Source organism: Xenopus laevis, chromosome 1S (genome assembly GCF_017654675.1).
Source record: "Xenopus laevis strain J_2021 chromosome 1S, Xenopus_laevis_v10.1, whole genome shotgun sequence".
Taxonomy (NCBI): Eukaryota; Metazoa; Chordata; class Amphibia; order Anura; family Pipidae; genus Xenopus; species Xenopus laevis.
In genome coordinates, this window is record NC_054372.1 from 141531444 (window position 1) to 141675622 (window position 144179).

Consider the following 144179-nt stretch of genomic DNA (forward strand, 5'->3'; position numbering starts at 1 on the left):
TTTGGGAGATTATGTTGCATAGTGGGCATTGTAGGTGAATCTTGCACTTGCTTCAAAAAAGAGCCCTTAAATGTAAATGTATTCTTTGTAACTGGATTATTATCATTATATCATTACAAATTAAAGTGCCAGTATACAGGTTAATATGTAATTACTAAATTGTCCTGTTTTTTCCAACATTTCTGAAGGTATCTAGTATTGTTTATTCTGTTTTATGAACCTGCAGATCTAGAAAATACTCACCATTCATCAGCTGCTCCTTTGAGTGGTTTGCTGGATTAATCTGTAGGTCCATTTGATTTAGATTTACCTATGAACGTGTTACTGTTTCAGAGTGAAGTTGCAGGTTATATAACTGTAGTTTGCTACCAGTTTCATCATCATCAGTAGATATGTGGAGTTAGTCTTGTGTAAGGGTGAAGACACACGGAGCTACTTGTCACAGCTCTATTGCCATGGGCAATGCTGAGAATTGTCCAACTCCCTCCGTGTGCCTCCGCACTTAAAGGGGTGGTTCAACTTCAAGTAAACTTTTATTTTGTTATAGAAAGGCCAGTTCTAAGCAACTTTTAAATTGGTCTTCATTCTTATTTTTCATAGCTTCTGAATTATTTGCCTTTTTCAGCTTTTAAATGGGGGTCATGGACCCCATTTAAACAACAAATGCTCTTTAAGGCTACACATATATTGTTACTGCTACTTTTTATTACTCGTCTTTCTATTCAGGCCTCTCTTATTCATATTCCAGTCTCTCATTTAGATCAGTGCATGGTTGCTAGGGTAATTTGGACGCTAGCAACCAGATTGCTGAAACTGCAAACTGGAGAGCTGCTGAATAAAAAGCTAAATAACTCAAAAGCTATAAATCATAAAAAATTAAAACAGATTGCAAAATGTCTCAGAATATCACTCTCTACATCAAACTAAAAGTTAATTTAAAGGTGAACAACCCCTTTAAAGGGGTTGTTCACCTTCCAAACACTTTTTTCAGTTGAGTTGTTTTCACTTTGTTCACCAGCAATAAACACTTTTTTCAGTTGCTTTCCATCTTTTATTTCTGGCCATATTCCCCAAATTGAAGTTTAGAGTTACATATTATTGTGTCTCAAACTGGCAGCTCAATAATCCAGATGCAGATTCTGGACTATTACAATTTGCTACATTAGTTGATACATTTCTCAGCAGTATCTTTGGAGTATTAGCAACTATTGTATCAATTCTAACAGCTGCACAAAGATAAGAAATATATCAAGTAATGTATCAATTTAGAACATGATCTCCCCTCCCAGAGCTACTTCAGAAAGGCATAAGAATGTGAAAAATGTAACTTCAATATTAAAAAAAAGTGTCACAAATAGAAAGTTATTGGAAAAAAAGTCTTTATTTCTGGTTAACAATCCGAAAACAACTGAACTGAATTAAGCAAACACTAGTTTTAGCAGCAACATTCATTTTTTAATGCTAATGTGAACCATTATTCCCAGCAAACTCTCTTATGTTTTTAAAACTAAAGTCCTGCCTGTCTGAATGAAAACATTTAACTTATCATTTTAGGTTGTAAGCTCTAATGAGCAGAGAACAGTTTATCACCTGCATTGGACAGTATTTGTATGCAATTTGTACCCCCTTCTGTGCACTATATAAATATGTGTAAATAATTACAACTTTGTAATGGATTGTTATGTAATAATTCCTTTCTTTTATTATGTAAATTGACAAACGTTATGGTGAGCTATTGCTTTGTTGTTTTTGCTTTTACTGTCTATGCAAAATAGCAATAAATATAATTGGAAAAGAATAATTACAACTTACTAAGCCTCAGCCACTTCCCTTGAAGAGCTTGCCAGATCTGACCCAGAAAGACATGAAGACTTTTATTAAGAGCCATGAAATATGAAAAAGGAAGATGAAAGCTCTAAGTGTATAATATATGGAGAAATAAATGTATATAATAAAAATGTGCTTACAGTTGTGTCCCTCTTATTTAAGAAAAAATGAAAAAGACACGTTGACATTTTAATTTGTAGAATATTATGGTACATCATTATAACTGAAGAGCCATTTAACTGAAGACTCTTACTGAAATAAATGCACCAATAAATCATTGATGTGGCTCTAATGAAAGATTTCTGACAAAAATATTTTTTCCCAAACCTTTTAAGTGTCAAGAAATGGAACAGTATCATATGCCCATATATGGGTTGCGTTGTTGATGGATGCGGGTGTGTAAAATAATGAGATTTGATTTTTTTTAAAAGGAATTATCTTAATATGCACACAAAGAATTTGAAAGGTTCCCAAAGCAGCTTGTGAACACAGGGAAATGTGCCAGAACATCTGCTTTGCACATTAATGAGCTGCTAGCTTTGATGTGAATTTGTAAAAAGGATATGATTGTGTTGTTCAGAGTGATAGTGAGATCACCCTTACATTATATATTTTTAAGGGTTAAAAAAGTTAAAAAAAGTCTCTCAATGTAAATCATTTATGAGCCATCAAATATATATATATATATATATATATATATATATATATATATATATATATATATATATATATGGTATGTATTCATATAGTATATATACATATATACTACATATACTCATAGCCTAAGGGCAAGGCCAGACGTGGCGTTTTTGTGGTGTTTTTGTGGCGTTTTTACGTTGCATTTTTAAAAAAGTAAATATGCATAAACTGCACTACCACTGAAACTAATGGAAAACACACTATGGCAATTCACACAGGGCGCTTGCAAGCTGAAATCCGCCACAGGACGCCAGTATTTGCGTTTTTTTAGCAGAAACGCCAATACGTCAAGAAACTACCGAATCAATAGACTCTGCAAGTTTGAAACCACACTTTATGTAAATACGCAGCATATTTTATATATGGCGTCCAAATTCAATGAGAACAATGAGAAGTGCATGTTGGGAAAAGAATCCTACGTGATGAAAAACGCATGTTGACGGTCGCATGTGGTTTCAGTAGCATATTTACGCCTGGCTGTTCTTTTTTAAAAACGCAACGTAAAAATGCTGCAAAAACGCCACGTCTGGCTGTGCCCTTAAGCAATGGGTACACAGGCTGTTTATTTTATATATGGCGTCCAAATTCAATGAGAACAATGAGAAGTGCATGTTGGGAAAAGAATCCTACGTGATGAAAAACGCATGTTGACGGTTGCATGTGGTTTCAGTAGCATATTTACGCCTGGCTGTTCTTTTTTAAAAACGCAACGTAAAAATGCTGCAAAAACGCCACGTCTGGCTGTGCCCTTAAGCAATGGGTACACAGGCTGTTGTCAGAGGCTGATTAGCAGAGTAATTATGAAGGCTGAGAGAAGCAGATCAGTGCCCCTGCTCCATTGAATTGAATCTGATCAGGCTGTGTGCAGTCACACACAGGCTGAAAAGAGCCGCTGACAACAGCCTGTGTGTCTATAGCCTGAAGGAAACAGCTCTTCTGGAATGTGAGAAGGAGAGCCACAGGACTGACTGGTCCCTGTGTGTGAGAGAATCTGAGGGGAAACCAAGTAGGGTATGCACCTGTCTGGTTTTGAACAGGACAGCCAGGTTTTCGGAAGGGCTGTCTGAATCAAAACTGCCTGCTTGTTTTTTTTTGGACAGAACTCTCCTAGATTGACATGACTATCAGCCAATTGCCACATCATAGCCCTACCCGCTGACTGCCATGCCCTTGATGTAAGCCACATAAACTTTTTGTAGTCAGCACTTACCCACTTATCCACCTCTTAATAATTTAGGCGGTGCACATGTCCAGTGGCCCACAGTCCAGCCGGTTTAACAAGTATTCCCATATATGACACAGCTCCATTCAAGATGATAACTTAAAAAGCCTTTATTAGCACATGTCTTGCAGATCTAAAAGCCATGTACTAATAAAGGCTTTTTAAGTTATCATCTTGAATGGAGCTGTGTCATATATGGGAATACTTGATGTAACCCACCCCATGACATCACAGCCCCATGAAGTCACCACCTGCCTCCCTGCCTGGAGTTTATAAAGGTAAAAGGTGGCAACCCTAAAGCCAAGGAACCTATGAGAAAGCCAAGTGGTCTAACAGGTGCATTTCAAAGCAAAACCTGAGAGACTGTGGGTTATATAGATATAAAAAGGAAGATGAAAAGCCTTGTGGGTTTTTTTGTAGGGGCTTGGGCAATAGGCCCTCAACCCATGACACATGGAACCCATCTGTGTATTAGCCAAACAGGCCTAGGATTTTATTTTCTGTATTTCGTTTTGATTTTCTTTTGATTTGGAGAAATTTAATAAACTGGCCAAGATATCATATATATCAGAAAGAAGTTGGAAAATAATAGATGTAAGGTTTCCATCTGACTAGCATATTACCAGCCTGACCAGTACAATGGTGATTGATGTCAACGTTATTAAAAATGTAAAAAACATTTAAAAAAAAATACAGGAAAGACAGTATTTTGATTCAGAAAAGGTGGAAACCCTATGATGTGGTGTCATGGAGAAACTGCAACCAGTTTAAAGTGAACAGAAATTAGTGACACAAAGGAAAATATAAAATTGATATAGTTCAGAGTGCGTTATAGAATGCAGTAGTATCTAAGGAATAATAAAGGTCATTTTACCTGAAGACCAGTCAAATAAAGGCTTCTATTAGCAATGATGAAAATGATAGAGAAAAGTCCTAACAGCAAGGAAGAAAGAAGGAGATTGCTGTTTCCCTTTAAAGCAGGGGTCCTCAACCTTTTTCACCAAGAGCCACATTCAAATGTAAAAAGAGTTGTGGAGCAACACAAGCATGATAAAGTCCCCTGGGGTGCCAAATAATGGCTATAATTGGTTATTTGGTAGTCCCTATGTGAACTGGCAGCCTACAGGAGGCTCTACTTGGCACTATACTTAGTTTGTATGCAATTAAAACTTGCTTCCAAGCCTGGAATTTAAAAATAAGCACATGCTTGAGGACACTGACAGCAAACTCCAAGGGGATGGTGTGCAATATGTTGCTCACGAGCTACTTGTTGGGGAACACTGCCGTAAAGGAACAGTAACACCTAAAAATGAAAGTGTTTTGATGTAATTAAAATATTATTTACTGTTTCCCTGCACTGGTAAAACTGATGTATTTGCTTCAGAAACAGTATTTTAGTTTATATAAAAAAGCTGCTGTGTAGCTATGGCGGCAGCCATTCAAAGCTCAGGTTACATAGCAGATAACAAGTGCACTCTGCAGAATACCATTGTATTTCTTTACAGAGCTTATCTGTTATCTGTGCATTTTCTCCTTTTTCAGCACAAATGGCTACCCATGGCTACACAGCAGCTTACTTATATACACTACGGAAGTCTTTCTACAGCAAAGACATAACTTTTACAATGCAGGTCGACAGTACCTATAACTATAAAATGTTTTTATTTTTTCGTGATACTGTTCCTTTAATATTAGTAATCTACTTTATTCTTAAAGCACTCTATAGTTCAAAGCACTTTACAGAGATTATACAGTACGTCATTCATATTAGTCCCTGCCCCAATGTAGTTTACAGTCTACGGTCCCTATCACAATCATATACTATGTTCGGTAGTACCAAGATACAATTAAACGTCTGTATGTTTCTGAAGTGTGGAGGGAAACCCAGGTACAGGTATGGGGGGTCCGTTGTCAGGAAACCTCCAAATTACAGGAAAGGCCATCTCCCATAGACTACATTTTAATCAAATAATTCAGTGTTTTAAAAATGATTCATTTAGAGGCGAAACAATCCTATTTTGGCAATGGCAATAGATTACAGAAAGACCCCTGATCTAGAAAACCTCAAGTCCTGAACATTCTTGATAATAGGTCCCATACCTGTACTCCTGTATCAAATGCTAGTAGACCCAACATCTAGTGGGAAACCATCTTAATTTATAGTTTTGGCACACTTGGTGGATTCATATTACATTTTAAAAGGCCTACACTAAAGTTTGGTTGTTGTCTTTCATTTACAGCCTAAAGTTCTTTGGTTTTTTTGATTTGCAACAGGAATCCAGTATTGCTTTTTAATGGGTTTAAACTAAGAACATGTCAGTTTCTTCCTCTGTGACAGTTAATGATGTGGTGCCAGTGTCAGGTAGTGTCACAATGTATTTACTGCTGCTGAATTACTTTCCAAGGGCCTTAGTTCCTATTTTTATTCTGTAACCCTTGTTAAATCATTGTTAGAACCCCAATTGTTATAAATTATTATAAAGTGCTGAGTAACTTGCTCGCACTTTATAAATAAATTATGTTGATATATGTTGTGCATGTGTATACTTCAATTATAATTTAGCGATTTTTGCATTTTATCTTATTGTATGCATGTTACAGTTTCCCTTTTTTATTTTGCTTTATGCTTTTCAGGCTTATACTTGGCCCATAGAATATGCAGGATACCATCTGACTACAAACACTTGCCAAAAAAGAAATAAAAAAATACAAAATACCTGTGGCCTTCCAGCCTTAGAGACTTCACCACAACATTATTTATATATAGTGGTGTGCTGTAGGGTGAATCATTCATGTACATACGGAATGCATCTGTGACCAGGAAAGGAAATATTTGTGGCTTCAGTTCTTTGCCTGCAGTCTCATTGCACTAGTCACAGAGAGAGACCTCCAGACAGTCAGACTAACCCAGTTTTTGACTTATTGCTTCAGCATGAAAGGATGATGTTGGGAATACCATGTGGCTTCCATACGACTTCCATGAGCCCTGACCTTACTAAACATAGACAATAGGCTGGAAGATGTAAGAGTTAGAACCCTAATTATGGGATTACTAATTAATTAATTTACTGATTTCCTGCCCTTTGCTTAAGGGTAAGGGCACACCTGGAGATTCGGGCAGATTTAGTTGCCCAGCGACTAATCGCCTCTTCTTTGGGGCGACTAATCTCCCCAAATTGCTTTCCCATGTCTTCTGCCTGCTTCAATGAAAAAACGCCTGCGCCAATGCACTCGCTGCGCTACGATTTCCAAAGTTGCCCAAAGTTTACTTGTGAGGAAACTGCCAGCGACTTCAGAAATCGAAGTGTCTAATTTTCAGCAGGAATCCAGTACTTTAAAAGCATGTGATTTTAGGTCACGTGATTATGCGGTCGAAATTTTTTATTTCCCTCACCATACCCTGATTTATATATTCAAATTAGGGTTCAGATTCAGTTCAGGATGCACCAAATCATTTTTGAAAGCATCCTGAATGCCCCTGAATGCATGTGTCCTCCATGTAGCATTAAATCTTCTCCTGCATCAAGGGAAATGTACATCTGCCAGTCATACAATTAGTATCAGCCACTCTGTGATCTTGGCACCAGGCTGGTATTTACAAGTCCAGCTGGTAAAAATAGAACTAGCTATCAATAATGATAACACACAGGACAGAGGTCAATCATGGTTTCATTATTTTTGCAAACCTATGCAACAATAAGTATTTATGCTACCTTCACCCTTTAATTAAGTTTCAGTGTGATTGTGGACAATATTGTGAGACAATTTGCAATTGGACTTCGTTTTAGGTTTTTTTTTTTTTTTTTTATTTAGCCTGTTGTTCAGCAGCTCTCCGGTTTGGTATTTTGGTTTGGACAAGAGATGAGAATATGAATAGCAGCAGGCCTACACAGAAAGATAAGCAATAAAAAGTAAGAACAGCAATAACATAGTAGCCTCACAAAGCAATAGTTTTTGGCTGCTGGGGTCAGTGACCCTCAATTGAAAGTTGGACAGAAGGAGTGCAAACAATAAAGAATGTATAAAAATAAATAATGAAAACCAGTTGCAAAGTTGCTGGGAATAAGGCATCCCATAGAACATTAAGGGGCAGATTTACATATGGTCGAATATAGAGGGTTAATTAACCCTTGATATTTGACTGCCGAAGGTAAATCCTTCGACTATCGAAGGATTTACCACAATTAGTTTGATCGTTCGATTCAAAGGATTTTAATCCATCGATCGAACGATTTTTCTTCGACCAAAAAAAGCTTGCAAAGCCTATGGCGACCTTCCACATAGGCATTGGACATTGAGGATCGGTAGGTTTTGGATGGCAAAGTTGGGGGTCGAAGTTTTTTTTAAAGAGACAGTACTTCGACTATCGAATGGTCGAATAGTCGAACGATTTTTAGTTCAAATCATTCGATTCGAAGTCGAAGGTCGAAGTAGCCAAAAAACATTCGATATTCGAAGTTTTTTTTATTCTATTCCTTCACTCGAACTGAGTAAATGTGCCCCTAGCAGTTAACTTAAAGGTGAACTACCCCTTTATCAAGTATGAGGGATAACAGGGTTAACATTTAAATGACAAGAAATTATAGATAGCTAGTAACTCTGCCTTTAGATTGTAAACTCCGCTGGGGCAGACACTGATGTGAATGATGTATATAATTCCAGTACAATGATGTATACATGTGTCAGGGCTATATAAATAACAGATAATGAATAATGAATGATACTGTATATATGCCCTACTACTGAGCATGTTCCAATCCATACCGATGGACGAACACCAGCATGAAGTCACCCTACCAGCACTGAGCATGCGCACCACCTACTCAGCAACTTTAATATCCCCTCAGACTACCAGCACTGAGCATGCGCACCACCTATTCAGCAACTCCAGTCAGACTCCCAGCTTTGAGCATGCGCGGTTCGGCCCAATCAATGACTCGCAGAGTGTAAACAGTATCTACAGTTGGTATATAGGTAGTTCCCGTGATTAGCATCTCTGCCATTAAAATAATTTAACGTGCAAAATTAGGGACACGTCATTAAATACATATTGTTTTAAAAAACTACAGCGTGGAATTGGTTAATTTGGAAAAATCAAATCAGCCATTAATCAGGCTTGACGCGAACTACATCGGCCACCGTCCCCCGACGGAATTCTGGTAGTTGTAGTTTACCAACATCTGGAGGGCCGGACAGCAGCAGCAGCACAGATGCCCATTGGTCATGCCTGACATTAGCTGTGGCAACAGTGGTACCGAGTACCCTAAGCTCCTCACACGCTTTATGACACGGGGGGAGGAGCCGCGGCGCATCCACCCCCAGCAGCACTCACACACGGACTCGGAATGACACACAATAGAGAGGCAGCCCAGCTGATAGTATCTGAGGTTCGGCCACAGGGCCCCTGAATACAGAGGGAAGCGCTTCTGTTCCGGCACAAGACTCGAATCCAATTTTACGGAGACTCGCTGTAATCGCAGTATCGGACATGAGAATAGGGGATCCTGCTCCAGGCACAATGACCCCACTCTGCACTGAAGAGTATTAGGAAGATACCGAGTAGGACCTGTTGTGGGACAGAGATCGCCCCAGAGCCGAGTGTTACATGGGAAGAGCGTAAGCTAAAGGGACACACTGGCTCCTCTCCCGCTAAGCAGAAGTCGCAGTTGACTGACTAGACACAGACGGTTTTATAGCTCAGTGGGACCATGCTCGACTCCCCATGCTGAACTGGCCCCTCTTTGGTCCTGGGGCCAACAAACAGAATGCTGGCCGGCTTCGCGGAGGCGTGGCGGGCTCAGTTCCCGGACGCGGAGCCGCCTCGCATGGAGTTGCGCACAGTGCGGGACATGGAACAGGAGTTGGAGAGGTGCCGAGCCTCTGTCCGCCGGCTGGAGAGAGAACTTAATAGGGAGCGATTCCGTATGATCTACCTGCAGACTCTACTGGCTAAGGAGAGGCGGGGCTACGACCGGCAACGGTGGGGTTTTGAGGATCGCCATCGCCAGGTACGAGATCCCATTGGAGAGGAAAGGCTCAAGAGCACAGGAAGAGAGGAGAGGAGCCCAGAGAACAACCTCAAGGGGCCTGGCCGAAGGGAACCACCAGTTGGTGCTCCTGACTTGTCCCCCCGGGATGTCAACCGAGGGCCCCGTCGCCTTCTCAGCCTGACAGAGCGAGAGGACCACGAGCAACGATCTGACAGGCTGAGGAGAGCATCATCCCACCCTGAAGGTAGTCCAGGACTTAGGGGACCACAGGTTGCTGATCTTCATGGAGTGCGGGGCCGCTCCTCTGACAGCAGCTGTGGGTGGGATGGAGAATACGAAGAACCTGAACTAAATGCACACTTTCTGCAGGATAATGCCTTACACAACTCTGGGGGAAACTGGAGTGAGGCCTGGCCCCGTCGCTCCTTTTCTCCAAGGAGTTTCGAGGACATAGGGGGTGGGTACACGCCAGACTGCAGCTCCAATGAGAATCTGACTTCCAGTGAAGAGGAGCTGTCATCGGGCCCCTCTGGCAGGGTGTCACCCAAAGGCATCTGGAGCCGCTCCCCTCCTTCACCTGGTAGTGCCAGCCCACCCACTCCTCAGGCTCCTGCTCGGCAGTGCCAGCTTAGGATTGCAGAGGCCGCAATAGTTGGAGTTCGCAGGAGTGGCCAGATATGGCCCAGTTGCACTGAGCCTTTGGGAAGGGATCAAGGTTGCCATGGAGATGGAGGTGAGGCTATGCAGGAGAGGAACTTTACACAACCAACAGCTAACTCCCAGTGTTCTAACAACTTAGAGTTTTTACAACACAGGGAGTTGATAACTTGGCACCTAGTGCATTAAACTAATTACTTTAATACTCTAAAAATTCATTTATAGCCATGATACTTTAGTGACCCATGATTCATATCATGAGACTTTTTTTCTTTTGTAACTTATAAATCTACTCCAGTACTGGTCATACTCAACTCACAAGGGCATTTATAACCTAGCAAATTAACCTATCACTCCTTCAATAGAAACTGATCGAACCATGCACATGTAAAGAAACCTTTGGGCAATGATTTTATGTCAGGGGACTGCTCCGTATTCAACAAAATTTCAGCTTCAGTAGCTCCCCCGATTAGCACTGAAAATATTTTGCTATGTTGTAGTCATGTGCATGCCTACAATAGCTTCTAGAATCTGAATTACAAACTAGGCCTGCATGGTATCATTGATTGCCATAAGAAGAAGAAAAAATACAGATTAAGCTATGCTGATTAAATAGGTTTGAAATCTGTATGTTTTCTGTATACACATATTTATTGTACTGCCAATAAGTTGTTGATTAGGAACCAGAACCTTTGCTTTCTTGGGCTGAGGTACATGACATAGTGTACACAATTACTGCCAATTTAGTTTTGGAACTCATAAGGTCTGTTTTGCCTAAATTTGGGCAATCTAGATCTGTTTATGTGGTTTATTGTATTTGGTGCCCTCTTAGCCAACGAGGCATGCAGTAATGGTTGGCTTTATTAATGTCCATAGGAGAACCTATCCCAAGTACAGTCCAAAGCAATGTCAATCCCCCACCTTATTCTGTAATGTTTGTTGCAATGCAATGATTGCAAAGCGTGGGTCTTGTGATGTTTCATGACATTTCAAGCAACACAAAAAAAACAAAGCGTCCTAAAGTAATGAAAAAAAATGAAAAATGATAATTTATATAAACAACCTGCTGTATAACCATGGGAGCAGCCATTGAAAGCTGAAAAGGGAAAACAGGCACAGGATACAGAGCAGATACCAGATAAACTCTGTAGTATACAAAGGGAGTTTTCAGAACTTATCTGTTAACTGCTGTGTATCCTGTGCTTCAGCTGTGCTGGAGTGGCTGCCCCATGGCTAAACAGCAGTTTGGTTATATAAACTATAGTTGTTTTTCTGAAGTAAACACACCCGTTTTGCCAATGCAGGGCAGCAGTTCTTTATATTGGCTTTCCTTTAAAACATTCATTTTTTTTTGTTACTGTTCCTTTAAACTGAACTTATAGATTGCTAAAGATTTTGTGGCTGATCTAAAGTTGGCCATAGATGCACTGTCAGTTTTCATACCATGGTGATCAGTTATATAGTTGATAAGATAGGTTAGAAATCTTTTGTTGAATGACAATAATATCTGACAATATCCATGAATGACGCGAGTCACCCGAAGTCAGTGGCTTCGCACGAGCTGCCGGGGGGCTCCGAGGGGGTGCGGGCCCTGGCCCAATCCGCTCACCACTGATTTTTGTCTCAGAACATCCGCTGATTTTATTTTTTCTTACTTTAAATCCTACAGAGTAAAACTGAATGTTTGTTTTAGATCATGGCATTAAAACATACAATCCAAATGCTGGCTATACGATGGTGAAAATCTGAATGTTTATGGTCAGCTTTACTCCTAGAGCCCTCTGAAGCTAAGGTCTGCTTGTCTTCTTATGAGGGTCATTGCACCCTTCAGTTGTACTGGTTGCAAATAACATACCCAGGGTGTATAGTTATTTTCCCTGTTATAGAAATGTTATGCTGTGCTGTACACAGGATGTTCAATATGGGTTACTTCTAGTAACCATAATACAGGTAATGGACCTGTTATCCAGAATGCTTGACCTGGGGCTTTCCAGATAACGGAACTTTCCTTAATTTGAATCTTCATACGTTAAGTCTATTAGAAAAGCGTCTGTGGGAGACAGCCTTTCTGTAATTTGGAGCTTTCTGGATAATGGGTTTCCAGATAACGTATCCCATACCTGTAGTTAAATTGTGGAGACTGAGATGGCTTGAGGCACTAAAAACTGGAATAGAAAAGGAACCATATTCTTAATTTCTGAGTTTAAAGCTTTCTGATTTTGATATCACGGCTTTAGTTATTACTAGTGAATTTCCTTTTTATCAATTATGGAGTATTTTCCTCTCATCACTGACACTTGAGCTGAGGTTTCTGTGACTTCTCTCTAGAGAATGTTAATCCATATATATTCTCATGTTTCCCAACGCATAAACTGCTGACCTAGTTGTTTCAAGCACCCTCATTGAAGTGTTCATATTGCTGTATTAGCTGAAGCCTTCCCTTCGTGCTCTGTTTTTAACTGCTCCCTTTAACCCCTTTTGTTGCTCAGTAGAAGTCATGAGCTGCTAATTTGCCATCAGTGCAAATGCAGCAAGTCCATTTAGTCATAATTGATGGCGATTTTTTGTCCTCTGTACTTAGTAAAGTTGCTATAAAATCATCAGTAATTCTTGTCATTGCAAGGCTGATTAAAGTAGAACTAAAAAAGAAGTAGGCTAGGAATGTTATTCATTGTGTTTTAGGGTCGGACTACACGGACGTTTTCATCGCGATGAAAAACACATGCGATGAAAATAAGGTAAAAGATAGAAATGTCTGATAAAATCGCAGCATTCATCCGACATGACACGACTGTCGGATGCAGACACTGCTTACCTTACTCTTACATTATTTCCGTCCCATGCGATTTGTCGCAGCACGTCAGATCGTACCGAAATGTCTGTGTAGTCCTTCCCTTAGGCTTCTGTACCAGTCCAAGGCAACCACAACATTTTAGCAGTAAAATCTGTGACTCCAAAGATGCCCCAGTAACTCTCCATCTTCTTTTCTGCTGATTCATTGCACATGCTCTGTGCTGCTGTCAGTTACTGAACTTAGGGACTGACTCAAACTATACAGTACACATAGCATAGAATGTGTAATATAAGGCTGTTTAGTAATTAATACAGATAATTACTACATTGCAGCACAGAAACCAGTGCAACTGGCATCTGAATTTCATAATCAGCCTTGTAGCATCAGCTTATATTTACAGGCCAGCCTTGTTTTCTGCTTGATACTTTTTGATAACCCCTGAACTTAGCTTCTCAACAGCTGCTCAGAGCCCACTGAGCATGTGAGTGTCGCAGACACTTTCCAAGACGGTGACCCCCTGTGACAAGTTTGAAGTCCTGGATCATTGCTGCTATTGAGAAGTTGAAACTTTAGGCTTGTGCAATAAGGTCATGATATAAAATATGACATTTTTAGCCATATTAATTTTTAGGGTTTAGTTCTCCTTTAAAGGCTGATTCAGGCCTTGTGAGTTACAAAGCGTTAGCCTGCCCTTATACTCTTCCACGAGGCAGCAACAGGACATATCCAGAAAATGTTGTTGGGGGAAAGGAGGAGGGCAGCTGTTATCTAGTCTATCTTGCACAGACCATCTGTCCCTGCTTCGTATTTAGTGGCCGGTTCTGCTAGTTATGAACAATAGTCATGGCACTGGCACCTGCTAATCCCAATATAACTGAAAGGGTCTGTCAAAGACCTTACTGTTCTTTTAACTGCCTCTTTATTGGAGGCATTTTTTTCTCATTCTAGTCACTAATACATTCTTAAGCTGGCCATAGATGTAAAGATTTTTAAAAGATCTTTTCGTTATCGTAAGACCAAGCTTATCTTGAAATGATCATTTAAATTTACAAACTATCCATCAACTAAAAAGACCATTTCAAGCGATATTGTCTAGTTGAAGCCAGGAAAATTGAGGGGAGCTGCCTGCTTGGCCCTGCAAACATAGATTTTACTGTGACCAATGAACATATTTTAACCTGGCCGACCAATTTTCTGACAGATGTCGGACGAAAAATCGTTAGATGCATGATTGTTCGATTCCCTCTAACCTCACGATAATTTGATGGATTGGTTGGATTGCACTAAAATCAGTTGTTCACCAAAGAAAAATCTTTGCGTCTATGGGGACCTTTAGAGTATCAACACTGCAACACCACCTTTTTAAATACAGTTGTTGGCTAAAGCAAATCTATGCGCTTGATGGTTGTGTGACTTGGGAAGAGGAAGATGCTATGTGTCGTATACATCAAAGTTGACGAAGGGCCACACCTCCGAAACGTTACATCTGACGTAATAAACGTGCAGGGGTCACCCCCGCTACACTTGCTATCGTGTGTCTGGCATCTTTCACGGATCTTCAAGTAGGAGAGGCGCCAACCTCTCTAACCAGCACCGGGCTTAAGCTAAGAGAGAGGTGGGGAAAAGAGGACGAGTGGGAAACTTATACATCAGTCACAGATAATGGGGCCAGAGAGTGAAAAGGAGGTCATGTGACTTTGTCTTCTCCCCTGCAAGATATTTACAACCTAATCCCTTTGTGTCGACTCAACCTTATCAGGCTTTGAACAACTCAAGCTCTGCTAATGGCCAAGCCCTTTTTTGCACTGATATGCATTTTATTAGCACTTTGCTACAGTTTGCCTAGAGTTAATATAGCACTATTAATCACCTGTTCACCATTACTTAAATCAGATATAAAATACATAGGAATAATTAAAGATTAAATTTGTGCACTTTCCCTTGCTGTAATTCAGCTTCTCTCACTGGACACTGGTACTAAGGAGTCTTTGGTTTAGAAAACATAAAGGGAGCATCTTTATGTGAAAATGCTGTTACAAGAGAATCAGAATTGAGCGATCAAAAGTAAAAAGGTGTTACCTTTGTAAAGCAGGCCATACATGGCTAAAATTTTACGGCCCCCATGCGCAGGCCGATAAAAGATGCTGACAGACCGAGTCGGCAGCTTATTGGCCTGTGTGTTTGTCTATTCGATGGGTGTCCCCGTTTGATATCTGGACAAAAGTTGGCTAGATGTCCATCAGCAGGGTAAAAAGTCCAGTCTGATAGCGGCCGCATGTGTTCGTTGATGCTGTCCCGCGATCCTACTGCCCATATTGCCTCCATTCAGGCCCGGACTGGCAATCTGTGGGTTCTGGCAAATGCCAGAAGGGCTGCTGTACGGTTCCATAGAAAGTTACCATAGAGTGGGCTGGTTGGGGGCTGTTTGGGCTGGTTGGGGGCTGTTTGGGCCTCTGCGTACTTGGAATGGCAGGGCCTATTTTGACTCCCAGTTCAGGCCTGCCTCCATTCTAACATTGGGCCCTAGGGCCCATGATCGGATCAGCCCAATATCTCCCACCTTAATGTGGGCATATGAGGGAGAGATCCGCTCATTTGGCAACATCGCCAAACAAACGTATCTCCCTGTGTATGGCCACCTTAAGATGCTTATTTGTGCACATGTATGGGGGCCTCCTTAACAGATATCTGCCTGAAAATCAGACACATTTTTGGGATGTGAACCACATTGGCTCATTGATGCAGTCCTCTCCTACAACCTGCATTTACCTTTATTATGATCCGATCTTTTGGCCTTTTTAACAACATCACCCAGCACAAGGTAGTCATTTCAGTAGAGATTCACTCTGATCTTCAAGTGTATGACCACCTTAAAGCTGGCCACAGACACAAAGATCCGATCGTACAAATCAATGTACTATCGGACTTCCCCATCTCCCGACCTGCCACTAACCATTCCGATCAAATAAAATAGTAAAAGAACAGATCAGCTGATGTTCTGCCCCAGACAGCAATCGTACGAAAGTTATGTCTGACCAAAGCTAGTGAAAATCGGACGATTGGCAATACATGCAGAGATATTATCGGCAGCAGACAGAAACCTTTTAACCTGCCCGATCGACCAAACACCTGATCTCCGCCGGGTGAAAAATGTCGGGACTCTCCACACACGGTCCGAAAATCGTGCGAATCCTCGATTCGTACGATCAGATCTTTGCGTCTATGGCCAGCTTAAAAATTAATATTGGGCAATTACAGCAGACCACTATCCAAGTCTTATGCCAATATCGGTCGTCTTGTGTCCTGCCGTACATGCAATGAATATTGTACAAAATGAAAGTTTCATGTGATATTATCTGTGCGTCTATGGCCACCTTTAGATCAGTGTTGGTTCTACCTTTCCTTATTTACGAAGTACATACCACAAATAAGCATTATTTTGTTTATATAGACAGGAGGTATGACTAGCATGTGCAAGACATCAGAGATGAGACAATAGAGCTGGTCTGTAAGTGCATTTACACACAATAGAGCATTGAGCGTTGTGTACAAACACAACAGGGAGATCAGCTGCATGACAGTAACAATGAAAACAGATAATATAAATGTGAATGGAGCTTGTTAGACACAGTAGTGATAACATATTTTGTTAAAGCTTGTAAAGAAAAACATAGGGTTAACCCTAGCACACTGGCGGGTTTTTTGTGCATTGATGCACATTTGGGTTGCAGATTTGAATTTTCCTAAATGAATCTGCATGCTATGTGTAAGGCAAATGTGCATAATGTGAATCGGCCGATCCACAGGCATCCACTTAGTTGTGTGTCTGCTCCTGGAGCCACTGCAATTGCCCTACTGCAGACACATGGAGTGGATTTTGGCATTGAAATGCATACTTGCATTTTTCGACACCCAAATGCTGTCCATGTGCCCACATCCGGGCCAATGCAGTAGCTTCATGTGCAGACACAGAAGGTTGCAAACAAAAGCTTAAGGGCTGTTTTTCGCCTGTGCTTATTTGCAGGCCAGGGAACAGCCCCATGTCCCAGCAGCCTAACAGTCCTTATCTGTGCCCATGGGACAGAGCCCAGTGTGTGACACAGATATATCATCTCTGCCAGTCCAGCTCATACACTCAGCTCACTATTCTGTGTATGGACACACACTGGGCTCTGTCCCATGGGCACAGATAAGTTCCTACATTATTACACTCAACATAATCAAAAATTTATGGCTAAGGACTGTTAGGCTGTTGTGCTGATGTGGCAGGTTGTTGCAGATGCCTGTATGAATAGAGGTTGCCCAAGCTGGCTGACACGAGACAGGCACTCACAGAATGTTCCACAGCACACTGTGTTGCACCTGTTTAAGATCTTTAATTGGTTACTCAGGGTTTAATCCCAAGTGTGCCAACAGCATGTTTGCAAACTGATACAGCAACAGATCCCAGCTGCTCTGGAACTGAAGCAATATCCATCATGTCTGCTACTCTCTAGCATAAACCTTGCACCTTTTGATCAATAACCCTTGAGGAAAAACTAAACAGCTATCTGTTTTTTTTTTATTCTGCATGTCTCTCTTTTTTGCTTGACTGTTTCTAAAAGGAGATTTGTGGCATAACAGAATTAGCTTTAGTCATGTATTATTTGGTATGATTAATTGCTTGACAACGCTGGCAAGAAGTATTTATATAAGAGGCAAAGAAATGATGTGTTTTGGCTCAATTACTGCAACTGTTGGCATTGCTTGAAGGCAGGTTTTAACAAACTTTTATAACTCTTTGAAATGTTTCATGCCGGCCCATTTGCCTGCCAGCTAAAACTCAGAGCTACCATTTTGGTTATTGCATGTTGATAAGTAAATATGGTAAGTGGCAGTACCCTGTGTTGCTCTTGTTAGAACTGTTAGTGACCACAGTGTTGACAAGTCCTCTTCTCTCTAATAGCCTGTTCAAATATGGGATACGTTATCTGGAAACCCGTGATCCAGAAAGCTCCGAACACATTACGGGTACATTACTCCGAACACATTACGGGTACATTACACTCAGTTTGTTGGTGCACTATTTTGGTTAATATTGCATTATGTTTGTTAGGGATAATGACCAGCGATAGCATATTGTCTCATTTTGCAGTGTGGTGGGACTTAAATTTGTGTTTGGTAATATTAGTTGTACTGGACAGTTTTGTTTGGCATTGGAAGTCCATGTTGATTAGGGATTGTTCTTGGCACAATATGGCATTTAGTTATTGTAGTCTGTGATGGTGCATTGTGCAGGTATGAGATCCGTTATCTGGAAACCCATTATACAGAAAGCTCCAAATTACGGAAAGGCTGTCTCCCATAGACTCCATTATAATAAAATAATCCAAATTTTTACAAATGATTTCCTTTTTCTCTGTAACAATAAAACAGTTTCTTGTACTTGATCCAAACTAAGATATAGTTAATCCTTATTGGAAGCAAAACCAGCCTATTGGGTTTATTTAATGTTTACATGATTTTCTAGTAGACTTAAGGTATGAAGATCCAAATAATGAAAGATCCGTTATCCAGAAATCCCAAGGTCCCTAACATTCTGGATAATAGGTCCCATACCTGTACTGGTAAGTGACTATATTCAGCTGCTTAATGACACACTCATGAGGGTACTCTGTGTTGGCACAGGGATCCATTTTTCCATGAGATGTGTAAATTCCTGGTATACTCCCAATGCTTCCTGTCTGGAGATTGTGGAACATTTTTGTAAATGCTGATGAGTCCTAGCAGGAAGCTAATATGATTATTTACTGTCATCTCCCCTTCACCAATCTGGCAGCATTCCTGAATCTTGCTCTCCCAACCCCAAATATAGAAACACGTCTCTAAAACATTCATTTATCAGCTTCTATCTCTAGCAGTTCCTGTGTAACTACTATTATCTACGTGTTCCAATCCCCTCCTTATTTTGAGCCTCATTGCATTACCTACCAGACTGGAAAAACGGCTCTATGCAGCAGAGGCTGGAAAATCCAAATGATGGGTAAATAAAGTGTGATCAATAGAAACCATCAGGGCTTCGTTTCCAGAGACTGAATGTCAATAAATTGACTATGTGACAGTTGTAGGTTTGGTTTCTATCTGCAATGTTTGACTGTGCCAATGACCTCGTTGCCCCTCTCAGTCAATTTAATGTTTTTAGGATCTGTGCAGCATAATGCAAAAAAGAGCAGTATGCTGAAAATATATACACAACCTGACTACAGTTCAAGGAGAACTGTAATGTGTTGATGTGGGGAACCATGTGAACGTTTAACTCATTCTTTTTTCCATTCCCATGAGTGCTTCCAGTTTGTGCTATTGTTAGATTCCGTCTGTAAGTGCCGGTATCTACAGTGAAAACAAAAAAACAAACAAAAAAAAACAAAAAAAACAAAAAAAAAAAAAAAAAAAAAAAATATATATATATATATATATATATATATATATATATATATATATATATATATATATATATATAATTCCATAAAGAACCGCACTCCAACTTGTTCTGATGAATAAAGTCACATTTTATTGTATTTAATTTGCATGTCCAACTTTTCGGCCCTCCTTAGGGCCTTTGTCAAGGAGGGCCGAAACGTTGGACATGCAAATTAAATACAATAAAATGTGACTTTATTCATCAGAACAAGTTGGAGTGCGGTTCTTTGTGGAATTCTATGATAACAAATTTTGATCCAGCACCCACCATCAAACTAACAGATCCGGATCAGAGTGCGGCTGCTTATGCTGAATTATATATAATAATAATTAATAATTTATTTATTTGCTTACAAGAAAATAAAAGAAACAAACATTGAACAGCTTCAGTTTTCCTGGTTGCCCTCTTTATCTGAAGATATAACAAAAACAATTTTTTTGTGGTTTAAATAATAGCCAAAAAATTGTTTTCAGCAATATTTATTGAACTCGTTGAACAAGGGGATAAACTGCCTTTGTAGTGATTATCTATATTAATTACTAATCAGCCTTATACTGTATTGTGACATTTATATTCCAAGTGTAGTGTATATTTTGAGTCGGTGCTCAAGCTCAGTATGTAGGGATGCACCAAATCCACTATTTTGGATTCGGCCAAACCCCCGAATCCTTTGTGAAAGATTCAGCCAAATACCGAACCGAATCCGAACCCTAATTTGCATATGCAAATTAGGGGTGGCAAGGGGAATTTTCTTTTTTACTTCCTTGTTTTGTGACAAAAAGTCACGCCATTTCCCTCCCCGCCCCTAATTTGCATATGCAAATTAGGGGCTGAATCCGAATCCTGCTGAAAAAGGCCGACCGGAATCCTGGATTCGGTGCATCCCTATCAGTAAGTGACAGCACGTAGCATGTGCAGTGAATCCTCAGAAAAGAAGATGGGGAGACACTGGAGCATCTTTGGAGGCACAGATCTTCCCTGCTAAAAGGCTGTGGTTGCCTTGGGCTGGTACATAAGCCCAAAACATAATGTACAATATTACTAGCCTACTTCTTTATTTAAGTTTTAGTTCTCCTTTAAATTAGATTTAAAGTATGTCAAATTCTTTAACGCTTAAATCCATTTAGTAAATGCAGCGGTTTTGTACAGTTTGGGTTTGAACTGTTGTTCCAGCATGCCACTTTTAGTTCATTTGGAGTACCTGATTTCAGCAGACAACTCTGGAGTACAACTCAAGCCAAGCTGAAGTTTTTTGGCGTTATATCTAGGAGTTTCCTCTGTACCATAAAATTTATTTCCTAATGTGCCAACTCCCATTTGTTTCAAAATTAGAACCTTCCTGTGCCCTGTTCCAACACTATCCCGCGTGGTCCCCCCAGGCAGAAATGAAAGTAGACCAGCAACATTGTTAATCTCTCAGTAGCAGTTTTTTTCTCCTTGCATAATCTTTTCACCGTCTGTCATATTATTCATGTTTTTTTCCTTGAGGACCAAATTACAAGTTCTTCTTGGCCACAAAAAGCACCAATTGAATTTCTTTAGCTTTATGGGATTCTTCACACCTTTACTTTTTTTAATTGCTAAACCTGCTTTTGAAAGGCAGGTTTAAGCTCATCTCAGAACATGAGTTGTGCCTAAAAGTGCTTAAAACTGTATAAACTTTATGGGGGGGGGTATATGTCTCACTAGCAGTTTCACGTCTGACTCCTCTCCTTTAGATTCATCTCACTGCAGGGGATCACCTGGGGGTACCGATGAGCAGCGTTCTCTGCATGAATTGATGCCATTTATTGATGAATCCCCTTCCTCTTCACCTCAGCTGAGTGCCAAGAGCCGTGGAAGTAGAGATACCCACTCCTCTGGGTCTCTGGAGTCCAGTAAATCGGTGAGTACGAAGGTAGAATCAATCATTGGTGTATGTGTATGTGCACATGGGGGAGTGGAGGACAGGGAGAGGTTGGGGAAAGGGTACAAAACTAAAGTTACTAAACAGGTAATCATCCAATCAATTCAATCTTTGATCATATATTCTCTTTTATTCACGTTACTATCCCTTCCTGAGAAATGCTCCCATCCTGAGGCACCTGGTTGTTTTTGTTGCAGGCAGTGTCGGACTGGGATACCAGGGGCCCACCAGAAAACCTTAGGTTGAGGATCCACTTTCCAAACTTTTATACCTCCTCTCCTCACTCAACCTCTTTATTCTCCTAGTCTCTTTTCTCTACATACTATACACTATTCTTCCATTATTAAGCCTCTTTATTCCCATAAAGAAATAGAGAATGACCATGAAATAGGCGAAAAGGTTAGAAGCAGGAGGGCCCACTGACACCTTGGCCCACCGTGAGTTTTCCTGGTATCCCGGTGGGCCAGTCCGACACTGGTGCCAGGGATGTTGCACCTTATACCCTCCCAGCTTTTAGGGGTATGTGTGGGTTTTAATTCAGCCAAAGCAGGCAGACTACCAGAGTAGCATTGTGTGCATCTGTAGAGATTAGTTGTAACACAAAATACAGGACCATCTTGTATCAGATATTTATTTTGCCTGTGTTAATGCACAATATACAACTTTTATGCATTTATAATCGTTGGATGTGTCTACATAAGCATTCTCAAAACTTAGAATTCATATAAATAAATGGAATCCTGCATATGAGTTTCCAGTTTTCCTATCCTCCCTATTTTAAGTGTGACGAGTTTGCATTTTACATGTCCATATCTGCATTTGGAGCAGTGTTTAGTTGTTTGCATAGCACCATTCATAAGTGACTCAATTGCATTTAGGTAACATTGACCTGCAGGTCAATAGATTTATCAGACTGTGACTCACAGCATTCTACTAACAGCTGAAGGTCATGAAGCCAATATCATCAGCCAGTCAGCTTGTTCGGTTTTTGCTGAGATCAAAGCTAGCAACTCTAGGTTCTGCTCAGTGCTGCTCAAAGATCTTTTAGGCCAAAGGTTTCCTATATAGATTAATATATTTTCACCCATGCCCAATACATGCTGAGATTAATTCTGAACAAAAGAGCCTTGTGCACGGCTTTTTTCAACTGCTGTTTCTGGAGGGCAGTGACCATCAAACCCCCCAGAGGCTACAGTCAGACATGGCTCTTTTTCAGCTTGCATATAAACGCTGACCGAAAAACAGCATATGCTTTCACCTCTGCTCTGATTTTACTTCACCTGCAGGCATAGTGTAGTGTTTGTGCAGAAATGCATTCTCTCACATTCTGTGCCAAAATCCACTCTGCGTATCTGCACCCAGGCTTATACTGTGCCTGTAGATGCAGTAACATCACAGAGCAAAGGAGAGTGGATCTGTTGTAAACCTAGGCTGAGAACAGTAATTTCTGGCCTTAGTGGTATAGATTTTATATGTTCATTGTTCAGTGCAATGTTTTCTGCCTCAACCTGAACTCTTACTTTTTACACTCTCTTAAATTAGACTCTCTAAATTAGACCTCCCAAGACAGAGGTACTACATATAAATTAGCCTTTCAGAGATAGAGGATACTAGATCCTTAATTGTATATTGTTAAACAAGTGCTTTGTGAATCAGGGATCCCGGCCATAAAGCAAAACAGGATATTGATTCCCAGAAATGTAAAAAGAATTGCCAAATTATCTTCACAAAACTATTTATCACTACAACTGCCAAACATAGTATTACAAAGTATTTTAAGGTTAGTTTTTCTTTTGATAAAATCTGTAAAAGAGGCAGGCAAAGACATCCCAAGACAGCAGTACTATATAAATTAGCCTTTCAGATAGAGGGTACTAGATCCTTTATTGTATATTGGGATACAAGTGCTCTGTGAATCAGGGATTCCTGCCATAAAGCAAGACTGGATATTTATTCCCAGAAAGGTAATACAAATGGCCAAATTTTCTACAAAAAACTACTTATTACTACAACTGCAAAATATTACACAAGTTCAGTTAGTTATATTTTCTGTTGATAATATCTGTTGAACAACATGCTGATCTGCTAACACCTCGAATGCGAATGATGATTTAGTTGTTTTTTAAAGCAAGACGCTAATGGAATGGGTTTTTTTTCTCTTTTCTTGTAGACTGAGCTGGACCTGGAGAAAGGCCTGGAAATGAGGAAGTGGGTGCTCTCTGCAATTCTGGCTGGAGAAGAGACTTATTTGAGCCACTTGGAGGCTCTTTTACTAGTAAGTGTGTGTATGTTTATTAGGGCAGTGTCCTAGAGGGTTAATATTTATTTACTTACTTCGTTACATACTCTGGCTGTGCTCTTTTTGGGGATGAAGCCCTTGGAAAAGAGGGAGAACTAAAAGATTCAGTCTATTTTAGCAGGATTCAGATTTGGCGGAATCTGAGGGCCTGACAAAATCAAAAATATCTCATGACTTTGCATCAGACAAGCAAGGAAATCAAATTTTTTTAACTTTTGTTTCTCTCCCCCCCCCCTTGTTTCCCTAATCTATATATGCTTATTAGGGTTCGGATTCGGTTTGGTATTTTGCCAAATATTTCACAAAGGATTCAGGATTTGGATGAATCCTAAAATAGTGGATTTGTTGCATCCCTTATCAAAATACCTGAAAGTTGTCCCAATGTGATAAGGGTAGGAGGGTATACAGTGCTTGGCCATAATTATTACAATGAATAATTTATACTTTGAGAGAGGCCCTCCTCCATTTTAATTGGTTTAATGGTTCCAATACTATTTCCAAATAATATGCCACACACCAAAAGCAAATGAAGACAAAACTCTGCAGCTTAAACATAACAGGAAAGGATAGGCTCATAATGCCTGTTGGATCTTTCCTTCTATCCTGCAAACAATTGTTCAGTTTTAAGTTAAGTTATTAACAGGGAGTTAATTAAGGGGGTGATCTCCTTTAAAGTATAATTTAGACAGCCACATCATGCAGTTGGTTTGTATTGTTTTGTATTGTTTATGGTGTTTTCTCTATTGGTTCTGCAGCTCTCTAAGTTGCCAGTAGTTTGAATGGCAGCCTACAGTATGAATACGAGAGATCCTAAATAGAACAATATACAATAAGGTACTTAACACAAAAAAGTACATGCAAGCAAATCTGCTTTTCGTTTTGGGATGTCACTGACCCCAACAACCAGAGCACCTTGTAGGTAAATACAATTGCAGATTCAGTTGTGGATTAACCTAAGGCAGTGCTGTCCAACTTCTGTGGTACAGAGGGCCCTAATTTTTCTGACCTACGTGGCGGATAGCTGATAATGGTAGCCAGTGTCGATCACACCTCATTTAAACCACACCCATTATTTTATTATTATCAAGTATTTAGAGCGCCAACATATTGCGCGGTGCTGATGTTATCACAAGAGCTTTTAAGATCCATATGGTAACACACCAAAATAAAAAACAAATGGTTGGTGTTCACTACAGAGATATCACTCATATGGGAAAAAATTAAGTCATACCCTGCTTCCTGCCTTTCAGCTTTCTAACTCTTGAGTTAGTCAGCGTATGACACACAGGGAGCATAGGGCAGGCAGAGTATAGCACACACAGTGAGCATAGGGCAAGCAGAGATGACACACACAGGGAGCATAGGGCAGGCAGTGTATGGCGCACACAGGAAGCATACGGCAGGCAGAGTATGGCACACCCAGGGAGCATAGAACAAGCAAAGTATGGCACACACAGGAAGCATATGGCAGGCAGAGTATGGCAGACACAGAGAGCATAGGGCAAGCAGAGTATGGCACACATACAGGGAGCATAGGGCAGGCAGAGTATGGCACACACAGGGAACATAGGACAAGCAGAGTATGGCATACTTAGGGAGCATATGGCAGGCAGAGTATGGCACACACAGAGAGCATAGGGCAAGCAGAGTATGGCACACACAGGGAGCATATGGCAGGCAGAGTATGGCACACAAAGGGAGCATAGGGAAGGTAGAGTATGGCACACACAGGGAGCATAGGGAAGGCAGAGTATGGCACACACAGGGAGCATAGGGAAGGCAGATTATGGCACATGCACAGGGAGCATAGGGCAGGAAAAGCATGGCACACATACAGGGAGCATAGGGAAGGCAGAGTATGGCACATGCACAGGGAGCATAGGGCAGGAAGAGTATGGCACACATACAGTGGTCATAGGACAGGCTGAGTATGGCACATATACAGGAAGCATAGGGAAGGCAGAATATAGCAGGAGACCGTAAAACTATTCAGGACCACTTTGAACAGTTCATACTGTGCTACATACAGTAACACAGCTCCGGTGCCCCTCCAACAGTTTGTCTGGGGTGTGAACAGGTGAACAATGTGCACAGTTTCAGTCTGGGTCTGAGGAGTGAACAGTACAGGGCTTTAGGGGTGTGAAAAAATAGAGGTGTTACAGGTGTGATCAATGCAGGGAGGATTACAGATGTTAACAATGTGTATTTTCCTAGATCAATTGGGCACAAAACATCCCTTCCTCGGGGTTATAGAAATTTCCTAGATCAATCGGGCACAAAATACATGTATTTAGTGCCCCGATTGATCTAGGAAATTTCTATAACCCCGGGGAAGGGATGTGTTGACTATGGAAGAAGCATGTCCCTGAGCAGAATTCCATACCAGTGGGCTTTCACAACATGAAATATTGGGCCTTTGACCTGAACCTTGGATACAGCATGGCATGAAATAAATCATTTTATTTGAAGAAAACTGGAGTGCTGGTCCCTTCTAACACAAATATAAGTTACATTGGCCGTGCACACAGTGTGTGCGTGCGTGCGTACGTACGTACGTACGTACGTATGTGTATATATATATATATATATATATATATATATATATAATTGTCAAATTATTTTGGTGCTGAAATGTGTAGTATAATAAAATTATAGTATATAATAATATTTATAGAAGAGACACAAATTATCTGCTGTGCGATAGAAGTGCTAGCTGGGTGTTACATGCTGGCACAACATATTTAACCTTAGACCCACTTAACTTGGTAGAAGTACACTGACAAATGATGTGGGTGCCTGGAATAGTGCCTGAGGTCAATACCTTCCTTGAGTTTTCTTTACACTTTGCATTCCAAGCAATATGATAACATCATAGAAATGTCAAACAACCATTTTATTGCTGCCATATATTAGGTAAGTTCCATGGGAACTGATTAAGCTCGTATTGATGTGGTTTACTCGAGCGCAATGCCAAATGCCTAATTAGTTAGAGATAACAGTACCAAAAGCACAATAATATGTATGTTTAGTGGAAGCAACTATATTATTTTCCTATGCACCCATGGGAAGTATAGTTTCAGAGATACTTTTACAAAAAATTCTTTGAATGTGTCAAATCATGTTTGGCTGGATTGGCTCCAAAATAAATATTTCAGATCTGCACAAATACCTGTACAAGTATACTGGCCATTACATTGTGTTTTCTGTACTCGTTACCAGTGGAACACACAGAAGTACATGCCTGGGATATAGAGCGTTAAATAATTAAAACAATACAAGGCTGCAACATTTCAAGTGTTCTGTCCACCTATATAAACTAAACTGCCCTTTCTTATTTTTTTTTTTGGAACCAATTCCCTTTAACTCCTTTTATGGCAATTTCTGTTATTAGCTAAAGAGTGGTAGCTTTTTTATTTCATTACCTCATATTGCTTTCCAATGAAAAAAAACTGCTGTTTATAAAATAATTCATACCTACCAGAACTGAGTCAAATGGAAGGGTGTCTGCACAAGATGCTGTCCATCATCCATTGTACCTAGATATCAGTAGGGATCATTGCTTCACCATGCACATGCTGTAAATCATGCAACCATTTGATTTATTTTAGTGTATGTTATTATTAGCCGCACACTAGCTTCTGAGCATATACATTGTTTTAATTAGGAAGCAGTTATAGTCAGTTAATGGGGTCTGGATAGCCATTGTTGTCCTGGGATCATCATGACAGTCAATGCACTATATATGCCATACGCCCAAGAGTACGGTATTGTCACCAGTGCTTTCCAGTATGTGATCCATGAATTGTGCTAGATAATTTTTGTGAAGTGGATCTACACTCAAAACTGAATTGTCTGTAGAACCAAAAACAGCATAGTTGCAAACAGTGTCAGTTTAGCTGCTGTTCCAGTAATATTTTTAGCCTCATTAGGAGCTGTTGTTTTCTGTGACATTTTTCTTTGGGGAATTTACAGAAAAGATGTGAAAACATCTCTAGGAATAATGATGTGCTCCTCCCTTATCAACATTTGCCTCAGAAAAGTGACACAATGTTTTATTCTGCAACAGAAGTAAACCTATATTAATTACGATACTATGTTGCAAAATACTCATTTAAAAGAGCAATTATTTGTTAATTCCCAGGCTTATTATTATTAAGTTATTATTGTTTCAATTGCTAGGTTATGTTAGGGATATGGCACTCAGGGCATTTTATCTGGTGGAAAATAGCAGTGGACAGACTCCCTGTCCACCTGTCTGCTTCTGAATGCAAAGCAGCATATTGGACAGAGCAGTAACCCTTAACATGAGCATTTTGGTGCTAATGTCCACCTGTCCTTGCTCTGTAAGAGTTAAAAGGAGACATGTGAGAACAAGAATGTGTCAGTGCAGTATATTCTTCTAACTATAGAAGGAATGTGCTTTTAAAAAGTTGTGTGTTCAGGCTGATTAAAAATCCCCCCCCCCACCACCAACCCTACTAGTCCCACCCTGTCATGTCTACTTTCCCAGGCTGTGCAGGCACACTGCTCTGTAGAATAGGATCCAAACAACAGTTAGGCTGACCTGTTTGGGAACTGAAGCATGTCTTTGCTTGTGTGACTGCAGGGCTGCAATTGGTTATCCCACTCCGACTATACTTCTGACAGGGACTATTAGAAAACTCCAAAACATGGGCAGGGATAGTAGAAGAACTATGGGGAGCCCTAATAAATAGCTATTTTTAAAAAATAATGCACATTTTTAGCTCTGAGTGAAAGCTGACACATACTATTCATTATTACTTACACGATTAAGGGAGTTTTCACTTATGCTATATGTCTCCTTTAATACAATGCTTTACAGTTCGTGATAACAGAATCATTGCCAGCTTTAAGTTGTGACCAGATGTGATATGTCTAGAAATGCTGTATTTTATTCTAATTCTTTCTATATTGGGGGTATAATAATAGGTAAAAAAGAAACATTTACATGTGATTATAGTATAGTATGCGAGTCATTATGCACTGAATCCAATTAACAGCAAAGGTCATACAGCAGGCAAGTTCTAAGTCACGCCCGGGGGCCAAATGCGGCCCGTTTTCAAATTTACAATGGCCGTCAGCCTCCATCATGAAATTAATAATAATGCGGCCCACCAGCACAGTGCAATCAGGAATCGCCTAGCCGTAGCAGTAATTTTTGGGCACATTAGTGAAATGATCTGCCACTTGGTCTATACTGCTGCCTGTGTGATGAAGGTGTTGGCAATAGACGCGTACTGGCACTCTCGCATACTTCTTTAGGGCGAGAGAAATTTCTTGGGCCCCCTGGGCTGCACCCACCAGAAGCCCCACCTACAGGTCTGCCCTCCCCACCCACACTAAAAAAAAAAAAACATTGGTGGCTATGGTTCCCACATGTTAATAAAAAAATATTGCTGGTCAGGTCCCCCCCATTGACCACAAAGGGTTACCTTTAGGGGGCCCTGCCATGTTACACTTACTTCATGAGTGTGGCCCACCTGCTGTCAGTGAGCTGCCAACTACAGAAGGGAGGAGGGGAGCACAGGTGGCTGCATCTTCTTTCCATGACAGCATTTTCTTCCCTTATTGGTCACAGAATTTCAAGTCCTGGTAAAGCTGCATGGTGATTGGATGAGCTGGAGGAGAAGTTCAAACCTCAGCTATGCAATCCCTGAGCAGCTCAACCGGGACTTAAACTCAGTGACCAATAAGGGGAAGTAATGGACAGAAGATACCTTCCCTTGTGCTCCCGCCCTGCCTTCCCGAAGTCAGCAGCTCTCAGAAAGCAGGGGGCCCGGATAATCGAGAAAGTGCAGCGTGGCTGGGCCCCCCTTAACCTCAGGGCCCCCTACAACTCTCCCCCCTGTCCCCCCCTGATGGCTGCCCTGCGTGTACTACTCTCTGCGGAAATTTTTGTTTTCAGTGGATGGTTGCCAAATACAGATTTACTTGATATTTGTGCAAATAAAAAATTGGTTGTTTGAAAGAAAAGTCATTCTCATTTTGCTTATATTTTCTATTAATGTTTACATTGCCTGTGAGTCTTTTCACCAGTCTTGGATAGAGAGAAATAACTATTTAGTGACTACAGTATTGTGGGCCCATATTTACAAACAGCAAGAACCCGTGACTGTGTTAAATGTGTGCCACCATAATTGTGGCAGGTTTCATGTATTGGGAAGAACCTACAGTTATGGGAGATAAATATAACCACCCTTGCTCTGCAGTTTATATTTATTATAAATGGTGTTTACCCATGTTGATGTGTACAACTTATTTAGTGTCAACCCTATTTGATTTTTGCCTGCTTCAGCCCATGAAACCTCTTAAAGCAGCAGCAACTACATCACAACCAATGCTAACTGTTCAGCAAATTGAAACAATCTTCTTCAAGGTTCCTGAGCTGTATGAGATTCACAAGGAATTCTATGACTCTCTCTTCCCACGGGTGCAGAAATGGAGCCACCAGCAGCGTGTAGGAGACCTGTTTCAGAAACTAGTAAGTGGGACCTCTTCTGCTTCGTAGGGTCTTGACACATCTTCTGTCTTTACAACATTTCTGCCCTACTCCTGTAAAAAAAAAAAAAAAACAGACGGCACTCCGCTGACGTCAGTGGTAGGAAAGCTTTTCGAAGGGTTAATAAAGGATAAGATACTGGACTTCATAGCAAATCATAATACTATGAGTTTGTGCCAGCATGGTTTTATGCGTAATAGATCTTGCCAGACTAACTTAATTTCTTTTTATGAGAATGTAAGTAGAGACCTCGATTCTGGGATGGCAGTGGATGTGATTTACTTAGACTTTGCTAAAGCATTTGATACAGTGCCACACAAAAGGTTACTGGTTAAATTAAGGAATGTTGGCCTGGAACATAGTATTTGTACCTGGATAGAGAACTGGCTAAAAGATAGACTACAAAGAGTGGTGGTAAATGGAACATTTTCTAATTGGACCAGTGTTGTTAGTGGAGTACCACAGGGCTCTGTACTAGGTCCTTTGCTTTTCAACTTGTTTATTAATGACCTGGAGGTGGGCATTGAAAGTACTGTTTCTATTTTTGCAGATGATACTAAATTGTGCAGAACTATAGGTTCCATGCAGGATGCTGCCACTTTGCAAAGTGATTTGTCTAAACTGGAAAACTGGGCAGCAAACTGGAAAATGAGGTTCAATGTTGATAAATGGCAAAAATAATATAAATGCAAGTTATACACTAAATGGCAGTGTGTTGGGAGTTTCCTTAAATGAAAAGGATCTAGGGGGCTTTGTAGATAACACGTTGTCTAATTCTGGGCAGTGTCATTCTGTGGCTACTAAAGCAAATAAAGTTCTGTCTTGCATAAAAAAGGGCATTAACTCAAGGGTTGAAAACATAATTATGCCTCTTTATAGGTCCCTGGTAAGGCCTCATCTGGAGTATGCAGTTCAGTTTTGGACTCCAGTCCTTAAGAGGGATATAAATGAGCTGGAGAGAGTGCAGAGACGTGCAACTAAATTGGTTAGAGGGACGGAAGACTTAAATTATGAGGGTAGACTGTCAAGGTTGGGGTTGTTTTCTCTGGAAAAAAGGCGCTTGCGAGGGGACATAATTACACTTTACAAGTACATTAGAGGACATTATAGACAAATGGCAGGGGACCTTTTTACCCATAAGGAGGATCACCATACCAGAGGCCACCCCTTTAGACTAGAAGAAAATAACTTTCATTTGAAGCAACGTAGAGGGTTCTTCACTGTCAGGACAGTGAGGTTGTGAAATGCACTGCCGGGTGATGTTGTGATGGCTGATTCAGTTAATGCCTTTAAGAATGGCTTGGATGATTTTTTGGACAGACATAATATCAAAGGCTATTGTGATACTAAACTCTATAGTTAGTATAGGTATGGGTATATAGAATTTTAATTAAATGTAGGGAGGGGTGTGTGTATGGATGCTGGGTTTTCATTTGGAGGGGTTGAACTTGATGGACTTTGTCTTTTTTCAACCCAATTTAACTATAACTATGTAACTCCGGATAAAAAAAAAAAAAAGTTTGTTTATTGCAACAGGTCATAGACCAACTTCACCTGGCGCGTTTCAGGAGGAACAATAATCATTCCTCCCGAAACGCATCAGGTGATGTTGGTCTGTGACCTGTTGCAATAAACCTTTTTTTATGCGGAGTGCCGTCTGCTTTATGGTTCTAAGTATGGTATAAACCAATATGTTAAATTTTTTCTGTTCCTTCTCTACTTCAGTAACTTACCTTACGATTATTCTCTGCTTTGGCACTTGCATTTCCAACCTAATCATCCTCTATTCTAGGCCAGTCAGCTCGGGGTGTATCGCGCCTTTGTTGACAACTATGAGGTTGCCATGGAAACAGCGGAAAAATGTTGCCAAGCCAATGCACAGTTTGCTGAAATTTCAGAGGTGAAAATGACTTTCATCTCACTTCTGGGTGAATGGTAAAAATGCTTAAAAAATCAACTGCAAGTCAAAGATAGAATGTGACCTACAGAAGCCAGCTGAAAGAAATCCAGTGATATTTTCATTACGTTATGGTTTAATAATAAGAGTTTAGTTTTTGTTCATGAAAAATTACAAGTGGTAATTTTTTCCTGTTGTGCTGTGGTGAGTTCTAATTTCACATTTTGATAAATCTGCAAATTGTTTAATTTAAACAATGCAATGTAATTGTATTTAGTTATTGTTATCCCTGTCCTAATGAAATACAGTAAATAGTGCTGCCCATGCAACTACTACTGGGACATTTTGGCTGAGACAATTGCTGTCCTTTTGACATGTCAACCCCTAAAGCACTGACTTTAATCTATGGTAGAAGAATGACTTGTGTGCCAGAGCAATTGCTTTTTATCAGACACTATTCAGCATTTTGTCTGAGAAAAGTCTATGTTCAATACATATAGATTTCAGTAAAAAACAAACAAAAAAACAAACACACGCAATTTTAAATATGGCATCTGTCAGCTGAGCCCTAAAAAGCTCAATGGTAGCACTTTTAACTTCATAAATGTGTTGCTGACCTTTCAGCACCCCATAAACATTGCCCACTCCTGATAAACTACTGATAGACCAACTAATGACAGTTAACAATGCAAAGGACAAATTTTGTTGAAAGTAAAATGAATGAATATCCTATTTCATGCCAAAAAAAAGTCCATAGATAGGCCATTTGTCCTTACAGTAACAGGGCAAATCTAGAACTCCTAGGTCAGATCATTATGTTGCGTTTTAGCAATTGCAAAAAACTTGATTATCCTGAGGGGAAAAAAACTACTGCATATCCAATCAAATGTCAACAATAGGATGAAACATTTATCATACTGAAGTCTTGCATCACATTGAAGAATCCAGCCATAAATGCGTATGTTTGGTGGCTATTACAGGTGGCAGAAGAAGTTGGCTTATTTATGAACACCTTAAAGCACATACCCTCTTCTTGTCCGTGAGCCTTACAAATGAAAAGGGTTCGGGGGCTGGGGGGAAGTATGATTGTGTGTGATGTATGTAACCTCCATAGCAGAGCATGTGGTGAGAATGTTACTGTTGTATTTGAATGCAGAGTTGTATAAAGAAGGCATTATCTTCAGATGTTTTGAACTTCAAAAAAGGGAAACCTTATTCTAACACTTATTATCTTACATTTATTTTAGAACCTAAAGGCTAGAAATACACGAGAACCCAAAGATAATTCATCAAAAACCACGCTGGAGGGTAAGTGGGGCTCATGTAGATAACTGTTTTTTTTTTTATTATTCTAAGAACTTGCATTTGAGCACTGTAGCAATAAAACAAAGCGGTTTCCCTTTTTTTTTTTTTGCCCTTAGCACTACTTTACAAGCCTGTGGATCGAGTAACTCGCAGTACTCTGGTTCTACATGTGAGTGATTTTCCCATTAGAATCTATTTCAGTGCGATTAGCAGGTCAGTGTCACCAGTTCAATGTCCCATGTCATGCTTTCTGATTTTCTAGGACCTGTTAAAACATACTCCTGTTGGGCACCCAGACTATCCTCTTCTGCAGGATGCTCTCCGGATATCCCAGAACTTTTTATCGAGCATCAATGAGGAGATAACGCCTCGCAGGCAGTCAATGACTGTACAGAAAGGAGAAGTGAGTCACAGCAGTAGGAAGCATGGTATTATTAGAATTATTTTTTCCATGTAGGTTAGTACAACTAAACTAAGGAAATCTACCGTGTGTGTTGCGCCAATGTTACCTTTAAATTATTGGTCACATACACAAAAATTTAGCTTCTTTGCTAACTTTTAAGCTTTCCGTTCACACCACAGTTTGTTTTATGTGTTGGGCGCAAACCCTGAGTGTGCATGCATGTGCCCACAGTTTAGAGACACATTGGATTGCACTACAAGCGCCAGCTGTTGCTATTTTTCTCCAGTGAGAGATATTTTTCCAGATTTTTTAATTTTTTTAGCATTTGGTTTAGGGTTGTTTATTCTGTGTCTGTTTAAGTCACCTGACTTGTTTCAGCTTTGTGTGCCCATTATTTGTCCATGATCAAAACAAGATATCAAAAAGCCAAATGTGCTGCCAAAGCTGACAATGGGAATAGTGTGAACACAAATTCTTACCTTAATTTAACATGTTGCGAATCCCATATTTATCATGGGTGATTTGGAGGCAATTTGGAGAATTTTGCATATGGGAAAATGTGGCACAATGACGGTAATGCCTATATGTGTGAATTATTCCTAGCAGGATTATGTTTATAAAAGGCACAGGGGAGAATTTACTATATGCCCTGGCAGAAGTGCAAGGACACACTCCTTAGTGCTCATTCACGGAGCACTTCTGCCTCAAAAGTGAGGAGTAGAATGCGGCATTGGCAGGTGCAGGCCAGCCAGGTCCCTCCTCCACATACTAACTTGCATGTCTGAACGTTAGGGGTTGGGTAGGTGACCCTATAAAAATCAGTAAGCAGGTAGCCTTTATGTGTTTTAAAATTAACATTTAATTGGTTGCTATGGGTTATTAGATCTATTTTAACATTTATTAACATCTGTGACCATAACTTATATATTGTAGCTCAATGCTGTTGTGACAGTATCTTCCCCTTTATTTTTGTTCCAGCACAGGCAGCTCTTGAAGGACAGTTTTATGGTAGAACTAGTAGAAGGTGCCCGAAAACTGCGTCACGTCTTCCTGTTTACCGATTTGCTTCTCTGTGCCAAACTGAAAAAACAGATTGGAGGGTAAGGGATATTGTGTCCGTTTGGGGAGCACAGGGTTTTTTTTGTATGAAGTATGATAACATCTGAGGGATCTTTTGTTGGTGTTTCTAGGAAAAGCCAACAATATGACTGCAAGTGGTACATTCCTCTTGCTGACCTTAACTTCCAGACAGTAGATGAATCAGAAACCACTTCCAACATTCCTACGATTCCAGATGATGAGATTGAAGCCATCAAAGTAAAGATATCACAACTAAAGAGCGATATCCAGAGGGAGAAGGTATACACTGTTTATTTTTAAAACTCACATTATTCAATGTATGCACAGTAATGCACTTCCTTCTGCAATCTGTTATACTGTAACACAGATCATTCTCCTGCAGTTCTTCCCAGCGCACTCCTTCATGACCTAGTTGCATTTTATTACTCACTTTTATTTTCTAAACGCTGTTTTCTATTTATGCTTGTGTTGGGCACAGTGTATAAATGTGTTTTACCTGCTTGGTATGATATATTTGCTGTGTTATCTGAGCTGAATACTTTTGCATAATTTAATTTATTAAAGTTATGTTCATCTGTATTTGTACATCCATGATCATAGCTGGTTGTAGAATTTACTAGATCCTGTTAAAAAATTCCCCCTTTTACAGAAAGCTCATAAAGGAGGTAAGGGACTTGAACGCCTTCGCAAGAAGTTGTCAGAACAGGAGTCTGTGTTACTCTTGGTTTCACCAAGTATGGCTTTCCGCATGCAGAACCGCAATGGCAAGGTAACTTTTTCAAGCAAACAACCTTCTCAGTCTATCAGTTCTTCCAACCTTTCCAGTCATCTCATGGTTTTTTTTTAGGGTGCTTGGCCAAATATATAAACTACCTTTTAAATACAGAGGCAATACACCCATTTGAATTAATCTATTCTAAGGGCCTTCCCAGCCAACCAGCAGGGCCACAGCAACTCTACAGAATATGTGCTTCTGCTCTGGTAATTCTGTGAATATTATACTATCTAGCAGGGTGAATAAGCCTTAAGAAACTTAGCATTTTTGCTTATTTGAATAATTACCAGAGACCATATTACCAGAGATTAGACAAGTATATTTTGTGGAAAAACTGCATATTGCAGTCTGTCCTTCCATCCTATTTTCAGCTCATCGCTTGCATGATCTTCTTTCTGAACAAGTTGCATTGCACTACCAAATCTGCATTACCTAGATAAGTGAAACGCACTACTTAAAATATTTTCCCAACTGATTTTTTTCTGCAGAGTTACACATTACTCACTTGGTCCGATTATGAACGAGCGGAGTGGGGAGAGCATATCCGGGAGCAGCAGAAGAAGTGTGAGTGAATTAGTGTGTGCTATTAAAGGAGATGTCAACCCAAAATAATACTTTTTTGCCTAATAAAAAAACAACATAATTCTAAGCAAATTTGTTATATACATTCATTACAAATTGTTTATGTTTTTTAAGTTATTATGTATATGTATTGCTGTTGAAAGCAGTGTTTGTCCATTTCTCTTCTCTGCCCTGGTGGCTCTGGCTTTTGAAACAATGGAACAATAGCCAAGGAATTGACAGACCTGTCTTGCTGGAGGAGACTGGCTATTGCAACATTGTTTAAAAAGTAACAACCAGCAGTTGAGTAAATGCTGCTTTCAATAGCATTTACATTTACAAATAACTTTTAAAGCACTAATAATTTTTTAAAGATTCATATTGGAAAGATGATTATAATTGTGTTTTCTTTTTTAGGAAAATATATTTTTGGGGTTTATAAGTCCTTTAAGGGATTCCATAGCTTTTACAGCACTACATAAATAATCTTCAATATTTTTAAACTGCAAGTTACTATCACATTTTGTTTTTTTGTTTTTTTACAGGTTTTAAAAGTTTCTCTTTGTCCTCACTGGAAATTCAGATGCTGACAAACTCTTGTGTTAAACTTCAGACTGTACATAGGATTCCACTGACACTCAGCAAGGAGGGTGAGTGATGAATGGGGACATGTGATGGTGTAAGTGTGCGTGTACACATACAGGTATGGGATCTGATATCCAGAAATCCTTTATCCAGAAAAGTTCAAATTATGGAAGGGCTGTATCAAATAATTAAACATTAATTACATTTTCTCTCAAATAATAAAACAGCATCTTGTACTTGATCCCAACTGAGAAATAATCAATCCTTATTAGAGACTTAACAATACTATTGGTCTTATAATGTTGAAATTAATTTTCAGGAGACTTAATGTATGGTGATCCAAATTATGGAAAGACCTCTTTATTTTTTTCTTCTACAGATGATGAGTCTTCTGGACTTTATGGCTTCCTAAATGTTATTGTTCACTCAGCAACTGGATTCCAGCAGAGCTCAAGTAAGTGCTTAATATACATTGTGCATTCTCTGTTCTGGGAAATGTAGGCTGAGAACACTAAATGCTTAGGGCAAAGAATGCTTCACATTCATATCTTCTTCTCTTTAGATCCCTTCTGCACACTTGAAGTGGATTCTTTTGGTTATTTTGTTAACAAGGCAAAAACACGTGTTTATCGCAACACTACAGAGCCCAACTGGAATGAGGTCAGGAGGATTAGCTGATCTATATTCTCTCTCATCCCTTTCCTATAAGATCATCGTTCTGCTAATCAATACAAAACCTGAAAAACACACATTAAAATTCCTTCTTCATTTTCCATAATTTTGCAGCCTGGTATATTACATTGCATGCTAGCAGACAGAACTAGGTCTAGAATTTAAATTCCTAATGTTTTTACATTATACAACGTTGTGTTGAGCAATAAATGCAGAAGATATTTCTTCTTTATTGCCTCTTTTGGGTACACTGAAAAACAGGCAAATAATCGGTGGATAAAATAAATTAGTTGAATGGGTAGCTTTTCTGGCTAAAGATAACAAAGCTATTTGTTATTTATATTTAAATACATAGCACAATTGGCATTGTCGTCAGCACCAGGTAGTGGCTGCAAAGGCTGATAAAAAAAAAAGTAATTATCAGAACAATGCAAGGGGCATGGGGCCATTTATTGCAAGTTGAAGAGATATAATCTAGCATATGCAGGAAGGGAAGAGGCTAAGGGTTTATAGATAGGTTTTAGCTCCCCCCCCCCGTGTTACCTAACCACCGCTATGACATCCCCACCATCCCCTGGGACCTATAAACCACCATGCCACCAATGCCCCGTCCACATAACGACACCAGCTACACAGTTACAGAAGAGGTATGTGACAAGAGTCCTAGTACCTCCCTACAATTGCACCCTAGGCAAGTGCCTCTTCTATGTACTCCTACTTTGATCTCCATCTTGACATTTTCACAGGTTTCTATCTGATTCCTCTCAATCAGATGATGTTCACTATTATTTTCCATGTTCCACATATAGGAGTTTGAGATTGAGCTGGAGGGATCACAGACCCTTCGAATCCTGTGCTATGAGAAGAGCTGCAACCGGAACAGGCCTATGAAGGAGGATGGGGGAGACACCAGTGAGCGCATGGTAGCTAAGGGGCAAGTGCAGGTATGTCAGACAGGAGGGGCACACAGGCTGTGAAAAGTGTACAGGACAAAGACCAAATAGTATAGAATGTGTCAAAGTTATTGTGAGAGATGAATGGGCAAGAAGTAGAAAAGCATAGTAATGTGCACAAATAAAAACTGTCTGCCACACATTCTTATTTTTTTTCTGCACTTCTGATTCTAGCTTGAATCTCAGCTGGCCCTTGGGAAGGATTGGCATCGTTCTGTTGTATCTATGAATGGGGTAAGTATCCAGGCATATTTCTAAAAAATTCCTTATAATATTCTTTGCCCCCAATTTTTATACCGCATGGAGCATCCTCTGTCTTCTTAGGCCTTACCTAGCATTTTAGTCCCTTTTTTTCTAAAGGAATTTTTTACCTGCAGATTGAAGTAAAATTGTCAATGAAGTTTACAAGCCGTGAGTTCAGTCTAAAGCGACTCCCTTCGCGCAAACAGACTGGTGTCTTTGGTGTTAAAATTGCTATAGTTACCAAGTAAGTGCAAATATTTGCCCTCTAATCCTTATTAATGCCATGCACAGTATATTTCATGCCCTCTGAAATTCCATTTCTGACATGTTCTGTCTCCTTTCTGTAGAAGAGAACGCTCAAAGGTGCCATACATTGTACGTCAGTGTGTGGAAGAAATTGAAAGACGTGGATTGGAAGAAGTTGGCATTTACAGGGTATCTGGAGTAGCTACAGACATCCAAGCACTGAAGAATGTCTTTGATGCAAGTAAGTGCAAGAGAAAGCTGAAAGCAGCAGAGTGTGGGAACTGACTAGAAGAGAACAGTACATAGTTCACCTCTTGTCACTTATCAGATCATTATCTTCATATCTCTCTCTAAGATAACAAGGATGTCTCTGTCATGATGAGTGACATGGATGTCAATGCCATTGCTGGGACACTGAAACTGTATTTTAGGGAGCTTCCAGCTCCACTTTTCACTGATGAGTTGTACCCCAACTTTGCAGAGGGTATTGGTAAGTAGTTATATTTAACATTGTTCACACACAAATTAAAGGAACATTTATTTATTTTAAATTATGTAATTCCTCTTATTTCTCAGCCCTGTCAGATCCTGTGGCCAAAGAGAGCTGCATGCTGAACCTGCTACTTTCTCTGCCGGAACCCAACCTGCTCACATTTCTCTTCTTGCTCGATCACCTCAAGAGGTACTATGGGAAAACCTTACATTATACAGTTGGGCTGTGATCTAATTACTATAATAATGAGAAATGTGACAAACAGTAGTTACTGAGTGGGGTGATTTCTGAGCTCAGCATCATTATAATATGATCCTTGAAAATAAACTTACTTAAAGAGTGTGGTTTAATGGTGGAAATAAACAGGCATAATTTTGATGTTTAATAGAGCCATATAGTTTACAAACCAAATACACCTAGCAGCACACTTAGCAGACCTAATGCTACAAAATGAAATAACAGAGGTTTGTGTTTGTTTTGGTGTACCTATGTTAACGTGCAACTCTCATAGCCAGTTCTCTTCCCATGTTCTGGGACTTGCATATTTTCCATGCCCACACCCAGCACCAAGCAAATATTGCTTTCCTGTTTCCATCCCTTACCCACGTTACTAATTCAAGCTCTGTTAGTCACTGTACACAGACATGATGATCTTTTAAAGCGATGACTGACGGCTGTTTTACAGTATCTTTACTGTCAGGAAACTATATGCTGGGCAAGTTTCAGACAGTTTCCTGTGTTTTTAACCTGTATTGTGCTATATTAGTCTATGTAAATGTGAATGTTTCCGTAGGCTGGCAGGTTTGCATTAAATGCATTATTTTTCTAATCAAATTCTGAGCCCTAATTTGCATACCCTGGTTTATGAAAAGATTGAACTTGTGTAATCTGCAAACAAAGGTTTGTTATGTTTGTTAAGTCACATGACATTAAGGTTTTATATTCTATTCAGCTGTATATTTGGTTCCGGATTCTGTTCAGCTGTATACTGAGGGGCAGATTTATCAAGGGTCGAATTGAAAATTAGAAATTAGAATTTTTGGCTTTTCTTAAGGTCAAAACTCGACTAGGGAGTTATTCAAGTTCGATAACGAGTTTTTTTAAAAAAAAAATCGAATTCGATTTTCGAGGTTTATCATACACTGGCCCTTTAAAACTCAAACTCGAATATTTGACATACTGTAGTAATACATTTGAATTGACATACTGTAGTAATGCATTTGGACTTTCAGGATCCTGTAATAATGTATTTTGCACTGCATATTATTCATTATTATTAAGTACATTCAGAGATAAGTCAGTTAGGAGCTCATTGGCTAAGGTCTATTTATTCACACAGTGTAAAATAAAACACACTTTCATAAATGATCATTTAATTTTACACTGCATATTAAAAAGGCCCCCAAATATTTATCCTTTCCCACATTCTTTCTCCTATTAGGGTTGCAGAGAAGGAAAGTCAGAACAAGATGTCCCTACACAACCTTGCCACTGTTTTTGGACCTACTTTGCTACGGCCATCAGAAAAAGACAGTAAAATCCCAGTAAATCCTACACAGCCAATAAGCATGGCTGATAGCTGGAGTCTAGAAGTAATGTCACAGGTAAGATGAATATTCTGATTTCACCCATTTTTCTGGACATTTGGGATGCTGTTTCTCTGTGTATATAAGCACAAACTCTCTGCGTCTATTGTATTCATTTTTCAGGTAACTAAAATGAGTAGTTTTATATTTATTGTTATAATATTGTGAATATAAAATGCTTGTTTGCTTTGAATTGAAGTAGACCAAGAGATTAGAATGGGGCTGCTTTATGGCAGCTTTATCTGCCATGGGTGAAAAAAGGAGCAGGGCCAAGCAGTGCTTTATGAGCTCTTGAATATAGAGAAGATACCTCTTAGCTGAGACACTTTAAGGTTATAAGGAGCATTTTGTACAATAGCAAGTTATTATTGTGGAAATTTGTTCCCAGTATGTGTTACTGGCCATAGACCAATGCTCTAGGCAGATGACAAGATGTAAATGTTTAGATGTAACCATATCATATTGAACTTAACAGAGATGATAGTTGTTGTCTTCTTAAAGGAACAGTAACACCAAAAAAGTGTAACAATTTAACTCAAATATAATGTAGTGTTGTCCTGTGCTGGTAAAAACACTACTATAGTTTATGTAAAACTGCCTGGCTTATCTTTCAAATATTGCTTTTTTAAATATGTTTGACTGACCACTGTTAGGGTCACAGTGGTTAAACATGGTGCAGCTTTCTCTGGCTATGAGCAAGTTGTGCTGTTCAATATATGGGAGAACAGTAACACCAAAACAGGAGTAATGGAATAGTAACTGCTGTGTATCCATGGGGGCAGCCATTCAAACTCAAATCAAACTGTTAAATAGGTGACATAGTAAATAACAGGTAAACTCTGTAAAACACCATTGTATTGTACAGAGTGTATCTGTTATCTGCTATGTAACCTGTGCCTTTTCTTCTTTTTTCCAGCATGAAAAGCTACTCCTATGGCTACACAGCAGTGTAACGATTTTGATAAATCTGCCCCTAAATGTTTATCGCTTTAAAACACTTTATGTTTGGTGTTACTATTCCATTACTCCTGTTTTGGTGTTACTGTTCTCCCATATATTGAACAGCACAACTTGCTCATAGCCAGAGAAAGCTGCACCATGTTTAACCACTGTGACCCTAACAGTGGTCAGTCAAACATATTTAAAAAAGCAATATTTGAAAGATAAGCCAGGCAGTAGGTGTGAGTCTGTATAGGCTTATCCCTTTATAGTAAGTGTCCTCAACATTTTTTATCCATGAGCCAAAAAAAAGAGTTGGGTAACAATAGGGGTGGTAAGCAACACGTTGCTCGTGAGCCACTGGTTGGGGATCACTGATTTATAGGTATAACTTGATGCATATTAGCCTGTGGTGTACTGTGCTGCTTTGCAATCATTACTCCTTATGTGATTCTGTTTTACAGGTGCAAGTTCTTCTGTACTTTCTGCAGTTAGACACTATCCCTACTCCAGACAGCAAGCGCCAGAGTATACTCTTTTCTACTGAAGTATGATTTCTGCTCTCCAACTGCTGCTGAAGTCATCTCAATGTAACCTGTGAAATCTTCAGAAAGGAGGAGAACTGGCATACTGTCACCATCCTGCCTGTCCCTTTGCAACATGCACACACTGTGATAGAAGGGACCCGTAATCTGTTCCCTCCCACACTCTGCACACACTGAGTATGTGCCACAGGGAATTGTAAGCTTTTTTTAATTTATTTATTTATTAGGATTTAGTCTAGTCAGAGATCGGCAATCTTTAACTCTCTAGCTGTTGCAGAACTGCTAATTCCAGAATGTTAAGTTTCCAGCTGGGAGCCATGGCCCAGACTGAACTTGCTGGGACAAGTAGTTTAACAGTAGGGAGTTCTTAGATGGCTGTCTATGGCAGTTTAGATAATATGTAAAACAGCTGATGGGTCTTCCCTTTGCTCCTGTATCTAGACCAGTATCCCACAAGGTCGTAGCAATAGTTATTTGTATCCTGTCTTGGACCAAAACACTATATTTTATACAGACTGGGCTATGGCTGGGTGCCACAATTCATCATATTCCTGAAGCTTCTTCATAGTAGCCATTCTAGAAAAAAAAAATACTTAGGAGATTATTTTTAAAAATCAAATTTTTTCAGATTTTTTTTTAAATAAAACTAGAATCCACAATTTTGCTCTTATTTATCAATAAAAAAAAACTGACTTTTTTGGATTGTAGTGCGAAAAACCCAAATTTTTCGCATTTGACCCGGAAAAACCAACGTCAAACCTTTTCATGAGGGTTAAAACATCTTCAAATGGTTATGGGGTCATCTGCCATTGACTTTTACATGAATTCGAGAGGTTTTAGATGGAGTATTTTTGGATTCTGAGTTTTTCCAATGCTGTTTTAATGTGATTCGCCTCCTGCTTTGTCATTATCAGCCACCAGGTGTCAGTGTAATACAATTATACTTGTCATATTTGTGACTGGAATGGTTCGGGAGCTCTGTGAAGGGGCATATTTATAAAGCTGTGAAAAATATAACAAGCCAAAAAAAGTGTAGAAAACAAACAAACAAGGTGTGTTTAGAATCTATGTTGTCCTTATGCATAAATTAACAACATGCACCTATAAAATCATCCATTGTAAAGGACTTATCACCCTGGTATATGTGTATATCAAGGTTTTCACTCATCTGGGACATGATATATGCATTTATAATGAAATCCAAAGCAACTGGACTTGCTGATCAATGTGAAAACACTCATCTGAGCAGCATCTCAAGATTTATGAGTCCAGTTGATTTGGGTTTAGCACTTCATGAGAGGGATGCACCGAATTGGTTTGAGATTCAGCCTTTTTCAGCACGATTTGGATACGGCCGAATCCTTCTCCCTGGCCGAACCGGATCCAAATCCTAATTTGCATATGCAGGGAGGGAAATCGCGTGAGTTTTTGTCACAAAACAAGGAAGTAAAAATTCCCCTTTCCACTCCTAATTTGCATATGCAAATTAGGATTCCGTTTGGTATTTGGCCGAATCTTTCGCAAAGGATCCGGGGGTTCCGGTGAATCCAAAATATTTTACTCCACATAAAAGATATAGCGCCCTGAAGTCAATAGGACAAATTGTGAAGGCAGAAAATTCTGGTGTAAAAAGCGGCGGCGTCCAATTATACTTTTTTAAAAACAAATGGAACTTTTAACTGAAAAATTTTACATGGCTTTATAAATATGTTCAATATTACATTGTATCCTGAGATATTAATGTGGCAGTTTGGTGTATTTCAAAAGCATTTTAAAATGAATAGATGTGCCCCCTAATATTTCATTCCCAATGGGAGACACTGTGCCTGTGGCTGATTTTCCCTAAGTATTTTAGGTGTTTGTGTAATAGTCTTTAGGGCAGTTTTTTAGATTGTGATGTTTTTTGGCATGCTTTAAAGATTTCCTTCTACAGCTGGATTTAAATATTGATGTTTTATTAGCCAAAAACTAGCATGAAAACAATTTTTCAAATAATATGGTGCCTGTATGCCCATCCCAAGCCCTTTCTGTGTAATATGCAAAATACTCGCTGCTTGGAGCAGTCAGGATTCAGGGCTAATCTTGAATTCTCCAGAGTAGAGGGTGAGCGACTGCTGCAAATAACCCGGATCATGATCATATCATGGGGACCTGAAGCCATAAAGTTATTGATTAAATAATAAGTTGTTTGAGCTGCTCAAGCATTACCTTTCCTTGAAAATGAGGAAACGGTATCAAGGGACCTATCTGCTTTCTGTATGCAGAGCTGGTCTCTGTGTTCAATCGTGTCATAAGTCAGACCACAGAAATGCACTGCCAAAGTCACCGACATGTTCTATTGACATTCCTCCTGTTACAGACATGCTTTGTGTGTGATCTGTGCTCTGGGTCAGGCATTAAGTGCTATGATGCAGTTGTTCCCGGATTTCTGGGGGTATTGGTTCACTGCTGAGCACAATTTTTTAAGTCTGTAATACAGCTTCATTTGCTTTCTGGGTTATCTTTGTAGGGAATTTGAGAATCACTTTTTTGTGTGTTTGAGTGCCTACTTATTTAGTATATACACCCAGGAATACAGATATGCATCACTCCTATTTAGGTTTAGTACAGCCAAACTGGTATAGCGTCAGGGTATGTTGGTACAGGTATGAGACCTGTTATCCAGAATGCTTGGGACCTGGGGTTTTCCGGATAACGGATCTTTCCATGATTTGGATCTTGATACCTAAAGTCTAGTAGAAAATCATTTAAACATTAAATAAATCCAATAGGCTTGTTTTGCTTCCAAAAGGATTAATTATATCTTAGGTTTGATCAAGAACAAAGTACTGTTTTATTATTACTGAGAAAAAGGATATCATTTGGATTATTTGTATAAAATGGAGTCTATGGGCTTTCTGGATAACAGGTTTCCGGATAACGAATCTCATATCTGTATTGGTATCAATTGCCTGTAACTCTGGGTATATGGTGTGTGAGTATGTATGTATGTATATATATTCTGTTGGCACCAGGGCATTATCCTCTTTTGAAGTGTGTGCAACAGTCTTAAAATTTGTATATATATATATATATATATATATATATATATATATATATATATATATATATATATATATATATACACACACATACATACATACATCAGTGAGGACACAGGAGTTGAAGTCAGAACTCACTGAAATTACATGCTTTGATGCCATGCCATTTCCTTGTGACTGGATCCATGCAGTTTATACCAGAGCTTTATTTATTATAGGAGAGGATTCAGGGACTCTAGAGTTACAGTAATGTAAGCATGGAAGGTACTGTCCTACACCTCTGTCCTGGAGGCAGGAAGTATGTCTCAGAAACAGAGGGTTTTTTTTCTAATAATATTTAAAAAAGGGAATATATTGTATTTGTTAAAATATTCAAAACTGTTTGTAACCTCTGTTTGTACACACAAGCTATTCAATAAAATATCTGAAGACAACAAATGTGAATTGGTGATTAATATGCCAGGAGGCAGATCAGATTTTCTTTTTCAGGGCTTATCAACTAGACCCAAGACATCATGGTAGGTTAGTGGAAAATTGTGCCCTTGTTGACACAATGCAGGTGCAGGTATGATACTGATCCATATGTGCACTGCCTTCACTCTCCTTCTTTCTGTCCATTCAGTATCCGGGAAGGTGAACACAGAAAGGCAGCAAAGAAACTTCCTCTGGTTGGTTAAACTGGTACCACACGTGGCCATACAGGTGCTTCTGTAACAGCCTTGACCAGCAAACGGAAATACACTGGGCACAACAGGATTATCAGATTCACAGCACAATGTTATGGCTTGTACGTATTGGAAGACACTGTATCAAGGGTCCAGACAGGTGCGAACCTGGGTTATGTTTATTATTCAAATGCAGGAATGGTCATATTGTGTTGCTTACAATAAGGAAACATATAAACAAGTAATTTCAGACTGCAGCAGCACACAGCTCAGCCACTCAACTCAGACAGAGGGTGTTAAGTACAGAGTTGAAATTATGCACGATAGAGGGATTATAGCAATTTCTAGGAAAACTCCGGATCATGCTCACTATCCACTTGCTCAATTTACAGACCCTCCTCATTGTAACAGTGTGTATGTTCAGGTGGTGTCGGCAGGTTACTAGTATAGTAGATAGGCCAGGAGTCTCTCAAAGCTGCATCTGTATAAAAAAAATAAAAATACAACACCATAGCTGGCCAGTGAGAACTCCCAAGTCTATTTTATTTACTTTTATGGGGTTTTTAGAGGTATATTATGTAAAAACAATGGGAACTTTATTTTTACCATTTGATAAATATGCCCTAAAATTTTGTTGGAAAAGAAAGAAAAAACATGTCACACAACACTTGGCTCATGTCTGTGTAAGCCAAATTCTACAGTACCAGCTGCAAGTTCTCAGTAGCCAATAAATATACAAGCACAGGTCTTATAGTACTATAGGGAAAAAGTATAAATTGATGAAACTGCTTCTCTTGGCAGGACAGGCTGGAGCCCTCTGTAGTATCTATCTCCTAACATTTTGTCTCTCATATAATGCGGCAACAGATAATTTAAATAACAACCAGGGCTTGTATATTCATCCAGTGCACCACGTTGGACAGCTGCCATCCCTTGCTCCCCAATGGTCCAGAAAACATAAAACATATGGGGGTTATTTATTGAGGGTGTCACCAGGTTTGTAAACACAGCGACCAGTTTTGTTTTTTTTTGAGAGAATGCTACCTGCTGATTAGTTCACTAGATTTTGCAGGTTTTTTTTTTTACATCCCCAATATGTATTACCGTACTCTGACACTTCTCTGCAACTTCTTGATTTGACATTACTTTTTATATGGCTGTAAGGCTTAAAATGAATATATTTGTTATGTTTTTTTGCAATTCCAGAAAATAAACTTTCTTTGGGGAAAATCTCTAAGAATTTGCATATATATATCACATACCTCAGTAAATACTAAAAAAAATTCTGATTTACTTATCTGCAGTATTCAAGAAAACAATAGGGAAGGATAAGGTTCTGTCATGATTTTTATGGTATCGTTTTTTATTCTAAATTACACCAAGTACATTGCAAGTAATTCATTCTACCATTTAAAATGTTATTATTGAACCAATAATTTAGTTGTAATATTGGTATGTTGCCGGCCATCACAGGTGATTGTGCCTGATCCTGTGCTTTCAGAAAGAGACAGCTCTTCACAATGAAACTGCTTTCAGATAAGCTACTGTTTCTACTTAGTGTAACTGGAGAAGCTGAAACTTGTTTTAGCGAGACTTGGTTTCACTATTGAGTGTTCTCATATCTGCCACTAGGTGGGGCATGGGTGCATTTTTAGCAATGCAGGTGTCATGGAACTGTTACCTTCTCATTCTTCTGTCGATGGGCTTCAAAAGGGAAAGGGAGTGATATCACTCCAACTTGCAGTGAAAGAGTAAATTAAGTTTATCAGAGCACAAGTCGCATGCCTAACGGCACCTGGGAAAATAACATGTCTATCCCCATGTCAGATTTCAAAATTAAATATAAAAAAAAAATCTGCTTATTCTTTTGAGAAATGGATTTCAATTCAGGATTCTGTTGGAGGATCTTTATTAACTGATGCATTTTGTACAAAACATGTTTTCCAGGGACAGAATCCCTTTAGCTGTAAAAGCTTTCATGAGTGTGCTTGCCCTGTGCATATATTAAAATATACTTAAATGTTGAACTCTACTTCAACTTAAAAATAAGGTATATGACACGACCAGCTGAAACATGTCCAGAACTGACCCCTACAGCCTTCCCATTGATATGAATGTTCATATTCCAGTCTTTCATTCAAACCCATTGAGTGGATACAAGGGAAACTAGACCCTCACAAAAGATTAAAGCAGTTTTTGAAGTAAGCAGCCTCTATAACTGCAGCATAATTTGTACATTGTCTCCCTATATAGATGTACTCTGTAATAGTATCACAAAAGGGAGACAGTGTAACTGACAGGTTAGGAAACCCTGTATTCATTTAATAAATCATCAGTTTAAGTCTGTGGTTTAAGTAATTTGCAGGGAATTAGCCTGAAGACAAGTCAACCAGAGACAGGGAGTGATCACAGGTGGTGGGCAACTCTAAGGGAATTAGTGACAGATAATGAGAAGCTTAGTAAGCTTCAATGAACATGTAGATTTAGGAGAATGTTACTAGACCTAAAGGCTTGAGGATAAAATGACTAAGTGAAGTAAAGAATGCCAGAGTGGAAGAAAGAATGAAATGCAGAGGCAGGACAAGAGATTGGTGTCTCCTGATGCCAGAATTGGACTCAGAATACAGACACATGCTGCGAGAAGTGGCAAATGGTTACAACATATAGAATATTTGTTCAGCATGTGATCTGGAAACATTGATGTTTCACAACTGTAATGTAATAATGAGAGAAACGATCTCAGCATTGTAATGACGGTCTCCTGACAGCCTACAATCCCCGAGCGTGTTTGCTCCAGGAATGCATTTTACTGGCGTTCCACAGTGTAAACAAAAGAGGCCACGCCTACACATTGCACAGCTGGTCCCCTGAGATGCCTTTACTCGCAACTCACACTGGGCGGAAGCAAGTAATGTACACACAGGCAGAATGGATTGCGTATCTAGAGGGTTTGTGTAGCGCATGCGCAGAGAACAGCGTAGTCTGGGGTCTTGTTGTCAGGCTCAGTGAGATGCCGGAACCGGAAGTGAGTTGAGAAGGCTCAGAACCTAGCGAAACGAAGCGGCTACACGGTGAGTGGAACGGATTATGATAATTTACCGTGTATAAATAGATTCAACTTCTTATACTTTGAGCTGTATTCCCTGCCCGCAGCACCCCCATAACACGACTATTGACGTTGTGTTGCAGATTTCTTGTTTGAGATGATATATGACTGATGCTTCGTGATATGTGACTGATGTTGGCACTTGAATAGTCTACTCGTTGCTCTGTGTGTGTTTGTGTGTATGTGTGTATCGTGTAACATTTGCACAGATGTGTACCATCCCTGCATAAAACATACATGCACCGAGATGCTCTGTACAATACGTGCACTGATGTGTCCTGCATCTTTATTACAAGGCTGCTTGCTGTTCTATCACAGCTTCATAATCCCGTTGTAGCCCCTGCACATAAAGAGAGATGTCAAAGGACAAATGGGAATCCGATATATGCGAGATTATATATACATATATATATATATACACACATTTTATATGCCCCCTTTCCTTAGTTTAAATCCTGGATTGTATTCAACTGGATTCGTTTAAAGTAAACAGGCTGTGCTATTTTTCTTTCTTAGATTTCTTGGAATTTCTTATTAGTATTAATGTTCATGCATCATGCCACTTTTATTTCAAATATAGTGAACAAAGTAGCCCCAGTTGTAAAATATTAGGATATTTTAAGACACAGATGAGTTCCATGACCATATAAAGGCACAAGACAAGTGCTGTTATACAGGTGATGTAACTCTGAGTTTACTTTTAGGGGGTTATTTATTCAAGTCTGAATGCCAAAATTGAATTTTTAAAGGTAAAAAACTAAAATTGTTCGAGATTTATTATACCCCGAGGCTGCAAAAATTAAAAAATTTCAAAAATCTGGCATCTCAGACCTGTCAAGGTTGTATATAAGAGATCAATGGTTGAGATCCCTATCTTATTTGGAAGTTTCTGTGGTCTGCACTGGAATTAGCCTGAAAATTAGACCATTTCAGACTTTTCTGGCATAAAACATGAAAAATTCAGGCTTTCCTGGGGAAAAAACTCTGATCCAATTAAAGCATACTTTTTTTAACAACAATAAATAAGGTCCAATCGTGGATTGGACTTTTTTGATTAAAATACTCAAATAAATTCAGACATTGCTAAATAAGGCTCCTAATATGCTCATATTTAAAACAGGGGGTACTTTCTTTTTTATTATAATAAACAAGTTTACGGGATTCATTTGATAAAACTTACATCACTAAGCATTCTTTATAAGGATTTCATTTTAAGAATATTCATTGTTCTCGTGTATTAGAAATAAAAAATATTACGGCAATATAATTGCTACTCTGCTATAGCTGCATTTAAAGGTTTAAACCTCATTTGCTTTATTTGCAGAAGTGTTTCACGTAGCACTCAGGGCTGTTTCTACTTACTTTTGGCAAAAACAGCATCCCTTCTCGCTTTATGGCAAGGAGTCTATATATATATATTCTTAGGGATACATTTGTTTCACAAGACAAGAGCAGGATCAATTTCAGTTTTTTAAAGGCTCATGTTGGCTAGTGGCTTGTGTAACATTTCATTGTCGGTGCCCGTCATGAGTGGTGGAAAGGGGTTTCCATTTATGGAAAAGACAGGAGGCATGGAGAGGTTTGCTGCCTTCTTCACAGGCAGAAATATGACAATGGAGAAAACCTCTGTGCAATTAGCTTTTGGTGATCTTGTCTATTACGATGGTGATTGTGGAAGAGATGAATACTCTGGTGAGATACAGAATGAAACAGGAAAGAATTTGTGAACTTGGGGATGTCAAATGTTAGGCACCCCAAGTGATTGTGTATACTTACCTTTAACCCCGGGCCTTCTTTAATACATGTCATATCAAGTCACATTTTGTTTTTCTAAACCTGTTTAAGTTCAAGGAAAGCTGAAAAAAGACCAAGCAGACCAGTTTGTCTGTTATCTTTATATTAAGAGTCTTAATTTCTGTAACTCTTAATTTTTTCACAAGTTGGATAGGTATCCCTTAAAAGTATCTAATATACCTTCCAGTACAAACATGTAAGTCTACAATGAGCTGTTTAGTATAGAAGTATAGAAAAGAAAATGATTGTTGCAGCAAGGAGTGAAATGATAGACTGTAATGGCCTCCTTTGTTATTTGTATTAGCATTTGTTAAAGAACCATTATACTTTTTATTTTGATTTTATTACACTTGTTTGTTAAATTATTGTAAGTTGTGGTGATATATAAATAACTGATTGATACGCCTTTTAAAGAAGACTTCTGCAGATTGGATAGTTCCTTGCTAATGGACTATTTTGCCACAGCATTGTCTTAGATAATGGCTTCCCATAAGGGCTAAACAACCAAATTGGGATCAGTAAACCTTTTTGCTAAATTATTTATTATTGATTGTAGGATGTATTTGCTTGTGAGAATGCTCCCAACAGTACTTGCTGAGATTAAGGAATAATAAAGGCAGGCTAAGGCCTATTAGTTTATACTGTAAGAGGCATTTCAATGAAAAGCCTTTCCTTTTTGTTTTCTTTAATTGCATTTGTTGTTCCAGAAAAGGTCAGTCCACAAGCAAACTTTGGTCACTCTTCTGTGAACAGGGAAAACAGCAGAAAAGTGTTGTATTCACTGACTACATTGGCTTCACACATGGCCTTTTTGTTTATCTCATTCTTATGTATTCTTCCTTTTATTTACACACTATTGTTACTTTCCTTCTAATTTAAGCATTTTTTGGTGAAGCTTATCTTGTTATGCTTCCTGTTAGGGTCTCTCACAGTAGTGATGTGTGGTTCTAAAAATTTAGAGATAGCATCAGAAGGGAAGTGGACTCCAGAAATATTAGCCCACCAATGAAGAGTCTATCTGTTTGGCGCCAGCCACAGCACACAAATAAAAAGTTTAGTGTACTGCAGCTGACCTATTTTTTGCCACATACCTGCCCAACTCACTGGTTGCTCAGGTTTCAGGCCTGCCCGCATCCCACTATATTAGAGGGCATGTGGAGCATTGGTTCTATTGGGAGAGCTCAAAACCAAAGACAATTCTAAGATATAAGAATCGGCTGGGAATCCGCTTAGAATTATGAATTTGAATATCAAACAATTTACATAAATTGCCAGAGAAATTAATTGCTTGTATATGTTTCACTTTCTCAGGGATTTACTGTTGGTTGTTCAAAAGTGTTTAAAATATGTTATATATAAAGGACCCATATGTTATTGAAAATACATTCGAGATTCGAAAATGGACAGCACCGTTTTTATAAGTAAAAAAGCCTTTATTGTAACTTGGCTACGATCAAAAGATACAGTTACGTTTCAAGCACGAATAATTCCACCGGCACACAGGTCTTTAGTTGCAAGCAGGGATAACCCTTGCTAAATTTTTATTTGCGTGGTTGCATCACGCAAATAAAAATTTAGCAAGGGTTATCCCTGCTTGCAACTAAAGACCTGTTTCCCGGTGGAATTATTCGTGCTGGAAGTTTGTGGGTTTCCGAAGGCCTTTCGGCTGGGCACCGGGCAATACACGTTTTGGAGAGCCAGGGTGTGCAAGCTGGTAACTATATTTGTGTCTATAACAGTTACGTTTCAAGCCATATCCTGGCTCTTTATCAAAGAGCCACGATTGCTGTCGTTTTATGGTACAGGTATAGGATCCGTTATTCGGAAACCCGCTATCCAGAAACCTTAAATTACGGAAAGGCCGTCTCACATAGACTCCATTTTATCCAAATAATCAAAATGTAAAAAAAAAAATGACTTCCTTTTTCTCATAAAACAGTACCCTGTATATGGTCCAAACGAAGTTATAATTAATCCTTATTGGAAGCAGAACCAGCCTATTTTGTTTATTTAATGTTTACACGATTTTCTAGTAGTCTTAAGGTAAATTACAGAAAGATCGGTTATCCGGAAAAACACCCCAGGTCCCAAGCATTCTGGATAACCAGTCCCATACCTGTACTTCTAGTACACTTCTACTGTACATACAAACCTCACCGGATAAGGCAGACCAAACATGGATAATTAGCAGACGTGTTTTCTTAGTTATTGTGGGTATAGTATAGACATGTCTGGTTTGCAGTGCTAATAAATGTAGCCTGGGTAAGGCGTAAAGGTGAGGAAAAACATGAAGCGTTTGCATTACACCCAGGGAAAATATCTGAAGTAAACGTGAATCATACAAAGAAATCAAGTTAACATAAGACTTTGCATGGGAACTCCTGCAAATAGTTTTGTGATTTCTTTTCATTGCATAATTTGCAAGAACTGGTCCTTGAATAGAAAAAAAAGAAACGTGAGAATAAAAGAGAATATGTTTGGGGGGGGGTGAGCTCTTGGCTAGAAACTGTTAAAAATACTTAGCTTTTATTTTGCAAATGTAAGTTTGATAGAAAGCAGTCTTTGCCGCAATGCTTTCATGTTACACGTAGTCAAGACCTGCCCTGAAGAGATACTGATGTCAGGAGCAATAATGTTTACAAATAATAAAGTAACAGTAATATCCCTGTGCTTTGCAGGGAATCTGTGAGAGCCTTAAGGGGTTTGGGAAATGGCCCCTAAGAGAATCTGGGAGGTAATTTAGATGTTTCTGCTTGTATTTTTATATATGCCCAACTGAGGGAGCTCGTCAAAAAGGGCATCTTTTTTTATGTGCAGGCGAATGCACGGGTCCATAAGTGAACAAATACATTGAACACTTGAGTCTAGATAAAGTTAATTTCTTCATTCACATACATTCAAATCATCATGGCTGCAAGCTGTGCTTAATTTCCAGGGACAGTCTGTTTTTTTGTTTTTTTTTAACAGCTGTTTCACCACACCCTGAGGCTTTCGCCTTTGTATCTGCTTCTCCTGCTGCAGCACTTATCCAGTAAGACAGTCAATGTAACAACCACTTGAACCTAATCCTGGTTGGAAGGGTTCAAAAAAGCCAAAAGATTATTGTGATAGATCCACTAAATGTCAGCATTTGATGGAGAAGACAGTAGGCCCACCTAACTGTTATTAACTAAGGAAACTTTCTTGAAAAATATCAGTTTTGCTGCATTGACAATTTTAATGATATTCATAATAATCTTTATATAATCCTTTTAGAAAGAAACACGCATCTATCATTTTGCTTCTTTGGTGTTGTCAATAGGTTTCACGGTGTCTTATGCTTTTATGAGGCACACTTTTAAGTTTTTGCTAAGCAAATAGAGCCACTCTGATGAGACAGTGTACTTCCACCTTTGAGTAGTGATGACAAATGCACAGGATGCCATTCTCCCTGTATACACATTCACGCAACCTCAGTGGCTTGTGATGAAGTGCAGTTCCTCAAGGATATGTACACAGCTGGGGCAGAGCTACTTCCAGGGAATTTAGAAGGGAAGAAGGTTGGTTTTTATTACCATAGAACTAGAAAAGGCAATATTTTGGTCACTTGAAAATTCCGGGACACATCTAAATGCATGTTACAGGGCTGCCTCAATTGCTGTTAAATGAAATTGCAATCTTCCAATCACTTCTAACTGGATTTTTAAGTGATCTGTTAAAACTATTCTAAAGCTATTCCATCTTCTATTACCTTGCGTTTGAACCCCATATTATGGAGAACCATCTAAATCTTTTTTATTCTTTTTTAAATGGGTGTAAACCAGACCAATAAATTGCAAAAGTGTTTCCTTAAAGTGACTCAACATAACATAAAATACAGCCCAAATGAATGGTTTTGGGATACTTAAAAATGCGGTGATCAAATCACAGTATTTGTACAGAGATTTACTGAACCTATTTTTTTGGAACCTGAAGCAGATCACAATTTGGATTAACAGAATGGAATCCTGTAAAGTGAATAGGAAAGGAGAAGCAGCTGAATATTGTCCATCGATGGTACAGTCATCTTTAATATTTTCTTCATACTGAGAGGCATAAGGTAGAGTTATGGCTATTTTTGCAATTAATCCTATATGCCAACTTATTTTAAAATATCCTCATGTTTCTGGGTAATAAGCCAGCAACAAACTTAGGCAGGTTTACTAACATTGGAGATAAATATCTCCAGAGATCTCCGGAGATGTTGCCCACAGCAGCCCAATCAGTAATTCGATTCACATACAAGTAGGGATGCACTGAATCCACTGTTTTGGATTCGGCCGAACCCCCGAATCCTTTGCGAAAGATTTGGCCGAGTACTGAACCTAACCTGAACCCTAATTTGCATATGCAAATTAGGGTTGGGGAAGGGAAAAAAATGTTACTTCCATGTTTTGTGACAAAAAGTCAAGCGATTTCCCTCCCCACCCCTAATTTGCAAATGCAAATTAGCATTTGGTTCGGCCGGGCAGAAGGATTCGGCCGAATCCTGGATTCGGTGCATCCCTACCTACAAGTTAAAATGGCCATAGACGCAAAGATCCTATTGTACGAATCGAAGACCGTGTGTGGAGTCTCCCGGCATTTTTCGTCCGGTGGACATCGGTCCCGCCGGAGCCCATTGCGCTCTCATCGTAATCCGATTGTTCGGCCATAGGTCCGAACGTTCAGATTACCCCCGATATAGCCATGCTTGTTAGTGGCATATCGGGGCATATGGCGATGTCGCCAAATGAGCGGATCTTTGCGTCTATGGCCATCTTTAGAAAGCAAAAGCAACGATCTGATTGGTTGCTATGGGCAACATCTCCTGAGATCTCCAGAGATATTTATCTCCAATGTTAAACATGTCCCTAAATTAGGCTTATGACAAGTGTTGCAGAAACTGCAAGCATGTGCATTATTTAGCAGGTAAATTACATGAATTCCTGTCAAGAATAAAACTTGGCTGCAGGTTGGGTCTTCTCTTTGCTGCACAGGCTGTGAAGGAGTTAATCTATTTTGCAAAGATTTAATTCATCCTTTCATCAACTCTTTATGGTTTCATTTCCTTATGGGCTTGCTTAATGAAAGTATTGAAAGCTGAGTATATATTTTCCTATTTAATGTCAACCCCTCACCCCCCCCGTACCTCAATAAAAGAAAACATAATTCTAAGCAACTTTGCAGTACAGATTCAGTACAATTTTTCTTTGCTGTGGATTTCAGCAATGATTCCTTTTCCTCTTAAGACTGACAGGTTAATTTGTATGTGAAGAATGGCACACATTTACATAATATTTGCTATTGTATCATTTGGCAATGGTGAGAAGTCGAAGGGGAGATTTGTTTTATCCGTCCTACACTTGAACATTTCTCTTTGCACCTCACATTTCACTCCTCCAGATGTGCAGGGAATATGGCTGACAGACCCAGGGGGAGGGGCTAAAGAACCTTTCCTAGCCTGTTGTTTTAAAGGAATGCAAAGTATTAAAAACCGTTTAATGTCTGTCAGGATACTTGTAGAGCAAGGATACATTCCAAATAAGGAATTCAGGTCCCCCTCCTTGGCTGACACAGGCTTGTAACATCATCCTTTTAACTCTTTCACAGCTATGTTACTTTTGCTACAGTTACTCATGAGGTGATGTGTGATACACAAAGTGACCATTTATTTTAGGATTTTTCTAGTGTGAGAAGCCAGGGAACAGTTTGCTTTCAATGTCTTTTTGTCCATGTAAGACAAGCTGAGACCAGAACTATATTTTGATGTTTTCTGCCACCAGTGACCCAGTTCACAGCAGGTACCAGACCCTTGTCTTTACATTCTGTCTGTCGAGATGTATGTAATTGTCGATTTCCTTGGAACATATCACTTATATTTTTAAGTTGTGAGGAAGCTTATACGCATGCATGTGGGAAAAATGTAAGACGCTGGTCGTTGGGATTAGCAAGAGGAATCATGAACAAACTTGTGATGACAGCTATTTGATTGAAAGTTGAGCCTTCCTGTTGCCAGTACAGCTGAATGTTAGAGACTTTTTCTTCATGGGTTGTTTTGTTAAAAATCTTTAAAAAGGTCCAGAACATTGTGGAAGTCATTCTGTAGACTAATTTTGCAGCCTGAAATTGTATACTCTGTAATAGTAGAGATGTTATTATTTGTGGTAGCAGAGAGCTCTGGAGCTTTAACAGCACCGCCGTTAAGTAGATTCACTTAATGTAATGCAGAATTCTTGTTTGTACTCCGCAGATTCAGCTGTAAATGCATCACAAACAGACTACCCAGGATGAGGAAAGCAAGCAGGAGTGTAGGCGCTGCCCCAAAAGTACCTGTTAATAATAAATCACAGGGTACAGAGCGGTCAAAGTCAGAGAGCAGCGCACCCATCGCTTCCAAGGTTTCCCGACCTGGATCTTCCTTATCAAAGGTGAGAAGGGTTAACATTTTTGCACGGCATTCCAAACCATCTAACACATCTTAGTATGAGATAGTAGGCTTAGGCTAACTGTTTCTAGAATATATATTTGCCTGTAAATTTGATTTCTGTGAATTATTCCAGTTTATTAATTTTGCTGCCAAAATGGTTTAAAAAATATAAGATGGCAAATTAGCTTTCTTTGAGGACTACTGAGCTGGTAGTCTAGACTTAATTAAATGTGCTGGTAGTTCTTCATTGAGAAGCCACAATGCGTATACATTGATTTGATACTCCCGCCCACAGAATTCTGGCAATGGGCTCATGGTGCTCATGTATGCTGGGCAGCAGGAAATTGGTTTTGTCCCTGCATCCTGCAGCTATCCTGGAAGATTCCTCCTGCATGTTCAATTAACCCCAATAGTGGTACTCAAAAATAACTTCTGTGCCAGCCCCAGGGATTAGCTGCAAAAAGCCATATACCTAAATAGTGGAAAAAGATCAATTTCTCAAGTGCCCTGAAGAGCACTTGCACAAATGTAATTGTTTTGTTTATATTTCTTGTTAATGGTGGAGGAAAGAAGCATTAGATACATCAGCATCATGTATTAAATAAAAATGAAGTAAAGCATTTGGCAACAGAGCTGTCAAAATACATTGGGGCAGATTTACTAAGGGTGAAGCGGCCGTCGCTAGCGAAAATTTGCCAAAAATCCAATCCGCAGGGACATTGACAATTTACTAACAGGCGTAGAGGACAATTTGCTCGCGGAAGAGAGAGCCGCTAGCGCAATTTTGCAGCCTATCGCCAGGCGAATTTCTGCTTAGATGAATGATCCTTACACCACAAATTCACTGGAGTGTGAATTTTCCTGAACGTTACCTCTTTTGCGTTTCCTTCACCACCTTAGACCTGACAAACTGATAAGATGAAGCTACATCCTCCTCAATCTTATGTCAGTGACATCATATCCTGTATGCCAGAAAGTCATAAAAGTTCTTAAAAAAAAAACGCTGGCGTTTTTTCATATTCTAAACCGGGATTGCCTTCCAAAGTCTGACTATTGAAAGATTTTTGTGTTAACATTTTTTTTTCCAACCATTTGAGGGTCATGCCACATTTGTTTTAGAGTGAGCTCATGTCTAGGACTAGAGAATCTCTTTTGTCTTTATTATGCTTCCTTGGACATTTGAAATAATAAGTGGCCACTTCAAGCATTTGCACCAACATCTCTAATAAAGACGTCTAAACGACCTTTATGTACCCGCCCTATTCAAATTGACCTAAGCATAAGAGTACTAACGAAGTTTTGGTAGGCAAATTAATGCTAGCGAAACTTCGCCAGTGTTCGGCTGAGAGACACAACTTTTAATTTTAGTGAATTAGCGCAGTGGTAGCAAATTTGCACCTGGTGAAGTTTAGCGGATCCTTCGCTGGTGAAAATTCGCCCTTTAGCGAATTTGCCGGATTGTCTCATTGTTTTGGGTAACCTGATTTTTTTTAAAATTGTTTTTCCAGGCTAAAAGCAATGATGATCTTTTAGCTGGAATGGCTGGTGGCATTCCTGCAAGCAATAGTGTGAAGGTGAAGAAAAACAGCACTACATCTAACACTACTTCTGGCACAGCAATGAGTGGACAAGAGGGCAGAACAAGAAGCAGTGCAGGTAAGTGGATAAATCCTCTACACAAACAGAGTACAGGTGCTTCTCTACTGGCAACAGCCCAAGTGCACCACACCCCTCTTTCCTACTTTACCCGTTGGTAAACTTCTCTGCTTGCTTCATGGCACTAGCTGATGCATAAAATACTAATGAACTGCACATAAAGTTATTTTTTTTATAAAGTAATTATGTGTGTTTACTTAACAGCAGAAACAGTTTGTACTGTAAAATGATGCTGTGCAGGTGTAAAGTTTTCATTTATACTTTTTCATTGGTACCATTTCAGTGAATTTCTTTTTAAAAAAATTTCTTGCAGGAAGTAGTTCAAACACCAAGCGTAGTGGTTCATCAAGTGCTAAGGAAGTTGGATCTTCACGCGAGAGGTTAAGAGAACGCTCTCGTTTAACAGCCAGCAAGAAGCCACAAGGATCAGGAGTTGGCACAGAAGTGTTGGCTTCTAGCAAACGATCACGTGGACGAACAGATTCTGATATGATTCGTATGAGCAAGTCCAAATCTGATAATCAGATCAGCGACCGTGCAGCTCTGGAGGCCAAAGTCAAAGAATTGATGAACCTAGCTAAGAATAAAGACGCTGAGATTCTTCTTCTTCGTACAGAGCTAAGGGACACTCTGTCACAACTGGGACAGGATGTTTCTGACAAGAGTCCAGATGAGCACCCTTTAATACATTTACAGGAGCAGAATACAACTGTAAGTGAGGAGCTGCAGGAGCTAAAAAGCGAAAATCGAATGCTGAAGGATCGGTTGAATGCCCTGGGCTTTTCACTAGGGCAACAACCAGATGATCCAGATAAGATGTATGGCTTTCAGTCCTTGGGCATCAATCCAGAGAGCCATAGTGACTGTGGGGGAGGGACTCTAACCTCTTCTGTTGAGGGTTCAGCACCTGGATCAATGGAAGATCTCCTTAGCCAAGATGAAAGTACCCTCACTGGTGAAAGGAGAAGCAGCTCTATGGATAACCTAGACAGTGAATGCAGTGAGGTTTACCAGCCACTGACCTCTAGTGATGATGCTCTAGATGCACCCTCGTCATCCTCAGAATCAGAAGGCCTTCCAAGTACTGATCGATCTCGTAAAGGAAGCAGTGGGAATGCCAGTGAAGTTTCTGTTGCGTGCCTTACTGAGCGCATCCACCAAATGGAAGAAAACCAACATAGCACATCAGAAGAACTACAGGCCACCTTGCAGGAACTGGCTGACCTTCAGCAGATAACACAGGAGTTAAACAGTGAAAATGAGAGACTAGGGGAGGAGAAGGTTATATTAATGGACTCTCTCTGCCAGCAGAGTGACAAACTGGAGTTATTTAGCCGTCAGCTAGATTATGCTCAAGCTCTGCTAGATGAACATCATATATCCTACTCTCTTGATGAGGATCTGAAGAGTAACCGCTACTTGGATCTGGAACAACGATACATGGAGCTCGCTGAAAATGGTCGTTTTGAGAGGGAGCAACTTTTGGGGGTACAGCAGCATCTAAGTAATTCACTTAAAATGGCTGAACAGGATAACAAGGATGCCCAAGATGTTATCCGGGCTCTTAAGGAGCGAAATCACCACATGGAGCGCATTGCTGAGGCGGAGCAACTGAGTAAGCAAGCCTTAGCTGCAACATTGGAGGAGTATAAGGCTACCTTAAATTCAGAGCAGGCTGAATGTGCTAGACTAAAGTCACATCTGGAGCAGGAAAAACAGAGGGTAGCAGAGCTGTATTCCATACATAGCTCTGGGGATACATCTCACATACAGAACCTCCTTGAAAGCGTGCGTAGTGACAAAGAGAAGGCAGAGAGCCTAGCCAGCAGTCTGCAGGAAGAGGTGTTGCATGCACGCAGCGATATCAACGGCATGCAGGATGCCTTTGGCAAGGTGAGGCTTAACCTGACTAAAACAAATACAGGCAAAACGTGTTTGTTTTTTTAAGTTCATTTTATGGCTTCTTTCTCCTCTACTTCTTTCTATAAGTGCGTTTAGTGCTTCTTAAATTAGAGCAAAATTCAGACTGTTTGAGTTAACTTCTAATATGATGTAGAGAGTGATATTCTGAGAGAATTTTATAGTCTTAAAGACCATTTGTTTTTTTTAGATGGGATCAGTGACCCCCATATGAAAGCTGGAAAGAGTCAGAAGACAAATAATAAAAAAAACTATATATAAATAATGAAGACCAATGGAAAAGTTGCTTTGAATGTGCCATTCTATAACACACTAAAAGTTAACTTAAAGGGGATGTAAAGGCAAAAAAATAAAATGCTATTTTACTTTCATAATGAAAAAGAAACATATCTCCAATACACTTTAATTAAAAATGTGTACCGTTTTTATAAGAAACCTGTCTATCTGCATTGAAATTTCCCCTGCATTTTACTTGCTCTGACTGCTGCAGATAGGAAACTTCAGACGGTCCCTAACTACTCTGCAGGGTAACAATCATACTTTCCAACAGCAGGGGGAGCCCCCTCACCTTACTTCCCAGCCGTGCAGAACTCAAGCAGCTTTGTTTCCCTGTAGAGCAGTCGGCGACTGTGTAGAGATTCTTATTGGATTTTATTTTTGCCTTTACATCCCCTTTAATGTTTCCAACTCCATTGGCAAAGATCATGGAGCCAGATTTAAAAAGATAAACTGGATTCTCATTTAAGGATTATTTTGCTGCAGCCACTGGTTCTGCAGAGTTGGACAAAGTTTGTATTAAACAAAACAAAAACTGTAAAATCCACATTAGATTACATGACAACACAGGACCCAGTGCAGTTTGCATATTCTGATTATTAATCAGTCTTGCTGTATCTGTTTCAGGCAGAAATTATTTGACTTGTGCTGTTTTGATCATTTATGACGATCCCTAATCTTAGCCTTCCAACAGCAGCCCATACCACACTGAGCATGTGCATGGTTTTGGTCTTGCATAGATGTTTAACACAGTTACAAGATGGTGACCCCCTGTGGCCAACTTTGAAAGCATAAATCATTTGTTTTATTAGGCTTGTGGTGCAGTAAGTTTATGTTTAGTATATAAAATACAGCATTTCTAGCATTAATCTATTTTAGACTTTAGTTCCCCTTTAACAGTGAACCACCGCTTTAAATTGCAAAATATTAGCCTTGGATATGACACCAGCCATAGGCCATTTTGCAATTTAAGTGTGCGAGCCTGTCATTTTGACTTTTGTGCACAGTGACACTCGGCCACGGTTTAAGTACAACAAAACCTTTTTTCTTCTCAGATTTGTAATGCAAAGGTAGCAACGCATATATAATTCTGGCCTCATGCAAACCCCAAAAGAAAGTGCTTTATTTCTTCTCTGTGTTGTTATGCATGCATCACATTGTGGTTTTTTTTAATAGCTGGAGGATGAGTATAGTGCCTACAGGGAAGAGGCCCAAAAGCAGGTGTCTGAATTAACTTTGGCACTAGAGAAGGTGCGACATGAACTGGAAGAGAAAGAAACAGAGCTCAGTGATATGAAGGAGACAATATTTGAGCTGGAGGATGAAGTTGAACAGCATCGAGCTGTAAAGCTTCATGATAACTTGATAATTTCAGACCTTGAAAGTAAGTTCCATACAGTACAGGGCCAGCAGAGGGCATTATAACAAAGGCAGTGTCCTCACTGAATGTCATTGTTTTTACTTCATAATTTTGTGTGCTACACCTCATCATTTTAAAGTAGAGTGAGTGAATTCCGAGCTGCATTATTGTCTTACATATGCCACTTGTGTAAGCCTTCTTATATTACACAAGTGGCATATTTATGAAAGGGAGAGCTTGCTAAAGTTTGCCAGAAGCATATTTCATAGCTCTACTGACTTGTAAAGATTTTTGGGACTTTTATCCAAAGATGAAAATAGAGCTATCCTATAAGCTTGAAAAATGCTTGTAGGATAGCTGTTCTCAGTCCTTGAGCTTTTGTAGCTGGTAATTTACTTATTTATATGGGATTGTTTTACTACAGTTGTTATCTTGCAGATGTGTACTGCAGCATGTTGCCATTCAACATAATTACTCCCAAGGTATACAGCATAACACCATCTTCTCTATTGCTGACCTTCCTATACAGAATCAAGCAACATCTATTAGAGTATCTGCAATTATTTCCATCCTTGTGAAAAAAGTAGGAAATGTAATTACATGCATTTCCCCCTGCTCATGTATTATAATTACATAGTTTCTTAAGTTCAGAGCTGTAAAGTAATTTAGTGACACTGCCTAGAGGTGGTATCCTGTGCTGTACGTGCTGGGCTCCTTCATCCTTTTTTGTTTTTCTGTTTTCCTGACTGAAACAATGAAGCTGCATTTCTAGCACTTCTGACCTTGACAGCAATAAATCTACCCCCCCCCCCCCCAGGAGGTGGAGTTGTGGAAGAGCGTTTTAGGGGGCACGTCTCACATGGTGTATGGCTGGGAATTTTACTTTTTTTTTTGTTTGTTTTTTTAAATCTTTTCCAACGTCCATACAGATCTTATAAGAAAATTTTAAATAAAAAGTTGCAATTTCTAGACATCTTAAAGGTCGTTTTTATGAATTCTAGATGTTTTTAAAATGTTTTGAAAATGTATTTTAGGTCCAGTGCTTTTCCTTCCAACTGTTTAATCTTTTTTTTTTTAATTAGATGCAGTTAAGAAGCTTCAGGACCAAAAACACGACATGGAGCGTGAGATCAAAATACTAAACCGGAAACTGAGGGTAAGAACGCAGCAATAGGTGCTCAGTGTCCATTTTCTGTGAGACCTGTGTGATTATTGCTTTGAATACTGTGGAAATTAATATTGTTAACAAAAAAACAACATGTTGGGCCTTTTGTGTTTTTAACATTTCATTACTTTCACAAAACAAGTTATAGTGTAAGTGAAGTGGTATACAGGTCAGATAAGTTGCCATGCAGACTATTAAGTAAAACATGAATGTATGTTCCACTGAGTTTATGAACAAGTGGATCTAATCAGATTGTATTATTTATCTGGATAGACCAACTGTTTTCTGATAGGATTGCAGGACAGTCTCTCCAAACTGCCTACTAAGGTGACCCTACCAGGTCTGGACTGACATTCAAAGTAAGTCCTGGCATTGCAGGTACGGAGAAGCCAAAACAGCCCCCTAGATAGTGATTGTCTATGGTAAGTGACTGTCTATGAAAGGGCCAAAACAGAGTGATGGTAATAAGCAGCAATGTATTAAATCACTGTAAAATCATTCACAGGTATGTTTGTGAAAAACATTTTTTCTACCTTTCTTGCTGTCATTCATAACAGGAGGAGAATGCAGAATGGCGCCAATTCCAGGCTGACTTGCAGACTGCTGTTGTGATTGCCAATGATATCAAATCTGAAGCACAGGAGGAGATTGGGGAACTGAAGAGGCAACTCCAAGAGACAATAGAGAGGAATGAGAAGCTTGCAAAAGAGATGGAAAATGCAGCATCACGCAAGTAAGTACTTTTTTGGAATATAAAAGAGGGTCTACTACAGTGGGAAGAGTTTATTTATTTTGCGTGTATTTATTTATTTTGCCTCTAAAGACAGGAAGAAGAACGTGGTCGTGTCTATAACTACATGAATGCTGTGGAAAGGGACTTGGCAGCTCTAAGACAGGGAATGGGTTTGAACCGTAGATCATCTGCGTCATCAGATCCCGCGCCCACTGTCAAAACCCTGATTAAATCCTTTGATAATGCATCCTCCCAAGGTAAATATCTGTACAAATAATGGTTTTGGTAGCCGAGATAGTAGCCATTCAAGAAAATTCAAGTTTTATGTTCTTTACTTTTCATGTCAGTTCCAAGTCCAGCTACTGCAGTGGCAGTGGCAGTGGCAGCTGCAGCAACACCAATTTCCAGAACGCCTCTCAGCCCAAGTCCCATGAAGACACCTCCAGCTGCTGCTGTTTCTCCAATGCAGGTACCAACCAATTTCCAAAATTACTGAAATGAATACTTAAACTCTGTTTGCTGGCACAAGCATGCATATTTATGTTTGTGCTGTCACATTGTTATCGGTTGTATTTAGCACCGTTTGGTTTAATTATTAGATCATTCAACCACTTTCTCTTTTTGCAGAGACATTCTATTAGTGGGCCTATATCTGCAGTGAAATCCTTACCAGGCTTATCGGAGAAGAGACCAAGCTATGCTGAGATTCCAGTTCAGGGTAGGGAAATAAAATTGGAGAATTCTGTAAAACATTATAGGTTAATGACTTGTATTCTGTGTAGTATTACAGGTTACATAAATGTAATTGCAGATGTTTTTTAGCCAGCAATTAAAGCAGGAAAACGGTACCCACAAAATGAATACTTAAGCAACAAATAGTTTACATCATATTAAGTGGCATATTAAAGAATCTTACCAAGCTGGAATATATATTTAAGTAAATATTGCCCCTTTAAATCTTTTGCCCCCATTTTATGATATTTTCTTTGCTGCCTCAGAGATCACCTGACCAGAAGTACTAACTGTAACAGGAAGAAATGTAGAAGCAAAAGACAGAACTCTGTCCGTTAATTGGCTCATGGACCTAACATGTAGGATTTGTTTGTGTGCACTGTGAATCGTGGGATCTCAGTAGGCAGCCGTTTTTTCTTAAAATGGCAAGTTTCTATTCAGAATTACATTGTTTTGGGGTATAGTTTTCCTTTAATGGAACAGTTCAGTGTAAAAATAAAAACTTGGTAAATAGGCTGTGCAAAATAAAAAAATGTTATCCAGAATGCTTGGGACCTGGTGTTTTCCATGTTGCAAGGCTAGTAGTAAATTTATGTAATGCATTTTACTAGCTTCACTGGTTTCTATGGAATGGCATATGACTTAATTATAAAACATGACTGGGAGCATGTGGCTCGTGTGAAACAAACCCCGGCAAGGTACTGGATACCAATTCAATGAACCTCCAAATTATGGAAAGATCTGTTATCCACAAAACCCCCAGGTCCCGAGCATTCCGTATAACAGGTCTCATACCTGTACTAAAATAATTAATTGTGCACCTCTGGCTTCACATGTGGGGCATATATTTATTAATTTATATTTATGTATTGCTCTTTTGAAAAACAGATTTCAGTAAAGGATTATAATATTTTGATGAATGGAACCACTCTATTCAATTCTGGGCTGCACCGAATCCAGAGTATTTAGGGTTTTGACCGAAGACTTAAATCATGTAACTAATATTCTTAATACATATGTGACTTGTATTTGTTTACAGTTGATGTCATTTCATTATGCACCAGTTTTTGACTCACCAAATGTAACATTTCATGCTCCTTAAAAAATAACAAATTAGCCCTCCCGACTATACCATTCTGGTGCAACCTTATTAATAACTCCCTGTCAAACCAAAAACTGACATTTCTTGCCAGGGGTTGCCAGCAGAAATTCGATGCAGTTTGGGGTACTTAGGTATCATTTCATGATGCAAAAACAAACTCCACGGAAGATGCGCAACATCAAGTTGACATGTGAAATGTTTGAATCCTTTCTCCTCCTCTCTCCGCTCCAAATCTCTCGCTTTTCTTCTTCTTTACAACAAATGTTTGTTTCAAAATGTAAAATGCTAAAATAAAAACTTATAAAAAAAATAAATTAAAGGAAATACATTTTTATTGTGGAATAAAGGACAACTTAGGTCAAGTTCATACAGCAATGTATTAAAAGCAACCAGTAATGAGAGAGTACTGTTTTATGATAAACAAATTGCTTTAATAAAATTTCATTATAAATATAAAAACATTTTAAAAACACAGTGAATGTATTAAGTGGGAAAATAAGGGCTATTTATTCATTCATACATTTAAATTTTGTTAAGCTTCAAGTCTGTTGTAGTTGTTGTAATTGAGGCCATACTGGGTATGGGTGGATTTCTTCCACAAGCAGCTAAACTCTGGGACTGTACATTAAAAAGTCAGGTGAGGAGGAGCTAATAGTTAAAATATAGGAGGAATTATGCAAGTACATACTGGCTGAATCCTACACTTGCTGTAACCCACCAAACCAAGGTTAATCATGAGCTGCAGTGTCGTAGTGGGGACAGCAGAGAATCATGATTCTTTAATATCAAATTTATAAATTATACTCTTATCTGACTTTGTTACCTAAACAGATGATCATAGCCCATTATAGGGTTAACTTTAGTTTGTTACGAATACTGTATTAGGCCAATAAAAATGTTATTTCCCTCCTATGACCAATTTTTATTGGTAGATTTTCTTTCTAAATTTACATTGCTTAACACTTGCTTTTCCATTAAAATATGGCGTTTGTGATGCATTTTTCCAACTCTAGTAGCCCCCTTGCCTTTGTTCAGAGCTGATATAAATATTTCTGCCTAAATTCTAAGCTGTTGCTAATTTTTTTGTAGAACATTTGCTGAGAAGCTCATCCAGCAGCAGAAGTGCTTCCTCATTGCCCCGTGTCCCGGCAATAGATAATGCCAAATCTATTTCAGGTAAGGACCAAACTTTTCACCAGCAACAGCTATTGACGGTGTTAGGTTTCATTATTCTTACAAGGAGAAGGAAAGCCTTATCAGAAAGGTCCACCTAAATAAACCAGTAAACTCTCAAAGTAATGCTGCTCTGAGTCCTCTGTCAAAAGAAACACTGCATTTCTTTCCTTCAATTGTGTGCACATGGGCTTCTGTATAAGACTTCCTGCCTTCAGCTTAAACCTCCTTACCCTGGGCATGAGCATGCTCAGTTTGCTCCTCTTCCCCCCCCCCCTTCTCTGCTGTAATCTGAGCCCAGAGCTATAAGTGAGCAGGGAGAGACTCAGGCATTAAGTGATGTCAAACCAAGCTAATACTGCAGCTGCTATCCAAAACAAACAGCTTCTAGAGCTTTTTACTCAGGTATGGTAAAACATTCTACAGAATAAATATAACATTCTAGCTTGCATTATTGCAGCTAATCTATTGGCAATGAAATGCCTCCGTAGCTTTCCTTTTCCTTTAAAGACATCTGCAATTTGTTTTTTCACTTTATCCTTGAATCAAAAAAAAGTTTACTTCCTTAACTAAAAATAGGCACAGTACTGTTTTCAGAAAGGAAGTGTCTGACCTGAACTTCCACACAGCTTCCTGTCCACGTCCTGTTCGTGTCTGGCTCTTCTCTCTGTGGATAATATGTAATGCACAGATAATATCAGACTGAACACTTTTTTTTAATGAGTAAATTTGTGATTTTCCTTTTTTTTTCTTTGTAATTGCTTTTGTAATGGATCTGTTTCTATTTGATGATGAAGAGTATTTACTTGGAGCCAAACATTTTAGTGTCTGCTCCTTTCACATCAAGGACCTGTCTATGAGTGTTATTATTAGTAGTATTTGTTTTTACTTCCTCTTAGTATCACGGCGTAGTAGTGAGGAGCTGAAACGTGACATAACAGTGCCAGATGGAGGCTCTGCCCCTTCATTGATGGTGATGACTTCACCCTCTCCTCAGCTTTCTCTGTCTTCATCCTCTCCCACTGCATCTGTAACACCCACTGCCCGTAGCCGCATCAGGTACAGGAAATCATTCCGATACGTCATCTATCGACAAGCTATGCTTTGCATACTGATTTTCTTCTTTGCACATGACACTTGCATTGAAAGGAATAGGGCTTTGAATGGGAGTCAAAATCCTTTAGCCAGTACCTATAAATCAATGCTTGAGTGACAGACACATCTTTAAAATAAATGTTTTTACCCCCACTACCAAAATGAGACATTGATTGATGTTCAGCAAAACAGTGTTTAACCAGATTCCTCAGACTAATTAGTAACTCCCCACAGGCTTCAATATGTGTTAAAAATAGCCCATATAGATTCACTAACCTACTAATTCTCACAGGACCATCCCGATATGTATTTATAAATTAGTCATTTTATGCCTGTGGGCATTTTTTGGGCATACAATTACTCTGTGCCAAGTGAAGACACTTCTTAAATCATATGAGATTTGTTTTTGAGTAGTGTACCACTACAAGCTTGTAGATGTGCAAAATGTCCAATTTTGGATCAGCCAACTTACTATCCAATATATGCTATACATTGTACCCTGCAGGGAGGAAAGGAAGGATCCTTTGGCTGCATTAGCCCGTGAATATGGGGGCTCCAAACGCAATGCTTTGCTGAAATGGTGTCAGAAGAAGACCGAAGGATATCCGGTGAGCATGTGTGCACTATTTGGATTGGTCTTTGTTAACATGTCCTTTTGGCACTTAAAGAGTTACTGTTTGCTCTAATGTTGCTCTGTGCCTTGTCAAGAATATGCTGATAGTCTGGCTAGTTAATTAGGACCTGGGTTATTAAGCAGCACTTTTCTCTTCTGGGAGCAGATGGATGACTGTTACTTGGATACCTGGATCACCATGTATCCATCTCTGAAAAGGAATTAGCAAATGCTAATTGTAATAAACTTAGAACCTCTGGTCATCTTCGTCCGTTTACCCATTATTCATTTTCGTGCCCTTTAACATTCAAGATGTAACATTGGGTAAAGAGAGCCCAAAAAAAATGAATGTGCGAAACAAATTTATTTAAGAGCTATATATATATATATATATATATATATATATATAGATAGATAGATAGATATATCTATATATATATATATCTATCTATCTATCTATCTATCTATCTATCTATCTATATCAAGATATATATATATATCGATATATAGATATAGTGGGTTATATTTTACACACGAGAGTAGGAAGGATTTAGTGTGGTCACGATTGGAAGTATATGCACGGTGGTTTGCAACAGTATCACACTTAAAGATACTCATTTTGCTATTATTCACGGATTGAAAAACATGTATTGTGTTTTTAAATACTGCTTTTGGAACAAATTTATCGTGCTTTTAAATACTTTTTTAACTTGAGGACTGGACACTGACGGGAGTTGTAGTTGGAGGTGGTTGTATACTGGCCCTTTGCAATGAATTGTATTCAGTAGTTGTGAACTTGCAGCTACATCACAGTGGGCAGGGTTGATGGATTTTGCCGCCAAAAACGTTGCATATATGGGTAATTTTTATAATAGTTTGTGACTTTGAGAAAGGCTGGTGCGACAGCCAAAACGTTAATGATGGATTCTTTAGTAAATTTTTGCTGATTCATATGTCCTGTCAGTGCGGCTTCTTCAATGAGGTGAGTTGCCCCTAATTCCCCAGGCAGGAGATAAAGACTTTAATCATGAGTGCTGATTCTTCCTGAGTGCTGCATATATAAGATAGGTAGGTAGGTATGGGACCCATTATCCGGATACCTGTTATCCAGAGAAAGCTCAGAATTACGGAAAGGCTGTCTCCCATAGATTCAAGTGAATCCAAATAATCCAATTTTTTTAAAATGATTAAATTTTTCTCTATAATAATAAAACAATACCTTGTTCTTGATCCCAACTAAGATATAATTAATCCTTATTGGAAGCAAAATCAGCCTTTTTGGTTTATTTAATAAGTGTGCGTTTCTTATGTGTGTGTATCTATATTAGGGATGCACCGAATCCAGGATTCGGCCAGGATTTTCTCCATTGTTGTCTTGGGGGACACAGGAACAGTGGGGTATAGCTGGTACCACTAGGAGGCAGGACACCACAAAGTAAAAATAGAACTGGCCCTTCCCCTGCCAGCTATACCCCCCAAGCAGGCGGAGCCCAACTCAGCTTTAGTTGTGTCCTCAGGAGGTAGGATGTGATTTTTCTACACATTTTCTGATGTATATTGGAGAGACACTGAGTAGCTGGTCTCTGAGGCTATCTTCCTATGTGGGATTGTCTCCGGGGTTCACAGTGTGTGAACCTGCCACCAACCATACAGCCTCAAAACGAATGCATTCCTCCAAAGGGGAGAAATGCGGCTGGCCGGATGACACAGAGGGGAGATTTAAGTCTGCGACACGTAAGTTAGAGCCGCTTGCTTTCCCCCTTTGCCTCTACCGCACGCTGCACATTCTACTCAAAATAGTGCAGGAGTGTGTCTCTTCCCTACCGCTCCTCAAATTATTCAGCAGGGGGCAAATTTGGGGAGCGATTCAGACGGCCCCTTTTCCCCAAAGGCACATTAGTTCCATTAGCTGTATTAATGGGGCTGGCGCTACACAAAACTCAATTCAGTTATGTATTTTGCACGCTTCAACTTGTGCTCTGACAGGAAGCGCTTATACTTACACTGCTATACTGCGCGCTCTGGTTGGCGCCAAAGTTCCCATTCGGCTCAGAGGGACTGGTCGGCGCACAGTGGGGTAGCAGCTGCCATTAGTAGCAGGACTGCTCCGACTTACTGGTTTTCCCTACCACTGCCTGCTCTACCATCGCTGCAGACGAGGTCTCACTACAGCCAAAAGACTCTGAGAGGATGAGGTTTTTTCCTTCCTTCTGCAAGCCGTTAGGCTTACCAGGTATTGTCACACCATGTCTGAGGGGGCAAGTGAGGGCCTTTTTCCTAGAGGTGCAGCTACTATGAGATATCTTAGCCTGTGTTAAATGTCGCAAACGCCTAACCAGGGGCCACAAGGAGCCTTTATGCTCAAATTGTAATTCCACGGCTGGTGGTTCAGATCCCCCAGGGACTGCTCAACCACTGCTCAACCCTTGGGAAGTTTGTGTACACAGGGTACACAAACTTCCCAAGGGAATACATGGAACCCCCCCCCTCTAGTTCCCCCACTCAGCACCCTCAGGATATGCCACAGTGGGCCTCACAATTGGCAACAGGGATACCAATTTTAGCCAAATCGCTAGACAAATTACTATCCCATCTAGAAACTCCTAGGGCAAAATCACACAAGCGGAAAGCTCCACTCTCTTCTTCAGAAGCGGAAAGCGATGGTCAAGGCCGTGATCAGTCTTTTCCACCCCCAGATCCAACCCTCTCAGAGGGAGAATTATCCCAGAGTGATCACATTCTTCTGAGGCAGTAGACTCCCTTATTCTGTGAGTGCTACACACTATACCTCTTCAGGTACATCCACTTCACTTTTCAAGAGACACAGTAGGGTGTCACCGGTTTTTCCCTCCCACTCTCAACTAGATCAGATAATTCAACAATGGGATAAGCCAGAAAAACATTTCCAAGCTAACAAAAGGCTCCTAAAGAACTATCCTTTTGACGCGGATTCCGCAGAAAAGTGGACTACTCTGCCTTCAGTGGATGCTCCAGTATCCCGCCTTTCCAAAAATACAGCCTTGCCTGTACCTGATGCTTCTTCCTTCAAGGATGCAATGGACAAAAAGCTAGAAGGACTGCTTCGCTCAGCCTTCTCTGCTTCGGGCACATCCCTGCGACCAGCCCTTGCCTCAGCAAGTTCTGAAAGAGCTGAATAAATTTATTTGCCCACGCAGGTTCAAGATGGAATCACTTCGCTCAGTCACCGCAGCAATGTCTCCGGGAGAATTCCTGGTATCTCTAGACATAAAGGACGCATATCTACACGTCCCCATCTTCCCTCCTCATCAAAGGTTCCTGCGTTTCGCTTATCAGAACCTACACTACCAGTTCACGGCACTCCCATTTGGATTGACGTCAGCCCCCCTGGTCTTCACAAAGATCTTGGCGGGGGCCACAGAGGTCATCCGAAAAGGGGGGATTTCAATTACCCTGTACCTCGACGACTTTATCAATGCTCTGTCGATCACAGAAGCTCAGCAAGCCCTTTGATTCACAGTGATGACTCTACAGGACCTGGGAAGGTGTATCAACATGAACAAGTCCTCCCTGGTTCCCAGTCAGTCAACTATATTTCTAGGGATGCTATTCAATACACTGACACAGAAGGTATCTCTTCCCCACGAGAAGATCCTCCACCTTCAGTCTCTGGTCAGGATCCTTTTAGCAAAACCAGCACACACAACCAGATTCTGCATGAAAGTCCTAGGAGTTATGGTATCGACAATGGAAGCGGTACCCCTCGCTCAATTCCATCACAAGGAACTACAGTGGAACATCTTAGCTTTATGGAAAAAGAAGTCACTACTTCAGATGATAAGCAACTCCAGACGGACTCGATCATCACTGCTATGGTGGTTGAAGATCAGCAACCTCAACAAGGGCAGAACTCTCTGAATTCCTTGGTGGCGTGTAATGACAACAGACGCCAGCTTCTTTGGCTGGGGTGCAGTATTGGAGAGCCGAACAGCACAGGGACTATGGTCAACAGAAGAGAGCAGACTGTCAATCAACCTACTCGAGATCCGGGCGATACGCCTCGGGCTAGCTCATTGGCACAGGGAACTGACGGGACAAGCAGTGAAGGTTCAGTCGGACAACTCCACGGCAGTCGCCTACATAAACCACCAAGGGGGAACAAGAAGCAGAGGAGCACTAAACGAGGTCAAACTCATATTTCACTGGGCAGAAAGAAATCAGACTCTTCTATCTGCCATATTGATACCGGGAGTCCAAAATTGGGAAGCAGACTTCCTAAGCAGACAATCCCTAGATCCAGGAGAGTGGTCACTCAAGTACGAAATATTCAACGAGATATTAGAAAGCTGGGGGGTTCCAGAGGTGGACCTCATGGCCACCCGGCACAATCGAAAAGTACCAAACTTCTTCGCCAGATACCAGGACCCGTTAGCTCAGGGGGCGGACGCCCTAACATCGGATTGGAACTTGGCACTAGCCTATGCCTTCCCTCCTCTTCCACTCATACCTAGAATGATCAAAAAGCTTCAGGTGGAACAGACAACTCTCATACTCATTGCTCCCAAATGGCCACGTCAAACGTGGTTCTCATACTTTCTAAATCTCTCCATAGATGAACCTTGGATTCTTCCTCCTCTACCAGATCTTCTTTCACAAGGTCCTATTCTACATCCAAAACCAGCAAGCCTCAACTTGACGGTGTGGCTCTTGATACCCAAATCTTAAAGGACAAGGGGTTCTCTGACGCAGTAGTGAAAACAATGCGAGCAGCCAGGAAGCCTGTGTCGGCTCAAACATACTACGGTCTGGAAAACCTACCAAATCTGGTGTTCCCAAAACAATACGGACCCATCGCATTTCTCCGTTCCCAGTTTACTAGAATTTTTGCAGAGGGGACCTTCCATGGGTCTTTCACTGGGTTCACAAGTGTCAGCACTGTCTGTGTTATTTCAGAAACGACTAACTCTTCTTCCTGATATCAAGACCTTCCTGCAAGGAGTAGCACACTTAGCTCCTCCAATAAAGGCACCTACACTAAAGGCACCTACACCTACCTAGGACCTATCCCTGGTTCTCTGGGCACTGCAGGGACCACCATTCAAACCATTAGCCTCTGTATCACTACAATGGCTATCCTGGAAGACAATTTTCCTCATAGCAATTGCTTCGGCTAGGAGGGTGTCAGAACTCAGTGCTCTCTCATGCAAATCTCCCTTCCTGGTCCCTTCCATCACGACAGGGCAGTACTTCGTACAGTTCTATCATTCCTTCCAAAGGTAGTATCCTCATTCCACTTAAATCAGGAAATTATCATTCCTTCATTCTGCCCATCACCGTCCAATCCCAAAGAAGCGGCAGTACTTCACTTGGACCATGTCCAGGCCCTTAAGTTCTATCTTCATAGGGTAAAGGATTTAAGTTAAACAGATTCATTGTTCATCTAGCCATCGTGACCTCAAGGGGGCACTCAAGCCTCCAAGACTCAAGGGGGCACTCAAGCCTCCAAGACTACTATTTTCACGCTGGATCAAACAGACCATACAAAGAGCTTACACAGCACACTGCCGTGGAGCACTTCCTGGGCTTTCAGAAACCATGCCTTAGCCGAATAGCTGTGCAAAGCAGAAACGTGGATTTCTAACGACTATTTCACAAAATTCTATAATTTTGACACCTTTGCAACATCTGACACGCTTTGGAAGGAAGGTACTTCAGGCTGCGGTAGCTAATTCCACGTAAGCCTATCCTTCCCACCCTTTCTTTGGTATGTCCCCACTGTTCCTGTGTCCCCCAAGACGACAATGGAGAAAAGGAGATTTTGTGCACTCACCGTTAAATCTGTCTCTTCAGTCGCTTGGGAGACACAGAACTTCCCTCCCTGGATAGGAACTTTGCTACCTTTCAGACCTGTCTGTACAATATTTTATTCTTCATTTTTCAAGTTAAGGTTAAAATAAAGGTTTAAGGTTATACTTTTTTTTTTTGTGAAGGATTCGGGGGTTCGACCAAATCCAAAATAGTATGTGTGTATGTGTATATATATATATATATATATATATATATATATATATATATATATATAGATAGATAGATAGATAGATAGATAGAGATGCAATAGAAAATGCAATAGTTGACAGCACTCCAAGGATAATATGCATACCCAATGTGGTCCTAATTTTGGCATTGGTATTAATCAACGATATTGGCCTGTAGGATTCACAGGAGTATGGATCCTTTCCCTCCTTAAGTATCAGAGCTCTTATTGCCCTTTAACACGAGGAGGGAAGTTCCCCTTTCAGAGTCACATGGGTGAATATATCTAACAGCCGGGGGGGATATTTGGTTGTTAAGTAGTCTATACCAAGCAGTCAGTAGGCCATCTGGGCCTGGTGTTTTATTCGCTGGGAGATCTGAGATTGCTGAGGCGATATCGGTCTTTGTTAGCGGGTTATCAAGAAATTGTTTTTCATCTGGTGAAAGTTTCGGAAGGTCGATGCCCTCCCAGAACTGTTCAACATTTGTATCTTGGTTACTGGATATATATATATATATATATATATATATATATATATATATATATATATATATATATATATATATATATATATATATATATATATATATATATATATATATATATATATATATATATATATATATATATATATATATATATATAGTTAAACCTTTTAAATCCATATATAACCTGCCTAACTGCTAGTTATATATTTGTTTATTCAATATTCCAGCTGAGGGTCCTGATGAAGGCTCAATATATGTATGTATATCCTGCCCCTTTAAACAAAACAGGGATTGTTTGTCTATAAGGTAGTCAACTAAGTCATCCCTGGTCTAGCTAGTCCCTATTATCTCACTATCATCTGATTCATTAGGTATTATTCTACTTCACCTAGGCAAAGCCTGGGTGTTTTGTACAAACCGTTATTACATTCAAGCATTCTAGCATTTTTCTTGTGTAGTACACTCTTTAATAATTTAAAGCAAATTCAGGGAATTGTGTGTCTTCCGTCTCAGATTCTGAATTGGAGATTTCAGGAGGACATGAGATAAGATCTAAGACTGAGGTCCATTATGTGATTTCCTGTGTGTTCAGTTGCTTCCCAGAAGAGAGTTCAGAGCTAGAATTTACAATGTCCCTATTTTCTGGTCTTTGCTGTTATTGGGGCAGGAGTGTGAATACATTTTTATAAAGTGAACTGTTTTTTTCCCTTAAAGGACAATTGTGTTATGTTTTGTGTGTTTGCTTACAGACTACCTGTCAGCATTGAGCTTAAAAAACTTTTGTAGTCCATAACACTCACCGCACTCACCACCTGAATAACATCGGTACACCCTTGAACCCATGCCAAGGCTTTAGGGAGGTTGTACATATTTTTCATCATATCGTCATATGTGGACATGGTTTCTTTTGGTAATTAATTGCATTGTTAGATGAACGAGTCAGGGTTTAGCACACAAATGCCAGGAGAATCCTACCGGCCTGAATGTGCAATGCCAACTGTAAAGTTTGGCTGAGAAATAATGGTGTTGGGCTGTTTGCATGGTTTGGTCTGGGGCCCCTGTTTATTTGAAAGCATGATAATACCAACATGCACAAAACCATAAAAAGTCAATACAGAATGTTTATGCTGAGGTGGGACTGGAAGAAGTTGACTGGCCTGCACAGAACCCTGAATTTAACCCAACTCATACATTCAGGCCAGGCCTAATACCCAACATCAGTGGCCAACCTTACCAATTTTCTTGTGGCTGAATGGAAGCAATGTTCTAATGTCTAGTGGATAGCCTTTATCAATACAATGTATCCACCACACACCTGTTTTCTCAAAAAAGCTGCACTGGTGTTGCTGGCTATCCGTTGACCTGGCTAGGTTCCGCTGCAACTGCAAAATATACAGAGCCGCACACCCCCGTATATTTTGTAGTGGATAGCCTTCCCAGAAGATTATTTTTCCCTTGACCATGCACTATTGAGTTTTGGTTTTCTACAAGGGAGAGCTTGTGCACATGCTTAGTATGTTATGGGCAGCTGTTGGGAAGCTAAACTTATGGTAAGGCCACACTGGGCATTTTGGGGAGATTTGGTTGCTTGTAATTGCCTCACGAGGAAACCTCGGGCGATTTCGGAAAATGAATCGGCGCGTGTGATTAGAGCCGGCGTTTTTTTCATTTTAGCCGGCGCAGAGTGAGGGAAGGCGTTTGGGGAGATTAGTCGCCGCAAAGGTGAGGCGATTAGTCACCAGGTGACCAAATCTCCCCAAAACGCCCAGTGTGGCCTTACCCTTAGGGTTTGACAGAAGGAAATTATCTGTCTCGGGCATACACTAATGCAGATTTCACTATTTGTATTGTGAAGCCGAATTAAAGGGCAGCTAAAGTCTAAAATAGAATAATGCTAGAAATGCTGTATTGTATTTGTATTCTATTTTGTATACTAAACAAAAACATGAACTTACTGCACCAGAAGCCCAATTAAACAAATGATTCATGCTTTCAAAGTTGGCCGTAGGGGGCCGTCATCTTGTAACTCTGGTAAACATCTTTGCAAGACCAAAACCATCAGAATATGTAGACTGAACTGGGTCTGCTGATATGAATCTCTAAACAGTCACCAGCTGCTCTACAGGGACACAAACAAAGCTGCTAGAGTTCTGGGAAGTAAGGTGGGGGTTGCCCCTGCTGTTTGAAAGTATGATCGTTTCCCTGCAGAGCAGTTAGGGACTGTCTGAAGTTTCCTATCCGCAGCAGAGCAAGTAAAACGAAGGGGGGATTTCACTGCATACAGTCAGGTTTCTTGTAAGAACATACACATTTTTTAATTACACTATATTGGAAATAGATTTATTTTTCATTAAAGAAAGTAAAAATGGGATTTTATTTTTTTGCCTTTACAGCCCCTTTAAGTACTAGTAAGTCTTGCACTGTGAATGTTATATTGTGTGTGTGTGTGTGTGTGTAATATTTTTTACCCAATTGTTCTAATTATCTACCTTACAAAGACCAATCAAGGAATACTGTAGCTTCAGTTTTCCTCTTTGCACTGTTTATCTCAATAAAAATAGGTTTTTCATAATTAAAACAGGAAGTATGTTCAGCACAAGTTCTAATTAATGAAGTCGTGATGAACACTGGGGGTATGCTGATCTTTTGAAAAATCTGAACTTTTACTTTGGGACAATGTAATGGCACATTTTGCGCGATTAATTTCCCATAGTCGCCCGAAGTTGTCTCACAAAGAAACTTCGGGCGACTTCGGAAAATGAATCGCTCAGAGTGCCATCTTGCCGGCGATTTACATTTTAGCCAGCGGGAGCCAGTTCGGGGCGATTAGTCGCCCCGAAGAACAGGAGATTTGTCGCCGGGCGACTAATCTCCCCGAATCTGAGTGTGTGCACTGACCCTAAAGGTATGAAGAACCAAATTACAGAAAGAGCCTTTATCCGGAAAACCCCCAGTCCCGAGCATTCTGGATAATTTCCCATACCTGTATACAGTAAAATGTGATGTACAAACTTCTCCTGTTCTTCAAGTATTTGGAGGTTCCAAATTTTTATTTGTTTTATTTTTATAATCAGAACTGTTTAACTTCCTTTAGCTGATAAAAAATACAGGAAATTGTACTTTAAAAACAGTTGGAGGCTGAACAGTTCTAAAATGAATCTGTTTGGCACAAATGGAGATTCTTTGCATTCCCCCTTACTTCTCGTCATTGGGACCTGGGGTTGTCGTCTCTGCTTGGACCCCATATAGAGAGAAATTCTCTGTGACTGATGAAAGTTGCAGGAATTGGTGCGACTCCCACAACTGTAGTCACAAGTGTTGGTGGTATTAAAGGGATACTGTCATTGGAAAAAAATTTTTCAAAATGCATCAGTTAATAGTGCTGCTCCAGCAGAATTCTACACTGAATTTCATTTCTCAAAAGAGAAAACAGATTTTTTTTATATTCAATTTTGAAATCTGACATGGGGCTAGACATATTGTCAATTTCCCAGCTGCCCCAGGTCATGTGACTCTCTATTAACCACATTTTAGCTTGCAATTAACCTCTGTAGTGACAGGGTCCAGTTTGGTTAATGCATTTTACACGAATGCAGATAAGTCCCCAATGTTTAAGTGTGATATTTATATACGGTAATTTCATAAGTATTTATTGATGGCTGGTGCAATAACAAGCTGAGGATTGTTTGACTTGTAAGTTGTACAGGTGTGGGACCTGTTATGCAGAATGCTCAGGACCTGGGGTCTTCCAGATAATGGATCTTTACGTAATTTGGATCTTTATACCTAAAATCTACTAGATAATGATGCAAATATTAAATAAACCAAACAGGCTTGTTTTACTTTCAATAAGGATTAATTATATCTTAGTTTGGATATTGGGACCTGTTATCTGAAATGCTCGGGACATGGGTTTTCCGGATAACTGATCTTTCTGTAATTTGGATCTTCGTACCAAAAATCTACTAGAAAACCATGTAAACATTAAATAAACCCAATAAGCTGTTTCTACTTCCAACAAGGATTAAAGGGGTGGTTCACCTTTAAAGTAACTTTTAGTATGTTATAGGTGACCAATTCTAAGCAATTTTTCAATTGGTTTTCATTATTTATTTTTTATCGTTATTTGTCTTTTTCTTCTGCAGCTTTCAAATGGGCGTTGCTGTCCCCTTCTAAAAAAACCATATGTTCTGTAAGGCTACACATGTACTGTTATTGCAACTTTTTATTGCTGATCCTTCTATTCAGGCCTCTCCTGTTCATATTCCAGTCTCTTATTCAAATCAATGCATGGTTGCTAGGGTAATTTTGGCCCTAGTTACCAGATTGCTTAAAATGCAAATTGAAGAGCTGCTGAATAAAAAGCTAAATAACTCGAAAACCTTCAATAAAAAAAAAAATTGCCAATTATCTCGGACTATCACTCTCTACATTATACAAAAAGTTATTACCTCTTTAATTATATCTTAGTTTGGATCAAGAACAAGGAACTGTTTTATTATTACAAAGAAAAGGGAAATAATTTTTGAAAATTTTCGATTATAATTGAGAATATAGGAGACTGCCTTTCCGTAATTCCGAGCTTTCTGGATAACGGGTTTCCGGATAACAGATCCTATACTGATTTATTACAGAGAAAAGGGAAATTATTTTTTTAAAATTTTGATTATTTAGATAAAATGGAGTCAATGGAAGAGCACCATTTCGTAATTCAGAGCTTTCTAGGGTTTCCGGATAACTGATCCCATACCTGTATTACTATTATGTGCCAGATTTTGTTTTTCTGCAGCACGAGCACCTTTTTTTATAGAATGCCCTCAGTTCATCCTGAGTTATGGGTTTTTGGTTGTGAGCCCCTATCAGTATGTGTATATGTGTGTGTGTGTGTCTGCACGTACAAGTGACAGGAAATGAATTCTTTATTATTATTGGTATTATTTTAGTTTCTTCCCAGAAATGAATTTGACCCATGGGTGGAGGGGCGGTTGGAGAGAGAGCGGACAGGGACAGTGGGAGGGCATTTCCTGCTTCAGATTCAGGGATATTTGCTTCTGATTGTCGTGTATACACATTTATGAATAGCCATTTTTACAGACATTAGAGATGGTCTTCACCTTTTCCATCTACTGATTTTTATGCTAAAATGTAGATTCCTGTTTTATTGGTAACAAATCTGAAATCGAAATACACACAGACATCTATTCTACAAACTATTGCTTACATAATAGCAAATGTAGTCAATTCTTGCTTATATACTTCCACTCACCGCGTGAATGTTGCTGGGATTTTATTAGTATTGCAGACACGTGTTGCTGTTACGTCTAAACTAAATAAAGGTGGAAATCACACCATACACTTAAAATATCTTTCATTTTTATTAACTAACTGTACTAGCTCATAGGACTTGCCTCAACTCCCAATAATTTATCATGGAAACTGACCACTCTTTAATTTACACAGTTCGAAATAAACATCTTTCTTCTTTTTTTTTCTCTCATGATGATTGTCATAAGACATTTAACTCTGTATTTTTTCTTTATTAGAATATTGACATCACAAATTTCAGCAGCAGTTGGAACGATGGACTAGCATTTTGTGCTTTGCTGCACACCTACCTTCCAGCACACATTCCATATCAAGAGCTGACCAACCAGGACAAGGTACACTTTGCTTTCCTTCCACTGACACACGCTTAGCTATATTTTTTTAAGTGGTGATTGCTTATGTGTGTTGTTGTGCATGGAAGAAAAATTGCTCATGTATAAAAAGCAACCATGTCTGCCTACAAAATAATTAATTGGGAAAACACTTTTTGTCTGAACTTTTGAATGCTGTTTTCTGGACTGTAGTTCAGAATAATGCTACGCTGCAGCACTTTAAGGGTAAGGCACATCTGGCGATTCGGGGAGATTTAGTCGCCTGGCAACTAATCGCCTCTTCTTTGGGGAGACTACCGTATATACTCGTGTATAAGCCGACCCGTGTATAAGCCGAGGTACCTAATTTACCTAAGAAAACTGGAAAAATGTATTGACTCGTGTATAAGCCTAGGGGCCCCATGTCAGATTTCAAAATGTGAATGTGACCCAGCCGCAACAATTGGGGGACACTGGGCAGGTACCTGTTACTGTCTGTGACTGACTGTGTCGCCGACCGGATTTCATGTTTGCTTCCCTCTGCCACCCCTATTTCATGTTTGCTTCCCTCTGCCACTTCCCCCCCATCTGTCGCTCTCCCCACCCTGGCTGCTCTTCCCTCTGTCCTTCCCTCTGTCACCTCTGCTCTTCCCTCTGTCCTTCCCTCTGTCACCTCTGCTCTTCCCTCTGTCCTTCCCTCTGTCACCTCTGCCCCAGCCGGACTGCCTGTGACTGCCTGTGTCGCCGCCCGGAGCAGGTCCAGGAGCTCCGGGCGGCGCGTCCTTCCCTGCCGGCGTTCGCTTTCAAAATGGCGGCGCCCATGGCCGCCACGTGGGTAGCGGCCGGCGCCGCTACCCACGTGGCGGCCATGGGCGCCGCCATTTTGAAAGCGAACGCCGGCAGGGAAGGACGCGCCGCCCGGAGCTCCTGGACCTGCTCCGGGCGGCGACACAGGCAGTCACAGGCAGTCCGGCTGGGGCAGAGGTGACAGAGGGAAGGACAGAGGGAAGAGCAGAGGTATGACCCGCGTATAAGCCGAGTTTGAGTTTTTCAGCACATTTTGGGTGCTGAAAAACTCGGCTTATACGCGAGTATATACGGTAATCTCCCCAAACAGCTTCCCCCTGTCTTGCGCCAGCTATAATGAAATCTCCCCGAATCGCCAGGTGTGCCCTTGTCCTTGTTTGTGCTGTAGAACAGTTGGAGCGATTAGAGGCAAGTGGGCTTGTGTATGACCTACCAGCCCTCATTAACACTACAGACATTAAATCTAGGTCAGATGTGGTTCAGAGCAGAGAAATCCATGGTCTATTTCTAAATTCTGCTTTGTGTTCAGCTAGTAGGACTAAGTCTGTATGGATCTGATGTAATTGATCGCTTCACAGGTTTTTTGTATTTCTAAGCAATCCTACCATTTTTTAGGGAACAAATTACCATGTATTGATTAAAGTAATAGTGAGAATTTTAACAACACATTTGTGTATGCCAATAACACTGGCAATTCTTACTTTGCAGAGAAGAAATTTCACCTTGGCTTTCCAAGCCGCCGAGAGCGTAGGAATCAAATCTACTCTGGTGAGTTTGGGGAAGTGGTAAAAGAATGTTAATTTTTAGAATATTCCTGACTAAAATTGCCTGTATTGTTTGCAGGACCTTAATGAAATGGTTCGTACTGAACGTCCAGATTGGCAGTGTCTTATGACGTATGTCACATCTATCTACAAATACTTTGAGACCTGAGGATTGTTTTGGAATCGTTCTCTCTTTCCCTGCATGATATTGTCTGCCCAACTGCGGACGTAATAGAAGACACCAATGCTTCTTCATGCCTGCTGTTTCAGGGCTACAGGTTGAGGGGATTACATCCACTTCTAGCATTATTTATAGATCTATGTATACGCCTGAGATATACCAGTCTCATCCTGTTGTGCCTGCCTGTCTACAGCGAGTTGGTTCCCTCTGCATGACAGGTATAGGTTTTGCCAGCTACCCTATAGCAGGATACAGCTATATGTGGAGCCAGAAGGCCAACATAAAGACAATATCCAGAGCAGTAGGACTGTGGCTGTGTCTAAATATTGATAAGATAATGCCAGTGCCTTAGCAAAGTCATCGCCTTTTACAGCTGCTTCTCAGCCCGTTTTTCCAAGCAGAATTGTGCAAGTGTTATTGGATGCATAATGACAAGAAATTGCTTGCCAACGAAATGAGGACCATGTAGTTTTGCACAACTTGTGCCAACTGCTGCCTTGTGACTCTTGATTGTCTCCTGCTCTTTGTGCCTAGAACACTAAAATCAATTTTTTGCTCTTTTTTTTTTCCGGCATTTGGCACACGTGAAGTAATGGACATAATGGCTTTTTAAACTGCTGAGAAACAAAAAAGTTCTGAGTGAATGACTATTCTTAAGTGGCCAGATGTATTATTTTAATGCTAACAATGTTACTGTGTCAGTTTTGTCCTAGAGAACCATTCCATCAACAAGTATATCCTCATCTCTGTACAAGATACAAGCCAAGCTTGTGGCAAAGCAGAAAGAGGAGTATAGGTTCAGGGTCTGTTATCCAGAATGCTTGGGACCTGGGGTTTTCTGCATAAGGGATCTTTCCTAACGTGGAGCACCATGCCTTAAGGCTACTAAGAAACATTTAAAATGAAAAACTTGAATAGGATTGTTGCCATCAACATGGATTTATGCTAGCTTAGTTATCATCTATACTACAAGGTACTGTCTTATTACTACTTAGAAAAAGCAAATCACTCAACATCGATGTATTATTGTTTATATAACACCCTATTGGAAATGGCGTTCTCATATTTTGGAACTTTCTGTGTAAGAAGTTTCTGAATAATGGATCCCATGCCGGTAGTACTATAAACTGATGTTTGGACTTTCTCTTCGTGTGTGAGGTGGCCATGTTGCTGGCATGAGCTGCTTGAAATGGCAGACATTGGAATTATCAGCACAAACCACTTTCTGTGAATGAGAGGAAGTGTTGATACCTGCAAAAAGCTTTGTTGAAAACTCTCCTTCATCAGAAGCGTTATAGAGCACCTATTCTTTGGATGTATCTTTATTTGTTTGCTTAGCCACTACTAACCAAGAACAGCACAAAACCGTAACAATGAATGAGCATTTTATAGGCACTTGTGCAATGGCATAGGTCAACTCTAAGCTATGTTTTTTTTGTTTAGTTTTTTTTTACAAAATCTACAGTGCATTAATTATCTTACACTGCTGAAGTGCAGGTATCCATAGTAACCACACAAACCCTAAAAGCTAATGTAATGATACTTATGGGACCATTTTGGGTAGTCCATTCTTTGCTTTGTCCTAATGGAAAAGTCAATCCTTCAGTCATATTCAAAAAATATATATCACACTTCTAGCAATGAGTGATCCCTAATTAGCTGTTATGGGTACTTCTGCCTGTTACAAGTGTTAAAGTTACACTAGACCTTCTATTTTATGTTTTTTTCGTTTTTAGTTACTGGAAACAGTGAGAAATAAATGTATAGTTGTTGTTTTTTTTATCAAAGGGCTAGTAACACCGACAAATGAAAGGGCTTCATACTGTATGGTTACCCTGCTTTTGTATGAATTGTATATATAGTGACAACACTAATATAGTTTATAATAACTGTTGTATTGCTGTACAAGCAGCCATGCGGACATCTGTAGGGGCCGTTCTGTGCAGGAGAACTGTTTCTACATGGGAATTCCAAAATGTGTTATATTACAAGTTCCAAAATTCTTTAACAAAGAAGGGTTTTATGTGGGAATTGTGGATTTACAATATTTAGGACCCCAGGTTAAGAAACAGGGAGATAATGGTTAAGCCTGTTTTCATTTTCATTTGTTGAAGAATGAGATATAATCTATAAATGTATATAACGTAGTATCAGATTTCAGTGTTACTGGCCCTTTACATATATTTGTGGGTGAGCTTTTCGGATTGCCCCTTGTATTTTATAATGTTTTATTCTCCCTACAACCTCCCACCATCCTTTGGTAAATGCAATAAAAAGGGCTGTGACCCGGCAACCCAGAAGGTCTGATGTCACTTTGGTGATACAACATTCGCTACGCACAATTCAGCAGAACATTTTTAAGGTACAATCACTTTGAATTCATATTCATATGTTCCAGGTTAATGGACTGGAGGGAGGGGGGAGAAAAAAAGCACATGGAAGGATTTTTAAAATACACTGACTGATTTTGATACAATACCTATTTTGTCTCTCGTTTTAACGGTGAAGTCCAGACCAAAAAACTTATTTTATTTTTTTATTTTTTGCAAAATGAAAGGAAATGTAATTCTAGCAGCTTTCATTGTTTAAACATGTTCAATTACTTTAACATTTGTAGTAGTCCCTTGCAATTCTGTGTATTGTTTGTTCTGACATACATATTATACCTTTTAAAACAATGTTCCAGTAGTCAACTCTCTTTTGGCCAAGACTCCAGTTGCAATGTTGTTGTACATGTTTTGTGAAAGAGTGGGGATAATAGAACATGTAAGAGAATTAGAGTCTTGCTGCTTATGGGAAGTGTAATTGTTTGTAGCTGGAGTTTCCTTTTATTATATTTATATATATATAGGAGAAAAGAAGAAAAGTATCCCCGTCTTCTTAATCAGAAAAATTACAAAAGAATATATATTATCACTGTGTGATCTGTTTTCAGTTAAACCATTAGGTCACGTGATCTAATATCTATGAATTCCCTCTTTTTATTTGAATGATTGATCCCACAAAGTGCTAGTGCTTAACCTCAATAAGTTAACATTAAATAGAGTAAAACTAAAACACAATTAATTTTCCTTTTAATTATTGTGTATATTAGGTAATTTCTAACTCATGAATAATTCATTTAACATTAATTGATAAATTACTAACAACCCGCTAAAACACCAATAAGGATGGTAAAGTGCCACCAAATGTGATCAATTCACATATAAATGACTTAAAGTGCAATTATGAACATCTCTGATTCCAAGAAAAGGTAGGAAAAGGAAATTGGTAGAATGGTGGAGAAGTCCCGTATTGTCTAGCTGATTGTTTTACTAACTGCGGGACCCCACAAAGGAGGAGAAGTCTGTGCTTCTGGAACTGTGGTCTCAATTCTATTTTAACTAGTTAGATTGAGAAGCTGTCTTGTCTAAAAAACACACAAATTCCAGAGCACTTATAGTGAAAACAGTAAACAGAATACAGATGAGGAATCTCCTATAATCTGCCCAGATCACTATAAAAAACGTTTTTGTAAAAAGAACCCCCCAAGGTTTTATCTAAAATTGGTATAAACCAGTGAGAGTGGCAAGCCAACGCGCGTTTCGCAAAATTGCTTTTTCAAGGCTGTCTACAAAATGAAAGGGCTTATATATATATATCTCTAGTTTAATTTTCAAATGTAAAGGCAATCATCAGCAACAGACCTTGCTGAAATCTTTGTATTATAGTAACCAGTAACTTTACACCCACTTAGATTTTTTTTTTATTTCTACCCATGCTTCCATAAACTTTCATGGTACATGTATGGGACCTGTTATCCAGAATGCTTGGGACCTGGGGGTTTCCGGATAACCTATCTTTCTGTAATTTGGATCTTCATACCTTAGGGCTTCTAGAAAATCCTGTAAATAAGCCCAATAGGCTGGTTTTGCTTCCAATAAGGATTAATTATATCTTAGATGGGGTCAAGTACAAGCTAGAAAAAAAAAAGGAAATCATTTGTAAAAATTTGGATAAAATGGAGTCGATGGGAGATGGCCTTTCCGTAATTCTGAGCTTTCTGTATAACTGGATTCCGGATAATGGATCTTATACCTGTACACCCTGGCCTTATCTTACATATTCATCCTTAAATATATATTTTCTTTTATGTTCCCAAGTTGTTGTTTTCTTCTGAGAGAGGTAAAGTTGCATAGTGTATGTCTGATATTTATTATGGATGGCAAAGGATACACCATGACATTCTACGTGTATGTAAAACATTTCAAATGATTATATGTGGCAGTCATACATATGCTGGACGCTTTCTGAACAAATGTTTCCCATTGATATTTATGAGACTTTGACCACGTACATTTCAGGAGGATCCAAAAGCTGTGCAGTGCAGTAAATATAGAATATGCACTGTGAGCCCTCTGATAACAAATGGTTAACAGCTGCCTTTTAATATTTTATTACTATATAAATAAATATATATGTACACATGCATTTGCTTTGCAGTGCAAAAGGGCATTTTTTAAATAAAATAAGCTTCCGTTTTGTGTGGTGTTGGTTATGTCAACTGCGTTATCGAGAGACCCAGGAACTGGCATAAGTTTAGTGCACCTTTAATAAAGATTGTGGTTTAGCCTGTGTCATGCTCTCCCTGTTCATCTTAATACTGGCATTTATGTAGCTGGACAATGCAGTCAATGCAGAATTACCTCCTTGCAAACATGTAAGAGTAGCAGTTGAATACTACCTAGCTCTTAAAGGGGTTGTTCACCTTTGAGTTTACGCTCCAGATTGCTAGGGAACAAATTTCTTTAGCAACCATGCATTGATTTGAATAAGAGACTGGAATATGAATAGGAGAGGGCCTGAATACAAAGATGAATAATACAAAGTAGCAATGACAATAAATGTGTAGCTTTACAGAGCATTTGTTTTGTTTTTTAGATGGGGTCAGCCACCCCCATTTGGAAGCTGAAAAGAATCAAAAGAAAAAGGCAATTTAAAAGCTAATATAATTAATAATGACCAATTGTAAAGTTGTTTAGAAATGGTCATTCTATAACACATTAAAATTGAATTAAAGGTAAACCAACACTTTTAAGCCAGTATATGCAGACCAGGAGTGTGCATGCTAACTCTGTTCTACAATTATGGCTGCTAGGGGATCCCAATTATATACATATAGTTCTGTTCAGAATAATAGCAGTCAGACCTCACTAACCTGATCAATCAATGTTTTTGGTAGAAATTCTATTTCTACATGGCAATTAATTTATTAGTAGGTGTAGTAATTTAATAGAAACCAACATACCCAACAGCCATGACATGCATGCTGCTGATTCTGTGTAATTGAATCATTAATTGTTCCAAATAATAATAACTTGTTCCTAATAATAGCAGTGTGACATTCAATCAGTGATTTAATTTATTCTCTGACAAAACAGGTGTACAATTGTGGCCCTTATTTAAGGCAGCAAATGTTGTGCATGCTGGTTGTAGTGTATGACTCTTTCAAAATGAGTCGTTCCAGACATTGTTCAGAAGAACAGTGTACTTTGATTAAAAACCAGATTGGAGAGGGGAAAACATATAAAGAAGTGCAGAAAATGATAGGCTGCTCAGCTAAAATGATCTCAAATGCTTTACAGTGGCAACCAAAACCTGAAAGAAGTGGAAGAAAATGTAAAACTACCACTACTACTGTAGCAAGCAATGCCAGTCAGCAGCATCAAGGGCAAATAAGGTCTTGAGCTGTATTTAAAGGGGCATAGCGTCACGGGAGGAGGGGGTCATTCTTCCACTGTATAGAGCACTTGTAAGGCCCCATCTAGAATATGCCGTACAGTTTTGGTCTCCATCACTCAAACAGGACATTATTGTATTAGAGAGGGTACAGAGATTGGCAACTAAGCTGGTAAAAGGTATGGAAAATCTTAGCTATGAGGAAAGACTGGCCAAATTGGGGATGTTCACGCTGGAGAAGAGGTGCTTAAGGGGTGATATGATAACTATGTATAAATATATAAGGGGATATTATATTAATCTCTCTAATGTTTTATTTACCAGTAGGTATTTCCAGCTGACACAAGGTCACCCATTCCGATTAGAAGAAAAGAGGTTCCGCCTAAATATTAGGAAGGGGTTTTTTACAGTGAGAGCTGTGAAGATGTGGAATTCTCTCCCTGAATCAGTTGTACAGGCTGATACATTAGATAGCTTTAAGAAGGGGTTGGGTGGCTTTTTAGCAAGTGAAGGAATACAGGGTTATGGGAGATAGATCATAGTACAAGTTGGTCCAGGGACTGGTCCGATTGCCATTTTAGAGTCAGGAAGGAATTTTTCACTCTCTGAGGCAAATTGGAAAGGCTTCCGATGGGGTTTTGTGCCTTCCTCTGGATCAACTGGCAGTTAGTCAGGTTAAAAAAAGTTAAAAGGTTGATGGACGTGTGTCTTTTTTCAACCTAACTTACTATGTTACCATTCGAATGGATAAAAGAATAGTCAAAATGGCAAAGACTCAGCCAATGATTAGCTCCAGTAAAATCAAAGAAGGTCTAAAGATACCTGTGAGTACTATTACAATTAGAAGACGAATATGTAAAGCCAAGCTATCCGTAAGTCCCGTGGTTGAAAAAAAGATGTGCTGAAAAGGTTACAGTTTGCCACTTTGTATAGATTAGTAACTAGTAGTAAAATTAATAGTAATTAATATAGTAGTATATTAGTAGTTATTTTATTAAAATTGAGTCTTTGGGAGATGGCCTTCCAGTAATGCTGAGCTTTATGGATAATGGGTTTCCAGATAATGGATCCCATACAGTCATATGAAAAATTTGGGAACCCCTCTCAGCCTGCATAATAATTTACTCCACTTTCATCAAAAAAGATAGTGGTATGTCTTCATTTCCCAGGAACATCTGAGTACTGGGGTGTTTTCTGAACAAAGATTTGAAGTGAAGCAGTATTCAGTTATATGAAATTAAATCAAATCTGAAAAACTGGTGTGCAAAAATGTGTAATTTTGCTCATTTGAATGCATGTAACTGCTCAATACTGATAACTGGCAACACCAAATTGGTTGGATTAGCTCATTAAGCCTTGAACTTCATAGGCAGGTGTGTCCAATTATGAGAAAAGGTATTTAAGGTGGCCAATTGCAAGTTGTGCTTCTGTTTGACTCTCCACTGAAGAGTGACAGCATGGGATCCTCAAAGCAACTCTCAAAAGATCTGAAAACAAAGATTGTTCAGTATCATGGTTTAGGGAAAGGCTACAAAAAGCTATCTCAGAGGTTTAAACTGTCAGTTTCAACTGTAAGGAATGTAATCAGGAAATGGAAGGCCACAGGCACAGTTGCTGTAAAACCCAGGTCTGGCAGGCCAAGAAAAATACAGGAGCGGCATATGCGAAGGATTGTGAGAATTGTTACAGACAACCTAAAGATCACATCCAAAGACCTGCAAGAACATCTTGCTGCAGATGGTGCAATTTGCACAAAGAACATCTGTATGGCAGGGTGATGTGAAAAAAGCCCTTTCTTCACTCAAACAGTCGCTTGGTGTATGCAAAAGCTCATTTAGACAAGCCACAGACATTTTGGAACAAAGTGCTTTAGACTGATGAGACAAAAATTGAGTTATTTGGTCATAACAAAAAGTGCTTTGCATGGTGGAAGAAGAACACCACATTCCAAGAAAAACACCTGCTACCTACTGTCAAATTTGGTGGAGGTTCCATCATGCTGTGGGGCTGTGTGACTAGTTCAGGGACTGGGGCCCTTGTTAAAGTCGAGGTTCGGATGAATTCAACCCAATATCAACAAATTATTCAGGATAATGTTCAAGCATCAGTCACAAAGTTGAAGTTACACAGGGGTTGGATATTCCAACAAGACAATGACCCTAAACACACTTCGAAATCTACAAAGGCATTTATGCAGAGGAAGAAATGCAATATTCTGGAATGGCCGTCACAGTCTTCGACTTGAATTACATGGCTGTCCATGATCGGCAGCCATCTAATTTAACTGAACTGGAGAGATTTTGTATGGACTAATGGTCAAAAATACCTCCATCCAGAATCCAGGCACTCATCAAAGGCTATAGGAGGTGTCTAGAGGCTCAACTAAGTATTGGTGTAATATCTCTGTTGGGGTGCCCAAATGTATGCACCTAATTTTGTTATGATGCATATTGCAAATTTTCTGTTGATCCAATAAACGTTGTCACTGCTGAATCACCAAGGTTTCCATAAGGCATGTTCTATATTAAAAGGAAGTTGCTACTTTGAAAGCTCAACCAATGAAAAACAAAACTCCAAAGAATTAAGAAGGGTTCCCAAACTTTTTCACATAACTGTATATTGATATATAAGGGCTAGACAGATTGTAGGAAGCTCCTGTGAATTCTCACACGCAAGGCCTGAGACTGTCTACTCTGAATCCTTGCCAGGAAATTGTCAGAGGGAATTAGGAAGGTTTATTTTGGATTATCTAAAATGAACACACATCAAGCTACTCCATTCCCTCATCCATGCTGGTGTGATTGTACAATTCACTCATTGTGTAGTTACCCTCCCCCACTATGATACATATACACTCACAGTATATTTATATTTTTAAGGGACAGACATTCCACATTTTGACCAAGCTAAAAAGCATACCAAGCTGTTGCATGTCACCATCATCAAAATAAAATTTATATTAGTTCTTGAAAGCAGTGAGCAATGTTTAGCAAAGACAAAGGCAAAGCTGGAAAGTTTGTAAGCACATTCAGCACTAGCAATGCAGCACCCCCCCCCCCCGACCAGCTCCGGCATTTGGAAAAGTAAGTGTTGGTTGTGAGAAGGACGGCATCTGAAAGTCCCGTGATATACCCCTGTTTGGTTCCCAAATGTTTTAAATATACTATAACTCTGGAGTATTTAAACTGCTTTACCAAGCCTCTATCATAATTTTCGGTTTTTCAGGATCACATATAACTGATTGGCTGTAATACAAGTTGGCGGTGTTTATTTTTTCCAGCAAAAAAAAAAAAAAAACCACAACAAACCATGATTTTAATTACAATCTGAACTTGTATAAGGATAACTGTTTTTGCTGGCAAAAGCCAGTTGAAAAGGAGCGAGGGACACAGCACAGCATTCTCTAAAGCCCAGTTTACAAAAAAAGTGTCTGAATTAAAGCAGTTCTGCAAAGTAGAGAATGCTGGCTGCAATTATTGCTGCTTAAGGCGGTGCACTTATTACCTTTATGTGTTTACTCAAGTTCCTTTTGTCTAATATTATATTTTGTTTTAACAGAACCACTCGGTGATTAACATGGGAGAGATAAGGAAGGGAGGTGCATACTTTTTCACATTGCTATATACGTATAATATGCTAATAAATACTGAATGGTACTTACTACGTGTCTCTTTAAAATGGGAGTTGTTCTGGTAAGGTATAAATGTGACTTGTCAGGGTTGGTTGTTCAGCAACTATATAATGCAATATACTACATAATATACACTAATCTAACGTCTCATTCTCAAACCTCCCACACGTATTGCCACGGTTGGGCACTAGTTTTGTGGATCAGGCCTGGTTCACTATTAGTGTTTCAATACAATGTATAGGTGTTCAGTGGGATTAAGGTCAGGGCTCTGTGCAGGCCAGCCAGCGTTGTCCACTCCCATCTCAAACCTTTTCTGTACAGACCTCACTTTGTGTATAGACTATGGCATTATTGTACTGAAACAGGGAAGAGTCTTCCCCCAAACTGATTCTACAAAATAGGGAGCACAGAATTGTCCAGAATGTTATTGTTCACTGAAGCCTTAAGATGTGCTTTCAGCAGAATCGGGGGACCAAGCCTAAACATGGAAAACAGCCCCATTATTATCTGTTCTACCAAACGTTACCAAAAGCATCATACATTCAGGCTGGTAGTGCTCTTCTGGCATCTTCCAAACCTAGACTTTTGTGTCAGACTGCTGGGTGGTAAACTAGCAGCAATTGTTCTAACTGAGAATGCCATTTTGGATGGACTGTTTTGGAACTTATGTCTCAAACCGTCTGGATTCTTTTGGCCATATAGTATATCTTAGAGAGATGTCAAGATACAACACTCTCACTGGTGTTCAGTTTTCTGTTAAACTATAAAACAAAATGAATATTTCTTGTGTACCGTTATAACTGTCTATTATTAAGTCATGGTAGTGACTAAAAATACTGTAATATAATATGAAAAGCTTTGATCTCCTTTTAAGTTAAAATAAGGGCTGGAACTAGAGGTAGGCAGAAGAGGCATGTGCCAAGGCCACAATAGTGGCAGGATGCTAGGCACGTACTTCTCCTACCTGCAGGGCTAGAACTATCTAGATAGAGAACTAGATATATATATATATATATATATATATATATATATATATATATATATATAAAACAACGAAAAACCGCACACACAGGACTTATAAGGTGCAAAAAATAAAAAAGATTTATTGCAACGTTTCAGCTCATGTACTCGAGCCTTCTTCAGGTGGTGTGTACAGTGAGAATCTCACTGTACACACCACCTGAAGAAGGCTCGATTACCTGCACCCAGGCAATTGCCTATGTACTAGAGTGCTCCAGCTACATGAAAGAGTATATATATATATATATATATATATATATATATATATAAAATCATATCCAGATCATGGGGGTGAATTAAATATGTGTAGAAGTAATTTGTATTTTAAATTATCTTCCAAAAAGTCCCATTAATTGACCTCAAAAAGCGGATCATTCGCATTCTGGGCTAGTCCACAATTCACTAACAACTATGACAATGAAGCTACTCTTATAATTAGTGGCTTTTAAATTGATAAAGACTCACAACAGTTGTGTTTAAGGACAAACTGTTGCCACAACTTGAGTCCCCTGCTCAATCTCTTGTGATTGTAATACACAAACATTTCCCACCCACTCTCTGTGATTGCAGCCCACAGTTGCTATGATAACACAGCGTTTCACTTTCTAACCAAAAATCATAGGTGGATCAATCAAAAGTGCAAACATACCTTTTATGCCAGCTTGTCTTCAGCTGAGATATACCCAGTGTTATTTAAGGCAAGCCTGTATTAAAAATTCAATTGTCTTAGGCTAAATGTAAATTAATGGGGTAATGATCCTTTTAATTACATAAACTTCCTTCCTGTAACTGACTTGCTCTTAGAAAAAATATATATTTGGAAAAATTACAAAGAAGAGTGAAGAGTGAATGGAAATCAATAAAGAGGTGGGGGGAAAGGAAAGGCTGGCACTCCAGAATCCTCACAAAGAATAAGAAATGCCAGATATATAAAGTTTGTTCTCGGTTGTCTGCATTTAATCTGTCTTGTCAGTAAAAAGTAATTGAATCCATGACTTGTGGTCAGTATCTCCTTGTGGGTATGGGAAAAAAAAACCTTTTTTTTTTTTTTTTTATGAGGACTTGTTTCTGTTGAATGACGTTCTATTTTAATTATCATGGAACCAAGAGACCATTAGGCAAAGGAAATAAAATAAGGGGGAAGAAAACAAAAATATGGTTTTCATAAAATATACAGCAGCCCATCTTTTCAGAAACAAGTGTATGGACTGAACTACAGTATATAAAGAGAGATATCCATATACTGTAGTTCTTGTCTTTACCCAATGGTCTTATTGAAAACTAGTAAGGTGCAGTATTTCTAAGCTTTCCCCCACAGTTGCTGGAGTTGTCCTTATGGGTGGGAAAATAAGGTCTAATAAATTGGCCTAATAAAAGAAAACAGAATTCTAAGCAACTCTTCAATATATATTTATTAAAAATGTACAGTGCTTTTAAAGGTATTTGTAAATACAATTGCCGTTGAAAGCAGCATTTGCCTAACTGGTTGTTACTTTATAAACAATGTTGCAAATGTCTTAGTTTCCCCAGCAAAGACAGGTCTGTTGATCAGCTGCCATGTCTTACATTGTACATTTATCATTACAGTTATAAAGCTAATAAACCTCGAGATTAGTACATTAAGGGGCACATTTACTAGGGGTCGAATATCGAGGGTTAATTAACCCTCGATATTCGACTATCTAAGTAAAATACTTTGAATATCGAAGTCAAAGGATTTACCGCATTTCGTTCTATCGAAGGAAAAATCGAACAATTCGAAGGATTTTAATCCATCGATCGAAGGATTTTCCTTCAATCAAAAAAAGATTAGAAAGCTTATGGGGACCTTCCCCATAAGCTAACATTGGTGCTCGGTAGGTTTTAGGTGGCGAAGTAGGTAGTCGAAGGTTTTTTTAAAGAGACAGTACTTTGACTATTGATGATTTTTACTTCGAATCGTTTGATTCGAAGTTGTAGGGGCCCATTTACTTAGTTCGAGTGAAGGAATAGAGGAAAAAAAGTTTGAATTTCAAATGGTTGAATATGGCTACTTCGACCATCGAATGGGCTACTTTAACCTTCGACTACGACCTTCGACTTCGAATAGAACGATTCGAACTAAAAATCTTTGACTATTCGACCATTCGATAGTCGAAGTACTGTCTCTTTAAAAATTTCTTCGACCCCCTAGTTCGCCACCTAAAACCTACCAAGGCCAATGTTAGCCTATGGGGAAGGTTCCCATAGGCTTCCTAACAATTTCCCGATCGAAGGAATATCCTTTGATCGATGGATTAAAATCCTTCGAATCGTTAGATTCTAAGGATTTAATCGTTTGATCGAACGATTATTCCTTCGATCGTAGGAATAGCGGTAAATCCTTTGTCTTCGATATTCGAAGTCGAAGGATTTTACTTTGACGGTCGAATATCGAGGGTTAATTCAACCCTAGGTAAATGTGCCCCGTAGTCGAAGGTCGAAGTAGCCAAAAAAACACCTCAAAATTCAAAGTATTTTTTATTCTAATCCTTCACTCGAGCTTAGTAAATGTGCCCCTAAGTATAGTGCAGCGTTTCTGGAAATGTTTTTTAGGGTTTAGTTCTCTAGTTAAAGTCAGCTTTATGAATGAAATGAAACATAGCTATAAACTGTAAACAAACATTTTGTATGTCCCAATAATATGGTGCTAGTGATATCTCCTTTCCCTTGTAGTACCCACAAGGTACAATTCATATGTTTTTTTAAAAAATATATTTTTATTTGTATAAGCATCCAATATAATTCACAGCAGTACACATTTGAAATTATTGATAATTATAAATAGTTCCAGTGTGTATTAGATTTAAATCTGATGGGAAATAATCCCAGTATCTGGTCACATTAACATAGCGTTATATTCTAAAATCCGTTAGCACCTCTGAAGAGGTACAAGTCATGTTTAAATGGGAATTTATGTTTTTACTTATGTTTTTACTTTGCCTTGTACACTGACTGTGCTTCTCACAGTTGCAGTTGAACTCATTAGACACTTCCCTTCTAGGAAACAGTTTCCATGAGGTCCTTCACTTGCGCAGTATGGAAATAAATTTTAAAACTTTAAAGTGGACCTGTCACCCAGACATAAAAAGCTGTATAATAAAAGTACTTTCAAATTTAACATGAAATCCAAATTTTGGATGCCTTCCGCATACAGGCGGGGCAGGTCTATTATCCAGAATGCTTGGTACTTGGGGTTTCCAGATAAGGGGTCCTTCCGTGATTTGGATCTCCATACCTTTAGTCTAATAAAAATCATTTAAGCAAAACCATCGGGATTGTTTGACTACCAAACACCAAACTTTAGCTGGGATTAAGTATAAGATAAAAAAAAATTATTTTTCTGCTTAATATGAAATCTATGGGATATGACCTTCCTGTTATTTGGACCTTTCCGAGTTAAGCGTTTTATCAATAAGAGTTTTCTGGATAAGGGATCCAATACCTGTATTATTTTTTGATGAAAGTGTGCCTACAAGCCTACCTTGTTTTAAACAAAGGTGTTGAATGAAGTGTGTTTTTTTATCTGCTGCTGCTGTTGCTGGCTTATTATTATTATAAATACCATGCTTGGATGGAATTAAAAATCTCACATCTTAATTCTCATTTTTTTGAATGTAAAAAAATATACTGACTTTCGATTTGTCCTTACAGCTGTGCAGCTTCACGGGCGGTGTTTGTGTCTGAGCCCCTAAGGGCTATTCCACACGGGGAGATAGCGACGCGTTTGCGCCAGGCTTTTTCAGGCGACTGTTGAAAAGCGCATCGCCTCGTGTGGTTAGCACAGGCGTTTTTACATAGGCGCCCATACAAAACTGTCGCCTGCGCCGGTCGCGGCGACTGTCGCGGCGCTTTGTCGCTGCTACCGCAAACGCGTCGCTATCTCCCCGTGTGGACTAGCCCTAAAGGAGACAAAATAATTATTAACGCCATAAACCAGCTCAACTGTGCCTAATACAATTGACTTATTTTTCTCTCCTTTCTTTCAGAGGTGTCTCATTGCTATTTCATATCCCAGCTCACAGTATAGCACTGGGAATGTGAGCAGACACTCTGTGAATTGGATATGTTCACACAAATATGTAGTATAGAAGAGATGCAATCCTGGCGACTGTCAGAAGCAGCATGGGTGAAAAGCCTAGATATAAAAGCAAGACTGAAAAAAATTACACTCTACACAATAGTTAACTACAACTAATGGACAACAGGTTTTCATCAATCCTATAATTTGAAAAATGGTTAATTCTTCCAATTTAGAGAACACTGGGTACTTCTTGGATATGGCAGGCACCTTAGGAACAGCTCAAGCACAACAGGCAGCAGTAACTGTACAACAGAGTTCAGGGGCGCCATCTTCAGCCAATTTGGTAATCTTCGGGTCTTCTCCTGGTGCTTCAGCAATTTCTGTGAGTTTTGGCGCATGTGCAGTTGTCGCGAAACAGAAAATTGCTCCAACTGCTCAAGCGCCAATTTGGGACTTCTCGAAGATTACCGAAGAGAAGAAGATGGTGCCCGTGAACTCTGCTGGACAGAATCTTCACCGAGGGGTAAGTAAAGATTTAGAGGCATTTGCCTGGGGTAGCAGCTAGGCTGGGGGGGATGAGGGAGGGGGAATATGTAGGGTAGGGGTTTTTTAACTTTAGGGTTTGCTTCTCCTTTAAGGACATTGAGACAGTTTGAGCTACTAAAATGTCTTACCCTATTAAGGACATTGAGACATTTTTGCTTTGAACTACTAACAAATGCCTTAACCTTTAAAGGGTAAGACATTTGTTAGTAGCTCAAGGCACAAAATGTCTCAGTGTCCTTAATATATTGATAATGGGTTGAGTGCATCCTTGTATTTGTCTGTATGAATTTTGTGGTCACAGCCTCATTGCACCCCTGCTTAATTTTTAAAAAAAAATTTAGTGGTAAGTACAACTTTCCCTTGCTTGTTATAGCCCCTACAGATTAGCCCTAGCTAAGATTTCTTCTTTTCCTCATGATTCTATATCGGCCACAGGCATTGTCAAGCAGCAATGTATTAAATGTTAATGAGAATTTCAGATAAAGGGTAATTGGTTCTGTTTGACTTGCTGCACAGTGTTATGAGAGCCCTGTGTTGTGTGCACAATAGAGCCCCATAGTTAACTTCTGCCATAGGCGTGCTGTAAGTCCTGGCATTTCAAGTATACAGCATCCCACCAGTCCACTAATTAGTGACTGTCTATGGCATCTTATAGCAGACCCTCTGGCATTTACCAGAATCCATAGATTGCCAGTCTGGGCCCTGATAGGGTTAAAAGTACAAAAAATGGTGCTTTGTGCTCTGCCCCGTTGATCATGAATGAGGCCCTATGTTGAAAATTGTCCAGAGCTCCAGGATTCCACCATCCAGGACTGACTGACAATTATTTTTTCTGAAGTGATGAAATTCATTTTTCTTGAAACTATACGACTTACATTAAAGGAAAACTATACCCCCAAAATGAACACTTAAACAACAGATAGTTTACATAATATTAAGTGGCATATAAGAATCTTAACAAACTGGAATATATATTTAAGTAAATATTTCCCTTTTACATCTCTTGCCTTGAACCACCATTTTGTGATAGTCTGTGTGCTGCCTCAGAGATCACCTGACCAGAAATACTACAACTCTAACTGTAACAGGAAGAAGTGTTGAAGCAAAAGACAGAACTCTGTCTCTTAATTGGCTCATGTGACCTAACAAGTATGGTTCTTTGTATGTTTGTGCGCACAGTGAATCATACGATCCCAGGGGGCGGCCCTTATTTTTTAAAATGGCAATTTTCTATTTATGATTACCTATTCTCACATACTACTAGAAAAGTATATTATTATGAAAATGGTTTATTTACATGATGCAGGGTTTTAGATATGAGCTGTTTTATACGATATCTTTTTATCGAGACCTACAGTGTTTGGGGGGTATAGTTTTCCTTTAATATATTGTTTTTAGGCAAAATAAATACTTTAATTTTAGATGACAGTATTTATTTTACTCTTATTACTTCTCAGCGGCCATATTAACGGAGCAGTAACCTCAAAATATGAAAGTGTTCTAAAGTAATACAAATATAATGCATTGAAATGCATTCAGAAACGCTGCTAATGTTCATATAAATAAGCTACTGTGTACTAATAGGGGCAGCCATTCAAAGTTGAAAAGGCTCAGGTCACACAGCAGACAGCAGATAAACTCTGTGGAATATAATGGTGTTATCTGTTATCCACTGTTTAACCTGTGCCATATAGCCTTTTTTCAATTTCCGCCATTGCTACACAGCAGCTTGTTTATATGAACTATAGTAGTATTTCTGAAGCAAACACAACCAGTGTAGGGCAATGTTACATTATATTGTCATTACTTTCAAACACTTTCATTTTTTACTGTTACTGTTCCCTTAAGGAATTCGTTTTTTTTTCTCCAAATGTTCGGGCAGGATATATGCAAAACAGCAAAGCCCAAAAAAGGTGGCACTAATGAGAACAAGTAGATTTGGATGAATCAGGGGTCTGCTTGCGTATAACTGGGTGTGTTCAATGTGGATTGGGGTGTGCATCAAAATGTTCCAGTTTTGTAATTCAGTTAACCCCTGGCTCACAATCATCGCCTAAAAACCCATGATGTGTATTAGTGTTAGTATTAAATGTTATATAGAGTTGACTATTGTATTAAGATGTGTATTTCATGCTTGTGCATATAATGTTCAATGTCACTCTATAAATACAAATTATTAATAAAAATAATATTAATAACTGTACAGCACAGTTTGCCTTTAAAAATAATGATAACACATGAAGGTACAGTGTACACCTTTCTCTTTTTTGTGTCTATTGTTGTTTAAAATGCAATAAAACAAAATAAAACCTTTAAAAAAATAAATAATGATTACAAAAAATAAGGTTTTGTATCATGCTTTGTCCAAAATATGTAAGCTCACGCGCCACGTTAAGGCCCCTCATTGTATGTGAGTCATACACTATCAGTGAGCATTCTAAGTTTGTAGTGCATGTAAATTAAAGTCCCCTAGTAACCAATGTAACTGAGTAGTAAGACCATTGTGTATATTAATATTAATAACTGTATTTGTATTCATCAGTTATACCCATTTAACCTAACCTTGTGCTTACGTTTTTGACATACAAATGGCACAAATGCCCACCAGGATAAGGAGCTCACCATCCTGAATCATTGTTGAATTAAATAGAAATGTCAGAAAGAGAGACCTCTACCATATAGCTATTTTAATGTTACTTTGAATTACTTTCTGTTGGAAAGAATAGGGCTCGGGGTTAGGGCCCCTACATAATTTCCCTTGAGGGTTTGTTACGATTTTCTCAAGTATCATTATAAAGCAGTACGTGCAACTTCCCAGGGCATGATTAGTACTTTTTTTCTTCTTTTGTCTACAGGTTTTACTTCACCAAGCAACTTATAACATGTTGCAGCTTGTTCTGCTAACCAAGGATTGTTGAGCGACCCATTCCTTGACCCTGCCACACTGAAAGGGTTACAGATGTCATAAACTTAGTCTTTAGCTCTGTTTAGGCTGAGTCTGGACATGCCCCAGCAGGATGTACATTTAAGAAGTGGACATTCAGATTCCAGACCCTGGGGCGCTTCACATTCATTAATGTCACAATAGCCATTCACCTTTCTGTCCAAGACAACACAACTGTAACCTCTCCACCTTGGGCAGGGTGAGGACTACAGGCACTGACACTTAGATATTCTACAGCCAGAGGAAAATATTCCAAGAGATGCCTTCCAGCAGGGTCGTGTGGATCAGGCTCCAGTGTGAGTGGAATCTTAAGCCTTTCATTAAATAGGAAACTCATATTCTCATATAAAGTGTGAAGGCTTTGTTGTTTATATTGGGGAGAGATTTAGTGCTGCAACTTTTCCTGACACAAGTGATGGGCACAAGCACATACTAAGAATTAATCAAATTGTCTAAACGACTCCACGTGTGATGTGGACAGTGTCGGACTGGCCCAACGGGACACCAGGAAAACTCCCGGTGGGCCCAAGTGTCAGTTGACCCTCGTGCTGCAAAACATTTGGCCTATATCATGGCCATTCCCTATTTTTATGAGAAAAAAGAGACTAAATAGATAGAATAATAGTTTATAGTATGTAAAGAAAAGAGACTAGGAAAATAGAGGTTGAGTGAGGAGAGAAAGAATAAAACTGAGGCTGTTTTTTTTGGGTGGGCCCCTGATCTAAGGTGGGCCCCTGGTGTCCCAGTCCAATACTGGATGTGGACCTCTCTCCCAATTTGTGTAAAATAAATTCTGGGACTGGACCCAAAAAAACTGCTGCCACTTTGCACCCTGTGCTCTTGCCCAACCCTAGTTAGAACTCTGTTCAAGGAAGGGTCATTTAAACTGTTTGAACAAGCAAGTTGAACCTGCAACCTTAGTTTAGAATGAAATTATTTCCACTTCTGGAAGTGCTGATATATTGTGCTTGCCCCTGTTCTTCCTATTGTGTAATGGCCACCCTGTAGGGCCCTCTAAGCAGGGACCAGGCCAGTCAACCCGGCTTATACCTCCCAATAAAGACAGCTGAGACAGTAGGAAAGCAGTAGAATCAGGCTAAAGCAAGCGTTATAATCTCTGCCCTGCCTCATCCTGTGTTTCTACCAGGCCATTACCCTCTGTCAGAGTTAATGATAGATACAGCATCAGATGACACATAGGTAGGGTGAGAATATAAAAAATGAAATAATTGTTTCTACTGTGTTTGGTAGTGCTACTGATAACTATAATTGGATAATAAAGCAGAATTCATTGCAATAAACATCTTTTGTAATAGTGCCCCCCCCCCTTTCCCAAGATGGTTGAATCATAGGCCTTTTCTGCCCATCCCTAGTTTATACCATTCCAGGAGGATAGTATCCCATTGGCAAGATGTAGACCCTGCTGAATTGTTTGCTATGCACAATATGCTGTCACTATATAAATAAAGGAAGAAAATTCTAATTAAAGTGGTACAGACCCCCCCCCCACCCTGCCCTTCATGAGAGGACGTGACTGATATTTCCAGTGAAATCTACTGAGAGTAAGGAGTTAATAAGTAGGGAGCAAGAGACTGAGCTATTGGTGTTGTACAGAGACCAGTGTCGGACTGGCCCACTGGGATACCAGGAAAACTCCCGGTGGGCCAGCCAGTGTCAGTGGTCCTCTTGCTCTTAACATTTGGCCATTCCCTATTTCTTAATAGAAACAATAGAAAGAATAGAATATAGTATAGTAGAGATAAAAGACTAGAAGAATAAATAGGTTGAGTGAAGAAAGGTGGAATAATAGTTTGGAAAATGGGCCCATGGTCTAAGGTTTTCTGGGGGGGCCCTGGTATCACAGTCCGACACTGACAGAGACCCCATGAGGTGGCAGCAGATGAAAAATGGGGTGTTGGGCACTGAGCTATGGAGGGCAAAGAATGTGTGAGAGAGACAGGAGAGCCGGTTGGATAAACAGTGAGAGAGAGTGTATGTGTGAGAGAGATATGAATGGGAAAGAGTGTATGGCAGAGATAAGGCTGGAGGGAAAGTACTGCGGAACCACACAGAGAACCTAATGGTGAGACACACACACAGAGCGACTGTCTCAGTTCGAGAGACAAGACGTGGGTCAGTTGGAGAGAGTACATGTCTGTTAGAAGAGGGACAGAGGACTGTTAGTGTGTTACACACAGGAGGGAGGGAGAAGAAAGAGGAGGGGGAGTCTCGGAGTGGGAGAGCGGTTCCCTCACTCACAGACACAAAGCTGCGAGACTGACTGAAGCGGCACAGAGCGAGTGGGAGAGACTGTACTTGTAGCAGGTGAGGCACGTGTCTGCTTGGGGCAGTTTGTTTGGGGTGCGACTGTCTGATTGTGAGGGACAATCAAATGGAAGAGACGAGTAGTTATACAGTTTATATGAACACGATGGGCGTCAGTATGTACTGCAATAATGATGCCGGCACTACAGCTCTTATTATTAAACGACATTAAACGCTGGGCTGCTGGGAGTTGCAGGTCAGTGAGAGCTGGGGAGTTACTGGTCCCTGATAGAGATGAGGGGATTAGGGGACGTGCATAAGTATGTTTAACAAATGAGATGTTTCCTATCCTGGCACTTGATAAGATCCTAACTACACAACATTTTATAATGAATTACAGCCTTATGGGGTTTCTCTAACAATGTATTTCTTGCAAAAGTGCTTTCCATGGACCTTGACCCTTAAAAAGCCACAAATATAATTTGCAGTTACTGGGGACATTTTATTCATAGAGGTCATATGTACAGTGTATAGATGTGCCCTGTGGTACAAGCTGAGAGCAGAATGTTATAGTGGCTAAAGGAATTGAGGAGCTTGGTTTATACACTCACATGTGAGTCAATAGTAATCGCTGGGTTAATTACACTTAGAAAAAGCCTTCGTCTGTGAATAATCTCTCCCGACCGATCCCGCCGGAGCCCATTGCACATCGTAATCGGATCGTTCGGCCAAATGGCCAAACGTTCAGATTACCCCCAATATAGCCATGCTCATTAATGGCATATCGGGGAAAGATCCGCTCGTTTGGCGATGTCGCCAAACGAGCGGATCTTTGCGTCTATGGCCACCTTAAGGCTGTCCTGAAAAGGGAAGACATGGTTCTGTATTCCAACCATAGCAAGTGGGGTACATTTATTGTTGCTAAGAGAGTAAAACTCCAAAGTGATAACCACAGGTGACCGCTGCACCTTCTTTCCTAGCTATGTTCCCCCAGTCAGCTGTGAAATTGCCATAGCAGGGCTATATGTCACTTACTGATATGGTGGGTATGGTGTTCATTATGGCAAGGAGGTGTTTTTGTTCAAATAACAGCAGCAGATGAAGTGGTGTGTGCAGTGTAGAGTGTACAGAGTCAGAAGAAGATGTCATGGAGAAGATGGATTTATTAGAGCGACATTATTGATGGAGATGAGTGCTACCAGGATATATAATGTGGACATTATGTTTATGGAATCTCCGTTGATGCTTCTATCTTTACACCTGAATATTGTACAGCAGTGCAGAATATGTTCGCACTTTCTAAATACACAATATTACATATTTACATAGGATCCTATACAGACAAACATTTTTCCTTTTTTGCCTCCAGGAATTTACTGATCCTGAAATGTTTGTTGTACTTCTTGACCTCCAGGAATACATGAAATAAAAGTTCTACTGTAATAGCTTTAAAGACTTTATTGAGGTCAGTTGTGGTGTATGATATGAAGTGTGGTGGAAACACAGTGTAGAGGATATATAGTGTAGTGGTATACTGAGGATATGGCTGAAGAAGGCTTTGTGTTATTATAATAATTTTGCAACTGAATGAATTTAGGAATGGTATATTTTAGAGTTTGTTGTGCATTTATTTCTGTTGCCTTTAAGTATCAGTTCATGTATTGTGTATATATAGGTCTAATGGGTGTGCCCTTAGGTTATCGTCAGGCTACATTGTGTTGGTCAATACATGTCTAGAAAATTGTCTCCATTTTCCTGCACATATCTGCACTGTGCACCTGCCTCTGCATATGATTGGGGCTGGTTGCTCTGTGCTGATAATGCGTCTGTAAGAAGATAGGGAGTGTGAACAGGAAAGACACACCAGGCAGTACTAAGAATCCCTTTGAATTCCAATTTTCTTTGGTCATTTCCAAGGCTTCCGGTGTCACGGATGGCCCAGATTTAAAAAAAAAAAAAAAGAAATTCAACAGCATCCAGATTTGGAATTTCTTTGACTAAGTCAGGACTTCCTGATTATCGCATGGAACAATAATTATTTGTATAGAAAGCAAACTACATGGCACTTTACAATGAGAACAAAAGGAAACTTGGATCAATTTGACAAACCAGGGGTGCTGACTGAAACAGGAATAGAGAACTGATTGTAAAGACAATTACATGTTTTGTCTTGATTTAAAGGACTAAGAACCATTGCTTGCCTCCCAACATTTGAAAAATGGAAAGAGGGACAAAAAGATCTGGTGCATGTAGCACAGTGACATTTTTTGACCACACCCATTTCATAGTCACGCGCCCTAATTACCATGTCCATTTTGCAAAATTTGGAAGGTTATGAAAGCTTGAACACATTTCTGGAAGTTTTAGGGCCATATTTTATGTGTTATAATGGTTTTGCCAAGTCTACCAAGAGTCCTGTTTATCTTTAATAGTTACAATTGTATCTTTGCTTATCATAAATTGTTACAAATGTATCTAGGTTCAGGGGCGGAGTGTTCTGGACTCTCTGGCAAAAAGCCTCTTATTTAATTAAGTTTAAGAAAATTTGTATCTCTTGCTCAGTGTCGGACTGGCCCGGCGGGAAACCGGGAAAAAAACGGTGGGCTCTGCCCCTCATGGGCCCCCATCGGGCCAGACCCCTCTTCTGATATAGGAATGGTAAAAAAAAAGTTTTCCTTCGGTGCCACGCAGCGCCGTCTGCGCATGCACGCCGCTGTTCGCGCATGTGCGCTGGGTGCGCATTCATGCGTGTGGCCCGATCGGCGCCTTACAGTAGGGGGGCCAGAGGGGGCCCTGGACAGCGGTCCCGGTGGGCTCCGGGCCCCCCAGTCCGACTCTGCTCTTGCTGATGTCAATGCAGGACATCAAAGAGAAACTTGGGACTTTTTAATAAAAATCAGGGACTTCAGGCTGAGCTGTTAAAATCATGACTGTCCCATAGAAAATGGGACATTTGGGAGGTATGCCATTGTGTTGGCTCCGGCTTCTTGTCTTTGCCCTCTTTGCCGAAATCCGCTGAGTTGTGTGTTTGTGCTGGAGACAACAAAGTGGTTCTAGAAGAGAAGAGGGAGGCTATGGCCAGCGGTAGGGGCTGAAATTGGCTTGCGTATTTGAACAGGCTGATTTTGGCCTGTGTGGGCCTAGCCTAAATCAATACACCAGCATCAACTAAGGGCCCACTGAGCTCTGACTTTTAAGAAACTGTTTCTGGAACTGGTTACCTTGCCCACATTTTGGGGGATTGCTCATTGTTCTTATGCTAATTTAGAGCTACCTGTGCACATGACCCTTTTCAGAAATCTTGGGGCCCCATGTAACTTATTACTTGGTACATGACTGTGATTGGTACATTGGCTCTTTGTAAGCACCAGAAGGTCCCAGTTTTAGCTTAGTGTCCCCTCAAGACCTAAAATTTGCTGGGTATCTCATTAGTTTGGCTTTCCACATAGTGGCAGTATTACCCGTATATAAAAGAATGTCTATTAAAAACCTCATCTATAATATTACCTTATGTTTTTTCTATGGGGATTAATGGGAATTACCCGCAAACATGGCACAGATCAGTGATTATTGCCTGAAAATGTTCCCATAGATCTTGTCATTGTGAAGTTTGGTTGTCTACTAATAGTGACTGATGACTGTATGTGGTTTTAACAATGATTTCTATAATAGTGACTGATGACTGTATGTGGTTTTAACAATGATTTCTATATTTGCCTTAGAAACTGCTTCAGAGAAGAACTTTACTTATACAGAGGGAAACCTATTGAGAGGCCAATAAAACACAGCACAAGAGAACATTGCGGATCAAGGTCTTTGTGGTTGAGCCCATTGCATACATCTCAACAGTGACACGTGTCTGAATTGCCGCTATGACCACTGAAGCGCCCCCACATTCTTACCCCAAACCACCATTACCATGGTAACGGTGTCAAATCAAAAGGACCCAGAGGACCTGGTTTATATAGTCCTTGAGGTGGCTATTGCTATTCTCTCCATTCTTGGCAACGTGTTGGTGTGCTGGGCCGTGTGCATCAACAGCAACCTTCAAAACGCCACCAATTATTTTGTGGTTTCGCTGGCAGCTGCAGACATTGCTGTGGGAGTTCTTGCCATCCCTTTTTCCATTGCCATTAGTACCGGATTTTGTGCAACATTTCATGCTTGTCTGTTTATTGCCTGTTTTGTTTTGGTGCTGACACAGAGTTCCATCTTCAGCTTACTTGCAATTGCTGCTGATCGCTACATTGCCATCCGAATCCCTCTTAGGTAAGGCTATATATATATATCTCTTTCCTACCATTTCATTTTTTATAATCCTTTGAAGCATCACATCAGCATTTCACTGCTTCCATTGAAAACTGGATCTCCATGATTATCCAATTTATTTGTTTAAAAATGCTTCTAGAGGCAAACAAGCAGAACTGAGATGTGGTGGCATTTTTATGCTTTATACAGGTATGGGATAGAGAAGCCTGTCAGGCCCAGACTGTCGGTTCTGGCAAATGACAGAGGGGCTGCTCTAAGATGCCATAGTAAGTCATTATTTAATGGGCTGGTGGGGGACTGGTTGGGCCTCTTTGTACCTGGAATACCAGGGCCTATTTTTTTACTCCCAGTCCAAACCTGAAGCCTGTTATACAGAAAGCTCAGAATTATGGAAGGCCATCCCCTATAAAGCTCATTCTCTGTAATAATAAAACTAAACTTAACTACATGAATCCATATTGATAGCAAAACAATTCTATGTATTTATTTGATGTTTAAACCATCTTTAAGAAACTTAAGGTATGATGATCCAAAATTTAGAAATGTAAAAAAAACAGGCCTATGTGGCATTTTCCTAAGGGACCATAAAATAATTATGCTGTGGGCCAAGTAACTTCTACTTACACCAATGTTTCTACTCTGTATTAATCTAAGCCAAAACACAAGTGTAAAAAGCAGACGGTTTAAATTACAAATGTCACAAAAACATGAAAATGATTCATTTAAAGGGTGTTTTCACCGTAACATTAACTTTTAAAGTGATATTTAGCCATAAAACGATTGACCTTAATTTTTTTATTATTTGTGGTTTTTTAATTGTTTAGCTTTTTGTTCTACAGTTGGGAATTTTAGAAGCTATTTCGTTGCTAGGATCCAAATTACCCTATCAACCAAGCAGTGGTTTAAATAAAAGACTTGAAAGGGCCTGAATAGAAAGATAAGTAATAAAAGTAGCAATAAAATAAAATTATAGCCATACAGAGCAATAGATTTTTGGCTGCTGGGGTAAGTGACCCCTGTTTGAAAGTATAAAAGAAGTAAAAGAAGAAGGCAAATCATTGAAAAACTATAATAAAAAAATAAAAACCAGTTGAAAAGTTGCTAAGAACTGACCATAGAATATAGTAAAAGTTAACTTACAGGTGAACTACCGCTTTAATTGGCATTCCAGTTATATGTATCATTATATGTAGAGTACTTTTGATTTTGTGTAAATGCAAGTGCAAAGAGCAATTCCATTCCAAGTGCAAAGAAAATTAAATTTTTTAGCTGGAAATTTGGCCCTGAAAAAAGTCATTTGATTCTGCACTAATGATCCTGCCCTTGGGGGTGAGGGGCGGAATGGGTCCAGAATCACCCCTCCTAGTTAAATTCCCTTTTCAAACTGAACAATAGGACTTAACTGAACAATTTAAGTCTGTTAAATGGTGCATATCAAGAACTCAGTTTTTTATAATGATCAGTAAATCTTTCCAGAGTTTATTGCCATGCCATATAATATCTTGTATTGCTCTCATTGCTACTGTCCTTGAGGCCCCATATACACTTGGCTGGCTACCGTTTGTTGGATCACAAAACCTTATGGCTTATGATTAATCTGTTTCTATCTGCTACTTGCACAGCAGGGGAAAAATGCTCAGATATAATTTTCTACGTCTGCTCCAGCACAAGTAAATTAGGCAGCTATTTGTGTAGTTTTCCAATTTACCACTGACTTAAAATCTGAATTGCATACAGATCCTAGAATCAATGCAAAACATCTTGAATGAAGGCTGATTACTTATATTCCTGCTCCTTTATAGCAGAACCACTGTTTTTTTTACAATTCACGGTATGTCAGCCCAGGACATGACCCTTCCAAGTTTTTACACTTTTTTTGAACCTCAAAATGCCCTATTTCCAATGCTCAATGGCCTGAATGTCTAGGCCCAGGTTACTGAGTACAGGAAGTTAAGTTGCTGGCTGCTTTAACCTGACTTCCTATGGGATTTCAGGCAGCTGTAGTGCCCAGCAAATAACAGGGGTCATTTACAATGCGCCACACAATGGGCAAAGTGCAAAAAAAGGACCAGGTGCAGATTTGCCCAGTGTTTATAAATGAGCATATATATGCAGTAAGTGCTAATGCTGTAAGAACAGGGCTTAGTGCAGTGATCCCCAACCAGCAGCTCGTGAGCAACATGTTGCTCCCCAACCCCTTGGATGTTGCTCTCAGTGTCCTCAAAGCAGGTGCTTATTTTTTAATTACAGGCTTGAGGCAAGTTTTGGTTGCATAAAAAACAGATGTACTGCCAAATCGAACCTCCTGTAGGCTGCCAGTCCATTTAGGAGCTAACAATAGCCAATCACAGCCCTTATTTGGCACCTCCCAGGAACATTTTACATTCTTGTGTTGCTCCCCAACTCCTTTTACATCTGAATGTTGCTCACGTTGCTTTATTCATTGGGAAGGTGCAAAACTGTGCTCCAGAATGGATGTGGTCGGGCAGGGCGACAAATGTGAAAAAGATCAGATTTTTTTGCATTTTGAAACCTACTCTTGTAATTGTAAATGACCCCTACTAAGCTCTTCACTGTAGTGCTGAGTCTCTAATCAGCAAAAGCAAAGCTAATTGAATGAGGGAGCACACACATCATTTACAGCACATCTTACTTGCTTCAACATCGCCACTGATATTTTTGGTGGCCCATTTTTGAAATTTTACCAAAGACATAGGTACAAGAATAGGTCAAAGCATACCTCCCAACTGTCCCCATTTCGACAGCTCAACCTGCAGTCCAGAATTATAACTGAAATGTCCTGACTTTCTCTTTGATCTACTGCACTGAACAGCCAGAAAAAAATATGTTTCTAAAACTTAATTGGCTTTTGGCATAGAGCCCAGAATACATGCAGGTGCACTTAGATACGTTTGTAACAATGTAAGATAAGCAAAGAAACAATTATAACAATTTAAGATAAGCAGGTCTCTTGGGGAAACTGTGACTTGCAGCTTAAAGGAGAACTAAACCATAAAAATGAATATGGCTAAAAATGCCATAATTCAATACTGAACTTACAGCCTAAAGTTTCAGACATAGCATAGCAATAGCAGCAATGATCCAGGAGTTCAAACTTGTCACAGGGAGTCACCATCTTGGAAAGTGTCTGTGACACTCCCATGCTCACTGGTCTCTGAGCAGCTGTTGAGAAGAGAAACTTAGGGGAAAGCTATCAAGCAGAAAACGAGGTTGGCCTGTAATAAAAGCTGATGCTACAATGCTGATTATTACATTTTGATGCTAGCTGCACTGGTTTCTGAGCTGCCATGTAGTAATTATCTGTATTAATTACTAATCAGCCTTATATTGGGACATTTGTATTTTATATGTACGGTATATTGCGAGTCGGTCCCTAAGCTCAGTAACTGACAGAAGCACAGAGCATGTGCAGTGAATCAGCAGAAAAGAAGATGGGAGCTACTGGGGCATCTTTAGAGACACAGATCTTTACTGATAAAGGGCTGTGGTTGCCTTGGGCTGGTACAGAAGCCCAAAACATAATGAACAACATTTCTAGCTTCTTCTTTAGTTAAGCTTTCGTTCTCCTTTAAAGGGCAATTCACCTTCATTAGCAAAACTGTTATAACACATAAAAACCACAGAAATGTGTTCAAACTTTCATAACCTGCCAAATTTTGTAAAATGAACATGGTAATTAGGGGTGTGGCCACAAAATGGGCATGGTCAAAAAATTGCCACGCTCCGTACAGCAAATCTTTTTGTCCCTCTTTTTCCAAAATGTTGGGAGATATGTCAAAGGTAATAGAAAAGTAAAGAGCAGAAAAGCAAGCTGTCAAATAAAGGGAAAATAAAAGAGAGGAGAGTTCACCCCTTTCACACACATTTAACCCATATCTTTACAAGGATGACAACAATGAATAAATGTTTTTTTTTTATATGTCCTGTGTTTATTTCCTTCAACCTTCTGTGTTTCCTTGCAGATATAACAGCTTGGTGACCAGTAGGAGAGCGAATGTTATTATTGCAGTTTGTTGGCTGCTGTCCTTTGTTATTGGACTTACTCCCATGCTGGGTTGGCACAAAGAGGTTCCTCCATCTGGAAACACAACTTGCCGCTCTCCTATGATAGAGTGCCTTTTTGAAAATGTGGTAACCATGGATTATATGGTATTTTATAATTTCTTTGCCTGTGTATTGGTACCGTTATTGCTGATGCTTGGCATCTACCTGCGAATTTTTATGGCAGCAAGACATCAACTAAAGCAGATGAAAATGAAAGCGACATATGGAGAACGCTCCCGTTCCACGCTGCAGCGGGAGGTCCATGCTGCCAAGTCTCTGGCGATCATTGTGGGGCTATTTGCTTTGTGTTGGCTGCCGTTACACATCATCAACTGTTTCACCCTGTTTTGTAAAGCCTGTGACCGTCCACCACTCTGGATTATGTACATTGCTATCCTACTTTCCCATGCTAACTCTGTGGTGAATCCACTCATCTATGCATATCGCATCCGCGAGTTCCGCCACACTTTTAGAAAGATCATTCGTCAGCATTTGTTTGGTCAGGGGCAACCTTTGAAGACTAGGACAGCCAGTGCAAAATCATTGACATATTATGGAGTAGATGAGGAGACAGGGATCACCCAAATTCGTTCCAATAGCTGCATTCTGGGTACTCACACCAATGGAAGCGTTTGTAAATTAAAGGAGGAGAACCGTCAAAATGGGTGCCCACCACAACACCAGGAGAAAAGGACAGAGAGTTATAGATGTTCTGGTCAAAAAAGGAGATGATGGAGATATCCTAACTGGGGTAACTCTCGGAAACCTCAAACCGACCCTTTGACTTTGCCTCTGGCCTGAGATTTGAGGGTGTTTAGCTCTCTTTATAGACTTGGTTCAAACAGATAAATGTTGTTTGAGAGTTTTTAAACTCAATTTATTTATAAAGCTGAATTTTACAAGTCATTATGTTTTATCCAGAAGACTTGTCACTGTGTTCCAAATGAGGCAGGTATGAGCCTAACAGAATTCCTGTATCACATATTGGACCTGGTGCTGAACTCTCTGATTTGTTTTATTGTTTCTTTTCCCCACACTGTATACTTGTTTTTTAATATTGTGTATTAAATATGTGCTCCAGGGAGCTACCTCTATCATGTCACTGTTTCTCATGGTTGCCCGTTGAGCAAGGTGTCTGTGCAATATATTGCCACATTGTTATTTAAAGGACCAAGGCTTCAATTGTCCCTGGTTATTTAAATCACCATTGCTTCCAGCCAAAGCACAGGCACATGAGCACCAGCTGGTGATTCAGAATAATTTTTCCCAAAATAAACATTTTCCCAAAGACCCCAAGGGAGACCCCTGGTCTCAGAGCAGGCTCACATATTTGTCTATTTGTTAAGGCTGCCAACAATGAAAAAAAAAACAATCTCAGCGACACTGCATTGCTGGGCTACATAAAACAACAACATCAACAACACATAGTCTTGAATTTGCTGAGTATGGAGTCACTATGCTATGTGTTTAGCAGTCTACCTGATTAAAGGACCAGTAATACCAGAAGAAAAGAAAAGGGATTCTATACATTTAAATATAATTTGTTGGTATCCTTCACTGGTGAAGACTGAGTGTTTAATCCAGAGGCTCAAATATAGTTGGTATAAATAATCTGTTGTGTAGGCATTATTGTGAAGTCTTAACCGCTCTGTACACTTCTCTATTATGTATTGTTATTCATAGAGACCTATGCAATTTCCTTGTGTGGATAGTAATAAGAGAGGGAGCTGCTTCCAGTGTCTTACAATGTAGAAAAAGCACATAGTCTAATAATTGAGATGTAGTATGGTTCTAAAGGTTTACATTTACACCACTGCAGCAAATGCAATGTAGTAAATATTATACTGCATATATATATGCAGTAAATGTTATATCACTAGTGAAAGGCACAATCTTAAGTAACAAGAATCGAGCTGGAAAAAAAAATATTAATCTCTAAACTGGTACGACATTCCCTGCTTGAACGGGGGACTGAATTTTGTGAAACATCGACTCTCGTATTCTTTTGACAAATAATACATTACAAGTCAAGATTTGGGGTACCAGTAGCAAAGCTCTTGTAGCTGGTTACATATAGATTCTATTTGATTCCCTGGTGTTAATTGAAATTCATTCTGAAGTCCATTTGGCCTTACCCAGGACATTTCTAGCTAGATCCATAGTGCCCATCTTGCCCTATCCTATTAAAAGATCCACTTTTCTGTGTTCTGTAGCCTGGGGATTGGTTTATACGTCAAGAGTGGGATAATCAGAGAAACCATTCATAGACATTTTACTCCTTAACTGCACAGTTGTGACACTTGGATCCTAAGTTTAACTTGTACCTGGCCACTTTGTGAAAGGCATTTTTCCATGTATATAAGAGTTTCCTCTAGGTACTGGTTTCCTCAATCACTCCAAAAGCATATATATATGTTAATTGGCTTTTAATTAAACTGACCCTAATGGGTATGAACTTTGTATGCTCTGCTTAGCCAGACAGTGATGCTGTTGATGAGAAACCTGTTGGCACTGTATGAATGAAAGATGAAATAAAAAACGTGGCTTACAATCTAAAGAAACCTCAATGTACTTGAGGCAGAGTACCTTCACCCACATGTAAGGGTCTGTACAATATCGCAAAATGATGTGCTGATCTGGTTTCATTTCATATTCCCTGGCTGCAGTACATACATACAGAACATGGCTGCTAATTAGCATATATGAAATTGGGGGAGTAGGATAGAGGCGCCAAAATGGAGTACTGTATGTATATGTCGCCAGATTGACCCTTCTGAATCATTCTCTGATATAAATATAGCCTGAATCAAATGACTGGAAGGAAGTAGCAATCCGTTGTGCGAGCATATAATATCACATCATGGTTATTCAAAGGATAAAATGCATTCATTTTGAATATGTAGCTTTAGCTACGAGAAAACAAACAAAGGCAAAGTATTGTTTAAAACATACAATGTAGTGGAAAGTATATTGTGTAATATCGTAATAGAAATGATAAAACACACAAAAAATTTGAGATATCTAGACAGGTGTATGGTTTAACAATAAGAAGCAATAATTAGATTTCTTGTAGTGAACAATTGCACTTTTTTGGTGCCATTGAATGTTAAACTCTTCTAAATCCCACCGGACTGGACATTTACTTCTTTATCTCTTCCAGCTTTGCAGGAATAAAAATGTTCTTTAAATACTCGGCAAACCATTTAGATATGGGTCAAAGCTATTTTTGTTAGCTCAAGTAGTAAAGTCTCTTTCAGGAAGTACAACATTGACAGGAACGTGACAGTTGCGAAATATGTTCTGTCCATACCCATGTTCTTGTTCACTGTGTCCCCATTACAGCAAAGATAATTTGACGTCACATTTTTGATGGAATCCATCTGTGAGAGAGATTGTGCATCCCCTAGATTATTGTGAGAACATTGTAACAATTCCATGACTAGAAACATAAAGGGGTGGGAGAATTTAGAATAACAGTCCCCCAGGGAGTTGCTTTGGATAAGAGACAGCTGGTTTAAATGTTTATTGCAGGACTCTGGCATGTCCAGAATAATGAGCAAATTGTGACAAGGACTTTTTTTAACAAAAGATAAATCATAATTAAATTTAGACTGAGGGCTGATAGCACACAGGTGTTGCCAATCCACTTCTTTCTGAATCTTGTATGTGTGCGCACAGGCATTCAGAGCATGTGAAAATGCATATTTTTCTGTGTTGAATTCCACTCTTTGTGTGTGTGCTTACAGGTTGCTCTCATGCATGTCAGTGCACACAAATTCAATATGTGGAAGGCAGTTGATCGTTTTATTTTCTCTGCTGCCATAAACTCCCATGTTGAATTAATTTTTTTTCTCAAAATGCATAAGTCAATACTGCTGCTCCAGCAGAATTCTGCACTAAAATCCATTTCTTAAAAGAGCAAATACATTTTTTTTTATATTTAACTTTGAAATCAGATAAAACTTCAGTCACTCTTAAGGGCAAAAACAGACGTGGAGATTTGGGGAGATTTAGTCGTCCGGCGACAAATAGCCTCTTCTTCGGGTGACTAATCTCCCCAAACTTCGGGCGACTTCGGAAAATAAGGCACTCCGAGTGCCATCCCACCGGCGATTTAGATTCTAGCTGGTGAAAAGGCAGTTTGGGGAGATTATTCGCTCAAGAAGAGCCGTTTTGTCGATGGGCTAATCTCCCCGAATCTCCACGTGTATCTCTGTCCTTACTGCTGTACTGCAAGATGGAGTGATATCACCCCCCCCCAGCAGCCTATCAACAGAACAATGGGAAGGTAACTAGATATCAGCTCCCTAACACAAGATAACAGCTGCCTGGTAGATCTAAGAACAACACTCAATAGTAAAATCCAGGTCCCAGTGTGACACATTCAGTTACATTAAGTAGGAGAAACAACAGTCTGCCAGAAAGCAGTTCCATCCTAAATCGCTGGCTCTTTCTGAAAGCACATGACCTCCCAAAATGACCTGAGATGAGCCTACACACCAATATTACAACTAAAAAAAACACTTGCAGGTTCAGGAATGAAATGTTACATTTTAGAGTGAATTATTTGCAGTGTAAACAGTGTAATTTAGAATCCCTTTAAGTGTTTGAATTTCAGAGCCAAATTTGCCCTGTGTGCCTGCACCTGGGCCAACGTAATGGTTCTGGATACAAGAAAGGCAAGGGACATATTACAGCACAGGGCCTGATTCTCTGTCTGCTTTTTTCAGCAGTCTGCGTTTCAGCCCCGTGATGGCATTGCCCTTAGCCAAATATTGTCAATACACAGAAAGATCTTCTGGTTTGGTGAGATTGGCAAACAAGCATAACATTATCTGACTTGGCCATCCAGGTGGTGGGCCAAATTAGACTACTTTGATCATTTCGAACAAGCACAAGCTACCAAAATCTGCTCTGACCATAAAAAAACCCAGGTAAGTTTTTATCCAGTGAAAATCATTTTTGACCAGTTGACAGCGGACAGCAGAGTGGTCGAGCCCGCAGGCGGTTGCTGAGCAAACTCATTTTGTTAGGTCATCAAATCGCACAATTGTGTTTTCTGCACTAGCAATGTGAACTCACCTAGACCTGTTCCCAGGTGAAAGAGGTAAGCATGGGGCAGCTGTCCCTGAAACAGCAATAAATACACTTTACAAGCTAACATTGCAGTCTGAAATACAGTATATAGTAAACTTGTTTTTAACCTACAGTTCCCTGACCTTCTATTGGTTCTTGGGGGCTACTTGGAGTTTTAGTTAAGTCAGAAGGTGCAGTTTGGGCAAAGACTGAAGTAACTTTTCTGACATCAAATACCATAGCAGAGGAGGGCATAGGAAGGAAAGAGTGGGTTGACAAAGGGTGCCATGTCTACCTGGCGGAGGAGCTTCCGGTGTTTGTGCAGGAAGCAGGTTTTGTGTTATTCAATTATAGCAGTTTATGATCAGGATGAGATGGAGCAGCTGCCTCTCCCAGACAGACATCTATGAAAGTGCCGGTTTTGCATGTATAATTGATGCACAGGGCCACTTTCATGGAGCAGTACCATTGTGATTGTGATTTGTAAGCCCTGTGGCCCTGCAAATTGCAGTTCCTGATATATATCTGCAGTTTTAAGATAATCTGGCCACCTACAAAATGTACATGCAGCATGTGCTTTAATATCGTTTAACACCACTGGCTTATTGTTCAATGGTTTGTAAAGATTCTCATTTTTCCAGGTCATGGTATATCAGTAGAAATAAGTCAAATCAACTGGACTAGCTGTGTTTTTTTTTCTTGAAGACGTTTCAACATCCAACTGGCTTTCGTCATTCTGAATTGAGAAAGCCAGTTGTAGCAATGACTTTGGGTGTACGTGTGTGAGATGTGTACCAGCCCCTCCTGTACATTCTGCATCCCTGATTGAATAGGTAAAGAATGATCAACCACCCTCCTCCCCCTTTATTCCTTGTCAGAGCAATGCTGTGGGAAGGAAGTTTAGGAAGCAGCTGTTGGGGGAAGGAGGTCCCCTATTGTATACAAGCAACAAGCGTGCATGCTTCTTCTCACACACATTTTATTGAAAATCCAGGCGTGTCCTGTTTCAGTCTAGCAAATCCAGCACTGCTTCTTTCTGCTTCACACATGCACACACACTATCTGCATTATCTGTACAGATGTATCCAGGGCTGGAACTAGGGAAAGGCAGAAGAGGTACATGCCTAGGACCCAATACTGAGTGGCACGTACCTTTTGCCTGCATATCCCTAGTCCAGGTTGTTGAGTCCTTCCAGTCCTGCCCACTCCTCTCTGCTCCCTGATCTCTGCACCGATCACCAATCTCTGCACCCCCACCCAAGTTGGCAGTTTATATAGTTTTATACTATATTTGGGACCCCCCCCCAACCAATACCTGGTCAAATATCGGTCAAACAGGTTTAAAGATTCAGTCAGGTGGAGAACCGTATTGGCTTGTTGATGTGGTCCTTCGCATCAATGGCCTGCATCTCCATTGTTGTACCTTAGGGCCCAACGATTGGATCAGCCCAATATTGACCACCTGAAGGTGGGCATATCAGTGAAAGATCTGCTCATTGTTTGACCTCACCAAACAAGCAAGTCTTTAATGTATAGCCAGCTTTAGTTACATGTACTAACCCTTCACGCACACAGCACTGCACAATAAGGGGCACATTTACTTAGCTCGAGTGATTAGAATGAAAAATACTTCGAATTTCGAAGTATTTTTTTGGCTACTTCGACCATCGAATTGGCTACTTCGACCTTTGACTACGACTTCGACTTCGAATCGAATGATTCAAACTAAAAACCGTTCGACTATTTGACCATTCGATAGTCGAAGTACTGTCTCTTTAAAAAAGACTTTGACCACCTACTTCGCCACCTAAAACCTACCGAGCACCAATGTTAGCCTATGGGGAAGGTCCCCATAAGCTTTCCTAGCAATTTGTGATCGAAGGAAAATCGTTCGATCGATGGATTAAAATCCTTCGAATCGTTTGATCGAACGAATTGCGGTAAATCCTTAGACTTAGATATTTGAAGTTGAAGGATTTAACTTCGATGGTTGAATATCGAGGGTTAATTAACCCTCGATATTCGACCCATAGTAAATGTGCCCCTACAGGGAGTCCTGGATATAAACACCCGACTTACATACAACTCACACTTACATACAGAGGCTATTACAGTAACATACTGTGGTTTGGTTGACTTTTATTAGCATTTAGCTTTAATAAACCACCTGCCCCTATCCCCTCTGGTGTGTGTTGTCTACTGCAGAGCACAGAAAGGTAAAAATAAATATGCACAGAAAGGTAAAAATAGATACTATGCTAAGACAGACTTCTGTCTAAGTTGCATTTAATAAGTAAATGTATATGTTTCAACTTACATACAAATTCAACTTAAGAACAAACCTTTAGACCCTATCTCGTACGTCCCCCGGAGACTGCCTGTACATTGTAATGTAGCTTAAATGCAGCCACAGCTTATTGGGACACTGTCGCAAAATCTATAGGAGAATAATGGAAATCAAGACACCATTCCCACCGTTATCTCATGCATTCAAACCAGGGACAAGGGGGAGCAACGAAATCAATTCAGTGACCTTCCAGCATTCATATTCTAATGTATACTAAAAGTACTTTTATTCCTTTTAAAGGAGATATTTTTACAGGGCCCATTTACAGGGCCCATTTACAGGGCCCATTTAATTAAATAAAACTTTAGTGAATACTGCTTTGGCATTTATAGACAGCCTAGTCTTTTTTCACTTACGAGGAACAGAAATGCCATATGTGTGGCAATGGAATAAAGGCTTAATTGCAGTTAATCTGCTTTTGTGAGTGTTTGCAAAATCTTGTTACAATTTAAATCTATATAGGATGCCAGAGGCGGAGCATCCAAGGAACCACCACAGAAATTGATTGAATTCAACGCTAATAAGTGTAAAAAACGTTTTGTCTTAGAAATGCCATATGTATTACCACTCTTAAGATATGCTAATATTTAAGATGCTCCGGGTGATACATGTTATCGTTGCCTATGTTCCCTTGGAGAAGAGATCAGACAAAACTTTGTGTGTTTGTAAGTGTTGACATTAGGGATGCACCGAATCCAATATTTTGGATCTGGCCGAACCCCTGAATCCTTTGCAAAAGATTTGGCCGAATACTGAACCGAATCCGAATCCTAATTTGCATATGCAAACATTTTTTACTTTCTTGTTTTGTGACAAAAAGTAATGTGATTTTCCATCCCCACCCCTAATTTGCATATGCAGATTAGGATTCAGATTTGGATCAGACAGGCAGAAAGATTTGGCCGAATCAGAATCCTGCTGAAAAAGAACGAATCCTGGCCAAATCCCGAACCAAATCCTGGATTTGGTGCATCCCAAATTGACTGTACCTTGGGGGTTTGTGCACAGGGATAATAAATGTCACCGTAAGTTATGGTGTCTGGGGGCCTGGGACATTCCCTGCCATTGGTTACCACATGAGGAAAGAATAAGTATAAATAAAATGCATATAATGTGTACTTATTGACTACTACAATTCCATTTAAAAATTCATACCGTACTTTATTATTGCAGCTCATATAAAAATACTTTATTAAAGAAACATAAGGTAAATATTACTTTTTATTTACATCCTCAAACTGTATATTTGATACACGTAGGCCTGGTTGTGGATCTATAAGTGACAGCTGTAATCTTCTAAGACTATACGGGGAACACAGGGATACAGAAACACACATAAAAAACACCTGAGAATTGAAAAGAGTGGAGCAAACTGAAACTGGAGTAAGAATTATTTCTGGAGTTAAACTGGAGTTAAAAGAATGTCAAATTCTAGTAAATTATTTTTCCATACAAATTCAGCCAATTCAGAAAGTGATAAAATTGCTTTACTCCAACTTTTTGGCAAAACAAAAAATGATGGTGTAGAGCAGTGTAAAAAAATGGCTGTTTGTAAATTCGTTTGATGGATTTCTGCCATAAACAAACATTTTACTCTGATTTAATGTCAAATTTGTCTTAACGCCACATTTGTGAATTCCTCCCATGTCCATCAGCTTAAGGCACTTACATTTAAAGAGACAGTAATTAAAATACTGAAAGGCTTTGCACGCATGTAAATATAGTGTAATATTGCCCTACACATAGAAAAGTAAGATGCACATTAGATTGTAAGCTGTATAGGGCAGGGGCCAACTTCCTCTTGTCTCTTTAACACTTAATCTTAAAGGAACAGTAACACCAAAAAAATGAGTGTTTTAAAGTAGTGAAAATTTAATGCACTGGTAAAACTGATCAGTTTGCTTCAGAAACATTACTATAGTTCATATAAACAAGCTGCTGTGTAGCAATGGTGGAAATTGAAAAAAGGCTACATGGCACAGGTTAAATAGCGGATAACAGATAAAACCATTATGTTCTACAGAGATTTTCTGCTATCTACTATGTAACCTGAGCCTTTGAATAGCTGCCCCCATTGCTACACAGCAGCTTATTTATATAAACAATAGTAGTGTTTCTGTAGCAAACGCAGCAGTTTTACCAATGCAGGGCAACACTGCATTGTATTTTTATTACTTTAAAACACTTATTTTTGGATGTTACTGTTCCTTTAAATGTAACTGTACTTGGTATTTATTCACATTTATTATTGTACTGACCCCTGTTTGTTCTATGACTATATTGTTCTGCTGTACAGTGCTGCATAAAAATTAGCACTAAATAAAATTATATATACACACATACAGCCACAAGGGCTGCCATGCTGTGTATGTGTGTATGTATACCCGATACCAGATAAGCTCTGTAGAATGCAATGGTAGTAGTATTTAAGTGGAGATAAACAGGGGTCAAAAGTCATTCATGGTTCTCTGCACTCATATAGTATGCAAACCTTTGTTAAACAAAATCAGACAATTGCTGCTAATATATCCTTCATTTGTAGCTGCAGGGCAGTTAGATAGAATCTGTAAAGGGATATAAAATATTTTCAATATTGGTTACTGCAATTTTACCAGTAACATCTGTACATAGGGAGTTGAGCCAACCCTTACTGCAATAGCTAATGAGCAGTTATCCATTGTGTATAAACCTTTAGCTAGGGGGGAATATTGTGGGGATTAAGGCAAATGGGCCCAAGTTTAACCAAAGTGGATTCTTTGTGTCCTTTGCCATCGGGTCAATCAAACTAAATGACTCCTGACCCAAATTGTTTGTCTCACATTAAACTGAATCATGACAAATATTTACATACTATTTTGCTTAGTATACAACTTGTTTTGTTTTTCAAATATTTTATTGAAGTTTTACCATAAAACAAGCAGAATCAAAACGCAGCCTGTTAAAATTCAGTCATCAAGACATATATAACAAATGTCAGAAAAATCAGTCCTCAATAAATAGGGGTACACAACTTGTTGACAATCTGCATTATACACTATACAGGTACTGGTATTCTCGATTTCAGGAAAGGAGTTACATTATTGTATCGCACCCTCCAATTGACTCACTATAGTCCTTAGTTTCAGATTCACTGGAATATTCTGCCCTCTAGAGGACAAACTGTAAGAAGGAATCACACATGGGGATAAGGTTGGTCGACAAAATAAATAAAACATTACTATGAAGCAATCAAATTGCAACTGAAATTCTGGAGAGCAATGTAATTTCCCATCATATTCAGGTGATAGAAGGTGGCAGGAGAGATTTCTGACATTTGCCATACAAAGTATAACTGACACAGAGCAATGAACAAGGGAATAATCCAGCTGGCAGGTAGCCTTATTTCACAATCTATTCATAGCCTGAACTCCCTGGTCTCTTTGTGATCAATTCTTGCTATTCACCATTTTGTACATGAACCAAGATATGTTTGCTTTCCCCTGAAACCAGACTTTTCTGTCTCCTGTTCTGGCGCCTTTGACTTTCCTATTCCTTCTCCTGGTACTGTAGCCAGGTCTGAACTGGGACTCAAAATAGGCCCTGATAATTCAAATACACAGAGGCCCAACCAGTCCCCCACCAGCCTACGCCACAGTGACTGTCTACGGCAGGGGTCCCCAACCTTTTTCAACCTGTGAGCAACATTCAGATGTAAAAAGAGTTGGGGAGCAACACAAGCATGAAAAATGTTCCTAGGTGGTGCCATATAAGGGCTGTGATTGACTACTGGTAGCCCCTATGTGGACTGGTAGCCTACAGGAGCCTCTGTTTGGCAGTACACCTGGTTTTTATGCAACTAAAACTTGCTTCCAAGCCAGGAATTCAAAAACAAGCACCTGCTTTGAGGCCACTGAGAGCAACATCCAAGGGGGTTGGAGAGCAACATGTTGCTCACAAGCTACTGGTTGGGGATTACTGGTCTACGGCATCTTACAGCAGCCCCTCTGGCATTTGCCAGAACTCACAGATTGCCAGTCTGGGCCTGACTGTAGCCTTGGCATTGTGGCAGGGAACTGTTCATACTTAAGGAATCTCCAGCAGTGTGATGCCTTTGTATATGCAGATGAAGCAGTTAATCAATTTATGGCATGTAATTATATGTCTCAGTTACAGATACTGGAAGCCCGAAAAGAGGCAGCTTCAGGCACAGAGATACTATGGGAGTACATGGCCTGAGGATTAATGGGTGTTGCAAAAACTCACCCCTATTATAAAATATCCAGGTTGGTGTCAGCAATTAAAGATCATGTCTTTGCCTATGTCCTCCCCCTTTTGCTACACCCAAAAAAGTACTATTCACTTATCTACACCTTGACCTAAAGCATCCTGCTCATGATTTTGTACTGGAATTCTGGGAAACCATGGCCGACCAAATTTTAACACTTTCCATGCCATTAGTAAATGAGGGCCACTGTCATTTTTTTAAGCCTCCGCAACAATTTGTAATCAGATAAGCCAAGAACACCATAGTTTTTATATCTTACTTTCAATTGCATCTGGCTCCTGTCATGGGGTCTCTAAGGGTAGGGACACACTGGACGATTTGTCGCCAACGTTTTAAAAAAGTAAATCGCGGCGACAAGACGATCGTCTTTTTTGATCAGACGATTCACAGCGACTATTGGCACAGAGCGATTTGTATCCCATTACTCTGTGCGGTACGTGCTCCACCCAAACCGGAAATGGTTTGTGCTTCCCGCTGTAACCTGGCGTCTTTACGTTCTTGCGTTCTTGCGTCATTGCGTTCGCATTGTAATTTGAATACAATTGCTGCTACTTATCTGTATGTGTGTGCGTGTCTAGGAGATTTCAGTGCTTTTCTAAGTACATGCTATTTCTGATAAATCGCTCGGAAAAGGGTCTCAGTGCGTTTTGGAGCTACAGGCGTTTCACAAACGCGCTGTGGGCACAGGAGCTGGCGTCTTTCATTTGGTTTTGTTCAGAGACAAAACGAGCGATATGTCGCCGTGATTTGCTTTTTAAAAACGTTGGCGACAAATCGTCCAGTGTGTCCCTACCCTTAAGTTCAGTGTTTTTAAGTAGCTCAAAGATGTGGTGCCAAATGACCGCATTGATTTGAATGGTAATCACCTGCAAGCTCTTGAGGCAACACTGCCCAACTATCACAGGCAGCTATAAACTGACTGAATTGCTGTAGTGTAGTCTTTTGCCACTCAAATCACTGGTGCCCTGTTAATATTAATATCTACATATACTGCTCATATGGGCAACTCTAGATGGAGTGTTTCCATTGTCAGACTAGTTTTTGCTCCACACTAAGTACAACCCTATGGAAGATAAATGCCCACAATTTAAAATGACATAAAAGTCTGTTTTACATGTGTTGGTTCCATTGCCCCCACAAATCTTAACCAGCCATAGACTGGAACACAGACAGCAAATCCGATATAGAGATGCAAATGAACCAATATTGACTGTCATTCAACTTCTCTAATTCATAATTAATTTAATTTTTATGAACCTTCCCCAGGGAGCAACAGTATTGATATTGTGGACAGCAATCCAATACTCTGTCATAAATTAAAATGCCCTTTTTGCATTAATTTGCCACAGACTCCAGACAGCAAAGTTTCAGTTCCAAATTGACTGCTAAAGGTCATTGTGGACCTGTAATGTTGCTGTCTGGAATCTGTGCCGAATTTATGCAATAAAGGCATTTTAATTGATCAAAGTAATTCAACAAAGAAGTATTGGACTGGTATCCAGAATATCAATCATACAACACATCGTACATGTTGATAATGAGAAGCAGTACCAGGCTTTACCACATGTGGACTAACATTTAAAATTGGCACTAGCATTTCAAGCAGAATGAAGCCCAGCCAGCTCATCATAAGCCCTGAGGTATTTTACAGAGGCCCCTTGGGCATTTGCCAGAATATCCAAATTGTTAATCTAGGCCTGGGCTCTAAAGTCACAAATAAAAGCATCAAATCTTGATAGGTCATACTACATTAGAAATCTTATTAAAAGGCCTCACTGTTGCTCCCTGTGTTGCTGCAGTACTTTTTGTGCAGACAAGAAGGTTATAGCACATCATAACTCACTAGCCCTGAGGGATCATTACCATCAATTTGCTGCTGAAGTATTTTTATAGCACTCTTCTATTGGTAGAGAAAAAAGTTCTTCCCTTACTCGGCTATCATTATTTCAGTGTTGACCAATAGCTGCCAAACCAACCTCCGACCACACAGGGAGAGCCCTGTTTGTTTTTGCTGCTGGATAATATTTTGAATGTAAATGTTAAACCTTAGCAGTGCAATTTTAGGATTTGTTTAGGATTTTTGATGGAATAAGATCACAGGTAGCCCTCTGAATGCTACCAACCACAGTTCTGCTTATTTAACTAGGTCTGCTATCAGTTATGAGCTCTGCTAGTATATACAGTGTCAGACTGGCCAACAGGGATACTAGGAAAACTCCTGGTGTGCCCTGTTGTCAGTGGTCCCTCATGCTGCTAAACATTTGGCCTACTTCATGGCCATTTCCTATTTCTATGAGAACATAGAGGCTAAATAGACAGAATAATAGATTATAGTATGTAAAGAAAAGAGACTAGGAAAATAGAGGTTGAGTGAGAAGAAAAATAATACTGTAGTACTGAGACTTGGCCCCTGGTGTAAGGTTTTTTGGTGGGCCCCTGCTGTCCCAGTCCGATACTGAGTATATATACAGTATACAGTCAATTCTTCTTCCACTCTTGCTGCAACCATAGGAAAATGAGTTATTGCTCTGAACATGGCTCATATGGACACATTCTGTTGTGTTCAATGACTCCAGACAACTAATATATATATATATATATATATATATATATATATATTATATCTTCAGTATCCGCACTCCAACAACGCAATTGCAGGGGTGCACGGCCAAATATCAATCATATACTCTCAATTTGGAATAAAGCATTCCCAGGCCAGCACTTCCCTTAGTAAATCAAGTGATTTTATTTTTCACACATCACAGTGCTCCAACGTTTCGGTCCCTCTTGGGACCTTTTTCAAGGATGGCCAATGTGCAATTCTCTTTTTTTTTCTGCCACTGTCAACATGGTCTAGGAAAGGAAGTGGTGTTGTGCGGTAGACACCTCAATAAGTGATTGTGTAAGGTCCCTAATCAGGAGTGGACTGGGATTCAAATTAGTCCCTGGCATTCCTAGTACACAGAGACCCAAACATCCCACACCAGCCCACTTAATAGTCACTTTCTATGGCATCTTACAGCAGCCCCTCTGACATTTGCCAGAACCCACAGTCCAGGCCTTTCCCTAATGATACCAGAATTTTATTTATACCTATATGTTTACCTCTTGTCATATTGTTCATAGGTTGACACATTTCTGCTTGGTTGCATTTCTTGGCAAAATGTTTCCTGGCCAAAGCATTGGTCTTTTAGGCTGATCCTGTGATCATGAATATCCAATGTGCATGGAATCAGTTTAATAGAGGATGTGAAATATGTCAATGGCTCACAGCATGATTATGATAGGTGGAGGAGCTGCGGTTTTTAGGGCTTTTCTTGCAACCTCCAGGGCTCTCGTTCTGACATCCAGAACCCCACACATGTGTTGCACATTGCCTTTTACTTCCTTCCTCCTTCTTAACCTTGATGTGGCGGCCCAGGCGGAAGAACAGGCCTGGCTTGGTGGGGCCAAAGCCTACAAGATTTTCTCCTGGTGTGCCACCGGCATAGCCTGACCCTATCAAAATAAATCATATAATTAAATAGTGGTTAAATTATGGATTACAAATTTGAAACCAATGATTCTGTGCACAAAAAGCCTACAATAAATTAGAGGGAAGTTGGATTACAGGAACCTACATTTTTAATAGCATATTAATCATCTTTTTTAATGGGAGGTATAACCACATAGAGCACAGTAATCTAAGATGCTGTCAAACATGTAGGAGAGTTGATGGAAAATATGAGAAGGAATATAGCGAAAAGCTAACATTTCAGTTAGGTGGATGTGAGAGAGCAGAGGCTTGGCAGGGAGGACAGCAGAAACAGATGGTTGTGTTAGATAAAACAAAGTCATCCCTAACTAAGAATATCTCTGATTTATCTCTGTGAGTGAGAATGGGACAGAAATGTGAAATCAATGTTGAGATGCTGAAAGGTTAAGTAATAACAAGCGACTAGATGGAAAGGAGATGCGGGAAGGAATTTTGTGTTATTGTTTTCTTTAATAGGTTCCATTTTTTAATCCCACATTTAATTGACTCAATCTGTTCTCCAAAATGGATTGAATAGTATAATTCACTTTTCACCCTAGGGTTATCATGGAAAGACTCACTCTCTTCCGGGGAAATGTTAATATCCAGAAATATCTTGTGGTTTCTGTGTTAGTTTCCATGAAGTTTTTAAACTTTCCTTTGTGGGAAAAATGTATATACTTTTCTATCTTTAAAGGGCATGTAAAGGAAAAAAAAATAAAATCCCATTTTTATTTTCTTTAATGAAAAAGAAACCTATCTCCAATATAATTTAATTAAAAAATGTGTACCGTTTTTATAAGAAACCTGACTATATGCAGTGAAATTCTCCCTTCATTTACTTTTGTGGATAGGAATTGTCAGACTGTCCCTAACTGCTCTGCAGGGAAACAATGATACTTATGAACAGCAGGGGGAGCCCCTGCCTTACTTCCCAGCCATGCAGAATTCAAGTAGCTTTGTTTGTTTCCCTGTAGAGCAGTCCGCGACTGTGTAGAGATTTGTATTGGATTTTATTTTTGCCTTTACATCCCCTTTACTGTTTCCAACTCCAGCTGCAGAGACAACGATCATGGAGCCATATTTAAACAGATAAACTGGGATTCTATTTGGAGGATTATTTTGCTGCAGCCACTGGTTCTGCAGAGTTGGAGAACGTTTGTATTAAACAATACAAAAACTATAAACTCCACATTAGATTACATGACAACACAGGACCCAGTGCAGTCTGCATATTCTGATTATTAATCAGTCTTGCTGTATCAGCTTCTGGCAGATATTATTTGGCTTGTGCTGTTTTGATAATTTATGATTAACCCTTAGCAGCCCAGACCACCAGTCTTGGTCTTGCAAAGATGTTTAACAAATGGGGACCCCATGTGGCCAACTTTGAAAGCATAAATCATTTGATTTATTAGGCTTGTGGTGCAGTAAGTTCATGTTCATGTTTATTATACAAAATACAGCATTTCTAGCTTTATTCTATTTTAGACTTTACTTCCCCTTTAAAGGCATATTCTAAAAATATGGAAATTCATTTTCTGAAAGATCTTATTAAAGGAGACATATAGGATAAAAGAAAGAACCCTCATTTTGTAGGCAATTATTTAAAGTGCTGCTTTTACATGGTGCTAAAATGAATATCTTAATAAAAATAGCCCCTTTATTGGAGCTCCATATAGATGTTCTCTGGTCCCTGTATGTGTTTTGAATGAGGGGTGGCGTGTCCTAACAGAGGGGAAGAAGCACAATAGGAGGGGGACAGCCAATCACAGTCCTGCAGTTACACAAGCAAAGACAGGCGGCAGTTCCCCATCAGGTCCTGCTAGCTGCTGATTGGTTCCTGTCCTACAGTAGAGTGAGCTGAGAGCTGCCGGCTCCCCTGCACAGCCTGGGAATTCAGGGATCAGAAAGTGGAAGGGAAGGGAGGAATTATTAGGTTTTTTGCAGAAATATTCAATAAATCAGCCTGAAACACTACTTTTTTAAGCACAATTCTTCTAAATCTAAATGAGTATAATGCACTGGTACATTCTTATTTTTTACACAAAATGTCTCCTTTAATACACTTTTTTATATAGTGCTGATATGTTATTCATGCTTGAAAAAAAATATACATCATTTATCAGTCCATGCCCCAGTGGAGCTTGCAGTCTAAGGTCTCTACAAAACAAACAGGGGTCAGTTGCATGTTTTGGCCTGTATTTATGTAAAGCCTGTTGCTTTAATTTTAATTAACAATTGTTACTCAATTTATAGTATTTAGGAGCTTTTTATATATATATATTAAAATATCAACTTCTGTACACTGTTAATAAAGTTACCAAAGTACTCCACAACCCAGGCTACTCCCTACCTTTTGAATCCAATGCAATTAGGAGAGGCTCACAGAGTTGCATTGTGGGCTTAGGGCCGGATTTACATAGTGGGCGCGCCTAGGCCCACTGCCATTTGTCGCCCCTGTCCTCTCCCCTTTTTTTGTGCAAATTTTCATCATCTGGACCAATGTGGGTATGGTTGGGCAGCCTGTGTGGGCTACCCCTCTACCTCATTTATTTACAGCAGAAAAGTGCACATACTTTCTGTATCCCTACTTTACATGAAATCCTACATATTCTGGTTATGCTTGTAGTGTACTGCAGGGCTGCCAACTGGTGTCCCAACAAGCACGTCCAATTGTATATCTGTGTTCATAGTTTACATGCACTCCTTTGGGTACATTTCCCTTGAGAAAGGGCTGGGTTAAAGCCTGAAATGTTGCTAGTGACACTTAATTAAAAGTTTTTTCACACATTACTGGAGTGCTGCTGTTTACTTTACACTTTACACTTTAATTTATTCTATTTCCCACAGAAGATACTGATAGTTGGTAAGCTAACTCCTGGACTCCTGTGTCATGGATATCAAAAAAAAAGCCACCATGTGGGAACTGAAGTTAAGTGTAAGGTTAAGTCCACACTGGGTGTTTTGGGGAGATTTGATTGCCTGGTGTTTTTGCGGCGACCAATCTCCCCAAACGCCTTCCCTGACTCTGCTCTGGCTAAGATTGAAAAACGCCGGCACTAATCACACACGGCGGTTCGTTTTCCTAAGTCGCCTGAAGTTGCCTCACGAGGAAACTAAGTGTATAAGAGCCCCATGTCAGCATTCCCCGGCTGAAGGTAAGAGAGTAGTTGGGGAGTGGGGGTTCCACGTAACTGTAGCGGAAGCAGACCATAGGGTTACACCACTGGTTTCCAGGGCAGGACCCCTCATAGATATTTGTTCTTTTAAATGAAGGGCAAGGCAACCATATTTAGTTCTGCCATTTCAACTCCACAAAAGCCGAATTGAAGTTGGACTGTAAAAAATTCTCATTGGCCAATGATGAAAGGAAAATTAATGTGCTCATCATATATAAGCAATGTAGGGGCCATTGATCTAAATGGTTTATGTTTCTTTTATTCAATACCCCAACATCCCATTCAAGGGTACAGTATCCACAAAAAGATGAACAAAACTCAACAGTGCTTCTAAACTGCAACTCCCTCTTTTGTACAATATCCTAAATTAGAATAGTTGCAATGTTATAGCGCTACTGGATTTTGTCTATTGCTTTGTGATTTTCTGAGTGCGGACATCAGGATGCAAGCTCTGGCACCAAAGGAATAGAAATATGATAATACATTCTGTGCAGCATAAGCCTGATTTGTATGAAAAGATGTATTTCAAATGTAAATAACTTGGGCAATATGACTTAAGTGGGGAATGTAATAAAAGTCGGTAATGGAAAAATATTTGCAACGGAAAAAGTTATGCCTTTGTGCGAACAAGTTTTCCTTTGCGCGAATTTAACATACTGTAGCTTTTGCTATTTGCTTTTTGCTCTTCTGAATTTTTGTGAATTTTATAGTTTGCGCCAGTGCAGTGAATGTAATAAAACTTCTTACTGAAAAAGTTATGTTTGCTCCAAAAGATTTGCAATACAATAACAGTTTAAGGAAGAATATTACACTGCGAAATGCAAATTTTTATTCTTATTTGTACAAATTGTTTTATTACATTCCCCCATTAGATTTTTTTATACATTTTATGAAGTATTTTGTTTCATGTTTGTAATTTCATGTTATTCTCTGTGATTAGCAGCAGAGGGTGCTGTAGTAGCAGCCTTGAGCAGAATGTCAGAAATCCTCACCTCCATGGCACAGAATATTTGAAAAGGAAGGTTTGTATTTTTCTCTATATGTTGACTAATGGGTGATATTCGACCAGGCACTATGGTATAAACAGGCCAGACTGACCAACCACATCAAGTCATGTATGGACAGTTTATCTTGTAATTTAAACCACTACAGGATTTCAACACATTAAAGGGGTGGTTCATCTTTAAGTAAATTTTTAGTATGTTATAGAATGGCCACTTCTAATCAACTTTCAATTGGTCTTAATTATTTGTTTTTTCAATTATTCTTCTGACTCTTTACAGCTTTTAAATGGGGGGGGGGGTCACTTGCTCATCTTTCTATTCAGGCCTTTCCTATTCATATTCCAGTCTCTTATTCAATTCAGTGCATTGTTAATATGGTAATTTGGACCCTAGCAACAAGATTGCTGAAATTGCAAACTGGAGAGCTGCTGAATAAAAAGCTAAATAGCTCAAAAACGGCAAATAATAAAAAATGGAAACCTAGTGCAAATTAACTTAGAACCATACTTAGGGCTCTTACTCACTGGCGTTCTGACCTGCGCTCCCCTGCGTTCCGTTTTTTGGCGTTCAGCCGCAGGGGAGCGCAGGAATAGACGCATGTCATTATTTCAAATGGGGCTGTACTCACTCAGGCGCGTGTAGGCGCCGAACACAGGAAAAATGCAGCATGTTGCGTCTCAACCTGCGTTCGGCGCCTACACGCGCCTGAGTGAGTACAGCCCCATTTGAAATAATGACATGCGTCTATTCCTGCGCTCCCCTGCGACTGAACGCCAAAAAACGGAACGCAGGGGAGCGCAGGTCAGAACACCAGTGAGTAAGAGCCCTTAAAATTAACTCAAAGGTTAACAACCCCTTTATCAGGATTAAATAAATCTAAGAAAGCTTTCACACTGGGTCTGTTTAGAGAGTACACCCATGCTTCCAGGCTTCATCCAATCAAGCAAATTGGAATCACAGCATGGGAACAAAATAGAAAAATGGAACTTGTGTTGATGACAGCGTCCCTTTAGCATGCAGTGATGAAGGCTGCCTGTCCAGTGCTATTTGGCCATCCAGTATAACTAGATAATCAAATTCCTGATAAATGCAAAAGTGACGGAGGGAAATTAAGCTTGTATAATGGCCGTGTTAACATGTTTTACATTTTTATTTCACTGCTGAAAAATGACTAGCAGGTGGTGCCGCTAAATTAATTTATATTAAAGGGGTTAGTCACCTTTATATTAACTTTAATATAATATATATAAATAAAGTATAATATAAAGAGTGATATTCTGAGACAATTTGCAATTTAGTTGATTTCATTTTTTAATATTTGTCGATCTTAAGTTATTTAACTTTTCATCAGGCAGCTCTCCAGTTTGCAGTTTCATCTGGTTGCTAGAGTCCAATTTACCCTAGCAACCATGCACTGATTTAAATAAGAGACTCAAATTTGAATAGGAGAGGGCCTGAATAGAAAGATGAGTGATAAAAAGTAGTAATAACAATACATTTGTAGCCTTACAGAGCGTTTGTTTGTTAGATGGGGCCAGTGGCCCCCATGGGAAAGCTCAGGAGGAGACAAATAATTGAAAAGCTATAAATGAGAAAAAAAATGAAGGCCAATTGAAAAGTTGCTTAGAGTTATCCATTCTATAATGTATTAAAGGTTTACTTAAAGGTGAGCTTCCCCTGTACCAGTACTTAGTTCCATTAGCATCTTGTAGTCCTAAAACTAAGAATAAATGTAAGTAGTAAAAGTGCTTAGATATTACATTCTGTCGTTTTCAAGGTTTCCTTATGCTGCTTTCTATAGAGGTGGAAATAGTAGAAAGTATAAGCCCTCTGGGTAAAATATTTTAGAACAGAGCTCCCCTAAATGAGAAGAATGGAGACAACGAGGCACCAAGTGAAATCATTACTTGGATACAGTAGAAAGTGGCCGCTTACATTGGTGTTTATAAAGTGACAGCCATGTATTCCTCCATTCCCTTGTGTGACGCGCAGAGCTCCTCGTCCATTCCCGTCCCAGCGTTCCAGCAGCCGCCCCCTTTGCAGCCCCAACTCTCCGTGCCACGTGTGGGCGTTCCCACCAGCTGTTGGAATGGGCAGTGAGGGGCGTGTCTCTCAAACTCCGCCCCTTGGAGTGTTCTCTATCCCAGTTTTAGCAGTTCGGCTCAGAAACGATTCACCATGGCGGGGGAGTTGGAATCTTTGGAGAAGCTGTTGGAAAAACACATCCCGCCTGATGAGCTGAGAGAGGTGTGGAGGCTGCTCTTTGGGAAGGAGATACGGTGAGGAGATTGTGGAAAGTAGCAATGCGTGGAGCTAGGGAAGAGATTACCCCACAGTGCTAGGGAGGGAGTAGTATCGGATATCAGCTGGGACAGGAGCATATTGACAGGGCATAGGTCCCTTACTCTAACTTATCCCAGTCATGTGTAGCCGTGTTCCAAGGCATAGTCAATAGCCATAGACTAGAACAGAGCTTCCCAAACTGTCAGGCTGCCCCCCTAGTGGTCCCCAATAAAGATGAGGTATGAAGGCTAGTTAGGATGAGGTTGAGTGCTTTTATACTATCCTGTATAGCCCTTGAACTATAGCAGACTATGGTGCATGTTAAGGGGAAGGAGGTCCTGAGCCTTAAAAGCCTGGAGACGTGGGGTAGTGCAAGTCACATGATGCCTGCATTTATTCCATAGGCCCCTGGATCTCCCCAGCTGTGCCTCTCAGGCTGCCTCAAAAGCTGGGTTTGACCTGCAGGGATATGGGTTTGAAGCAGCCCAAGAGCAGACGAGACGACCTCGGATAGTACGTGTGGGATTAATCCAGAATAAGATCCAACTGCCAACCACAGATCCTGTTACAGAACAGGTGAGCTGTCCCAATTGTTGTGTTACACTGAAAGCTAACAAGACCCTTACAGATATGTTCATGTGCTACATGAAGCCAAGCAGGCCTGGACTGGGAGTCAAAATAGGCCCTGCCATTCCAAGTACACAGAGGCCCAAACAGCCCCCTACCAGCCCAAAACAGCCTTCTACCAGCCCACTATATGTTAACTTTCTATGGAACCATACAGCAGCCCCTCTGGCATTTGCCAGAACCCACAGATTGCCAGTCCGGGCCTGAAGCCAAGGATGGAAGGAGCCCTGGGTACAGTACTGAGCTGCTCTCCTCAATGACACCAGACACCAAGGCCAGACATTAAATGACATCAGCCAGAACATCCCTATTAGATGCATTTGCTTTTAAACATAAGGGTCACCCACATCTCTCCTGTCTCTCTCTTTCTCTCTCTCTCTTGAAGTACCTTCAGTGAGGAAAAGAACAAAGGTATACAGGTCACTGCCCTGTAAAGTTTATAGACAAATCTGTTTGCAAACAGACTAGTAAATCTTAATCCAATTTAAAATCCAAATTAAGTGGAGGACAGAACATTTGGCTATCATTCCATCCATGAGATCACCCTAGATCAGGGGTGCCCAAAAGGGATCTACCGGTAGACCTTTAATTGGTGATCAGTAGATCTCAAGACTGCCAACAAACAGCTTGTCTAAATCACCCTCCTGTTTCATGCTTTTCATTAAGATAAATATTATGTTAAGGTTACATATGAATTAGATGTTCAAATATAAAAATATAAATTTGTATTCTCATAAATCAATATTTAAGGAATATTTTCCATGAAACATAATGTGAACAATGATTTTATGGATATAGATCATAATGGGACCCGTAACTAAAAGTAGACCTCACATTAGTAAAGTATGGCCACTCTTGCCCTAGATAACCTTACACTGGCTTGACCCATAAATGAATCAGCCCTAAATGCATGTCTCTTTGTATCTTAGTGCTGTGATCATTTTGGTGTCATGCACAGGCCAATGGGCTAATGATGTGCATTGTGCAAGTATGTACAAGCCTGATTATGAGCACCTTTCAGGATATATTACATGCAGTGTTTGATCACCCATGGCCCAAGCTTCTTGCCACTTGAGTTTTTGGGCCAACAGGCAGCTCCAAATCCAGACCATTGGCAGTAAGGACTGCAATAGGTCCAGACTGGAATTCAAAATAGGCCCTGGCATTTCAATTACACAGAAACACAAACAGCCAGGGTCAGATTGGTGCAAATGGTGCGCGCCACTAGGAACTTAAGAATATGTTGGTTTTATATAAATATAAGAAAATAATACTCATAGTTTTGATTACTAAAATACATGTAGACAAGTTATTGTAACCTTTATTGAGCAGAGCCATGGATCCTAGAGAGATTAAGGGCACCTCTCCCATTTTAGACACTGGAAAGTTATTTTGGTATCATAGCAGGGATTGTCTAATGTGCGACCTGTACTAATTAATTGTCCTTTACTCATGTGCTCTGACAAATAAAGGTTATTTTTCCATAGAGAAATTCCAGTGCTGCTTTCCTCTTGACTGAAGTGCAGAACATTGGAATGTGAGGGGGAGTAGCCAGCTTGCTAGGAAGAGTGGTGGGGAACTCTATATATGTGTACCGAGAATAGTCTCTCTCAGAGGGGGAGGGTTGTATATTGACCTGCACATGCACAGAAGTCCAATTCACAGTTATTCTATAAATAATTACTCTAGAGTCCTACAAAGGACAATGTTCACTGTTAGCAGTATGGAGCTGTTTGGTAGATGGTGTCAATCTTACTGCATGCCAGTATTCCATTTGTTATGTGAAATTGTTTAATGAATTCATTTATTACCATATAACGCTGCACATGTGTAGGAAACCAGGAGAGAGCCCATATTTATTGTTAGGTTGTACTGTATAAGTATAAGCCGTCCTAAGAAAGAATAAGATCATATCTGTTTTGTGCCTCCAGATCTCTGCTCTGCACAGACGCATTGCTGAAATAGTAGAGGTTGCAGCCATGTGTGGGGTGAATATAGTCTGTTTCCAAGAAGCTTGGTGTAAGTATCCTCTCTTGCGGACACAGGACTATTACATTAAAACACACATTCATGAGCTATCAGTTAACACAAAAACATTGGAGTGGCTGATACACAAATAAGTGTTGATCACAAATACCAGAGTAGCAAATGCCAGAGGTTGTTGCTGGCAACTGAACGTGTGCAAGTTAGCTCCTGTGTTACTAAATAAGCCCTACCGTGTACTAAAAAGTTGCCTTTTACCTTTAAAAAGGTATGTTCTGTATCTTTTATGAAAAGGTATTCTATTGCTTTCTAACCAACATAAAATCTACTGTGCAACAGTATTAGGGGCTGTGCATGCTGCTTCATACTGCATGCAATGCCTCACTTATTAGCATTCATTATGAATGCAATGACTTGCTTATTAGAAATTGTTTTTATTTGTTATTATCTATATTTATATAATACACAAGAGCCATGTATATCTTGTAAATTATATCCTTATAAACGGTGAGTTCTGATGTCATTTCTGTCACATGACTCACTGAAACTTGTGTATTATAATAAATAAAGTACCCCCAATTGTAAAATATGAGGATATTAGAAGTTACCTCAGAGTTCCATGACCTGTATAAAAACACTCGGCCTTCGGCCTCATGTTTTTATATGGTCATGAAACTCCTCGGTAACTTATAATATCCTTATATTTTACAATAGGGGGTACTTTATTCACTATATAATACACAAAAGCCATGAATATCCTGTAAAGTATATCCGTATAAACAGCTCTTAGTGATGTCATCAGTTATAAACGGAACTCAGTGCTGTCATTTTTGTCACATGACTCACTAAAACATGTGTATTACAATAAATAAAGTACCCCTTTTTGGAAAATATAAGGATATTAGAAGTGATGGAGAAAAGAATTCCTTATCTATCCACTTTCTTATCGAATTTCAGTGTTTTCATCCACAGCTTTATGAGCAGCCACCTCCACTCAGTAACATAGAGAAAAACAGGAACTGGGGAGCCTTCAATGTAGTTCTGAGACAATCTGTGATTGTTTTTCATTTTTTTATTTGAATGAGAGGTTGGAATATGAATAGAAAGATGTGTAATAAAAAGTAGCAATAACAATAACACTGTAACTTTACAAAGCATCTGTATTTTAGATGTTGGGGTCAGTGACTCCCATTTGAAAGCTGGAAAGATATATGTTAAATATATCTATTATAAAAGAAAAAAGAAGGCCAATTGAAAAGTGGCTTTGAATTATCCATTCTATAATTTACTAAAAGTTAACTTGAAAAGGCATTATGTGTACAATGTTATTCTAACACAGTGCACACGCATAGCACAATTAAGTTAAAAATTATTTTTCAATGTCTTTCCATTTTTAAAAAGTTCTACAGTCAAAATTTTAAAAAACGAATGCTTCTCGCCTCTTGTTTTTCCCAGTAGCTCTAAATGAACTTAATGAATGCTGACTAAATTGTTACAACTGAATGCAATTGTAAATTAATTGTTAAGCAATAAAAGTTGATCCATTTGTTGCTGGAGATAAAGTATCAATTCATGTGTCACATTTGAACAGTTTAGAAAGTATAGGTTTATATGAAAGGAAGTAAATTACAAATTAAATTGCCATTTGAAAAATGGAAACAATAGAAAGTAATTTGAATTAGTATTAAGAGTTAAACTGTCCTTTTATAAGCAGATTACTTCGTAACTACTGACCCTTAAGTCTTTTGCAGTCATGCACAGCACATGCTATACCCAACAGAAGCAATGAAATCCATAAGGGAGTATTGTCCACTAACCCAGCCTCCACAGTGTCAGATAATATGCTTGTTAGGCAGGTGAATGGGTAACATGCAGTTATTCTGTAACAGACTGGAGATTAGATTCAGGGTTTCTGGCCTCTCTTAGCTAGTATATATTTAACAACTGTTACCATAAGGGCATATATCATTTTTAAAAACATTATTTTTAATTAACCACCACACAATAATTAGACCTATTTTTAGATATATTTGCAACTTAAAATGTGTTACTATCATTTTCATTAATTAACACTAGTGACACTAAAATGCAGAAAGTACCCAAAAAAGTCAAAGCTGAGAACAATAAAGCCTTTTGAAAAACCCTCAGAATTTCTAAAAGTGAAATTTAAAGTGAATAATTTTTTATTGAATGGGTTTCTTGCAACAACCAGGGGTGCGGCGGGTGCAATATCATGCGGGCCTGCACCCCCTTGAGGATTGCACTGAATCGTGTGAATTGCTTCTAGAGGGGGGAGGGGATGGCTGCCCGCCCTGCACCCAGGCCCGGGTGCACTAGTTACATTACTTGTAATCCTGGAATATTGTCATTGTGCTCTTTTGTTCCCATCTGCTTTTTTAGACCCGGCTCCCAGACTTATTATGTGTATACCCATGCCACTACTGTGTGTATTCTTCTGCACACAATGCCTCTTCCTTCATTATATATCCTGCTGTCCCACTTCATTAATAAATTCCATTGTGACTTTCTAGCCATGCCCTTCGCTTTCTGTACAAGAGAGAAACTTCCCTGGACAGAGTTTGCTGAATCTGCTGAGGATGGCATGACCACCAAATTTTGCCAAGAGGTAAGAGCATGATGACCATAGTTTTGATAAGCACCAATAGCAAATATTGGAGTTTTTATTGGCCATTTATGGAGTGATCTTACAGGCAAGTCTGAGGTTGATGGACTTCTCACGGCCATTTCTGCAATGATTTTGCTGGCAAGTCTGGGGGGACCATTAGGTCCAGAAGGATCAGCTTTGACTCATATTATAAAAATTCATTTTGCGTTATCCAGTGTCTGGGTAACCAGATAATACAGATTACTAATTTAGATTACTCACTAACTAACACCTTTACCTGTGTAGTATACATGTGCTCTACTCTGCTGTTTCTGGTCATACAAGTGAAACTAATTCATACTGTGTAATAGATATTGCTCTATTGTACAGGAACTGGACATGTAAGGTTGTCCTGCTTCATTGCTCCCTAGACATATATATATATATATATATATATATATATATATATATATATATATATATATATATATATATATATATATATATATATATATATATACACACAGAAATAGTTGCACGCCAAAAACCCCAGAATTGCTCCAAAACTGAACTTATTGTCACTCCTTTCTCTTGGAACGTCTTGGAATTAATGAAATATATTACCCACAAACCCCATGCCCTTGTTGAACTACTGATTATATACTAATTTCTTTCCTAGATTTTGCTGTTTTGCTTGCATTGCCTTAACATGACTGTGCACTAGGGCAGAGTTCTTAAGACCAGGATTCAAATGACGACACGCAATAGGAGGTGGTTCGTTAGTGAGTAATCTAAGTTAGTAATCTCTTTGAATTATCCATTTACCCATAGCCAATGACAAGACCTCTCGAATGGGAGAACATCAAAAAGCAGAATGAACTTTTATAAAAAAAAAAGAAGCTGATCCTTTCTGTAGCACATTGCAAAAATGACCAATGGACCCTCCATTAACCCCAGACTTGCCATCAAAATCATTGCAGAAATGGCAGTGAGAACTCCATCAACGGTGATCAACCCCAGACTTTCCAGTAGGATCACTGCATAAATGGACACATTAAAAGCATTACCTAACCCAAGCAGAATACCAGAGAATTTTCGTCTTTGCCAGTGGTGCTTCTATCAATCTGTTCCTCTGTCTAGCTTAAACATGAGTAAAAACTCAAAGATGGTTGTGGGTTCCACACATGGCCATCTTTGATTTATTCCAGCCAACTGGGGAGCTGTGAGCAGTATCAGTTTGCAGGTGAGGCAGGTGCTGGAAGGCTCATTCAGACCCTGGTGACAGCAGGGCCTTTAAGATCTGAGGCTCTCCATGCTGAGGGATCTGCGGGGACCTTATTTGTACCCCTGGGACCGAGCCTCTAACACTAGGCCAACTCGGAAAGCAATGCGACCAATTACCTATTACAAACAATTCAGTAAGTATGAGGTTAGAGGGCTGTGCATTGCTGCTGTCCTATCAGGGTGGGATTTTGTCAGGGTATGTAGTCTTTTAATCCATCTGTACTTTGCAGCTCGCCAAGAAACACAATATGGTTATTGTGTCTCCAATCCTGGAAAGGGACTCAGTACATGGAGACACGATTTGGAACACAGCTGTGATCATATCAAATACAGGTGCCGTTATGGGGAAGAGCCGAAAGAATCACATTCCAAGGGTGGGAGATTTTAATGAGGTGAGATTAAAAAATAAAAAATAGTACATTGTTTGGGGGTTTCCTACTGACCAGTCTCACTTTGTGCTTTCTTGTGAAAGGAAGTTTGCCTTACAATTAAAGGGGAATTTCACTTAAAACAAACTTTTAGTATTTTATAGTTGGAGCTATTCTAGGCAACTTCTCAATTGGTCTTCATTTTTTTATTTTCTTATCCATCATATGCTGCCACTTTGCAAACTGCAGTTGGTGTTCTGCTTAAGCTGTGCACTCATGCAGGCACACAGTTTCAGACCAGTGCAAATTCTCTATCGAAAAACAAAATTTTGGTCTTATTCTGAACAAAAAGTGTTAAGAAGGGCGCAAAAAAGAAATTACAAAAAAGAATTTAGAAGGACATTGACACATGACCAGTTAAAGGCCTGAGCTAGCAATTATATTGATAAAATAAATATAATTGGAATAAGTCTGTAACTTATTTTTGACCATTGTTTCATTTGTTGCTGCCTGTGCCCTAGTCCACTTACTACATGGAGGGAAACACAGGACACCGTGTATTTCAGACAGCATTTGGCAGGATTGCAGTAAATATCTGCTATGGCAGGCACCATCCTCTCAACTGGTTCATGTACAGCATGAATGGAGCAGAGATCATTTTCAATCCTTCAGCCACCATTGGGGAACTCAGGTAAGTGTTGCATTCCTGATATTCTGTTCTTATTATCAGTTTAACCAAGTATAACAGATGTGCTTCTTTCCTCCTTGTGTCTGGCTCCTTGCAGTGAGTCCCTGTGGCCTATAGAAGCTAGAAATGCTGCCATCGCCAACCACTGCTTCACTTGTTCCATCAACCGAGTGGGAACAGTAAGTGCCAACCACAGTCACAAACAGCCCAGTTCATCATTCTAAATACACTAAGTTCTTTGGGATTTCTTTTTTAGGAACATTTTGAAAATGAGTTCACATCTGGGGATGGCAAGAAAGGTATTTATGAGCAAAATACAAACTAGTCATTTTGAAAGCAATTTTGGATTTGCCACCAGTATTCAAGCAATATACAGTAATTAAAGGGGTTGTTCAAAAGGTAACTTTTAGTATGATATAGAATGGCCAATTCTAAGCAACTTTTAGACTGGTTTTCATGATTTATTTTTCTTTTCATTTGAACGTTTTATTGATTTTCAAAGAATGATAGGTTAAACAGTCATAATACTGAAAACACAGTACAAATAAAAGTAGCACAATGTCACTTTGTCTGTCACAATTATACATTGGTGTGCATTTAGACATTGAGATGTATATGATTCAGTAATGCGCACATTGGCAACATAATACATAATACAGTTTAGCTCTTTCGCCAAACCAGTAGGGGAGGAGGGTGGGTTTAGGAAGAAAGGAGAGATAAGGGTTAGGGTACGAGTTTTAGTACAGGTTCCATAATGACTAGTAAAACTGAGAGAAATATATTCTTTATATTGGTCGCCCTAAGGGAGGTTAATAGGTCTCTGCTGAGTGTTTTCCAAATAATGGGTCCATGGAAGCCACTCCAGCTCTCCTTCATAGCTCCGCTCCAGTAGGTGGTCTCTGATTGACTCCATTGCTCTGATCCATTTCACTTTTGTGATTAACATCTGTATTCCTGGTAGTTGTGTTTTTTCCAGTGTGCTGCTAATAGTGATCTCGCTGCCGTGAGAATGTGAGTGGCTAGTTTGCGGGACTCCTTTGAATGTAAGGCCGTTATTTTCATGCCTAACAAGAATGAGTGAGGAGCTGCTGGTATGGTGCATCGTAGGACCTCGGAGAGCAGGGTTGCTACTGTATTCCAGAACGTTTGGGCTACCGTACAGGTCCACCATGTGTGTATGAAGGAACCCCTTTCCCCACAGCCTCTAAAGCAGGACGAGAGATTTGGGTTGCCACTCAGTTTACTGATACGAGAGGGAGTATAATACCAATAATAATTTTGTAAGCCCTTTCACAAGAGACTGCACAAGTAGAAGTCCGTCTAGCAGTATCCCAAATGTTTGCCCATGTCGTTTCTGAAATGTAGATGTTAAGATCCTCTTCCCATCTGGACATGTAAGGCTGTTGTATAGTTGTGGTACTGATCGCCAGATGGGAGTACAGTAGTGAAATTAGATGATTAGGATGGGAGTGTCTGTAACATAAATTTTCAAAGTATGAAAGGGATTGATTTGTCTGGGTATTTGATTTGGATCATGATTTATTTTTCATAGTTTATAGTTATTTGCCATTTTCTTCTGACTGTTTGCAGTTTTTAAATGAGCATCACTGTCCCCTTCTAAAAAAGCAAATGCTCTGTAAGGCTACAAATGTATTGTTATTGTTACTTTTTATTACTCCTATTTCTATTCAGGCCCTCTCCTATTTATTTTCCAGTCTTTTATTCAAATCAATGCATGGTTGCTAGGGTAATTTGTACCCTAACTACCAAATTGCTTAAAATGCAAATTTAAGAGCTGCTGATTAAAAGCTAAATAACTCAAAAACCTGAAATAATAAAAAATGAAAACCAACTGCATATTGTTTCAGAATATCACTCTCTACATCATACTAAAAGTTATCTCAAATTCTATTTCAAATACTGTTCCCTGCCGCTGTAATTCTAATGGACCATTTTCCAGCTTTCACAAGAGGTCATACATAGATAGAGTAAGCTGTAGTACTCTGGCGAGCACTCTATATAGTTTTTATCTTTTCTGCCATTATTGTTTTTTAGACATGACTGGAAGATTTTAGAATGAAGTGAGCAGTCTTAGTTATATGTTGAATCAACAACAAAGGCCTTCGTTATTATTTGATACAACAGGGGAACCTACAGGTCTTTATATAGCACTTATAATCTTTGGCATTTGCTAAACTTTTGCAACCAATAGGCTTTAGCCTTAAAGAAATGCAATTTATACCTCTGAGAAGATATTGCCGTGTGGTAATAATTCTCTCTTTACACAGCACACCGTGATTTTGGCCATTTCTATGGTTCTAGCTACGTATCTGCCCCAGATGGGAGTCGGTCTCCTGGGCTGAGTCGGGTAAGAGATGGACTGCTGGTGGCTGAGATGGATTTAAATCTGTGCCGACAGACTAGTGACAAATGGAACTTCAAGGTGTGTTCAGATATTTGTGGCTTTCTCTTTTATAATCTCTTCATCTTGTCCTTTGTTTAAACTCTACAAAAATTTCAGCACTCACTCACTGCTAAGACTCACATTTCTGCTGCCATTTTTGCTCTCCTGTCTGTTATACTGTCCATGAATGCTAAAATATAGTTTTTACTTATTAATTTCTTAAGATAAAAATTCTGTATAAAGCCTGTCTTATGTAACTGCCAAGTTGCTGTGTTGCTTTTCAAAGAGTGAGGTCACCACAGTTCATTAGAGGACCCTCCCCAGCTCTATTCACTTCTATATGATTTTAGTGTCATGTACTGTATATTAAAAAAAAATACACATTACAGATATTATAGACAAAACAAAGTAGTATTTAAGTAATAAAATAATGTGTAAGAATGTCCATCGGGTCATTCAGTGGCACTTAATGACGTAACGTGCTGAGGGTGACGTGGCTCAGGGGATGGTTGGTAAAGCATAGCGCAACACGCTACAACAGATACTTGCCCCAAGCCGGACCCAGAAAGAGGAAAAGGGGAACCCGGTGAGCCGCGCGGTTACACTCCGCTCTCCTCCGCGCAGCAATAGGCCCAGTTCCATGTCG

General features: G+C 39.5%; 4 protein-coding genes across 12 annotated transcripts in view; all 4 read left to right on the forward strand.

The window, feature by feature from the left end:
• Positions 1-8910: 8910 nt before the first annotated feature.
• bcr.S (BCR, RhoGEF and GTPase activating proteinS homeolog) lies at positions 8911-44349 on the forward strand. Its single transcript, XM_018244087.2, has 23 exons — positions 8911-10471; positions 21368-21534; positions 23726-23830; positions 30171-30356; positions 32167-32274; positions 33519-33579; positions 33693-33745; positions 33839-33979; positions 34958-35079; positions 35170-35338; positions 35709-35828; positions 36323-36398; positions 36941-37045; positions 37360-37434; positions 37543-37640; positions 38462-38596; positions 38780-38839; positions 38983-39092; positions 39196-39335; positions 39450-39584; positions 39671-39776; positions 41029-41191; positions 42577-44349. Exons 1-23 carry the CDS (start codon positions 9514-9516, stop codon positions 42664-42666), a joined length of 3483 nt encoding a protein of 1160 aa, XP_018099576.1. The 5' UTR covers positions 8911-9513; the 3' UTR covers positions 42667-44349.
• A 1874-nt stretch (positions 44350-46223) lies between these two features.
• specc1l.S (sperm antigen with calponin homology and coiled-coil domains 1-like S homeolog) lies at positions 46224-86012 on the forward strand. 7 transcript variants are annotated; one of them, XM_018244093.2, is made up of 17 exons: positions 49261-49434; positions 55218-55341; positions 57514-57691; positions 59199-59346; positions 59660-61239; positions 62719-62926; positions 63985-64058; positions 64625-64800; positions 64891-65057; positions 65148-65269; positions 65428-65518; positions 67724-67810; positions 68707-68866; positions 69408-69510; positions 81560-81676; positions 83168-83227; positions 83303-86012. In XM_018244093.2, the coding sequence occupies exons 3-17, from the start codon at positions 57551-57553 to the stop codon at positions 83390-83392; spliced, it is 3324 nt and encodes a 1107-aa protein (XP_018099582.1). In that variant the 5' UTR covers positions 49261-49434; positions 55218-55341; positions 57514-57550; the 3' UTR covers positions 83393-86012. The 7 variants fall into 7 exon arrangements, with proteins under 7 accessions (XP_041436223.1, XP_018099582.1, XP_018099584.1 ...); XM_018244095.2 differs by having other exon boundaries at positions 55218-55298; XM_018244094.2 differs by having other exon boundaries at positions 55221-55341.
• A 15371-nt stretch (positions 86013-101383) lies between these two features.
• adora2a.S (adenosine A2a receptor S homeolog) lies at positions 101384-113195 on the forward strand. 3 transcript variants are annotated; one of them, NM_001092642.1, is given in 4 exon segments: positions 103432-103630; positions 107293-107839; positions 111823-111991; positions 112089-113195. In NM_001092642.1, coding segments are annotated over 3 exon segments (534 nt in total). In that variant the 5' UTR covers positions 103432-103630; positions 107293-107489; the 3' UTR covers positions 112104-113195.
• A 20272-nt stretch (positions 113196-133467) lies between these two features.
• Positions 133468-144179, forward strand: part of upb1.S (ureidopropionase, beta S homeolog) — a 16992-nt gene continuing 6280 nt past the window's right edge. Inside the window, 9 exon segments of the mRNA NM_001094033.1 lie at positions 133468-133570; positions 133979-134150; positions 136133-136220; positions 138716-138810; positions 140304-140465; positions 140963-141132; positions 141227-141308; positions 141386-141428; positions 143418-143572. Coding sequence (NP_001087502.1) covers positions 133470-133570; positions 133979-134150; positions 136133-136220; positions 138716-138810; positions 140304-140465; positions 140963-141132; positions 141227-141308; positions 141386-141428; positions 143418-143572 — 1068 coding nt within the window. The 5' untranslated portion in view covers positions 133468-133469.

Coding starts and splice junctions, on each gene's coding strand:
- bcr.S (XM_018244087.2), top strand. CDS start 9,514: ATGCTGGCCGGCTTCGCGGAGGCGTGGCGGGCTCAGTTCCCGGACGCG. Junction 33,746..33,838: donor GCAGTACTCTGGTTCTACAT/GTGAGTGATTTT, acceptor CTGATTTTCTAG/GACCTGTTAAAACATACTCC. Junction 35,339..35,708: donor GCGATATCCAGAGGGAGAAG/GTATACACTGTT, acceptor CCCCTTTTACAG/AAAGCTCATAAAGGAGGTAA.
- specc1l.S (XM_041580289.1), top strand. CDS start 46,474: ATGTTATGGCTTGTACGTATTGGAAGACACTGTATCAAGGGTCCAGAC. Junction 57,692..59,198: donor CTGGATCTTCCTTATCAAAG/GTGAGAAGGGTT, acceptor TTGTTTTTCCAG/GCTAAAAGCAATGATGATCT. Junction 65,519..67,723: donor TGCTGAGATTCCAGTTCAGG/GTAGGGAAATAA, acceptor ATTTTTTTGTAG/AACATTTGCTGAGAAGCTCA.
- adora2a.S (XM_018237146.2), top strand. CDS start 107,490: ATGGTAACGGTGTCAAATCAAAAGGACCCAGAGGACCTGGTTTATATA. Junction 107,840..111,822: donor GCCATCCGAATCCCTCTTAG/GTAAGGCTATAT, acceptor GTTTCCTTGCAG/ATATAACAGCTTGGTGACCA.